The sequence below is a fragment of the Pristis pectinata genome, chromosome 20, assembly GCF_009764475.1.
Source record: "Pristis pectinata isolate sPriPec2 chromosome 20, sPriPec2.1.pri, whole genome shotgun sequence".
NCBI lineage: Eukaryota > Metazoa > Chordata > Chondrichthyes > Rhinopristiformes > Pristidae > Pristis > Pristis pectinata.
In genome coordinates this window covers 14400302-14522197 of record NC_067424.1, presented here as the reverse complement: position 1 = coordinate 14522197, position 121896 = coordinate 14400302, and the positions used below count along the sequence as shown (strand labels likewise).

Here is a 121896-nt window from a genome sequence, read left to right as displayed (position 1 = left end):
GCTTGTTTTAAACAATGAGGGTGATACCTGTCTTTGAATCTCTTGATTATAACTCAATTATGTTGGACAATAGGTGCGATGTCTGTCTTTGGTTCTCTGAGGCCTGACCAAAACTCGTGGAGCTGAATTCATTAAGCGTGTGTGAAAATATCTTTATAAATTACTGTCTGCTGCTTTGGACTGCGGAGACTTCCAATAAAGACTCTACATGAGAGTTTGAGGAGAATTCTCCCACAGTATACTGCTAATAAACACGCTTTATCGAATCAACCTTGTGTCACTGTGTTACTTTGCAGGGGACAGAAATGGGAACTCAAAGTCAGGACAACACTACCCCAACAACATTGTGGGAGTACCTTCACCGCAATGACTGTGGCAGTTCAAGAAGGAAGCTCACCACTACTTTCTCAAGGGTAATAGGGGATGGACAATAAATGATGGCTTTACCAGCAGTGCCAAGATCCTGGAGTCTGAGTTTTAAAAAGGCAGGACAAATACTTGACTTGGGTTTGATTTGTGAGTGGTTATGAGATCTGTTCTGGGGTGGCGATTCATCATGTGAAAGACAGCAGATTTGTCATCGAGGCTTGCCAATGGCCATCTATCTTCGGCTGTTTAAACCTGATCTATCCATCCATTTGCTGCCTCTGAGATTCTTGCCTTATCCCTTAAGCATATTTGAATGAACTCTTGACCCCATCCCACTCCTCCCATCAGCTGCCTGTCGCACTTTCTGCCCTGCATCTGCTCGGCGCTGTATCATTTTCTTCCGAATTCCACACACGTCCCTCCCCACCCCTTCCACCCACACCAACATTCCTAACAGCACCAGCTGCCTGGTGCCAGGATCTGACTCACACAGTTCCTCTGGAGACTGTGACTGAGGCTGCTGAATCTTCGCTCCACCAGCTCTGAAGCAGCCTGAGGAGTCTGCAGAAGGTACAGAAGTGAAGCAATTTAATCAGCAGTGAATTATACAGATGCTTCCAGAAGTGAATGCATTTATTATTAATGCACAGTTTTGAGCGTTCTTTGCTCTCAAGAGATGGTTGTCCCAAACCTTAGATTCTGCATCTAACTTTGCATTAAAATGGTGCCTCTTGTGGTTTCCCAAAGCACTTTAAATCCAGTGGAGATTCATGGCTCCTACATTATGGAAAGAGTGCCAGGAAATACAGATACCGTATTTTGCCCGTCTGCTGCATGTTCAGAGACACTGTCTGTGCCTCCCTGAGCTGATTGAGTTGGACTCAGGCTGACACTCCCAGTACAGCACTTGCAGATATGTTGCACCATTGAACGGGATATCTTTCAAGCATGATCCTGAACTGAAGCTCCGTCTTACTGCACAGAGTGAGAGATCCCATGGCACTGCTTTAAGAATACCAGGAGAGGCATGCCTGTTGTTCTGCTCAGAAGTTATCCCTTAACCAAGAAATTAAAAAAAAAACAGAAGTGCCGGAGCCTCCAATGTATGAATTGGCTGCAGAGTTATTAAAACAGAGAATTGTACGGATCTTCAAAAGTACTTAATTGGCTGTAGAGCACTTTGGAAAGAACTAACACATACAAAATGCTGGAGGAACTCAGCAGCATCTATAGACAGAAATAAACAGTCGACTGGTGTAGGGTCTCGACCCGAAACGTTGACTATTTATTTCCCTCCGTTGATGCTGATTGGCCTGCTGAGTTCCTCCAGCATTTTGTGTGTATTGTTCCAGATTCCAGCATCTGCAGAATCTCTATGTCTTGGAAAGAACTAAGACTATGAAAGTTAATGCATAAATCTAAGTCCCTACCTCCAACTCCTTGTCTCTCATTTCCTCTCTCTCTCTTTCTCTCTCTCTCTCTCCGTCCCCCTGCTTTCTTTCTCTCTCTCTCTCTCTCTCTCTCTCTCTCTCTTTCTCCCTCCTCCTCCCTGCCCGTCTCTCTCTCTCGCCATGCCTTTCAGTAATTCAGGGGATTGCAATACTCATCTGTGTTGCATACCACCAGCTGCCAAGACCTGGGAGACATCTGAGTGCCTGAGATATTGAATGAACAATGTGGCAGTGAAATTTGTAGAGGATTGAAGACAATCTTTGCTCTGCTTTTTACCCACAACACTGCCAGACATAATCCCTGCCGTTGCTGGATGTAATTCTCATCTCTGCTGCATGTTCTCCCCAGCTGCCTGGCATACATCCTCATCACTGTTACACACAACGATCATCTCAGTGACACACAATCTTCGCCACAGCAGCACATTGTCCTCATCAGTGTCCTCATCAATGGTCGGCACTTGAATGACACAAAATCCTCCCCACTATTGCCACACGGTCTTCACCACTGCAGTCCCACAATCCTCACCTATGCTGCCACACCATCCACATTGCCCCTGTACACTTCCCTCTCTACTGAGGGACAGGCACGGTAGTGTAGCGGTTAGCATAATGCTATTACAGCTCCAGCGACCCAAGTTCAGTTCTGGCTGCTGTATGTAAGGAGTTTGTACGTTCTCCCTGTGACTGCGTGGGTTTCCTCTGGGTGCTCCGGTTTCCTCCCGCGTTCCAAAGATATACGGGTTAGGAAGTTGTGGGCATGCTATGTCGGCGCCGGAAGTGTGACGACACCTGTGGGCTGCCCCCAGAACATTCTACGCAAAAGATGCATTGCACTGTGTGTCTCGATGTACTGCACATGTGACTAATAAAGATATCTTAATAAAGAAATCTTACTGTTGCACACTGACCTCACAATCTCCGGACACAGTCTTCAGCACTGCCACACACACATGGCTTCATTCAGTCCTCACCACTGCCCCACAGGACCCTTGGCACCATTGGGCCCAACCCTCACTATCGCCGTCCACAGCCTCTACTTGTTTATCGCAGCCAATGGTGGAGGGAGTTAATATTTAGGGTAGTGCTGGTCGTATCAATCAAGTCAACTGCTTTGTCTTGGATATTGTTGAGCTGCCTGAGAAACCTTGGAGCAGTACTCATCCAGGCAAGTGGAGCAACATACAAGATGTTGAAGGAACTCAGCGGGTCAGGCAGCATCTATGGAGGGAAATGGACAGTCAACGTTTCGGGTCGAGACCCTTCATGTGGACTCAAAGGTAGAGGGGGGATAGGCAGTATAAAAAAGTGAAGGGAAGGGGTGGAGCAAGAGCTAACAAGCTATAGGTGGATCTGTGTGAGGAAGGGTGTAGGCAGATGGAAGAGGGGAGGGTGGAAGTAGTGACAAAACTAGAAGGTGACAAAGAGGTGACAATGATGGAACCTGATGGTAAATTGGTTTATTATTGTCACATGTACCGAGGTAGAGTGAAAAACTTTGTTTTGTATGTCATCCATACATAGCATTTCATTACAACAGTGCATAGAGGCAGTACAAGGGAAAACAATAACATAACGTGAAATAAAGTGTTACAGTTACAGAGAAAGTACAGGCAGACAATAAGGTGCAAAGTCATAACGAGGTAGATTGTGAGGTCAAGAGTCCACCTTATCGTACTAGGGGACCGTTCAATAGTCTTATAACAGCGGGATAGAAGCTGTTCTTGAGCCTCGGTGGTACATGCTTTCAGGCTTTTACATCTTCTGCCCGATGGGAGAGGGGCGAAGAGAGAATGTCCTGGGTGTGTGGGATCCTTGATTATGTTGGCTGCTTTACTGAGGCAGCGAGAAGTGTAGACAGAAGAGGGAGAAGAAGGTGGAGCATGGAATCAAGTGAGGGAGGTGCGGAGGACAGACGGGAACGGTGGGGGGGAGGGGAACCAGTGGGAGGAGCGTGTGGGTGATGGGCAGATGGGGTGGGTGGAGGAGGGGAAAGAAACAGGGTGATGGGGGCTGGGGTGAGTGTAGGAAGAATTGTTTTTTTTTAGCAGTGGAGGGGTCAACAGCACTAACCTATCACACTCTGACCTTGTGCTTTGTAGATGGTGAAAACATTTTGGGGTTCCAGGAGGTACGTCATTTGCTGCACGATACCCATCCTCGGACCTGCTCTTGCAGGCACAGTAACAAACAAGCTGAAGCAGGATTCTGGAAGATGCAACATCAGGTGGCATCTGTACGTATCACTCCAATATCAAGGATTGTCCTGAAGTCACCAGATAATCATTAATAGGCACTTCTTGATAGGCACCCCATCCACATCCATTCATTCACTCCACTACCGATGCACAATAGCAGCAGTTTGTACCACCTACAGGATGCACTGCAGCAACCCATCAAGGCTCCTTAGACAGCACATCTAAAAGCAGGACAAGGGCAGCAGAAGCACGGGGAACATCACTGCCTGGAAGTTGCCCTCAAAGCCACTCACCATCCTGACGTGGAAGTATTTTGCTGTTCCTTCACCGTCACTGGGTCAAATTCCTAGAACTCTCCCTAACAACATTGTGAGTATACCCACATCTCAAGGACTGCAGAGCTTCAAGAAGGCAGCTTATCACCACCTTCCCAAGGGCAACCAGGAAAGGGCAATTAAATGCTGGCTTAGCCCGCGAAGGCCACATCCCTTGAATGAATACATCGAAGAAATCTTTTGTATGCAGCAGCAATCAAAACCAGGACAAAAACCATAGAAGCATTAAAAAAACTGAGGTGGAGTTTACAGGGATTGTGCAAAATGTCTTTATAGTTGTGCAGGTTGGATAACAATTCAAGCTTTCCATAAAATTCATTGATATAATCACAAAGATAAAAATTTCCATTAGGCAGCATAATATAACTTAATTGCTTCTATTTTTTTCATGAAAAAGTATTCCTTGGTGAATGGGAATGTGTGGAGTGATGAGGATGAAAAGACCCTTCACAGGATATGGACAAAATTAGGAGTGGGCAACAACATGGCAGATGGAATTCATTGTGGAAAGATGTGAAGTTATCCACATCGGTGGGAAAAACAGAAATACCAGTTACATTACGAAAGGTGAAAGATTGGGAAATGTTGATGTTCAAAGGGGCCTGCATGTCCATGTACACAAGCTACTGAAAGCTAAAATGAAAGTGCAGTAGGCAATTAGGAAAGCAAATGATATGTTGCCATTTTTGCTGGAGAATTTCATTATAAGAGTAAAGAAGTCTTATTAGAGTTAGGTAGGGTCTTGACGACACCACACCTGGAGTGTTGTGTACAGTTTTGGTCTCCACGCCTAAAGAAAGGCTATTTAGGGAATGCAGCAAAGATTCAGCAGAATGGTTCTTGAGATGGCAGGTCGGTCATATGAATAATTGAGTAGATCAGGCCTCTGTCCTCCAGAGTTAAGAATGAGAAATGAGTTCATTAAAAGGTACAAAATTCTCAGAGAGTTTGACAGGGTCCACGTGAGGAGGATGTTTCCCCTGGGTGAGGAATGTCAAAGTAAGGGGAAGATCATTTACATCTGAAATGAGGAGAGATTTCTTCATGCAGAAGGCTGAGGACCTTTGGAATTCTTTATCTCTGAGGATTGTGTAGGCTCAGTTATTGACTGTGTTCAAGACAGAGAACAATAGATTTCTGGTTACTAATGAACTCAAGGGATAGGGGAGTGGCACAGGAAATTGACTTGAGGTAGAAGATCAGAACTTGTTGAATAGCTGCTGCTCCAATATCCTATGTCATTATGTAGCTAAGCAGTATGTTTTTATTAATAATGCATAAATAATGAATATTAATAAATGTATCCACTTTTCTGCCTGTGAGCAACCTGACTTATAATCAATAAAAATGACTTTAAAAGCCATACGGTGCTACTTAATAGTCTCACTGATTTACAATAGCCAGTTTCTTACTAAATTATAGGCCTTTTGAAATGAAAACTTTATAAAGTGTGCCTGGTAATAACTGTTCGCCCAAGAAATGAGTAAAATCTGAAGATCTTTACCAAATTGGTGCAATTATTAGAATCTCACAATGTCGCTCCAGAGGAGTGGGCCTTTCTGATGCTGAACTAGTGTATAAGATGGAGAAAACTCAAACGTTAAGTGGTTTGGTGGGAGGTGGGAAGCAGATAGTGACACGTATATGTTTAATTTCCAGAAGTCTTTGGGACTGCGTTGTTCAATTTCATTCCAATTGTGCCGATGTAACCTGCAATAATGTGAGTCTGGGTGTCTTCTGTCATCTTCCTTGAATGGTTTTGTTCATGAATTCCTAAAACATCAAAGGCTGACTGACAGTCAAACTCAGTGCATTCCAGTAATGATGTCTGAGTGTGCGTCAATTGGCCTCAGGTGGCTGGGGAGTTGTGAGGATCAGGGAGACGGGAACATGGGGGTGGGGGTGTCAGAGATGGGAGGTGATACGATCACATCGTGAGGAATAGGTCCATCTGAAGTTGGCAATCCAGTAACTCAGAACACTGAGAAGTTTCCTGATGTGATATTCCATTGGTGGTGACTGACCTACTGTTGGGATTGGTTGAGGTAGGAGAGCGAGGTGGAGAGATTTCAGTGAGTTAAGAGGGTGTGCTTCTTGTGACCGTGGACAGAGACACGATGGGACTAATGACTTGCTGGGTGTTTACAGTGATGTGCCAGAGCTTTATAATTAGCTCAGCCCAGGGCTGGCATCAGGAATAAACAAGACAAATTAGAGGGTTGTTCAAGGTCAGCACACAATTGCCATAGGAACTACAAGTGGCCTGGTGAACTCAATACAATGAATTCTTTCTCCACATGGACTATGACGTGTGGCTAATAATTAATTGTTTAGAATTAATTGATTTCTAAATATATTTGAAATAAAATCTGGTCTTTTAACTCCGCAGTGTTTTTAGATTTGATTGTCAGAGGACTTCATTGGCCATTCTCCTGGCCCTAGCTGCTCCTTGTGAAATGGGACATCTTTGATTTCAGCAGTGTGACTGTTGAACTGCTGAGGCTGGGGCTGAGCAATGGCGAGGACCATGTGGGGCTGTGATGAGGATTGTGTGACTCCAGACTTCATGGCATCAGGGTGAACATGGGCAAGGAAACCTCTTCCTGGATACCACCTACCATCCTCCCTCAGCTGATGAAGCAGTTGGCTCCATGTTGATAAACACTTGGAAGTAGTACTGAGAGTAATAACCACACAGAATGACCTCTGGTTGGGGTCTTCAATATCCATCATCACCACTGACTGACCTGGCTGAATCATTAAGGACATGGTTGCCAGTCTGGGTCCTTGGTACTGAATGAATTAGCCACAAGAGATAAACCCTACTTGACCTCATCCTTTCAAATCTACTTTTGCAGATGCAACTGTCTATGATGGCACTGGTAGAAGAGACAACCACACAGCTCTTCTGGAGTTAAAAACCCACTGAGGATACACTCCATCATGTGGTGTTGCCCTCCAATCATGCTGTTTGGGATAGACTCAAAATGCAAGAGATCTGGCAGCTCAAAAATAGCATCCATGGGGTCCTGTGGAGCACCAGTAGAAGAATGGCCATGACCACCACTGCTAAACTCATGGCCTAACGTCCCTCGCTCTTCCGGGGACAATCAAGCCAGAGGGTCAAGCCAGACGAGTGCAGAAGGGCTTGTTGGGGGCAGCATCAGGTGTACCTAAAAATGAAAAGCCAATCTGGTGAAGCAGTAACACATGCATGCTAAACAGCAAAAGCAGCATGCAGTTGGCAGCTAAGCACCTTCACAAGCAACAGAGCAAAGTTCTGCAGTCTTGAAACTTGACAATTAATCAGCTAGTGGGAGGAGGACGCTCCCATTCTCGGTGAAGACAGGATCCAGCATGAAAGTGCTAAAGAAGCCAGAAGTTGATTCACTTCACATTCCCATCAACTCTCCACATTCCTCCCAGATCCTACCACTCATCCACGAATCAAGGGCAATTTGGAATGATGATTTAACCTACCAAATGCACCTCTTTGGGAAAAGGGAGGAAAGCGGAGCACCGCACGCAGTCACAGGGACGACATGCACACTCCATACGGACAGCACTGGAGGTCAAAATTGAACCTGGGTTGCTAGAGCTGTGAGGCAGCATCACTACTAGATGCACCACTGTGTTGTCCCAATACGTTGTTCATCTGTCTGCAACTCCCTTCCCAATGATTGCAATATCTTGCCAAAGATTTAGAAGTAGAAAACCAAGTGAACCGCTTTCACTTGTACGTGTGTTCTTGCACCAGTGCGAACGTGAATGAGCTGTGGATCAGGATGAGACAGAGCTGGATTATATTTATGCTACAGCATTGTTTCAATGGGGCACAACGTAAGTTTGAGGAACAACATCTCATCTACTGTGTTGGCATGTTGCAGCCTTTGGGACTCAATACTGAATTCAACTATTTCATTAACAAAGGTATTCCCTTTGTCCTATCCACCCTCTCTTTGAGGACATCAGTGTCTTAGAGCCTCCAGTGACCCAGGTTTAATTCTAACCTCCATAATGTTTAAATTTATCACAAAATGAAGGCAATACGCAGGATAAAGGAGACTTGGGCAAGTTCTGTTTGCAGCTGGTTACTCTATAGCCCCACCTGGTGTTTAATAACGTAATTGATAGAAAACCCATTAACCATAGGTGATTCACTGCCTGAGATCATGTTTATCTATGTGCAGGATCATATTGTTTCTTCCACTGTGGTCCCAGGTATAATCTTCTGGTGGGATTCTGACTCCTGGTATCTTACTGAGTCCCAGGGCAGTGCAGGGTCTATTCTAACATGAATAGCTAGTTTCTCCGAGAAGGCCTTCAACACCCTGTGAAGCTGTGCCCCCTGGCTATCAAACCTTCCATTTAATTTGGAGTTTGTGAATAAGTTACATTTGCTAACTTTAAATCAAGTGTGACTCTTCAGAATCCAGGGAACTTTGGAAGAGTGCCACTAATGGATCCACTATCTCTGCAAGCACCTCTTTTAAAACCTAGGGTATAGGTCTTCTGTCAAGGGACTTTGTTGCCTTTCGGTTCCCTTAACTTTCTCTTTATTAGTATCGATCAATTTAAGTTTCTCACCACCATTCCATTTTTAGTTCTCCAAATTTCCAATTTATGCACTTGTTTCTGCCTATGTTAAGACAGGTGTAAAATATTTGCTTAATGTCTTGGTCATTTCCCTATTTCTCTTTATTTTTTTTCCTGCCCTTTGCCTCTAAAGAACACATTTTTATTTTTGCTGTTCTCTTTTTACAAACTAGAAGCTCTCCAGTATATAAATATGCATTTTATAAATCTATTATTTGGTAATTTGCTCATATTTCTGTCTTCTCCCTCTTTGTCAGTGTTTTCTTTTGTCACCTTTTGCTGTTTTCTAAAACTCTCCTAATCCTCAAGTTTATTAATCTTGACAGCACGTACACTTCTTTTAATCCAAACAATCCCTAGCTCTTTATTTCCCGTGTCTTCCTTGGAGTTAGTTTATTTTAATGAAATGAATGTGTTAAGAATTCTGGAATATTTCCTTTAATGTTTGGTGTTATTTACTTACAGACAAACCTCACTTTACTCTTCCAACACAAAAAGTGCTGGAGGAACACAGCAGGTCAGGCAGCATCCGTGGAGGGAAATAAATAGTTGACATTTCGGGCCGAGACCCTTCAACAGGACTGGAAAGGAAGAGGGCAGAAACCAGGAGGAGGAAGTCGGGGGAGGGGGAGGAGCACACGCAGGCAGGTGACAGGTGAGTCCAGGTGAGAGGGGGCTGGTGGGAAGGTGGGGGACGGGGAGAAGATGTAATAAGCAGAGAGGTGATAGGTAGAAGAGGCCAAGGGCTGAAGGAGGAGGAATCCGGTAGGAGAGGGCAGTGGACCATGGAATAAAGGATGGGGGAGGGCAGGAGAGGAGATGGGCAGGTCATCAAGGCGGGGAAAGGGAGCCACAGGAATAAGGGAAGACAAAGGGGGGGGGGGAAGAAAAAGAAGGGGAGGGGTTACCAGAAGTTAGAGAAATCGATGTTGATGCCATCAGGTTGGAGAGTCCCAAGGCGGAATATGAGGTGTTGTTCCTCCAACCTGCATCTGACCTCAATGCGGCAGTAGAGGAGGCCGTGGATAGACACGTCCGTATGGGAGTGGGATGTGGAATTGAAGTGGGTGGCCACCGGGAGGTCCTGGCTGTTGCGGGAGATGGGGCGAAGGTGCTCGACGAAGCGGTCACCCAATCTGCGTCGCGTCTCACTGATGTACTTTTCCAATGTACGTTGTCAGCTCACTCCTCAACCTTACATACAGAGAAAGCAACTCTGCCCTATCAGTCTGTGGCCTCCTGTATTATTTCAACGAGGCCCAATGTAAGTTTGAGGAACAGCATCTCATGGTCAGTGTGGGCATGTTGCAGCCTTTGGGACTCAATACTGAATTCAACAGTTTCACTAACAAAGAGTTGTACTATCCACCCTCCCCTCAATCTCTTCAAACCTTAAAACTAGCATCTTTACTCACTTTTCCAGTTCTGATGAAGTGTCTTTGATCTGAAACGTTAAATCTGTTCCTCTTTCCACAGATGCTGCCTGATCTGCTGAGTGTTTCCAGAAATTTCTGTTTTATCTGCCGTTTTTGACTTTTCAAAAATTCTATCACATAGTGATAATTTTTTTCCTGGGGGAAATCATTATGAGATTGCGAACTAATACCTTCTCATTACACTAGACCCAAAACAGCCAGTTCCTTGTTGGTTCCATTATATATTGTTTCAGGAAATCAAGCTTAATGCATTCTATAAATTTCTCTCCAATTCAGTTTAGGTAGTCTGCAAGAAAATTCCTTTCATTATCGTATTAGGTTTGCTGTAGGCTTTCTTTATTTTAGAATTAATATTATCTCCACTTTGTAATTACTGTGAAGTGGCCTATAAACTCCTCCCACTGGTGTTTTATGTTGTCTCCCATCTGCATTCATACCATTTAAATTTAGAACTTAGAACAGTACAGGAGAAGGCCCTTTGGCCCATCATGTCTGTGCTGACCATGACATCAATTTAAACTGCACATCTGCCTGCACGTGGCTTCCATCCCTCAATTCTCTCAATTTTCTGAGCCAGGAGCATTCCTTACAACCATCATTAAATTATCCTTTATTACCGCTCTCTTCCTTCCGCCTTTCCAGTCCACTCTATTCATTGAACACCCTGGCCGTCTTAGCTTTGAACTTTGGTCACCAAACACGTCTCTGTATTGCCTGTTAGATCAAGCCCATTTATTTCTACTTATGCTGTTAATTTGTCCATCTTATTATGCATTCTTTATGTAATTAGATGAAGCACATTTTATTTTTTAACCTCTGATTTTTTTCTTGATTTCAATGTGCTTATTGAGGCAATTTTACTGCTAAACAACTTCCCCTTTTTGTACAATCTCTTATTATTATCCAAACTGATATTTTGTTCAAATAAAGCAGAAAATGATGGAATTATTCAACAAATCAGGTGGTATCTGCTGAGGGAGAAATAAAGTTGATATTTTAAGTTAAAATGCTTGCTGTTAAATTGGCGTCTGGTCTTGGCCATTCCGTTTAAATGTACAACTTGCTTCTCAAATGACTTCTGCCACCTCCCAACATGCTTTTCACTTGGAAACCAAAAACCTGCAGATGCTGGAAATCTGAAATGAAAACAATGTGCTGGAAATACTCAGGTCAGGCAACATTGATTAATGACAAGAAATTAGAGAATCTCTATCTTGTTTTCTCACCTTTCCAATACTGATGAAGGGTCTTCAACTTAAAACATTAATCTGCAGATGCTGCCTCACTGTTGAGTGTTTCTAGTATTTCCTATTTTTATATCTTCTTCACTGAGTTTTGAACCCTATCTAGACCCTAATTATTTGATTCACTGAGTCTTAACTGGCCTCTGAAGTGGCTTTGCTGCTGCTACAAACAACAGCAAATTCAACCCATATCAGTGGCATCTAATGCAGGGCCTGAAGAGTTGGGAGTGAACTAGTCCCTGCTCTGTTCCATGCTGCAAACCTCACGGGTCACATCTACTTTTAAGCAAGTTTGCCTTACTATATGCTTCTCAAAGTATAAGGAAAGAGCTTACACTTTTGCATCCTCAAGATGCCCCCAAATATTTCACAACTGATTAAGTAGTTTTTGAAGTATAGTTGCACTTGTCACTTCAGAAATGTGGTGCAAACTCCCATGAATGACAATGAAACAAATATTCAGATAATTGAAACTGACTGAGGAATTAATATTGGTCAACATGCTGGGAGATGTCTGCTGCTTTCACAATGTAAAGTAAGTGTTCCATTTTATGATCTCAGGACATCTCAACATATGTTTAACAGTCCAAATACAGTTGAAGTGTAGCCACACAAGCAAGACAGCAGCCACTTGCAAACAACATCCCACAAACAACAAGGTGATAATGAGCAGATAATTAGTTTGAAACTGGAATATCATTGTCACTTGTACCGAGATACAGTGAAAAAATTGCCTTGCACACCACACATAGAGTTTCAGTGGTGATGAGTGAGGCATAAATATTGGGAACGGATAGGGATAACTTCCCTTTTCTTCTTCAAAATGGTTCCATGGAATCTTTTACTCCAGTCACTGAAGAACCTTGACCCAGTGACTTGGGAAATCAGTTGAGAAACAACTTTGATTTGAACGTCAGGAAGATGTCATCTCTGATGTTGCAGCAAACCCTCAGAATCAGGCTGGAAAGTTAGCTTGGAACTTGTGCTCAAGCTCTGGATTTGGTGTTGACCCATCCAGACATTCAAATACATAGCAAGAATGCTCTGAGTGGAACCAGTATTTAATGCCTCAAAATCTGTCCCATCACTAAACACCATTGTCCCAATGATGTGGAAAACTGCTTCCTGAAACTTTTTTTTCTTTTATGTCCAGTTACTGAAGTCATATTATCTCTTTAGTGGCAAGCACATTTCACATGATCCTGGGCAAAGTCTTGCAATATGGGCATTGTTCTCAATGATTCAAAGAAAGAAAGGACTGGATAACCATCCCACCAAGACTGAGAGACAAAAGATTTTTGAGGAGTTTCTCACAGTAGATTTGAATCCTGAGCCTTCAGGTCCTGCCTGCCCATGTGAAAGTGTCAACACAAATAACTTTTTATTTAGAGCCCAAGACCATCAAAAAGATTGAGAGCAGTGAGAGATAAATTAGAAACCAATAATTAGGTGATGCCATGCGTGGAATATTTATACACAAGTCAAACGTATAATGCAAAAATGTCATGTGTGTGATGTATGTGCATACATTAGTTATTAGTCTGCAGTAAAATATATGTTCACACTCTGAAGCAGTTCTTACTGATTAATTATCATAGATAGTACTTACCAGAACCATAAGACTGGTTTACACACCTCCTCCAAAATTCAGTTAAAAGTAAATGGGTGTGTACTTTGTAAAAGGCACATCATCCACAATTTCAGTGATGTGCAGTTTTGCAAAAGGAGCAGCAGGTGGCACTCTTGCTCCATCTGTGCTACCAGCTCGACTACAACACTGTTCCAAACTCCGTCACAAGAAGACATGACCAAGCAGATAGAGGATTCAAAGATGTGCTCAAAGCCTGCTTGAAGAAATGCAACACCCTTACTGGCTCCTGGGAACCTTGAGTCCATGACTACTCAAAATGGAGAAGGAACATTTAGGATGGTATTGAGAAGCTAGAGGCCACGCATTGGCAACATGCGGAGGCCCTGCTTAAGCAAAAGAAGTGGACCACTGTGCAAACTACCCACCGTCAACACGACTTGCCCCATCATTCAGAGAAACTGTGGTTCCTGCATTGGCCTCATGAGCCACCTCAGAAATGGAGTGGAATTAAGCCTTCTAGGAAAGGAAAACTCCAGCAGCAATATTATATTGAAGTAGTATCTTTAACTGAAATGAATCAAAGCAAGACACAGGAATCCTTTCAAATAAAATTCGACTCCATTAGGGCAGATGTGTGAATGAGATAGATTTTAAAATGTATCTCAATGGCGGCAGCTGTTGGATGGTTTCAGAGAGGGATTCCAAAGCTTAGCAAAGCAAAAATCTAAAGATGCTGGAAATAGAATATAAAACCAGAAAGTTCTGGACACGCTCATCTGGTCAGGTTCAGTGGGAGAGAGATGCTGTGGAGAGAAAGAGTACAGGATTTCTTTGTTATTTCTCATCTTCCCCCAAATCAATTCTATATCTTCCAACACATCATTTCTGTCTTCACAGATGCTGCCTGACCTGCTGAGTATTACCAGCCTATTTGCTTTTATTTCAAAGTTTAGGGTCCTGGTAGCTGGAGACAGAATCACCATTTCTCTGCAGGAAATTAGTTACAGTCCCACATCTATTAGTATAGTTCTCATCTGTTTCTTCAATAATAGAAATAGTTAAATTTGGAAACACTCAGCAGGTCAGGAAGCATCTCTGGAAAGAGAAACAGTTAATGTTTCAGGTCTGGGATCTTTCATCTGAACTCTGTGTAAACCACCCATGGATTCGGAGGAAATTGCTCCCGGGATTAGATGGGGCATGTGTTCCTCCCCCAGTCCAGGACGAGAGGGGAGAAGACGACCCAGTCTCCAACCCACCAGTCCCCAGTACTTGCCTGTTCACTCTCAGTCCTCACTGAAGAACGATGGCTGATCTGGAAGGACAGCAGCTGATTCTCAGAAGACAAAAAGTGTACTCAAAAGGTATAAAAAAATGTTTGTGCAGCTTAAAATGTTTTCTCCCCCTCTAGAAACAAATATGCTTGCTGACCTTTTTATAAATTACCCCTATAATTAAAGACTCTATATTACCGTTCAACAATTTGTTAATCTTACCCACAATTGATCTATAATTCCTTGAAATTCATTCCATAAATTAAGTAGGGCAATAGTTTTAATCGATTTTCCAGCACACTTTAGTAAATTCTGCCTTCATATCTTTGACATAACCTTTAAGTTTAAGACATTACTAAAACATAGAACAGTACAGCACAGGAACAGGCCCTTCAGCCCACAACATCTGTGCCAACCATGATGCCAATTTAAATTAATCACATGGTCCATATCCATTCATTCCCTGCCTGTTCATGTGCTTGTCTAAATGACTCTTAAACATTGTTATCGTATCTGCTTCCACCACTTCCCCTGGTAGTGCGTTCCAGGCACCGGCCACTCTGCGTTAAAAAAAAACTTGCCTCTTTTAAACTTTTCCCCTCTCACCTTAAAGCTATGCTGTCTAATATTTGACATTTCCACCCTGGGGAAAAGATGCTGACTATCTACCCCTCTCATATCTTTATGTACTTTAATCAGGTCACCCCTCAGCCTCTGAGGCTCAAGTGAATACAATCCAAATTTGTCCAACTTCTCCTTATAGCTAATACTCTCTAATCCAGGCAACATCTTGGTGAACCTCTTCTGCACCCTCTCCAAAGCCTCCACGCTCTTCCTGTAATGCAGCGACCAGAACTACACATAATACTTCAAATGTGGCCAACCAAAGTTTTATACAGCTGCAACATGACTTCCCTGCTTTTACACTTCAACCAATGAAGGTAGGTATGCCTTCTTTACCATGCCACCTACTTGTGTTGCTACTTTCAGGGAGCTATGGACTTGCACCCCAAGATCTATCTGTACATCAATGACCCTAAGGGTCCTGCCATTTATTGTACACTTTCCTTTTACATTTGATCTCCCAAAGTGCAACACCTCACACTTGTCTGGATTGAACTTCATCTGTATTCTCTCCGCCCATAATTCCCACTGATCTATTGCTGCTGTATCCTTTGACAACGTTTCTCACAATCCACAACTCTGGCAATTTTTGTGTTGCCTTCATATTTTCTAACCATGCCATCTACATTTTTATCCAAGTTATTTATCTACATAAATATATTAAAAAATAGAGGCCCCGGCACGGATTCTTGAGGAACACCACTGGTCACAGACCTCCAGTGAGAATAAACCCCTCCACTACTATTACCTTCTATAGCTAAGCCAATTTTGAATTCAATCTACCAAGTCACTGTGGATCCCATGTGCTCCAATCTTCTGGGATAAGCCAACCATGAGGGGCCTTGTTGAATTCTTTATTAAAGTCCATGTGTACAACATCCAATGCCCTAACCTCATCAATCACCTTTATTATCTCCTCAAAAAAAAACTCAGGTTTGTAAAACATGACCTGCCCTGCACAAAGCCATGCTGACTATCCCTAACAAGTCCTTGCTTTTTCAGGTGTGAGCAGATCCTATCCCTAAGAATCTTCTCCAATAATTTCCTTAACACTGATGCAAGGATGACTGGTCTACAATTTGTTGGACTATCCCTATGATTCTTCTTAAACAGAGGAATAACTTTGGCTACTTTCTAGTCCTCTGGGACCTTGCCTGTGGCTAAAGGGGCAACAAAGGTCTTGACCCAAGTTTTCCATTGTGTGATTGTGAAATTCCATGTTGTGATCAATCTTCCCCAGAGGATCCTTTACTGTCTGATCATTAATTAATCCTACATCATTAAGGATGACCAGATCCAAAATATTATGTATCCTGGTTGATTCCACAATTATTAAGAAACTGTCTCGTACACATTCTATGAATGTCCTTGAAACCATATTTGCTAATTTGATTTACCCAATCTATATGAAAATTAAAATTGTCTATGATAATTACAATACCCAACTTGCAAACTGCCACGATTTCTTGAAAAGCAAAATATTAGCAGAAATAAATGCAGAAAATGCTATAAAAACCAACTGGTCAGGCAACATCTGTGGAGAGAGAAACAGAATTAACATTCAAGGTAGATGACCTAAAGAGTTAATATTTCAGGTTGATGAACTTTCATCAACTTGAAATGTTAACTTAGTTCTGATGAATGTCATCAACCTGATACATTAACCCTTTCTCCCTCCACAGATGCTGCCTGATTGATGAGCATTTCCCAATTTCAATGCATTTCTTGATTTGCACTCAGTCCTACACATTAGCTAGTGTTAGGGAGGTGATAAACTCCTCCAGGCAGCAAGTTCCTTCGGCTGTTTTTTAACTCCAAGCAAGCTGATTCTAGATCTAGATCTTCCAAGCCAGGATCACTCCTCTCATACTGATCTCAAACATTACTAAAGGAGATACCACTGCTTTCTGCCTTTTTTGTTCCCACCCAAAATCTCAAGGACCATTGTGGCGACTCACCTTACCGGTATCAAACCGGTTCCCAAGATCACGAGCGTCAGAGGCCCCGACTCAAGATGGCGCAGGGCCCTCCTCCTTCTCCATCGTTGGGCTAGGAAAGCCTGCGCGCAGGAAGGTCAGGTGACCCATACGTGACGTCAGCGCGGGAACTGAAGCGCAGGAAGAGTTTTGGTATTAAAAAGGCGCACCGCGCCCGTCGAGAAATTGACTTCTGACTCCAAGCAACAGACTCAGTGTCTTTATTCTATAGTAGAGTAGCTAGCCACTACACCATCAAATATTCAGTTCCCAGTCATAGAATTGATAGGAATGACTTCCTCTGGTTTAGAAGTCTGGAACAAGAGTTAAATTTTTTTTGAAGTAGGTCGTTCAGGATAGAAATCAAAAATCATTTATCCCTGAAGGTTAAATAAGTTATTCCTATTTATTCTAATAACATTTTTGAAAGCAGTACGTAGTGACATTGCACCTTTTACATACCAAAACATCCAAGGCTCTTCTGTTCTGCCAAACAATGATATCATGGCTGATCTGTCTCTTGACCCCATTCACCTGCCTTGGCTCCATAGGCCTTTATAGCCTTAAAGAGCCAAAGCACAAGATGCAGGTTTAAAACAAATTGAACTGGCATCTGTGACTTTGTGCACAAATTCAACATTTCTGCCACATAAACCACAAGAGTTTAATGTACCTCCTGAACGGCATGGTTTTTGTCTTTTGGTTACATCCCTTTGTCCTGGACTCTACCAGAGGTGGAAAACACCTTTTATTTGAAATTGCTGATTTCTTTCAGCATTTACTTTATTATCTGCACGCAAACTGATCTAGATCTTCTCAGCCAAGATAAGTTCTTGCTACGATACCAATCTCACCATTTACTAAAGGAGATACCACAGTTCACTGCCTTTTTCCCCCAGACTGGATCTGGCCTTGCCAACAAAGGACAGTACACAGTTAATGGCAAGACTCTTAACAGTGTTGATGAGCAGAGGGATCTTGGGGTCCAAGTTCATAGCTCCCTGAAAGTGGCTACACCGGTTGATAGGGTGGTAAAAGGGGCACATGGCATGCTTGCCTTCATTAGTCGAGGCATTGAGTTCAAGATTCAGGAAGTCATGCTGCAGTTTTATAAAACGCTGGTTAGGCCGCTACTAAATGCAACTGTATTGCATTCAGTTCTGGTCGCCCCATTTTCAGAAGGATGTGGTGATTATGGAGAAGGTGCAGGTTTACCAGGATGCTGCCTGTTTTAGAGGGCATGTGCTGTAAGGGAAGGTTGGACAAACTTGGGTTGTTTTCTCTGGAGTGATGGAGGCTGAAGGGAGGCCTGATTGAAGTTTATAAGATTATCAAAGGCATAGATAGACAGCCAGCATTCCCCCCCCCCCCCGGGTCAAAATGTCTAATACTAGAGGGCATGCATTTAAGGTGGGGGGGGGTAAGTTCAAAGATGTGCAGGGCAAGTGTTCATTTACAGCAGAGTGGTAGGTGCCTGGAATGCACTGCCAGATACATTATAGGCTTCTAAGCAACTCTTAGATAGGTACATGAATGTGCAAAGAATGGAGGGATATGGACATTGTGTAGGTAGATGGGATTAGTTTAAATTGGCATGACATCATGGGCTGAAGGGCCTCTTCCTGTGCTGTACTGTACTGTTCTACGCATGAAACCCAATGCAGGGGTGATGTCTGTCATTGAATACATTAAAAGCTGAGAAAGATACATTTTGGACTATGGAGACGACAAAGGGAATGGAGATTGGGCAGGGGAGTGGGGCAGAGGCTAAGATCAGAGCAAGTTTGAGGACCTGCATTACCTACTCCTGCTCTCGTTTCTGATGTACTTATCCTTTGTCATTTTAAAGAGTTGAACTAGACCATTCTGAACCCCCAAAAGAATATAAACTTGGTTTGTGTCATTCCACAAAACATTTGGTATGTAAATAACACTGTGGGAATAAATAAGCAGCCGCATTAGGTGTGGGTTGTGTCCTAACTATTCCCCAAACTCTTCACCTGGCCATCTGCTACACTGCAAGATCAATTAAATACTCCACACACAAATGTTTTTCCTGCTTTTTATTGTGTGCAGAAATACAAGATATTTTACATTAACAGGTTTATTTTACACATGCTTTACAGAATGTACACAAGTGAGAATCAAATATACAGAAGGATAGATTCTGGTCAACACAAGTTGCACACAGCATCTACAGAAGATTCACAGCACAGTATTTATACACTGCAGGCTTAAGCATAGTACCTGCATGGAGAAGGTTCACAGTACAGTACCTGAACAGTGGATTCATAGCATAGTAGCTAGGGCGGCAATTCAAAGAGTCAAGCACAGTACTTATACTGAGGGGATTCATAGAGTAACATCTGCAAAGGCTCATAGCAGAAAGGGTTTACAGAACAGTATTTTAAAATTAAAGCAAAAAGAAACAATTATCTTTAAATTCTGCTTGTGTCAGGCACTGCATGCATCACAAAATAACCCAGGTTTTCTGCTGCAGAGAGCTGGCACAGGCACGAGACACTGAAAGGCCTCCTTTTGTCATGCATGCAGAATTCTGATGCTTGATTTATTCATTGCCGTTCACCTGCTCCATGACAACCAGAGTATCACTTTCACAGATCTTACTTCAGGCCCTGTATTAGCTCCAAAGAGTACAAACCATAATTTCCAAGTACAGATCCCATTTTTGTTAATTTTCCTTTGATTTCCAGCATACCTCTTCAACGTTCTACAACCAGCATGCAAGGCCTTCTTCCCCCACCCCCCACCCAAACAGCTCCTATAATTTTGCAGTAAGAAACAGACTTGAAGATTGCCATTATTGTGAATCCTTGCCTCTAAGCATCATCTCTAAAAAGGTGATGTAACCAATATAGTGGGCATTGAAAACCAGAAGTCAAAGCAGCAATCCACCAACTTTTGGTTTAACTTTTCTTTTTTGGCAGTAAGGGGAAGAAAGACAGACATCAAATCTACGACAATCCCATGGAACTAGAACCGGATAGCCTGGTCATGGAGGACCAATGGCCCAAGTGTCTATACCCCACACAGCAGATACAAAGATGTAATGACAGATGTACAAAACCAGGAAGCATTTAGAAAGAGTTCACATTATAGGCAGGTGTAACTATGACTTGAGCATGGTGACTGTTGCAGCTACTCGTGAAAGCTCTGGCAGAGGTTCCTGATGTAGTTCAATTGCAAATGGCTATGACTCTATCATGGTTTCAGATGCGCACCATGAGGATTGAATCTTAACATGGCAGATTTTTGGACATTCATTTGGAACAAAGTCTCCAAGAATCCACTTCAAAGTCTTGTATCCTGCTGACCTTAACTGACTCTAGCTCAGTGGGACCAGCATGGATATACAGCTTATCATGACAGAGGTAATGTACATCGACTAAATAAATTGTCTACAGAACCATTGTCTACCTGACCCACAACCATTACCAGCAGGAGGGGCACCTCTTTTTTTAAAAAAAAGCTACATGGCTGTGACAAGGAGAGTGGTTATAAAGAACATTCATTGAGTCATTTCTTTGGGAATGGGAACCACACATATTGTGCACGTCATAGATTCTGGCTCAACTGTAAAGCCACCACGACCCCACATTTAAACCATATGATGTCTAGACCGGATCTCCACAAAGCAGACAAGATCCAATGGATGCTAAATGAGGACTAGTTTGAAATGGTTTGAAAGCTCTAGAGAACTAGGAATTGGAGAAATCAAATGTCAGAGGGATACAAGTCTTCGAAGTGGGTTCCTGAAGGTTTTGCTCTAATTTAATGCCTGAAAATCTGATTAAGACTGAAATCTTGTGGTAGGAGTTTAAAAGCCATGATTCAAACACCCAAGTCCCAGAAGTAAAATAAAAAACTGTAGATGCTAGAAATCTGAAATAACAGAAAATGCTGGAAACACTCAGCAGGTCTGGTTGCATCTTCAGAGACAGGAAAAGAGTTAATGTTGGAGGTCAGGTGGAGTATTTCAACATTTTGTTTTCATTACTTAAGACACAGGTGCTGGCTATGGTGGCTATGTGCAAAAGTCTGGGATCATTGTAGTTTTCAGAGTTCTGCCTATTCTTATTTGTTATTTACTATAACTGGTGGATTGATTAAACAACAAATCACAAGATGTAATCTGGGCAGGTTGCATGACAGCTAACTTTTGACAATGACAGTTTCACCTCTCTGAAGTTATCAATGTAAAGTAGCTGGTAAAATGCTCAGAGAGTCTGTATTGTTGGCTTCAAGAGCAGTTGATGCATCTCAGTGCCATCTTAAGAGTGTACGTGGCTATACAATGACTTTCCTTGGATCAGCCACATACAAACTTGGAAAAAGGCATTCATTTAATGGGGCACAAATCTTCTCAATGCAACCATAAGTCCACTAAGGAGAAATTTGTATCTAGAGATAACATGAAATTAACTGTTACATGGAGCAGTCAAGGTGAATAGCGTGGATGAATTCAAGGCAAAGCTACTTAAGAACTCAAGGTAAAGGGAATAGGGGCTATTAGAAGTGAAATGAAGTTGGGCAGGAGGAGATTTGCTTGAAACATACTGCACAGACCCTTGGGGCTCAGTGACCTGTTTTATGTGCAACAACATTCTATGCAAGATTTTGTACAAAGAAGTTAATTTTGCATACTAAAGAACAGTAAACCTGTTACCAACTGTTGAATTCATCCCAGCAGTTCATCAGTGCCTATAATGCACTTTAGAATCGAATGTTTAAGTAATAATTTACTACAGCTGATCAGTCATTGGGTACTGAAGTGATCCATCATATCAATGCAATAAATCAGAGTACACTACAATTGCTGAAAGGACCAGGACAAATAAATCTGTAGTTAATCATTACCATTAATTCTTGGTTAAAAACAAAAAGTGCAGAATTTTAAACAATTATTAACAAAGTACCATTTCTTTGTTTTATTGTCAGTCATAACTCAGTAGGGATGCTGAAGTAAGTGTGTGGTAGTACATTAGATACCAGTTTTAATTGTACAAAGGACTGGAAACACACTGGGACAGAGAACAGAGATGGTGGATGGGGCACCTAGAGCTCGAATCACTGGACTCTTGATAGCAGCCTTTATGAGTAATCCAGAAAACAAGTACAAATCCCAACATGGTAGTTCAGAACTGAATTGAAGCCCAGCATCAGTAAAAGTTACCATGAACACAGTTGATTTTGTCACAAAAGGATTCTTGCAAATTGTAGCTAAAATAGCCAAAGATAATTGTTTTTTCTCTTTTGACTGATGCTCCAGAATCAACCAACAGGAACCTGGATAATAACTAAGTATGAAATGTCCGAGGGATGTCTCAATCTACAATAAGTGGCTTTGATACTTCATCCTAACTTGTGATATCTCCAGCCAACAGCTCAGAGGGACTTCCAAAAAGCAATTTTAAAACCCTCTGTAAATTAACTTAACAGTAAAGTGATAGATTATTCCACAGCCATCTACAAATGGGGAAAAAAAAGTTTTACCGAATGAATAGACTTGTGAAATGCGAAACACAAAATGGGCAAAACCGACAAATGTAGTAGTTGCACTGGAATATTGTACTACATAGGTTAAAATGCCAGCACTTTTTTCTGTGGATGAGTGCGACTTTGGTAAGGCTTTAACCAACCAACCACTGCCGTGAACTGGAGTCACATGTGGGCCACTTTGGGGAAGGGGTAGGCTTTCATAGAAAAACGTTAGATAATCCACTGGGTTTCAACAATAACTTAGCACGTTGCCTACTTCCCTGGTATTGAATTAACAGGTTTATTGAATTCAATGCCAAAATTTGTCACTGTGGGTTTGAAGTTAGATTACTGACCAGTACTAGAAAAAGGTTAATGCATCTTTAAAAAAACTTTGATGCTGGGCTTGCGCCGTAATGAGTGTGGCATGGTCTGGGCAGAATACATGTAGTGCATGAAATGGTATCTGTGACAGATTATTTATATGTCATTTGAATAGCTTGGAAGAATAGTTTGTACTGAACAACTGCACTCTGATTAAGTTTTCAACAGTGGGTACAATGCAGGTACAGACAGTTAAAAAACAAGCACTTATCCGATGGCAGAATTCACAAGTTTCTCAATTCACCCATCAGATATCTGTATTAGTATTTAATTACCTCGAGAGTGACATACTGCACCAATATTTCCACCTTGTGTGTGACTGAGCATAAGATTCTGAAATTCTGGGAAATTATGAAGCCTACAGGTCAGAGAATTGCTGAAATTTGCTGAGTCCAGGCAATATAAACAGTTTCCCAATGACACAGTATTCTATTGATCTGTAATGAGCTGGTCACAGAGGATCATGAATACCACTCAGTTTCAGATACCAGGACTTATTCTGTAAACGGCAGATGGTGGAATTGAAGATGTTGACCTAACTATATGGTCATCACCTGTACCAATTCTCAGAGAAAGCATTCAAACCCATAATTAAAAAATAGTATACAAGGCTTTATACTAGTGTTTACTTGAATACTTACATAATATATATTTATAAAAGTTATAAATGCAAGAGTCAATCTATACCAAAGATCCCAAAATAAAAAAAACATTGTGACTAGGGTGCTGTTTCAGGAGTTGCACTGACTTTGTTTCTGATTCCCCCCCACTTCCCTCTGGGAAGTTTGTTCCCACTGGCTACTTAATAAGGGAAAACCAAAAATAAAATGCCTTATGTACCTTTATTATTATTATTGAACCAATGATTATGCAGCAACAGGTGCAGTGGCACTAGAACATTCCATGCTTGCCACTCACTTCCAGAAAGTCAACACTTTTATTCCAAATTTGATCTTGAAATGATGAGAATAACCTGGAGTCTTGAACCCATAAGCTGTTTTGATCAATGTTTGCACTTTCAAAATCACAACCATGCAGCAAGTCAAAGATGAGCCCGTCATTCTATGCTCCATAGCTGTTCCAAGTCAAACCAAAATTTGTCCTCCTCACATCTTCCAAGCGAGATGCAACACACCAATAAATGGCACGTGACAGAGTTTATCACAAATGGAGCATTGTGATTTTGAGAGACTCAAGTGATTTGAGATCAGCAAAGTCAGCCGCAGCATTAATCTGACACTATACCAAGGCAAAATGCACGTTTCGAGCAGCATGTTCTACACCATTAATGCAGTACAGATGTTGTAATGGCTCTGTATTTGCCGCACTTAAACTGGTTAAAATCAATATATCAGTGTATCAATGTCTACACCTTGAGAGAGAGAAAAGAAAAAGTTCTTTTAGCTTCCTTTCTAACTTATTACTACTGTACTGGCAAAAATTTTCAAAAATCTAATTTGAAAGTCAGCTACAGAGCCACAAACCAAACAACTGTGTTATTGCAAAAATAAATTCAGACAGGAAAATATCCACTCACTCCTTTTGTCAGTTAGAGCCTCTACTCACTGCAGTGTAGTCACTATGATGTTATCAACACTTTAGCACACAGTATTCACATGAACTGCAAGACATGCAATACCCACACAATAACAGATCCTGCACGGAGACCACTGAGCTGAACAGCCTCAATATCTTGAAAGTATGGGCTATTAATATCAGCAAAAAATTTGACATGGATGAATTAAATGTCACAAGAAAGACTACTGCCCGTGAAAACAAAATATGATTATATTGTTTATATTGTACAATGAAGTTAATTTTGCATACTGAAAAGCAGTAAACCTGTTATCAACTGTTGAATTCATCCCAGCAGTTCATCAGTGGCTATAATGCACTTCGGAATTGAATGTTTAAGTAATAAACATGGAGGGTCACATTTCCTGCAGCTGATGTTTCTTCCCCCAAGCCAAATTCCATTTTCCTTATGCAATTCAAGGAAGTTTACCAATATTTCAAGGATCACATTCTGTACTTCCAGTTGCTTTCTTTGCCTATAAATGGTACTAGAGTGGATGCACTAACATTCCTAATGCTACTTGTAACCAGCACTGGCAAAAAAAATGCACCTGAAAAAAATTATTCCTCTGCCACATCTTTCAAAGATGCTTTTCTTAAAAAAATTAAAAAGTCTGAAAAGTGAAGAGTAATGAAGATATGTTGAGCCTCATCATAGACACACACATCTGCTGTATTTGGCCTCAGTGTCAGCGCTTTGAGGTAGTGGGTGAAAGTTGCGACACTCAGAGTACTGATAATGTGTTTGTACTAATGGCCTACGTAGTAGCACCATAAGCCTGCACAGCTAGAGTCCTCTCACTGTCAATGCTCTGCTCAGAGCTTCTTTGGGTTGGTCTGTTATTAGCTGTACGGGGTTCAGATCCATCCTCTGCTTCATCTTCACCTTCCATGAGAGCCCGTGGATTCTCATGAATATTCACAGGTTGATGCAAATAATGTGGATGTGTGTGCAGTCCCGAATCTGCATTCAAACCTCGTGAAGGCCGTGGGCATGATTCTAATGAAACAAAAATTAATAAAATAAAATAATAATTAGTAAAGACAATAAATAAAAGCAGCATCAGCTTAATATTCCCAGCAAAGAAACAGAAAGAAGCCAATCAGCCCCTTTTAATCGCCCTGTTTTTCAATGAACAGCTGATCTGGATTTCATCAGCACATCTTAGTTTTGTAACCCTAAATACCTCCATATTCAACACGGGGGGGATTAAAAAAAAGCAGTTTTAGTTAGCAGTTGTAGGTTTATCCTCAGCTTCTTCAGTCTTTTGGGAAAGTGGACATTAGATCGCACTATGTTTTGTTGATACCATCCCTAAGAATATAGCTCTCATTTTACAGATCTGCTTCCTATTCGGAACTCTAACACTTGAAGAAATAATTTATCTTCCCTTCCAATTGTTTTAATCATCTTAAACAACCATATAGTCAAAAGGGCACAAGCTGAGCCAATGTAGGCAGCATTAGAACTGAAATTGTGCAAAATTATGCAGTTAGGAATTACTGTACTGAATCCTCAAAGTGACATCCACAAAGTTGGCATTTATGTTTTTAAATAGATTAACTTAAATACCAGTGTGTACACAAAAGAGAAAATGAACAGGGATCATAAACAGAACTGAATAATTGATGAAAAATTAAGTTACTTCACATTGTTAAAAATAAACTTTGAGCTAAACCTGGCTGCAAGTGACCCTGGCCTTAAGAGGGGACAAACAACTATGCCAAAGGAAAATATCCTTCTAGAATCAACACAATTACAAAATTAGGAATCTATTGCAGCATCACAAAAATGGTAAATTTAACTGGGTTGAGAAATTGGTTTCTGTTTTACATATTGGGATATACAGATCTTAAACCATCACAAACATTTTGCACAGAATGAAGCTCTATGAAGCACAGATGGTCACATTGGAGTCTCATAACTTTTGCCAAAAATGCTAATCCAGCTCTTCTTTTTCAGATGATGACAAACTTGCTGGAAATTTCCAACACTGTGCTTTTATTTTTAGCAATTTTTTTTTAAAAACCTTTTCAACCATGTTTATTGCAAGATGAGGGCTCTGTAAGAATCAAATGTCTATAGTTCTGATTTATCGACATTCCTCTATCTCTGTGCATTTACACAGGACATACAAAGTATGCGACTTACCCTTGCGATGTTGTTGAGTCATAGTGGGATTGCATATCCTATCATGGTTTGTCAGGTAAACAGACATGTCACCTTCTGTGATCAGGCTGTCTATGGCTGTGCCTTCATGCTGACTGTGTACTGTAAAGCTGTCCTTTGGAAATTGTCCCATAACATTGGTTAGAGTATGATCAAGAGGATCTTCCTCTCCGAGGAATGTATATGGACAGTACTCTCTGTTCTTTGCATTCATGTTGGTGCTGTCATAACAGTCTGAGCAAATCACCAATGGTCCAGAAGTACCACCTGAAAGCAGATTTTGCAGTTTAAAACACAATGCAACACTTCAGACATATTAGATATTTTTGCTCTATTATTTACAGACCAGAAAGATCCATATTTATCCCATAAGCTTATGATTTTGAGGCAATTGATATAGAGTGAATTATTATGAAGCATATTTAAAACTACAACATTGATCACTGTAGCAGCTGTCTATATAAAATTTCTGGCCTTCAAGTCAGAAAGGTCCGCTGATGTCAGGCTAGATTATACATTTGCTCCAGAAGAATGCCATCCTTCTCAGCATGATGTACAAGATCCCATGGGGTTCTTCCTTGTGTCCTGGGCAATATTAAAACAAAAGCACAAAACTGCACGACTGCCAGTCCACCATCGCTATTTATGGGAGCGAACAGTCTGCAAGTTTGTTGCCATTTTCCTATAACAGGAACTACATTACCAAAAAAAGTACATTGTTGGCTGTAAAGCATTCTAGTTTGTACCAAAAATGCAAAACACGCAACACAAATAGAAAGCTTAATTTTCAAAAGCTAATTTCTTTCAATGTTGGATTATTCTGCTTTGCCGTAGCTGTTAAAGAAAGGCAGGCAAGTTTCCTGCAGTTTCAACTGTACCATAGAGATCTTACCCATCCATCAAAACTTGATTTCATGTCTCATCCAATAGAGACTGCTTCCAAGTGCAGCCCTTCCCCTGTACTGGCTGCAGAGCCTAAATTGTATACTTGTCCTCGAGCAAGACTGAACCTACCGACTGCCAACAAGGGTAAGATTGCTGGCAAAAGAATGAAGCTGACACAGAGGGGAAACATCACCCTACACCAGAATAACCTTCTGTGGACCTGGAATTGATCACATTCTCTGAGACCAATGGTCTTTTCCTATATTGCATTTTATTTTGAAGTTTGTACAAAGATTTCATCCTAATGCCTGTGACACGTACCTGTGTTGGCCTGCTGTGCAAGCCCTTCATGCGGCTCACTTGGATGGAAACTGCTCCTGCCTGCATACAAGGAACCCATCCTCCCATGCAGATTGGTTGCAAGTGGTGTGGTCAGAATGTCTGCATCAGTTTCACTCCCATTATCTACATAGCAAATACCTATTGGAACAAAACATCAACATTTCAGAATTAAATCAGCACATCATAGAAAATACAGACATCGTAGATGAACACGTATTTTCACGTGACAACAAATAAAGACAAAAAGGTGTGCCCAATTTCACAGAAAATTAGCAACTGTGCAATCAAGCAAAACTCCAGGAGACCAAAGTGACCCAGAACGTATCACTGGACATATCTGACTAGTCTTCACCCACATTCAACCCCAACATCCTGTCCCAGTTTCTTTGGTCAATATATGTTAGTACCTAATTTCATTGAAAATAGGTACTAACATACAATTAAAACAATGGCTCACATGGAGTATAAAGATGGCACATACTGGTGTTGACTGAATGATACATCTGTGCTGCAACTGCAATGTAAAAATCAGTCATGCCAACTTAGTTGCAAAGAGAAAGATCTGTATTGTGCCACCAAACCAGAAGCAATAGCGCAAATATGTCCAAATTTCCTTTTAGAAGATAGAGCAACCCACTTGGACCTAGAACTCAACTGTTTCTCCTTCACAAACACCTAATGACCATCAGCTTTATCTCTAAGGAGGTCTAATCATTTTGAAATCTCACCTGTTATATGTTTGTTTCATTGTTCTTTTCTAGTATCTGAATCAATTATACTCCATATACTAAAATTACATTTCTCTACCTGATATTTGAAGCTATTATCTCAAGCCAGAGGTCACTCTCCTCTCACCACCTTCCACCACCTTCCCACCCAAACTCTGCTTCACCTCAAGCCAAGCTCAATACCCTTTAAAAAAAATCTAATGGAAAAGGAGGAACATCTTTGCTGACCATCTGTTCCTTTGTGTACGTAGCCATGGGCAGTAGATGCCATGAGCTGCTGGTAACTTCCAGCCTCGGAGTTGCTATAGCCTTCCTGAGGCTCCGACAGAGTTCCCTGGGAAGACAGGTAACTTGGAATGTCAGCAGGCAAATTCATTTCATCTGGGGAAACAGAAGAAAGTAGAGTCATTACAGGAGCCACAGACAAGTGTGCACCAACTACATTATCTAGTTACACCTCAAGGCAACAGATATCAATCCAATTACAAATGCTGCCTTTAAACCACCATCTGAGTTTATTACCTTGCAACCCACACTGGGTCTCACCCCCTCCCCCCCCCCCCCCTTTCCCATCAATCCCTTGAAAGTCCCTTACACTAGAGGCATCCTATAGAGACGGGCAATAGTTTATGTGGAATAATTTGCATACCTGCCAATATCAGCATCATGCATTTTAATAGGGGCTTTATTTCTGTCACCAGGGAAATTAAGCAAAGCATGGTTCCAGAAACAATTATTTTCTCCTTTAAATTTGAATCTATTTTACACTTTGTATCTCAAGGCACCGGTAACCAATTTTTACAGTGAATTACCTCAATGCACCATGACTCTTTAGGTTGCACGGAGACATTTAAAAAACGCTGAATACCCTTTCAGACAAACAATTGCACTTGATTAACAGACTTGGATCAAGCCTGCAATCTTACTTTGTAAAAGACACTCTCATTCCAATGCATCTGGAGAATTATGCCCTAATTCTGGACTTCTGGTGAAACAGGGTTAGGCAGGGATAATTATACCAAGGTTTGAAAATAAATGCAGAAAATGTGGTGCAATCTTCAACAGCTAAAGAGACAAATGGCAGATAGCTATCACAGATGCAGACCCTTTTTCTTAGTGAGCCAGTCTGAAGCTTGAACTATCTGCATTAATGAGTTATAACTCCAAAGGTTTTGATGTTCTTTAAATAAAAAAAAATCTGCATACATTGCCCACTGTTTTCATCATAACTTCCAAAGTTTACATTTGTAATAATATGCATACTTATAATTACACTGGTATATCTGTGGAGGTGCTATAGTACACCCATGACAGGAAGGAGTCACAGATTGGGACAATTAACCTTACAATTCTGGGCAACATATTTACATTGGAAGTACAAGTTCCATAAGGTGTTTAACTTTATAAAAACACAATTTGAAGTCTGTCCTACCTGTGTGTGTAATACTGTAATCTTCACTCTTCCGCCTCATGTGGTATATAACGATTACCCACACCAGTGACGTGCCAACCACACAAACCACTACAACAATAATAACGATTCCAATCGTTGTCCAGCCATCCTCCTCAAAGACAGAGCTTTTTTGCATGGAGTCGCAGTTCGAAGTTGGAATCACGTTTAGGTAAATGTGACCACGCTCTGTCCCAAGTGTGTTAGACATGACACACGTGTACTTCCCAATATCCTGTGGGCCAGCATCCACAATGATCAGAAGCTGGTTGGCAGCAGCAAAGAAATGTCTCTCTGTTACCACTAAAGGGCCATCGTCTTTTGTCCAGTTCAGGCGCGGTGTGGGGCTGCCTCCAGCTATACATTGCAAAACAGCAGTTTCCCCTCTGGCAACAGTCCGATCTTCCAGTGGTCGCATAAATGAAGGAGTTTCTGTGAATGGTGGTGGGGGTTGAGAAAAGGAATGGCAGTGGAAAGGGAGGAGTGAAAATTAAATGAGTTTAGAAACTTAGACCAGGCAGGTGGCTAAAATTTTCAATCAAGTGAAAGAAATACTACAGCTTTTGAAGTTCTGGGAGAGCATTTTGTAGCCACAATAAACACTATAGTCACAAAGAACCAGTTCTGTTCAGAAGTTAGATTGTCATTGCAGTGAACTGACATGTTATAGACACCATAAACCAGAGCCAAAAACTTGAACAGGCCCTCCCCAGGTTACAAACACCTAATTTATCTGCACCCATACATATAAATGAGCTCTCATAAATATTAGTTAATTCAAATGAGAACCAATGCCAAAAAGAACCTCTGTTTACGTGTAATATCCCTGCAGTAATCAGACACCATTGTCTCTTAGGAACACAGGCTGCCTGTTACACTGTGGGAGGCCACTTGAGATTTGCTTTGGAAACTGACCAGGCAGTTGATACTTGTGCAATGATACTCTATTAAACAATGCAACATTGACTGACACTTCAAGGCCAATGAAACCAGCCATTGAGCATGGGTTATTCTGATTCCGTACCATTGTAATGAGACAATGGAAGACAATAAATAAATGTTCATATTAATTGACCCTCACTGAAACCCCCATGATAAGATCAGGGAAGACATACACATCTGTCTGTTTTGTCAATTAATATTCTGGCTCAGAATCTCCTTGGACCAGCCACCAGTATTTGAATACTCAAAAGAGATTCTGTCAATTGGGATGTGCTCTCATTGTAAATATGTAATTCTGCAAAATTACCTGTCCACACTCAAAATGTTAAAGTAGGCAATTTAAACCACAAACTGTACTTAATCACTTATTGTTATGCGTTTGAAAAGTATAAACCTTATTGTACTGCAGATTGTCATGAAAGGGAAAGGAGAGGCGAGAACATGAGAAATAGATTCTCCAGAAGACCTGCCCGTGCTGAATAAAGACCTTTTACATCTACCAGCTTCAGTATCCAGTGGCTTATTCACAGTCACACCACCAGTCATTACAATACTGTGGAGGTATGGTTATCATATCAAGTGATTTTGTGTATGTTCCAACTTATGGATAGAACCAGTTTGTAACCCGGGGATCATCTGTATTACAATTTGGAGTGTAGTGCTGAGAGGTGGAAAAACTCCACACTGTTTTGGAAAAATAATGATGTTCAAGGGAACTTGGTTGGATGAGTTGCATTCAGTAAAATCTAAATCACACATTTGCCCACAGCTTAATACACCCAACATTCAAAGAGGGGTTAAAAACAAACAGGTGTTCACTGAATAGCCACCATTGTCCACCCAAACAGATTCTATTCTACTCTAGGATGGCCCAATTTAACAAATGACATTCTAAAGCTTTACACAAAACCCATGCCATATCATGCTAATAACAGTTTCCACAAAACCCAACTTCTTACCTAGGACAGTGAGGGTGGCATTTGCGGAAATGCCTCCTGCTGCATTTTGTGCCATACAGCTATACATGCCCATGTCTTCAATTTTCACATTTGCAATGAAGAAGACATCATCCTCTGGCATGACATGCATGCGCCTTTCCCGTGCTGCAGGAAAGTCTGTGCCACCATCTTTCTGCCAAGCAATCTGTGGTATCGGGTGACCCCCTGCGGCACACTCCAGCCGAGCCATTGCACCGGTCCGGATTGTTAAATCCATTGGGGTTTTCATAAACGAAGGAAGTTCTATTAGAAGCAAAACAATTAATGTCATAACTTGCATTTTTATAAATATCTTTCAAATAATAACCAAAAAACACTTCTCAGGAGTTTAATGAAACAAAATTCCCCAATGAATTAGCAAATGAAATATTGGGACAGGGCTAGAATCACGATTACAAAGGCAAGTCTTAAGTGAAGGATTACTAGTACATCAGGCACTTAGGGAGAGATTTCTCCAGTTTGGGTCCCAAGCAGCCAAAGGACAGTACTTAAACAAGGAAAATGAATCACAGAGGGCTAGAATAGGAGGCACACAATGAAAACAAAATTGTGAAGCTGTTATACAGAAAGGGAGACTTAATGTGTTGAATCATGTGTTGGATCTCCGGTTGCAATAAATGGGGAATAAGTAACCTAAAAGGAAAGACAATAATTGAAATCCCAGGGATATAAATTTGTTCTCCATAGTTTTTAAATGGAACTGGTTTTTTTGAGATGTAGCACTCCATCCCATTATACCCATTAGAGTCTTTTCACCCAAATTCCAAAGACACGGAGGGTAGCTCAAAACTAAAAGATTTATATTGAAGCAGAATGTTGAACTCTGGCATGAACTTCTGGTCCTGGTGAGTTGGAGAGCAAGAGCCAGGTGAGAAGTTATGTAACCCTCTGCTTTAGAAGTCATACATCCTGCCTTAAGTTTTACATTTCCATTAAAAATCATACCACCATTTTACTGAATGACAGTTTCTCAAGTAAACTTGCCAAATTACAAATGTATCCTCTGGTCAGCGATTGTGGGACAGTGTGGTCACCAAGCAGCAAGGGAGTAAGACTGTAATTACAAACCCTGAATTTTATGGACAACTACTGTTACAATGTGGGATAGAAATTTATAATGGAAAAATGAATTTATAATGGAAAGACTACCAGGAATTGCCTGTAAATGACCCAATAAGCTCTGTGATAGTGTGATTATAGCCATAATTTACAACTTTTATTGCATCAGAGAAGCAGTTGAAATGCAATTATATTACGCTCCAAAATTTCAATTAAGTTATAAAAAGACCGTGAACAACCACAAACCCCTCCACTCTACTGCAAGAAAATTCACATACCGTTCACAGTAAGTTTTGCTTTGTTGGAATAATTTGAGCCAAAGTAATTTGTGACAACACACTGGTACCGGCCCTCATCTGTAAAGTTGATGTTCCGCAGCTGCAGTACAGTGGTGTATTCAACGAAGTCGCCATCTTTCTCTCGCAAACTGGAGAAGTTCTGGATCTCGGCATCATACAGCAACTCGCTGTCCTTCCTCCATGCAGCAGCCATGGGAGAATCGCTGCTGCTACCAGCTGTACAGGTGAAGCTGACATTCATCCCCCTTAGTGCCACAGTGGTTTCAGGATGGGTGGTGATCACAGGCTTTGGGAAATCATCTGTAGAATGAAAAATATCAAGGGATAGGCCACCATACAAAAACTAAATCACAAGAGTTTTGTTTTATGCAACTGGACTGCTGTACTCAGAACAACTCTATTATGCTCTGCTTAACTCTCTGCTCCTGACAACCTGAAGGCATTCTGCACTAAAAGCAAAATTAAATCTTCCAATAATAAATGTAAACATTTTACTTAAGAATTTGTTGCTAAAAGTCATACGCCAATCATCTGAATTAAATAACATCGAATAACTAGCAGCCAAGTAATTCACCTTGAAAATCAAACCTTTATCCCCATGTGTTATATAAATTGTTTACATCTCCTTATCCATTCATTACTTTTTATCTTAATGATCTTGGATTTGCTGCATCATTACGGTCTAAGCTTGTTACTAACCTAAAATGTTATGAATTCTAATGGATGTTTCTTCAAGTCAAGATGCAAGTTTACAAAGGCAACTTCCGTTGTGAGTGAGCTCATGGAAACACTAAGTTAACAGAATGCATGTGGTCATGCAAGATATAATTCAGTTATACAACCACTGAATTACTAATTAGCAGCAGACATTGGCCCACGATATTTTCCGTTACTCCTACTCTTTGCCTTCTCTACATTCAGGCATGTAAAATCCACCCTAACAAATATGATAGTGCATAAGGAGTCATAAGTAACTTAGCCAAAGCAAGTCCTGCATTAGGGAGCCAGAGGATACACTTAAACCATTTAAGGGTTGAAACTCCAAGAACCACAGTCAGGACATTTTTCCACATGCCACTTGGCTCTTGAATGGATCCTTGAATTTGACCATCTCCAAATGAAAAACATTAGGTGTACATGGAACAAGGAAAGTGCTAGTGGGGTCCCTGTCAAATTTACCAGATACGATTCCATCAACACAATTTGCTTGCTACATGCAAGCTACCTTCTTTAGATTGAGTGCTTAGTACTTTGAAGCAGCATGGAGCCTTAAGTAATAGTAGGAATTGTACAGCAACTTTAATTTCTAAACTCAGAAATGTAAGCCATTTTAATTTAGTGCACAACTGTTGCACTAAAGTGAAAATTGTTGAAAATCTCAAAACAAAATTATATCTGTAACTTGATTCTGGTTCTTACAGATTATGGAACAAAGTTATTCTGTATATGCCTGAAAAGATTTAAATAAGTGTATAGATTTAACAAGTTCTCCATTTGATTTTTAATTCTCTTACTTCAGGCTTACAATATTTGTTACAAGGCATACATTAAGAAACATTATTAATGTTCACAATTAATATGAAGTTCATTCAAAAGCTGTACTTCCATGCTGAATCAGCAGCAAGAAAAAACAATTTGCTGTAAAATGAGACAGGGTACTTATCTAAACAAGCTTGATTCCCACATATTAAGTCAGTATAAATACCAATTATACAAACCACAAATGTAGTCCTCCACATCAATATTAAAGATGCTTTTTCCTGCTAGCCACACAGGATGAGCACACTTGGCAGTGACCATGTGCTGAAACTGTTTTTCAATTAGAAACTGAGGCAACCACTTCAACTGGCAATCGCACAAAAGATTGGAGGTGTTCAGAACTCTGTGGACAGTAAATAAAAACACCCTTTTGGATATCTTTCCGAAAGAGAACTTTAAATTATTACTTGCAGTTAATCTCAGTTAGAATTTCCAGGAAAAGAGCTCCAAGGAGTCAAGTACAGGCAACATTGTGACAGCAAGCCACAATTTCTTTCAGGACTTGTATCCCATTTATCATAGAAGGCAGCTGCTGCACAAGGGAAATATTAAATACAGTACAAGTAGCATTACACAGCTGAGACAGAGCTCCAAAAGGAGTGTTATAGGAAAGGCTGAATGGCAGCATATAAACAGTGAATATATTACATAGCAAATCCAAATTATCAGCAGTGAAAATATTGAACATCCACCATTAGAAGTAATAACATTCACCCAGAAAACTCAATGGAAGTACATGACCATTTTTAGTTAATAGCTTGCTCAGATGGGAGGTGGGAAGGTAACAGCCAGGCTAGCATTTGTTTGCTATTCAGTTGCTATGACATTGTGCACATGAACCACGTATCATCTGCATTCAACCCAACCGTCATTTCTCAAACAAGTGGCATAAATAAAAAGATAGATTCTATGTCATCCTTTTCAAAAGGTTTCAACTTATGCCTTTTAACTAACAGAAATCCCATAAGACAAGATGGGGCCTGTATCCCATCCATTTCAAAAGATTGTAACTAATGATTTTTTTTTGTTTGGTACAAACATTAAGGGATACAGCAGCAAGGTAGGTAAACAAAGATACAGATCAGCCATGATTCAAGAACAGGCATTATAGGCTTAGAGAGCTGAATGAATTCCTTTTATTCCTGGGTACGGAGCCGATTAAAACTCATGAACTAGTTATCCAGTTATGTTTATCCAGCAAATCCTGTTGACAAAGTAATCAAAGCCTTGAAATAGTGCATTTGCACAGCTGCCACTTCAGTTTAAGTTTGCTAATTGTAGGCTTCATTTTATACAAAATTCCACCTCAGAAACACTGTCCTCCTCCAATCTCTCAGGCACCTTTATTGCTAAACATTAGCAATTCAATTACACCACCTGAATCTCAGGATATGATGAACTAATCAAGCAAAAGATAAATTTTCTCATTTATCTGATCACCACTTCACATTACAGCACTCATGCACTCCTGGGTTGCTGAAATCACTCTCAATTTCTAATTTATATGTAGAATTCCCATCATCCTTCCCCCCCACACACTCTCCAACCCAAAGCCACCTTCCTGCATTCACTGACAGCTATCAAAGAAAGAGGCCTGGATGGAGGCTTTGCACATGACTGAAGACCATATTTAATCAAGAAGAGGCTTTATAATTAAATGAACTCATACAGTATTAATTGGCTAGAATATTTTTAATATAAATACTCACAGCTCCTTAAGTTTCATTTGGGCAAAAGAATTTCCTTGAATCGACATAATGGCATTATTGCTCAGATCTCTAAAATGAAGAAATAAAATTTTTTTTAAGTAGAAGGTAAAAGGAATAGAAACAATTGCACAGCATGTTAACGTATCAAAGCATCTCTCACACTTATGAAAGTCAATAACATTCAGACTGCCACACCCACTGACCCAAAAACAAAGAATGAGGGAAGGTGATTTGGCTGGGATGGCGAGTATGCCTTCCTCTTCTTCAAATGGTTCATACCTGCCCACATGAACAAACACAAGTTTTACCTGAATGACCGCTGAACAGTTTATAAAATTAAAAAAGTCAACAGATTTTAACAAAATAGAGTCAATGAATTCTACAGCATGGAAACAGGGCTTTCGCCCATTAAGTCTGTTGTGACTATCAAGCACCCATTCACAGTAATCCCATTTTATCCTCCCTATATTCCCACAAACTCCCTCCCAAATTTTACTACTCACCTATATGCTAGGGGCAATTTAGTGGGCAAATGGCCTACCAACCAGCGCATCTTTGCGATGTGGGAGGAAACCAGAACATCCAGAGGAAACCCATGCAATTGCAAGAATAAGAGACAGCACTTTCACAGAGATCAGCATGAACCTTTATCACTGGAGTCAAGCCAACAGCTCTGCTAGCTGTGCCACTTGTCTAATTTCTGGTGCTTAAAAACCATACACACAAACAGTATATGGCTCAAAGGAAAGCTTCCTGTGATTAATTCTCTCTCTCCAAGTATGCATAGTTATTGCCAATAAAGACAGTTATATTAGGGCTGCCATATTAGCTGAACTGGTATATCGGAGAGCATAGATCGCAACAAAGAGGAATTAAAATCCAACACATAACTTTTTCACCCGCAGAATTATTTGGTAAATGGAAGTAAATGTGATCATTTATAAAATTTTCATTTTAATTGGCATTGTATTTTGAGATTATTAAAGAATTGAAGTGTATTTAGACATCTATACTCACAGGTACTCAAGGGTTACTAGTCCAGAAAATGCTTTATTGGTGATGGAAGTTATTTTGCTTCCCTGCAGAATCCTACAAAGGAGTGAAAAGACAATTGACAGTCAACAGTATACACTACAAAAGTCATCAATGTGTTGGCTGCTTCTTGTCCCCCTTTGTTCAGATGTTTGGAGTCACAACATGCATAGAACCATAGCACAGAACCATGCAATTTAAGTTCGGTTATAAACTCTTCCTTATTACAGCTACAGACGAATGCATCCATATTAAAAAGCTCTATAATAAAAGGTTCCAACAAAAGCTGGACCTTGGTATGGAGAAAACCATCTAACGTCACCAAATCTAATAGGCAGAAAAATATCAACGATGAACAAATTATTTCTTGCCAAAAGCTATGCCTCAGACAGAGTAGCAAGTTTGGCTGTCATAATTGATTTGTACTTGAGAATCCTAGCTGATGATCTCTAACTCTATCCAGTGAATTTTGCTGTAATATGCATGTGTACAGACCTTGAGCATAGGCAGACTCAAACCTTCTGCAGGGCTCCTTAAATCAAAATAAAATATCCACCATACAAGGGATCAGACCACAACTTGGGGTCTTAAACTGTAGTAGAAAATGTGTATTCAAATTATCTTCTCAGCATAGCACTGAAGCCATTGTTAAACCTCAGGTATGTCTACTTACAAGGACTTTAGCCTGGAGGAACAAGGAAATTAGATAGTTTATAGCCTAGCCCAGAAATTGCATGTTGTGACGCCTAAAATCTGAACAAGCAGTTCAGTAAAAGTGTTAAATAGCACATTACTCTGCTTAATTTGAGCAATATCATGAATGGGGTGGCAGGAGGTGAGGTGAAGAGAGAAAGAGGTTGGGGGAAAATAGGATAAATATGGATCAACTAAAATTATTAGTCTTAGGTTTGTTTGAGAATCCATATTGGGGTGGGAGAAAGTAGAGGGACAAGCACAAAAATATACAATATAAAAGCAAGACACATAAGCTTGAGAGTCACAATATACATACAATCTTTGCAGCTTGTCTAATCCAGTGAAAGCACCATTTGAATCTTCAATTGCCCATGAGATTTCGTTATTCCTCAGATCACTGCAGGAAGAAACCTGCTGTTACTCGATTTTACAAGCAGTATAGGAAGAAACAATCTGTTTACCACCCACACAAGAACATAGTTTTCATTCTTTAAAGCACCATTACAGCCCCATACACAAAGTTAAAATATGCATCAGATAGCCAAATGAAAAGAGCATGCCCTATTTTAGTTGACCAACTGTAACATGGGAGGAAGCACCATAAGTGCCGAGAGTGTGAAGAGTCAGAATGATAGAAACACATATTGTTTAGGCGTTGATTAGGCAGCTTAACATTTTAGGTCTTGCACTTTCAACACAAGAGTGCTGACTCTTTTTCCCAGATGCGCCAACAGTACATTTGCGCTGTTTTAAACTACACTCATTATCAACTTAAGTGTGAAACACAAAGCTTTGAAGAATCAGAATCAGGTTTATTGTCACTGACATACGTCATGAAATTTGTTGTTTTGCAGCAGCAGTACAGTGCAAGACAAAAATTACAAAATAAATAAATAGTGCAAAAGAGGAATAATGAGGTAGTGCTCATGGACCGTTCAGAAATCTCTTGGTGGAGGGGAAGAAGCTGTTCCTAAAACATTTTGCCAAAGCGTTTTACTAAATGAAGTAAGATTATGCTATTGAGGAAGGCTTTTCTTGCCAGATGTAATTAACAAAAATCCCAGAACTTGAAGACTCTCTAAAACTCATAGTTGGGCAGATAATTATTATTTTTTTTAAAGACATCCTTATAGTCTGAACTTGTAGAAAATAGTGACTTCCAGTGTGGAAACATTGGACATCTACCCTCCAGTTTTAAATCTGTTCAAGTTCTGTAAACATTATGCATTATTCAGTTGGCAAATGAGTAATGCAGTCTTCAATGTTTGTCAATGGCACTCTGCCACAGCATTCTGGTGTGAATGCTAGTTTCCACTGGTCCACATGCTCAAGAATAGAACCGCCATGTTCAGAGCCCCAAGTGCTGATATATGCTTCAACACATTACCTTGCTAGTCACAGACACAGATTGTGCCTGAGGAAATTTGAAACAAGTTTCAAATTGCTGATATATGCTTCAACACATTACCTTGCTAGTCACAGACACAGATTGTGCCTGAGGAAATTTGAAACAAGTTTCAAATTGCTGATATATGCTTCAACACATTACCTTGCTAGTCACAGACACAGATTGTGCCTGAGGAAATTTGAAACAAGTTTCAAATTTTATTATAGGAAACATTAAATAAGATGCAAACTGCAAAATTCATCCAGAAGTTTAAACAAAAACAATTCCACCAAGCATTATTTCCAACTTCATTTTGACAAATTGAAATTTTCACCCTTTTGCCCTTGCCTTGCCCTGATCAATTAGTTTTCCTTTTTCCCACACAGCTGGTCAGGCATCAATAGCTGGAGCCTTGTTAATCAGTAATGCCCTGGAATGTGAATATGCTCAGCGACCCTGAACTGAAGAAACTCACCAGCCATTTCTTTTTACACCCCTCCCCCATAGGGCAAAACAACACAATTTAATTTGTTCCCTTTCTGCTTTAGGCTACTTTGAACCAATCTAGATGAACTGTGATCACTTATCTACTAAAGGTTAAACCAATGGCCAAAATATCCACATTACTTAATCCCATTCGGTTTAATTTGGGACTGTTTTGCTATTTCATATCAACTCAGTACAGCAATTCAACTAAGTGGAATCTAAATTACAAACTCCTTAGGCGTGGAAAGGGAAAGAAGAGGAGGATTAATTTGGAATATGGCAATAGACATTGCAGAGTAAACTCTGGCTTTATTTTTATTGCAGTTTTAATCTGATGCTTGCCAACTTCATTCTTAGTGCAACTTGGAATCAATTTCTTTTCCTGTATATTTTAAAGAACTACTTGCAAATCTCAGCTAAATGAATACTGACAGTCACATTTCTACTAAGGACTTTCCAACTTCTCTAGCTTTCACCATAACGCAAGCACAAAAAAAATGCCTATCAGATAGAAAATTTGAAGCCATAACACTTTGGATTTCAGTACAATGGAATACTTAAAAACAAATAAATTCACAGAAATGTTCATCAATGACCTTTGTGTATAACAAAAACTGCAGTTAAACAAAGCTTTACTGTCCATCGTAGTCATGGATAATGACTTTGAGATAGAAGACATGACTCATTCAGCAATTATTTCCACATCTACTGCAGGTTCAGATCTGCATCACGCTCACTGACAAGACTTACAGATAAGGTTCAATTAGTACAGTCTACAGTATATGGAGTAAATGATACATTTTTGATCCTTTAAACTGCTTGTGAACAACCCTATTTACTCTGCATACTTACAGTGTGAGCAGGTTAGACAAGCCACTAAAAACTCCATCAGCGATGTAACTCACTCTGTTGTCTCCCATGTACAAATTCTCAAGCAATTTCAAGCCCATAAATGTAGACTCATCTAGACGAGTCAACTGATTGTAGGTCATGTCCCTGAAATAAAAAGGAACAAATTCATTTAGGAGGTATGAAATAAACTACGTCTTTACTTTAATACAATTCTCCCACCCCATTTACAATAACTCGACCATTTATAATTCAGATACAGCAACACTACACAGTACCCCAAAGTATACATTCCATGTTATACAGCAAGTAGTAATTAATATTTTATAATAATAAAAATTAAATAAATTCTAGGTTTTCCCATTTTCACATCTGTGGAGCACTGAAATAACAAAATCTTGTTCTATGTTCCTTTACTGGAGTAATGCTCAGACTTATTACAGTCGACTCTGGTCTGCACTAATGCACTAGTCACAGCAGGCGACTGACTATGCAAAATCGACCAATATAAATTTAGGATTTAAACATAAAGGAAACAATTAACATGGAGCCATAACTCCTGGTATTTTATTTGTTAAGCCTGGAGGTTCTAAAAACAATATTATACAGTGTTGTAAACCCTGAGCAACGTTCTTGACACTGTTACAGTAAATAGCAGGACCCTTAGGAACACTGATGTGCAGAGAGATCTTGGGGTGCATGTCCACAGTTTCCTGAAAGTGGCAACACAAGTAGATAGCGTGGTAAAGAGAGCATGTGGCACGCTTGCCTTCATTGGTGACAGTGCCGAGTATAAAAGTCCGGAAGTCATGTTGCAGCTGAATAAAACTTTGGTTAGACCACATTCGGAGTACTGTGTGCAGGTCTAGTCACCACATTACAAGAAGAAGAGGGTGCAGAAGAGGTTCACCAGGATATTGCCTAGATTAGGGAGTATTAGCTACGAGAGTTTGGACAAACTTGGACTGTTTCCTCTGGAGCATCAGAAGCTGAGGGGCGACCTGATGGAAGTATATAAAATTACAAGAGGCATGGACAGGGTAGATAGCCTTTTTCCCCCAGGGTGGAAATGTCAATACTAAAGGGCATAGCTTTAAGGTGAAAGGAGGAATGCATAAAACAGATTTACATGGTGCTTTTCTGTTACACACACACACACACACACACACAGTGGAAGCTGTCTTGAAAATGCTTTCAGGGGCGGTGGTGGAAGCAGATACGATAGTGATGTTTAAGAGACATTAAGAAACACACATGAACAGGCAGCGAAATGAGGGATATAGACAATGTGCATGCAGATGTGCAGTTTAAATTGGTATCATGTTCAGCACAGACATCAAGGGCCAAAGGACCTGTTCCTGTGTGGTACTGTTCTAGGTTAAGTGATTATGTCAGAAGAATGGTAGAAGCAGCACTGGAACCAGAGACAATCTATATAAAAAAATAGGAAAATACACTTCTGGTTCAAAGACAGTGTGGACACACAACCCAGTTTTACATCACGAAAAGCACAGCAAAACTATTGTTGTATCTATATACACAAATTATTTTGAGAATTAAGGAAACACTGCTTATTAAAAAAAACATACCAGTGGGGAAAGAAAGTGCACCATCACTAGTAATCCCTTTCTAAGAAAAAGTATTAAGTTTTTAGTCGGGAGTATATGCATCATTACCCTTTCATATTAACTATAAAGCAACAATTTGAAGTTGAGCCTGTATTAGCACAAGGTGCTTCATACCAGCTTTAAAAATTTCATAACACATTAGGATAGGTGACCAGAAGCATTGTCAGAAGGCTAGGTTTTAAAATGTTCTTAAAAACAGATAGAGGCAGAACAGGAGGGAATTTTAGAGCTTAGAGCAAAAGGTGGATGAAATTGTGGCCTATAGTGATTAAAATCACGATTTACACAAAGCTGGTAGTATTAGAAGAGTGAAGGAAAGAATGAATGAAACAAACTCACAGTTCTGTCAGTTTCTGGCAGAACTCCCAAGCATCAGCACTTATCCTGGCAATGGCATTCTGACTCAGGTGTAGCTGTTGCAGGAGTTTAAGGCCATACAGCCAGCCCTTGGTAACTTCAGTCAAGTTATTGTGTTCTAAGTCCCTAAAACAGAGAAAAGAAACATCCATTTTTTCTCCCCTCCTGAAGTTAGCATATTTCTCAACTCTAGCTATGTAATAATTAGGTCAAAATAAAAAGACAAAAAGCAAGAGACCAGATTTCCCCCAAGTAAAATAATTTTGGCTCTGAGGCCAAATCTCAAGTTCTAGATTTTTCAAAACAAAACTAAATTCTTCAAAATATCCCTAAAGCACCCAAACCTTTGCTTACCAACAATTACATACGCATGCAACATCAAGTAATATATTGAATTAAGGTCTCATTCTTCAGCCAGGCAGGCCATCACATGGACATCCTGCATTCAAAAACTGTGCTAATTCTAGCAAGGAAGAGTTATATCACCAATGACTGCAAGGTTCAGATGAGGAGACATTAAGTATGTTACTTAGAGCACTTACATTACACATACAAAAGACAACCTTTGACTTATTCAAGGAAAAAAAAGTTATTCCATGCCTACTTTGCTTTAACAATTATATTCACATTACTTTAATTACATTAATCACTTCAAAACTTTAGTAATCCAATATTTTCTTAAATGGCTTGACAAGATCCAGAATATATGTTGAATGAAAAGACTTACAACTCCTCAATTTCATTGAGCCCCCAGAAGGCTCCATCCTTGAGTTCACAGATTCCATTACGCTGTAGTTTCAATGATTTCAATGAGTCAAGGCCATGAAATGCAAGACTTTCAATAATTCGGATTTTATTGCGCTTTAGTTCCCTGTTTAAACATCAAGACACAAATTCAACCTGTGTGGTGGTTTAAGATATTTTTTTCCCTTAAAAAAAAAGTGACAGATTTTGAAAAATCTTTCAGCTTGGAAAGTGATGTAGTTGAATGTGCACCATAATGATCACATTTAGAATAAAATTTCTAAATATTCCTAGTTGCAACAGATCTTTCTACATATTTAGATAAGATATCTTTATTAGTCACTTGTACATTGAAACAGTGAACCACCACTGAAGAGAACAGATAATTGTCACAATTACGACCATCTCCTCCAGGCTGGGTGTTGACAATCCTATTCAGCAAATTAAATCCTAACTACATTCAGCTGTTTTACGACCACTTGGGAGTTCTAACAGGACAGACCTGGAACAAAACTGTCACCTGCGGCAAGGTTTTCAAGTCAGTATGCTTGTGGGTGTGCCTTATGCTGTCCAAAAGAAGGTTTCATAGGATCATTAAAAAAAAGAGGACTAGGCCATTAGCCCCTCATCATTCAATCAGATCATGGCTGATCTGATATTGACCTTAAGAGCAGGCCAAGTCACTCCAAGCCCATTCCCTTAACAACTTCCCTGTAGACCAAAACAAAATCCATCTCAGCTTTGAATATATTCAAGAATTCGGCCTCCACTGATGTCTTGGGTAGTAAATTCCAAAAGATTAATGACTCAGAAGAAATTGCTCGATCTCCATTTTAAATGGGCGACTTCTTTATTCTGAAACTAATCTCCCAGTTCTAGATTTCCCCACTAGGGGATGCATGGCCTTAACAATAAAGCTTTTAAAGTAAACAGATGTTAAGACTTCAGCAGATTCAGAGATTTCAAAAACAAGATCTATTTGTACCAATAAGCTTTCTCAATAGTTATATAATTTAGCACAGAGACAGTATTGTACATATAACTATTATATATTTTGAAACTTCTGGACAAGTCTGACTACTTTCTACATGAAATAAGTAAATCAGTCAACCCAGTATTAGACCCTTCAATAATTCCCCTTCAATTGGATCCAAATGCAACATTCTCTTCTGCTTAAAAATACAAGGAGGAAATCTTTGTTTAACACAGTCATTTTCCTCAGACCAACAGTATAAGAGAGTACTTGGTGTAAAATAGCACTTGCTGATTTTGCTGTATGTGAGAGCATGCTGCATTGCAATCTCCGTTGAGTACTGCAGGTTTCACCACAGTTAAACTAAACATTTGGATTTCCTACTGTGCCCCAGGAATGCATGCTGATGCAAGAGCACAAAAGAAACCCAGAGGTCATGATCCCAAAAGACCACCTCACAAATGAGAGACATTACAAGCAAGAGTATTTCAAGGTTGTAGCACTTTCTTGTTCAGATCAAAGCAAAAATGTATAGCTGTTGGAGATAAATCAGAAACAAAAATTGCTGAAGATATCAGCATCTAGAGAGAAACAAAGTTAACATAAATTGTTTCATCAGAACCCACAGTCATCAATGCAAAATATTACCTCGGTTTCTTTCTCCATAAACACTGGTTGATCAGAGTGGTTCTAGCATATTCCATCTTTACCAGATTGACTTGGTTCTACTATCAACCCAATGAATTTGTATTCAAATAAGTCAGTAGTAATCTCAAGGCACCGCATATCTGAAAACTGCAGTAGCACTTCTACCTTTTTTGAAAAAGTATAGAGACACGCTTCTGTATTTTGAATGGTAAATTGAACAAAATCACTCACAGGTACTGAAGATGAGGCATTCGGAAACTCTTTGGCTGAATGACAGAAATTTTATTTCTGTTCAGTTTGAGGACAAGCAAAGTGCTGGAGAGATTATCAAAACAGCCCGGCTCAAGGACCGTTATTCGGTTGTTGTTCAAATGTCTGAAAATTAAATAGGATTTTAAGTTACAAAACAATTAACTAATTTTTGCTCAAACTTTATTTAAATAAAGGTCCCTTTAAAAAAAAGTTGAAGACCTTCGTGCTTCACATCTTTCCAATTTAACAAAGGGGGAAACATTTAAGGAATCTCCTGCTGGGCCAGGACTACATTTGTAGTCATAACATAAACTTCATTTTAGATTTGGTTCTGAAATTCAAGTCTTCATTAAATATAAGATGACTTCAAGGCAGTTAATGTATCAGTTTCAGGGGCATTGATTAAATTTTTCTTCAACATAGTTTCCTTATAGATTTTATTTCTTAACCCTATAGATGTTTTATCGGCTTGAGAATCTTGTTACTCAAAGCAGTTCATGTTTCCTCATTCAAAACAAATTAATGCTACCACTAGAAATAACTGACAATCAAGCACAAATCTAGAACCTTCAATATAGTACAGTATTTCACTGGGTCTAGGCTGGGCTGAACAACTCCACCAAATGACTTTCCTAATGCAAGTTTAAAAGCAGCATCTTCAGCATGAATTCCAATTGTCATGTCATGAAAGTAAAAGATGGACAGGTTTAATACACATCACAACATTCTTAACCTTTCAACTGGCAAGAATAAAATTCCTTCAAACTCAGGGAGTGCCATGCCAAGCCAATCAAATTCACTAAGTGAACTATGTATCCTGAAGAACACATCCCATTACATGTCCACAAGCACAGTGCAGATTGACACAGGTGAATGTGGGGAGCCCCAAGTCCATGCAAATCTGTAGTTTTAAAATCAGATGAAATTACCCAGCACGCCACAAAGCGCTAAAAGTTTCCTACCACTTATCTGAGAATTTGTACAAGGTATAGAGAAAGGTTAGTATATTATAGATTGTGAGCCCTAAGACGTGAATTATAGGTCACTTAAAATGGCTGTGCTTTGCTTCGAATGTCTTTCCCATTCTTTAGCTAGTTCTCTACAACCTTGAGATACAATAGTACCAGCACAATAGGTTCCTTGCTCAGCAAGTTTACACAATTGGTCCTTAGTTCAGCAGGTTGACCCTGAAACCACAATGAAGAACTTTGTCTATGTAAAGATAAACAGTAGACCTAGATGGCCTGGAGAGATTAAGGAACTATTGTCTCAACCGAAGTATTAACTATTTTAAGTGATTTCCTTGTTTGTAACCAATCATCATGTAAGAAATAAGTGCTATGTTGCCTGACTAATGCGTGATCATTCCATATATGGTAATTTCTTCTTTCTCTGGATAACTATAAGAATGTACGTAAACTGATGTACCACAGAGACCACCCGGTCCGGGATGTAGGTGCCTGGCTTGGTGCTCTCTCCTCGGATCAAATAGTAAAGAGATTGAACAAGAACAGTGGTCTTTTGAGTCTTTTCTCCGATTGAGTTCGACATATCCAGCAAGCAACAAAGGGTAGGATTATCTGGTGCAGAGCAGGAAGACTCTCATAGCCACTACTTTTGAGTCTATTCATCTAAAAACAAAGTTGTTTGCTCAATTAACCACATTTTTGAGTCATAGAGCATAACAGCACGGATACAGGCCCTTCAACCCAAATGAGTCCACGCCGACCATGGTGCCCACCCAGCTAGTCCCAATTTCCTGCATTTGGCCCATATCCCTCCAAGCCTTGCCCCTCCATGTACCTATTCAAATGCTTCTTAAATGATACTATTGTACCTGCCTCAACCACTTTGGCAGCTCATTCCATAAACTCACCACCCTTTGTGTGGAAAAAGTTGCCCCTCAGGTTCCTTTTAAATCTTTCTCCTCTCATCCTAAAGCTATGCCCCCTAGTTTTGGACTCCCCTACCCTGGGGAAAAGACTTACCATACACCTTATCAATGCCTCTCATAATTTTAAACATTTCTGTAAGGTCGCCCCTCATTCTCCTATGTTCCAAAGACCTAGTCTGGCCAACCTCTCCCTACAACTCAGGCCTTTAGTCCTTGTAAATCTTCTCTGCACTCTTTCCAGTTTAACCACATTTTTTCTAATAACAGAACAACCAAAACTGTACACAGTTACCCAAGTGTGGCCTCATCAACTACTTAGTGAGACTGCACTTGGAGTATTGTGTACAGTTATGGTCCTAGGGATTTATGTACACTTTTAGTCCTAGAGATTTATGGATGTTAAAATAGAAAAGGGAAAACCTCACTGGGAAAAGTTTATCAAATGGTCCAGTAATCCAGAGGGCTAGAGTAGCAATATACAGACCAGATTCCAGCTTAAATCCCACCATAGTAGCCATGGGATTTAAATTCAGTTAATAATTTGGAATTTTAAAAGGTCATTAGGGATGATAACCTCAAAAATTACCAGATTGTTGTAAAAGTGAAGTTGGTTCATTGATGTCATTCAAGGGAGGAAATCTGCCACTCTTATTTGCTCTGGCCTGTGTGGGACTCTAGACCTGCCAAATGTGGTTGACTATAAAATGGAATAGCAAGCCATTCAGTTCAAGGGTAATTAAGCAAGGACAATAAATGCTGGCTTGCCAACACCACCCAGATTCTGAAAATGAATAAATAAAGGAAGTGCTTTCTGGAAATGTGTAGAGCTAAATGTATATTGTGTAAATAGTAAAACATTTGTGAATATATCCAGCCACAAACCACCAAAAGCTTTGTAGAGCAGAGGTGATATCAAATATTTAAACCATTCTATGCATCTGAAGACAGGCTTGAATAATAAATACCCTAGCCCAAAAACACTCCCCCAGAACTCTTGACACAATCCATGCCCACTGACTGGAAAAACACAATAGTGTAGCAGACTCCACGGAGCCAAATCACAATGGGCTCGAATCATATGGAAATCCATAGGACACAGTTCAAACAGCTTTGAGCCTTTTCAATTAGAAATTGAAGTACTTGCATGGAATTCAACAATTAATCTACTCTATTCAGAATCAGGACCTCACCTTCCCTATAAAGGATTTTAAAAAAATGACCATCTACAACGAGTTGAGATGGACTCAAACATCCTTTCATGATGTTCTGTTCAAGTTGTTCCAAATACTTTAGTTAAAGATGGCAGTTAGCCACTTTAATAAATCATTAGTCTTAACGCTGAACTTGCCTTCTTGCTGAATGCAACCTACATAAATGGTTAATTCTGAAACATATTTAGATTAATGATTATGTGGTTAGCAAAGATTAAATAGATTACAGTAGAAAGTGAAAAGGTAGGCAAAATACATTTTCAACATTTAAAATGTCTGATGTCACAATAAGTTATTTTCATTTCAACTGGCAAAGGACTTGTGTACAACCTAAACACTGGCAGATCTGTTGGATTACATGGATTGCTCTTTTAAATTCTGTGTATTAAACATTGTGTACAAAGTTCAACTGCTGCTTACAAGCTGAAAATCTGAAATGAAAATTATTAGAAAGTCTGGAACTACCAAGATGGGGGAAAGAAAGGATAGTATACAAAAAAAACAGGTTAGGAAGAATGAAACAAAGATGTTCATTGTTACCCAGATGAAAAATATGAAGATTTTGTTGGTAGATCTTCTCTTTAAAATGTAATGCTAAGTACTGCCCACTGCATGCTCTTCCTGCATCACAGGATTATCTAACTACACCATAACACTCAGAATTAAATTATAACTCATGCTTACAAAGGGCAAAAGAGCCTTAAAAAAAACACACACACACACCCATACTTTTAAGTTATAAATAGAAAATTAAATAATGCTAGGTTGAGATATAGGCACAGATCACAAGGATGATATCTTTGTATATAATCAAGTCATCTGTGCACAACAAGAAATTACAAGCCTTTACCATAGATAACAAGGCAATTCTATATATGTTACTATACTATATACTTTACAATCCGACTCATTAATACCTGCTTGGTTCATCAGTTTACAATTTTATTGTTCTATTTTGTACTTCCATCTAGTACCAAACAACACTGTTTAAGTACATTGCTACAACACACCTATGTTATAAAACAATAAAAGATAATGAAATTCTTAATTACGCACAGATTTTTCAGCTGCATTATTGGAAACGAAGTAGTTTTGATTTCTGAAATCATGTTTGAACTGAGATCTAAAGTCTCCAAAGAGCTGTATGGCTGAAGATCCAATGCAATTATCTCTGCCACCCGATTATGTGTTCTGAAAAATAAAGTAGCAAAGTTGCAGTTAACCTTTCTTAATGAATATTCTCCCTGACCCCAATGATTCTGCAGTCCTCCAAAAAGGACATTTAAGTATTCAAGTAGAATTTGAAACTTTTTTTTATATATAAAATACCAGAGAGCATGAACCAGTCAGTGAAAGAATGTTTAAAGGAAGGAATTGGGGTTGGAGGGAAATTTCCACAACAATTTTATAATTAGACTGCTTTCAATAATAGCTACGAACACACAGATCCAACTTAGAATAATTAGAAACATTACAGCAGACAAAGTACAGAAACCAATTTGAGAAAAAAAAGTGTTACCCTTACATTGAGGCATAAAAGCAACAATTTTTCTGCATGTTAATTGGCTTTACATATTCTAATAATTTAAGCTTATTTTTAAAATCACTAAAAAAGCTTAGTCCTTTCTGTGGGAGATAAAGAACTGGCATTAGGAAAGTGGATCAGCTTGCACCAACGGAAATATGTGGCATTGCAGAGAAGAAATAAAAGAAAGGAATAGACATCCATCCAAAAAGATGATACGAGAAAGGTTTCCAAAAGCTTGCTCAAAAAGGATCTAAGAAGGATATATGGATGAGGAGAGAGATAGAAATGCAGGAGGTTTAAGAGGGAGCTCGAGGGAATGGGACAGAATAAAAATATACCAAAGCCTTATTTATTGGGAAAATCATATTAACCTTTGGAGCAGCATGCCAACAGACAATAGAAATGGAGGGTTATGGGCTGTGTAGGAGGGAAGGGTTAGATTGATCATGGGGTAGGTTTATATAGGTCAGCACAACATTGTGGGCCAAAGGGCGTGTATTGTGCTGTACTGTTCTAGAAATATGCTGGGAGGATGTTGACACTAGCTAGTGACAAACTAGTCAAAACATACCCATTATGGGTGACTTGGACTTGTAGTCTTGAACAGTTATTAACTTGAGTAGAAATAGACTAAAACATTCAACAGATCAAAAAAACCTCAAAACTGTTCTCTCACACCTCAGCAGTGGTGATGCCTTATTATAACCAATGCCACATGTGCAAGGATTGGATTTTTTTTAAAGCAGTAAGTGTTAAAACTCTCCACATAAAATGCAAAATTATAAGGAAATAGAAAGCTTCAGGATGTTTTAAACAGCCATCATCTCCACAGCTCACTTTATTATCAAGATGGGGCCAACTGGGAGATACACAATTTGGTTTATAGTGAATGTGAATTCATTCCTAACTTAGCTTTACTTTTGCTGAATGTATCACAGAATGATGGGCGAGGAAAGGGAAAGAATGGCGAGGAACGAAATCATACACAGTAGCAGCTGAAGCACAATTTTGGAACAGTACAGAATGAACTTTGATTTAATTGTACTATACCAGAAAACTATGAGTGAGAGAAAGATTTTCCTCTTCCAAGAACTATTCTTTTATTATCCACAATAAAGGATAGAGGGTCAAAGTAAAAAAAAATTCTCTAATTGCAATTTGTCAGTGGATCAGTGAACAGGAATTTTTTTGCAAAGTGAGTGATTGGAAATTATCATGCTCTTCCTTTGGAGAAAAAGTGCCAGAAATTAAATTAAACACAATCAATGTACAGATAGCAGCCCAACATTGTACTTACAACGACAGGATGGTAATGTTAGCTGTTGCAGCTCCTAATGACGGGATTGAAGTGAGTAGATTATAGTTGATTTTCCTTGAGGAGGGAAGTGATCAATTAGCAAAAATTCTGATATTTAAGTAATTCTTTGAAGTATTCAACAAAATCAAATATTGGCAGGATACTCACACTTCCAGTAGTCCATGAAGACCATCAAATACAGCATCTTTAATGGAAACTAATCTGTTATGACTCAAGTCTCTGTAATAGAACAATTCAAAAATCAATGCATCCTCCAATACAATTCTTCTTAATATTTAAAGATGGTCATAATAGTCATGTGCTTTGCAACTCATTTCCCAGTCACACAAAATCCTACTCACCCATAACCCCTGTCCTTGCTAACCTACAACGACTATTCTTTCAGATTTAGAATCATCATCCTCACTTTGTTTTCAAAGGCTATCCCTACCAAGCTCCTAATCTCCTCTAACCCTACTAAACCACTCGCCGCCATTAAAAACAGTGCACCTCCCTTCCCTGGGTACGCTTATGGTCACTCTTCCAAAGCTCCTTTATATTTATTTTTGCCTGATTATTTCTGTCATTAAGTTAAAATGACATAGAAAAGCAAGTTGTTGTTAGATGGTGAAAGAGTCTGGATTTATATTTGTCGCTTGCAGGTTCCATGAAACAAAAGAAAATAGGCTCTAAACTAAGATCTGCTTGACTAAGAAAAACTCATGAGGAAGATTACTATTTATTGTATTAGTCTATTACAGTGGCCAATTTTGCTACTTGAAATCTGCAATGAATAAAATGTGTATACTGGACCTTCTTAAGAAAATTATGCAGAACGTAATGCAAATTTAAATTTAAAAAACACACCACAGACTAAATATAACAGGCAACAACATTACAGTTCACTGTTTTTTTTTCTGCCCAAGTTATCAATCATTATGAGTATACTTAAAACTATGTACAGATGCACTTGCTCTGTATGGTCAATATATTTGAGTTACACATCTTCAGTTTCACATTCTGAAAAAGCAAAGAACCCCTTGTTAAATTGTTAAAATGAGTGATCCATCAACAACTGCTAAATGCTCTACTCATTCAGTTAAAGATTGAATGTTTTAAAAGCTCCAGGAGTACGCATTCTTTTGCCTGCACCTCTTACTGGAGAGAGGATAGCCGGCTCCTGGTGCTGACAGCCCAAATGTGATATCTGACTTAAACTCTACCATAATCTGAACAGGAGTGCACAACAAGAAAGATAACTGAACCACTGTGGTACAAGTTTAATCACAGTCTGCATCTCAGTCACAATCTGCACATACCTGCTGACAGACTGAACATGTGTGAACAATGTCTCTATTAATGTACATTCTGGAATTCATCCACAGTTTCTGTTCATGTTTTGCTCAAGAGAAAAGTTCATCTGTAAACTATTAAGTGATAGCAATGTTGTAATGAATATACAAGACATTAACTCTAGATATTTCTTACTGTTGTTGCATTCAATGCTCTATGCTGTGAAAATTGAGCCTGCCTTGAAAATAAATGGGACTAACATAGGATTAGTGAAAATGGGTGGTCAGTGTGGACTCGCAGGACTGAAGGGTCTGTTTCATGCTGCCTCTCTCTCTCCCCATGATTTGTAGATGACATTTTGTGGAATATAACTGGTTTTGTCCGTTTCTGGAGCTTTTACACAAATCCATCCCTTTGGGGAATGTGGGAGAGACACAAAGGAACAGATTCTTTGGTGAGAAAATTATAAAGCTCGTCTACATTCTGTGAGACATTGCCCAGAAGGTGGATCTTTTGTTTGAGACATAGCCCCACTCACTGCACAAAAACTAGATGGACATTCAGCGCACCATTAGGAGTGTGATGCACTCTGGCTGGTAACAAGTCTTCCAGGTCTGTCCTTAAGCAATCACTTACCAGGTGCCTCCATGCCAGGACTTCCAGGACCAATGAGTTGCAGCCACTTACCTCGGAAGTGTGGTAAGAGGGCTGGGCTGCAGGGGAGGCTGAAACAGCGTGGGTACAAGACTGACCCCACACTCCCCAGCATGCTACTAGCTAACGCCCAGGCCATTGAGAACAAAGTTGATGAAATAAGGGCAAGACTGACCTACCAAAGAGAACTAAGGGACTGCTGTGTGCTATATCTTACCAAATCATGGCTTACATCTGCTTCACTTGACTGTGCCATATAACCCGAGGGCTTCTCAATCCACCAAATGGACTGTACAGCACCATTGGGCAAAGTTAGAGGTGGAGGGGTCTGCTTCTTAGTCAGTAACTTGTGGTGACGGTCCTGGTGATCTCCTGCTCACCCAGCTTGGAATATCCAATGATGAAGTGTCAACCATTCTATCTACCGCAGGAGTTCACTTCAGCTATCCTGATGGCAGTTGACATTCTACCCCAGACAGACATGAAGCCTGCACTCAATGAACTACACTCTGTGGTCAACAGCCTTGAAACAGGATACCCTGAGGTCCTCTTCATTTTTGCTGGCAACTTTAACCATGCCAACCTGAAGAATGTGTTACCAAATTACTACCAGCACATCTCCTGTCCCACCAGGGGCCGTAACACCCTTGACCATTGCTATACAACCATCAAAGATGCCGTGTGAGCCACCCCTCGCCCTCACTTTGGTAAATCAGACCACCAGGCTGTGCTCCTTCTCCATACACACAAACAGAAACTGAAACGGGAGGGTCCAGTACAGAAAGTCATGCAGTGCTGGTCTGAGGAAATTGATAAGCTTCTACGTGATCACTTTGAGTCAGTGGACTGGTCCATGTTCAAAGACTCACTGCCAGCCTTGATGAGTATGTCACCACCATCATAAACTTTATCAGCAAGTGCGTTGAGGACTGTGTACCAAAGAGGAAAATCAGGATGTTCCCAAACCAGAAACCATGGATGAACCGGGAGATCCACTCCCTAATGAAGTTCAGGGCTGCTGTATTCCAATCAGGTGACCCTGACCTTTACAAGAAATCGAGATACGACCTCCGTAAAGCTATCCGAGATGCCAAGAGACAATATCAGTTCAAAATAGAGTCCCAAACCAGCCGTCAGTTGTGGCAGGGCTTACATGCTATAAATAGGCTACAAAACGAAGTCGGGCAGCATGGTCAACAACAGCGCATCCCTTCCTGATGAGCTTAATGCAGTCTATGCACGTTTTGAACAGAAGGGGATTAGTTTGTCACCACCCACCCTGACAGCCTCCAATGCAACTGAACCAGTAGTCACAAGATCAGTCTTCTGGAGAGTGAACCCGAGGAAAACATCTGGCCTGGATAGTGTCCCTGGCCATGTGCTCAGATATTGTGCTGATCAGCTGGAGGGGGTACTTGCAGACATATTTAACCTTTCCTGTTTCAATCGGAGGTTCCCACCCATTTTAAGACCACTGTCATCCTGGTACTTAAGAAAAACAAGGTAACATGCCTTAATGACTATCGACCGGTAGCTCTGACATCCAACATCATGAAGTGCTTCGAGAGGCTGGTCATGGCACACATTAACTGCAGACTCCCAGAAAACCATGACCCACTGCCAATTTGCCTACTGCCGAAACAGCTCTACAGTGGACGCCATCTCCCTGGCCCTACACTCATCTCTGGAGCATCTGGACAGTGAAGACACCTACGTTATACTAATGTTCACTGACTACAACTCAGCCTTCAATACTATAATTACAAGCAAACTCATCACCCAACTCCTAGACCTGGGACTCAACACCTCCCTCTGCAACTGGATCCTTGACTTTCTGACCAACAGACTGCAATCAGTGAGGATAGGCAGCAACACCTCCAGCATGATTATTCTCAACACTGGTGCCACACAAGGCTACATCCTCAGCACTCTACTCCCTATACACTCACGACTGCAAGGCCAGATTCTGCTCTAACTCCATCTACAAGTTTGCAGATGATACCACTGTAGTTGGCCGTATCTCAAATAACGATGAGTCAGAGTACAGGAAGGAGATAGAGAGCTTAGTGACATGGTGTCATGACAATAATCTTTCCCTCAATGTCAGCAAAACTAAAGAGCTGGTCATTGACTTCAGGAAGGGGGGGGGGGGGGGGGGGGGGAGGGTCAGTGCACATGCTCTGGTCTACGTCAACGGTGCTGAGGTTGAAAGGGTTGAAAGCTTCAAGTTCCTAGGAGTGAACATCACCAATAGCCTGTCCTGGTCCAACCACGTAGACACCACAGCCAAGAAAGCTCACCAGCGCCTCTACTTCCTCAGGAGGCTAAAGAAATTTGGCATGTCCAGTTTGACACTCACCAGCTTTTATCGATGCACCACAGAAAGCATCTTATCTGGATGCATCACGGATTGGTATGGCAACTGCTCTTCCCAGGACCGCAAGAAACTGCAGAGAATTGTGGACACAGCCCAGCACATCACAGAAACCAGCCTCCCCTCCATGAACTCTGTTTATACCCCTCTCTGCCTTGGTGAAGCAGCCAGTATAATCAAAGACCCCACCCACACGAGTCATTCTCTCTTCTCCCCTCTCCCATCAGGCAGAAGATAAAAGAGCCTGAGGGCATGTACCACCAGGCTCAAGGACAGCTTCTATCCCACTGTTATAAGACTATTGAACAGTTCCCTTATACAATGAGATGGACTCTTAACCTCATAATCTACCTCGTTATGACCTTGCTCCTTATTGTCTACCTGCACTGCATTTCCTCTGCAGCTGTGACACTTCACTCTGTATTCTGTTATTGTTTTTACTCTGTACTATTTCAGTGCACTGTGTAATGAGTTGATCTGTATGAACGGTATGCAAGACAAGTTTTTCACTGTACCTTGGTACAAGTGACAATAATAAACCAATACATCTTTCAGCTTTTAAACAATCAAAAAGTATATTCTGATATATTTATTGCTATTTCATACAAGTAAAAACAATTATAAAGCTTTCACTGGATTTCCCTTCACATGCAATAATCTCAGGGCTGAGTATCTTCCTAATTTTAACCAAAATTAATTTTTCCAAAGATTAACACCATAGTGATCAACTCCAATGAACAGAAAATTAACATTAATAGCAGCTCCGTCTCTATGATGGTTAGCAGCTCTCCTTTTTATAAAAAATATGCTCGTGGTTCTAAAATGAGTCTTGAAGCCAGAACCTATAAAGTCAGATGCTGCTTACTATCTGGTTAATGAAAGTCAATTGATTCTGCTAGATGTTTGTTCCAGTCTCCAGCTGAAAGTGCTTTATTGCTACCTCATCCAAATTTAAAGCTGTACATGGAGCACACTCACATCCATCTTCAGTACTCAAGATACGACCCAAACAACTGAGATTTTAAAATTTGCCCATGATAGAGTGTTATGGATTCAAAAACTTCTTTACTGCTCAAAGTACTAACATCAATATAAACAAAATGACTGTAAACTTTATGTAGCAATTTACAGAATTATTCAAACCAGACCATCACCAAATCAAACTTGTTTGCACTCAATTGCCCAAGGAAGCAGTGGAGGCTGCCTCATTAAATATATTTCAGACACAGATTTTTTTTGCATAGTAGGGGAATTAAGGCTTATGGGGAAAAGGCAGGTAGGTGGAGCCTAGTCCACGGCCAGATCAACCATGATTTTAATGAATGGCGGAGCAGGCTCGACGGGCCAGTTGGCCTACTCCTGCTTCTATTTCTTATGTTCTTAATGTTCCATGCTAAGATGCAAGATCTCCAACAACTCACAGCACCCTTGATGAGTAATGGTAAACAGAAAATCCATTGATTCCACAGATGGCATCAGACACTTAAAAGTGCAGAAGCAAATACTTGCACCATTTTAGTGAAATTAGTGCACCAGGTCACCACTGTAGAAACTGCAGAATTTGAAGCACCATCTTATTAGAAGCTCTGATGAAAGGATATTGATTTGAAATATTAACTGTTTCTCTTTCCATGTATTCTGCTTAAACTATTGAGTATTTTTAGTATTGTGTTTTTATTATTGCAGTATTGTTTTCCTTTTGGAACATATTAAACATCAATTTACTTTCCACATTGGTACCTCACTTGGCACTAAGAATGCATTCCCAGGAACAAGAGTGTTAGTGGAAATCGGCACAAGAGCATTCCTTAAAACATTACATATAGAAAGATGCTTAATTAAGAACACTACTGCACTGGGAACATGGTTGAGATCTCAGTCCTCCACTGGCACTCTTGCACAAATGAATTAGTTAAAATGATCATCACATGACTGAGCATTGAGTGAGCAGCAGAGGCCTGGGGTGTTGGGTGCGGCCACTCAGCACTGAGATGCGGGGCACAAGAGTGCATCCTGGCCAGCATGGCATTTGCTGCCGTTGACTTTGTTACCAATCTCCCAGCTGAGGAGAGTTGTGCAGGGAGGACAAGAGATTTCATCTCATCTAACAGGAGTTGATAAAAGAAATCACAGGAGATGGATGGTCTGTCAACACACGGAGCAGCCATTGCTCGAGGTCAGTGATGGTCCATACTCACCATGGGAGCCAAGGTGCAGCCACCAGTTCTGACCGCATTGCCTGCCTCTCATAGGAAAGCGCAATATATTGCCTCCTCAGTGAGCAATAGATAGTCCACAGTGAGCAATGCAGTGACGAGATCACTCTTCCATTGCTGCTGGAGCTCCAGCAGAGGGCAGCAGCACACAGCACAAGCAGATGTTCAGACTCCAGAACCAAGAACATGTTAACAAATCTGCACTTTTGGGGATAGTGCTAAGTGGTTATCAGTGTAATTTCAATATGAACAGCTAACACACTGTCTAAAATCATTCGGGACACTTCTGGAAAAAAAGAATCTTTGGCAAATTCAAACTGTCTTTCATGTTAACCTCGAACAGTACTCTTGTACAACCTTACCAGCTGTGAAAGCAATAAAATAAATTGATCTTCCCATTTAAGTTCTAGTGCATCACTCAGACCTGTAATAAGGTGCCTGGACTTGCCCTCAAATATCCTGAAAGGCACTGATTTAACATATTGTTTGGACATGACCCAAGGAGTTCGGATGGAGAGACTGTTCTCTTTTGGGAGATAGATGAAGCATTTTTGTTTTCCTCCGAGGATAGTGAGCCCTTGGAATTCTCTTTCTCAAAGGGGGATGGAAACAAAGTGTTTGTATATTTTTCAGGTCGAGGTAGAATGATTCTTGATAAAGTTGGTAAGATGAATTAGGTACACTGGGCAGAAATAACTGGTCACTACAGCATATTGCCAATCAATTAAAAAAAAGTATATACACCAAACTGCAGATTCATCAGCTGTGAAAATGCAGTGTTTGTGAAAAGTACATGAATTAAAATTACAATTTACTATGCATGGATTCCAGCAACTGCTGTCCTTAAAAGCAACTCATAACTGAAAATGTTGGAGCTATGCTCTCCAGTTGATTAGTTTCCAATCTGATTGCACATCATTAAACTTGAAAGCTCCTTTAAATGTTGTTACAAGCATTAAAATGTGCAGAAATTTATACTCAGTAATTCACCTCAGCTAAATGTTGATAAATCTACTGGATTGCTTCAAACTAAAAATAATTCCCCAGGGGAAAAAAAACTTTTCTAACTACCATCTCCTCAAAAAGATAAAAGTTCCTCCTTGAGCAAAGTTGTGTTTATATGCAGATCTTTTATCCAAAAAATTTAAACACAAAATTAAATTAACAGTTTCAAAATGAATTTGCAATCTCTCAACAGGCATAAAAAAATTATGTGCCTACAAGAAAAGCTGGTGCAAAATAATGCTCTTTGAACAGATAATAAATAAATGAGGATGCATTACAAATTGATCTCATAACACCTATGTATTAACCAGAGATGGAATTGCACCTCATGCATACACAAATACAGGTGACCCTTGTGTCACACAGGGGTTGTGTTTTGCAATTTCCCAAAACATGAACCCCCAGTTATGGGTGGAGATGTGTTCCTATGGGACGTTTTTCCTCTCATATTAAGCCATTTTATCAGTCATGACAAAGTGACCCACTGCCATTATGCAACATTCAAGGCCAACATTAAATTCAAGAGGGACAAGGCTTGTGGATTAGGATAGGAAGTGGGGATATCAGGGAAAGAGATAAGATTCAATAATTGGGGTTCATGGAAGAAAGGTAGTGTCAGAGTTCATGGAGGTAATGGGTTAAAACACGGTGACTAAGTGGAAGTGAAGTCCGAGATCAATTTAAGGAGTCTGTGCAAGGGCTGGCCATGCCTACAGCAGCTCTCTACAATGCATCTCAGAAAACGCTTCGCAGATGAAGTGTGTGGCAGAGCTACACTGAGACATCAGTCTGAGGACAGCTGAACAGGAAAGGGCACGGCAAAAGAGAGACTCTGGTCCAGCAATACTCAAACAACTCAACACCATCTTAGATAATGCATTTGCTAAATTGTAACTACATGCACTAAGCTTAAACATCCATTCTCCAGGACAAAGCAGCTGCAGTGGGGACCACTATATATAAATCATTTTGTATAAAACACAGATGCTAACCAAAACTTACTTGGAAGCATTTCACAAACCCAAAATCTATACTGCCATTGAGAACAAGGAAATAGATGTACGTCACTGCCTGCAGGTTCTCCTTCATGTCACACACCACCCTGTCTTGGGAAAATACCACTATACATACATCATTGGGACTCAATCCTGGAACTTCCTATTGAACTGCACAGTGGGTATACCTTCATGAAGGACTACATTGGTTCAAGGTGATGGCACACCAGCATTTTCACAAGGGTAATAAATGATTGGCAATAAATATTCACCCTGCCAGTGAAATCCACCATCTACACCCATGAATTAATAGAAGTTGCTTACTAATATACATGACAGGTTTGCCTTGTCAATCTTAAATTTCAGGATTTTGGTTAGTATATAGCTCTATTGGAGGAGGTGCTGCATGAAGCAAAGATCTGTTCAACATGATTAATACTTCCATACCATGTCTGGCAATAGACTGCCTACTCTGGATATCTAAGCAATGATGTGCTGAAGGAAGAAATTTAAAGGTAAATGGGGTGTGGCGAGGTCTGTCATTTAGGAAAACCCAGGAAATAATTCTGAGAAATAAGTGGAGTGGAGGCCCAAGGGAAATCATTATTTTAACCCCAAAGAATAAAATAAGTCAAAAAATTCCTGCAAAAATCAGATAGCCAAAATTTGCAAATTTATCAGAAAGATGACTTCTTAAAATCTCTAAGAGGTCAAAAAACAGCTTGAGTGTTAGCAAATGCTGTGTTTTATAATAGCTGTCTGTTAATGCACCAGTGGAATATTACCTCCAGAGTGTCCACGAGACCATAAGACATAACAGCAGAATTAGGCCATTCAGCCCATCAAGTCTGCTCCGCCATTCGATCATGGCTGATTTATTTTTCCCTTTCAACTCCATTTTCCTGCCTTTTCCCTGTAACAGAAACTTTTAGCAGGTAATGTACTGGTAAGTAGAAGTAAACCTTTAAAATATTTTTACTGGAAGTATAGACAAATTGGGTGGCACAATGGTGCAGATAGCAAACTTGTTGCCTCAACTTTAGTGACCCAGGTTCAATTGTGATTTCTGGTGCTGTCTGTATGCAGTTTGCACATTTTCTCTGTGACTGCATGGGTTTCTTCCAGGTGCTCTGGTTTCTTCCCATACCCCAAAGACAGGTGGATTGGTAGGTTAATTATAGCACAGTAAAGCCATGAACGGCTTCAGTTTCTCTATTTCAAAAAAAGCCCTGGGTAACTTTTTTTGGGAGATTGATTAGAAAAATATATAGCACCTTTCCTGTACTCAGGAAATCCCCCAAGGACATGACATGACAGCTAATTAATTACTTATTTGAAAAATATATGTAGGCAAAGAGGACAGCCAAGTTGCACAAAGCAAAGCAACAAAATAAATAATCAAGGCATCAGTTTGTAAGATCCATTATGATCTTACAAATACATACAATCTGTTGTGAGACTTGCTTTCATTTTAACTTTAAATAGTTTCTATTCCCACCTTTCCTCATCCCCACACCATCCTCCCCCCCAGCCCTAATATGACTGGTCCACGTGCTGTGAACATACCTATGCACTCCTAAGACTGAAATGCAGAAACTGCTGTTGGGAGCCAACAAATTCAATGACATTTTCCACCTCTATAACCATTCAAGATATTTGGTGTGTTTATGGAAGTATTTGCAATTTTCACCACTGGTGCCCATGCCTTCAGGTCACTAGGACTTAAATTTTGAAATTCTTTTGCTGAACACCAAGTGAGCAACCATACAGCCGATGGATTTCAACATGTAACCACCACATCGCCACCTTTACAACCAAATAAGTAAGAATACAAGAACAAGAAAATAGGAGCTAGAATACGCCACGTGGCCCTGCAAGCCTGCCCCTCCATTCAACATGATCCTGGCTGTTCTGCACCAGGCAAAGCTGGTGATTTAGCAACAATATGTTTCAACAATCCAAGTCCCTTTTTTGCTTTTGCCTCATTTTTTCTTATATATTCTACATTATCCATGAAGCATACACTTGGGGAATACAATAATAATGTAACAAAAATCTGTTTAATGTAGCCTTGCTTACTTATGTAAACTTTTGTTTACTTCAAGGAGAAATACAAACTGGAACTACATTTCAATAACAATGTTCTAAACAAAACAGCCTTGAATTTGTTATGTGTTTGTTCAACAATAAATTTTTAAACTTTGTTATATGCAATACAAGATAATTTGTTTTTATGGCTTGAATTCTGAATCAATAAGTGACAACCGAACCAATAGCTCAATGCCATAACTGCAGAGGAAGATAAATTATTCACATCACTGACATTACGCAGGGAACAGGTGCTGAGAATATAGCCTTTGAGTGCTATCACTGTCTGAATTATTCAGATAGTGGGAATAGTTTATAACATGTCTAGGAAATGCAAGCCCACAGATTTCAAGCTTTAAAAGGGCCTTCATTTCTTCAGAGCTCCAACATTAAGTTACAGATGTACTGTTCTATGTTCTACGATGATCACATTTTCTCTACCTACCACTTGCCAATCTTGTGTTATTTTAAAAAGCAATTTAAGCAGCAGACAATTTACACATCCTACAGCATCTTGATGAGCTGCACTTTTCAATATTTTCAATTCAACTGCTTTTACTGTATTTCCCTTAAATGGTACAGTAGCTATTGATGTAATCATATTGATCTGGAAGGAAGTTATTGAGTGTTAACAAGGAAGTCATTGGAAACAATTGTTTACACTCTTTCCTCTCAACCTGCAGTAAATGATCTAGAAATCTTGAGATCATTTTTAAAGGAGAACTTGAAGTAAATACTACAAAATCAAAAGCAGGAGCTGCACAACAATTTTTTCTTATTCTTCTCTCACTGGCTCAGGGAACTCTTCTGAACAAGAGCTCCAATTCAGATGAGGTTCAAACCTGGAACTTTCCTTTCCATTTAACTCACTTGTTTCAGAGATTTAACAGCTAATCTGTGAAGCTCTCTGAAGACCTAACCCAATTGCTTTTGGTGATGTACTACTTGATACATGTGAAGTATCATAAAAATCATTACAAATGATAACAAAATGTGCGCTAAATATTTCTGTTGAGAGGAGTCTAGCTATCTGCAACAGTAGAATCAGACCAAGTTTGGTATCTGTTAATCCTTGTTAGAGGAAGGAGCTCATCCTACACATACATTAAATTGCTTGCAATTTTAAGGGTCTCTCCCCCCCACCCCATTCAATAACCATCAACTATGCACAGGAGTCAGTAATAGATACACAACTATATAAATTTGTAATACAAAACTGGAAAATGAAACAAATTAGAATCCCAAATCTCTCACTGGTTGGAAGCAATGCTTACAAAATGTATATGCACTTATAAAATAACCCCCTTCTATTGTGAGTAGACAGCACTAAAAAGCTTGTGCCATTTAGCAAGATGTAACAGCTAATATGAAATAAAGATTTAGATTTCTGTGGCCTAACATTCATAATACTGCAAAAGCTTTTATAACCCAATTTATTCACTAAAAAAACTTAATAAATTGATGCGACTTTGATTCAGTGCTCTCTAAATTACATCTGAATACAAGATTGGGATTGAACTTTCAGAAAGCCATTATCAGTTTTATAACTTTGAAGCCTTGAGCAAGCAGAAGTACCATTTTTTCATTCTTATGCACTGTGGTAAAACTAAGCTATTTACTTATGTGACAGTTAAGTCATTTGGAGTTATCTAGTTACTATGGTCTCTTAGGAGCCTGCTACATCATATTTGAGGGTTAGTCATAATATTGGGGAGTGCACCATTACAACTGTGATCAGGCTAGAATTGTGATGTGGGTCTAGAGTCATAGAAAGGCTCTTGCAAATATAAAAATAGGATAACTTCAATCCAACAGATTGGAGGATTATAATTGTGAAGAGCTTTGAAAATTAAAAATCTTCATCCAAGACGATTAGACTGTCAAAGGGAACTCTAAAGTAGTTTTGCAAATTATTCAAAGCAATAATCGGGTTACAAAATCTGTGGCAAAGGATAAAGCTTACTAGAAGAACGAAGGGGAAGTTGGAACATTCTTTTTAAAATGTTAGAATGTGGAATGTTTTACCACAAATGGCTAATGGAAAAAAAATACAAAATAGTTCAAATATTGAATAAACAAGTCTAATTAGAATCACATTGAACATATAGGAAGAAGTTATTGGCAAATAGGAAAAAACTGTCCCAACTGAAAATCTAGCACCAACAATGGATAGCTACTATGGTATAACATCACTGGTTCGATTGCACTTAAGTCATCGGCAATATAGCATGCAGTACTTTGCAGGACAAGTAGAAATTCCTATGATACCAACTGCATTAGTCAATATAAAAACAGCTCATCCTAATCAATCCTCAACCAAATTTCATTCCAAATGTTGTTCATGACCACTTTCTATTTAGTATGAGTGGATTGTGAAGTACCACAATCTTAAATATTGCTGCATACAAACGACACTTACATGACATGTACAACTGTACATATAGGTGTGTTTGTGCATCTTTGTGCACAAGTGAGTGCACAAGCACATGACCATTTGAGGCTCTTCAAAATAAAGCTGGTGTCTCCCAATTCTAATCCTTTTCCACTGCTATACACATTTTTAAAAAAAAACTTTGAAAATATTACAATTTATAGATGCTTATTCAAGAGTATTTTATGGAAGGGAATTCTACAGTCCCTCTGCAGCTTCCCCCAGAGTGCTGATGAATGCTGCAGTGATTATATATTATTTTGAAGTAGGTTCAGTTAATTCCAATCAAGTGTTCTAATTACTAGCAACCACTGTCAACTGCAATTATCTTCTGCAATAAACAGAGTGCAGAGTGCAATAGTATTATAATCATTGTATACTTAATTTTGAAGGAGTCATGCTTTCTTATGGATTAAAAAAAGCTGTGTAACCAATGTTTTAACTTGCTAAGAATTTAAGACCTTCCTAAAAAAAAGGGCCTTACCTTTACTGTATTGAGATTTTACTCAGAAAATTGTTCACTAAAGAGATCTCACTAAGCACCAACTATTAAATCCAACACTCAAATCTAGTATAGTGCAAACTAAAAAGATCAATGAAACAATATTCCTCTCCTACAGGGATGTCACAGTACCTTTTACCAGAGTATATGACACCCAAAAGTATTGTTTTGCAACAACCTTTTATGACATAATGAATAAGATCAATTCCACCAATCAAATAAAAGGCTGAATTATTGATCCAACACTACACTAACTCTGGGAAGAACCACACACTTAACAACCAATCTGATTATTGACACTGGACCAGTGGTGGCACTCTCACCAACATTCTGGCTGCCCTGTTCTGTGAATGTAAAGATTTATAAAGCCAGTCAGAGAAGAAGAGTTCCTTCAATTTTATACTCAAGTCACTTAAACAGGTCATTTGTCTCATTCTTGTTTCTGGAACCTTGCTGTCAAGATATTGGCTGCCACATTTCCTACATAAATGACATGGACTACAATTCAAAAGATATTTTGGTTTGCTGTGTAAGAAAAGTTGTAATGTCTTGATGTCTAAATGGCAGTAAATAAATGCATAAGAATTAAGCTGATGGATGGCACTGTAACAAAGGAGCAATCCATGTCATCCAAACAAGTGTTACAACTGTTCCAGCTTTATCTCTGAACACATGCAATCTTTATATTTTGTAGCCGGTAAACATCAATAGATTGAATAAATGAATTCCTTGTTAAAGAGCATTTACATGCATCTGCATTATCTAACCGGTTTTGAAAACAAGTTTAGAACATCACAAATTTAAGTGTATTTTCTTCAATTTACAGACCACAATTTCCTATTCTAGAAAAAAAAGCAGTTTTTTTCTTCAAGGGTCACTAGTTACTGTGTTTCCTGTAGATCACAGCAATGGCTCAATGTCAGTTTCATACTTCAACAACTGTATACAGTAGCACCTACAATATGCCAAATATCACAAAAAAAATGAAAACGGGAACAAAATGCAATTCACTCTCCATATGCTCAATATCATTGGATGTTAAGTGAACAGACATGGAGAGGAGAGATTACTAGTATGTTAGGAGAGAAAATTCTTCCTTCGACTGTTTCATCATCTTTTTCAATTGCATCTCAATGGCACTTAATGTGCAGCTTACTTGCAAACCCAAATAAATTCTCCATTCAATCAGCAGGATGATGGATATTGTTGTCCACAGCACTATCAATTAGTATTTAGAATCATAGAAATGGGCCCTTGTATCCCACCTCGTCCACGCCGACCATGACACCCATCTACACTAATCCCATTTGCCCACTAAGCCCCATATCCCTCTACTCCTTACCGAGCCAAATGCTCGGAACATTGTAATAGCATCTGCCTCCACTACCTCCTTCAGCAGTTTGTTCCAAACATTCACCACTGTGTGATAAACCTACTCCTTATATCTTATTTAAATGTCTCTCCTTTCACCTCAAACTTGTGGCCTCTAGTTTTAGGCTTCCTGCCCCAGGAAAAAAAATTTGACTCTCTTCCCCCCAAGGTCACCCCCTCACCCTCCAATGCATTCTCCAATAACCTGCTCACCAATAACCCAGTTTCTGTTTCACCATGATCACTCAATTCCAGACCACATCACATCCTTGGCCCAAACATAGATCAAAGAGTCAAATTTTAAGAGGAGAGGCAAGAATGACTACCCTTGACATCACAGCAGCATTTGACCAAAATGTGGCATTAATGAGCCTTAGTAAAAGTGAAGTCAGTGAATATCAAGAAAAACCCTCCAGTGGTTAGAATCATATCTCTCACAAAGATTGTGGTTACTGCTGAAAGGAGTACTGCAGGAGTCCCAGAGCAATGTCCTAGGCCAACATTGTCAGCTGCCTCAATGATCTTTCTTCCATCACATGATCAAAACAAAAGGATGTTTCCCGATGACTGCAATGCTGAATCCTAATTACGTGCAAGATCTAGATTAAATTCAGGAACAGGGCAAGTGGCAACCAATGATCACCTCCAACAAGAGAGTATCGCAATATTCAATTACATAAGCACCACCAGGTCCATCTCATGGGAGGGGAGGGTCATCATTGATCAGAAATTAAACTGGACTAGCCATTTGGACATTGTAGCTAAATCAAAAGTTAGAAGTCCTTTGAGATGGTGGAAAAGTCTGCATGTCAGGAGATTGACACCTCCTGACAACCAATTTTTTTCACCATCTGAAAGGCACAAGGAGATGGAATACTCTATTTGCTTGGATGAGTGCAACTCCAGTAGCACTTGACCAGCACTGAGGACACAGCAGCCTGCCTACCATTCTGTTTCTGGCACTCTGTGACAAGACCATCTCAAAAAAAACAAAACAATTACTTGCTGAGGTTCCTCCTCAAGCAGCTCCCAAAGTTGCAACCTCTTTCACTGAGGACAAGAGCAGAAGGCACATGAGAACATCACAACCTGTATGCTCCCCTCCAGGTTCCATAACATCCTGATTTGGAAATATATTGTTGTCCTTTCATCACTGGGTCCAAACCTCATAACTCCCTATCCAATAGTAGCTATCCCAGGAGTGGTGAAGTGGTTCAAGAAGGTGACTCACCACCACTTTCAAGGACAACTAAATGCTAGCCTCGATAGAGATGTCTACATCCCAAAAAAATTAAAACTAAACCTGCCAGGTTTACTTAGACCTGTATTTAATTGCATCATCTAAAACTTCATTTAGCAAAATTTCCTCTGGGATGCCAACATGACATACCCAAGAAAGTCATAAATGTTGACTTACACTGAGTGAGATATAAAAACTAATTCATATACAAGTTTCATAAATAGAAATGTAACAATACTTTGTTGTTGGTTGAGGGATGAATATTAAAAGTTCACTGGGAGAGTCCCCAACTTCCTTCAAAACAATGCCAATCATGATGCTGGGTGCTGTGGTTCAACATTTCATTGGACTAAATGATAAAAAATGAGTACGTTTATTGTCAAAAGCATATATTCCCAGAGTATAAATGCCATGAATATTACCTTTATGCAGCAGCAGCACAGTACATTACAGACACAAGTTAACCAACTTAAATTAACATGAATTATACACGACTTACATGACAACATAAATACAACTACTCTGGAATAAATTGGGGGGTGAGAAAGAAGGGGAAAGGGGAGAAAGAAATATAGTCTGAGGCAGAGTTAGGGTTTTTCAAGTCGGTTTAAGAACCTGATGTCAGAGGGGAAAAAAGCTGTTGTTAAACCTCAAGGAATGGCTCCCATACCTCCTGCCTGATGGCAGCATTGAGAAGAGGGTCTGACCCAGATGGTGGGGGTCCTCAATGATTGATGTTGTCTTCCTGAGATATTGCCTCTTGCTGACATCCTCAATGGTGGGGAGAGCTATACTTTTAATGGAACTGGCTGAGGCCATTCCCCTCTGTAGCCTCTTGCATTCCTGTGCATTGGAGCTTTCATACACCTGGCCATGATGCAGCCAGTCAGAATGCTTTCCACTGTACATCTGTAGAAGTTTGTCAGTCTTCAATGACATGCCAAATCTCCTTAAACTTTTAGGAAAGTAGAGATGCTGGCTATGATTAATTAACAACTCAATTAACCATGTATCATCCTACCATTGCGATGGCAGGATGGAAAAAGCAAAATACTGCATGCTGTGGAAATCTGAAATAACCTCAGAAAATCCTTAAAATAAAGCAAGCAAGGTAGTATCTGTAGTAGGGATACTTGTTTTAGGTCATGGATCCAGCATCATTTCTGAAGATCACTGGCATGAAAGAGCAACTTTCTACATCTGCTGCCTGACCTAGATAGATACTGGGCATTTCATCATTGACTAGTTTAAAATGTTTCAGTTTGTTGGCTGCACCATAGTTAAATTGAACCCACTACAATAATGGCAGAGTACACACACTTGGGGGGGGGGGGGGGGGTGGTAACATTAGAAGAAACCAGGTTAAAGTTCCAAATGTTTCCGTTGTATTATTTTCAAATCGAGGAAATTTTAACAAATATAACAACAGCAAGCAAAGCTATGTGATATATTCTGAACATTATTACCATGGTGTGCACATAACAGGAACATACAAAATTGTGATAAGATAGACCCAGTGCTTGGCTACAGCTACACTGTTTATTATACTCCCAACAGACTGTGCACAAGACTGCCAATATCACACACTTGACATCTTGCTTAAAACAAGCATCATCATTGCTTATAAATGACTGAGCAACTTTATGCAGTTTCTTAAATTTTCTGAAGGTGGGACAATGTAATAATTCCCACATTTAAGATATCTTTATTAGTCACATGTACATCGAAACACACAGTGAAATACGTCCATTTGCGTAGTGTTCTGGGGGCAGCCACAAGTGTCGCCACACTTCCGGTGCCAACATAGCATGCCCACAACTTCCTAACCTGTACGTCTTTGGAATATGGGAGGAAACCGGAGCACCCGAAGGAAGTCCACGCAGACACAGGGAGAACGTACAAACTCCTTATAGACAGCGCCTGGATTTGAACCTGGGTCGCTGGCGCTGTAAAGCATTACGCTAACCACTACACTACCGTGCCCAAAGTCAGCTTCATGAAAAGTTGGCCATAAGTGATCTGATCTACTGCTGGGAAGAGAACCATTGAAATCATATGAAACAATTAAAAATTAAAATAATTTGGTACTCAGAAGGCAGATTCAGGTTTCAATTTACAAATAACCACTTTCAGTAAATGTAGTATTTCTGTAAAATATTCATTCTGACACAAAGAAATTGTTATGCAATGCATGCAACACCAGTCGACAAGCAAAACTTTCCAGGCAGAGCCATCATGTCACTGATTCCAGAACACCAAGACAAACAGTAGCCTATTTTGCTCCTTCCTGTTCTGCTATAAAGTGTTAAGTTATTTGTGACCTAACCACATATACCTTTGCCTCATGTGCTGAAGCATGATTTCTTAACAAAAATCAAACCATAATTAAAATTAATAACCATCTTAGTAATAATTGTCAGTTGCGGGAAAGACAGATCCATTTATCCACTACTCTTATTTTTTGTTGATTTCATTCCTTAACATTCTAGCTCTAATTTTTTTTTGACTACTCTCCTCAGTCCAGGAGTTTCCAAACAACCAGCGGAAATTGTTTCTATCCATAGTTTCTATCACCTCTTAACCTTACAAATGCCAATAATTTTCTACATTTATACAATGGCAATAAAATCATTAAGTCCTGTGCTAGAACATATCCATGTATGGAGATACCAGGGTAAACATCTAAATGCTTAGTCAAAAAAGATTCAAGCAGAATTTTGGGGAAGTGAAGAGCTGTACATAGATAGAGTTTTTGGGATGGGTTCTGAAACCTAGGGCCTAGGCAAGTGGTAAAATGATTATATTTGTGGATGGCCAAGGGGACAGAATTAGAGGACAACAGAAAATTAAGAAAATGATAGGGCTACAGGAGACGAAAGAAATAGGGATGAGCTAGACCATCAAGGAATTTAATAAAGGCAAGAACCTTCAAATTGAAATATTCCCTCACCGTGAGTCAATATAGGTCAGAAAGCATAGAAGTGACATTAAAAAATGGTGCCTAGTACATGGGCAGAGTTTTTGATAACCTCAAGTTTACAAAGCTAGAACAGAAAGGTTGATCAGAGGTGCTTTGAAATAAAGATAACAAAACACAAGCATTGAGGTTTCTCAGCAGTTTGACAACTGAAGAGAACATGGCGAGGTCAGAGGTGGCATTGAAGGAGAGCTTGCTGCTGTCACTATACTTGGAATAGTGCTGTTTTTTTAAACAATGAGAAAGAGAAGGCCAAGGATGGAAAAAGCACAGATGTTTGGAAAAAAAATCTTTGTTTCTCTGGCTATGGAATCAGCGAATTGCACAATGATGGAATGGTGCTGAGAATGGAGAGAGTGGTTAACCAGTCAAAGACTGTAAACAGGTCAAGAAGCCATAATCAGTCTCCTCCATTACAATCCATGGATATGTATTGCCCCACCAAAAACACACACCCACTAGAAGCTTCTCCTTTTCCAAGACTCAGCTTGAAATGTAACACTTTGACAAGGCACTTGGATATCTGCCCTAATACAGGTACTCACCAGCTTATGAATGCCTGACATGTACAGCCCATACATACTAATGAGTGTATGGGAATGAATTTGCCAGCTGCTGTTGCAGGCATCTTCTACCAGCTGGGAACTTGGTTTGCAGCCACATTTCTGACTTGCGAACTGTTCGGGTTATGAACAGTTTACAGGAATGGAATCCTGCTGTAACTTGGTGATGACCTGTATCTCTAATTCTGGATAGTGTTCTCACAAAACACCTTGCGATTAACAGGCTAGAGGAAGCAGCCTTGGGAGTTTTCATCACAAACTCCAGACTCCATAAAGTTTTATGGCATCAGTTCAATTAAGTTCAAAAAACCCTCCTCCTGATTACAATCCTATCTGGATAACTGCCCCAAAGGACACAGTTGTCAGGACAATCACATTATTCTCAATCAGCAGCAAAGTGATGAAAGGTGTCATTAAAGTGCTATCAAACAGTACTTACCAATAACCTACTTACTGGTATTCTGTTTGGACAGTGCCAGAACCACTCTGTTCCAGACCCCTCAGTTTTGCTCAAACCTGAACAAAAGAACTGAATTCCAGAGATGAGGTAAGATGATTGCCGTTGACATCAAGGCAACAAGCCAAGTATGGCAATCAGGAACCTTGATGAAACTAAAGTCAACTGCATCAAAAGAAAATCAAGCCATGACCTTATTAAATCTTGGAACAGTTTAAGGTGCCATATTGCCCACTTCTGTTTGTGCTCTTATAACAATGTGCTACTTTGCACAAATTACCCTTCAAAGATGGAAAGGAAGGTGGACGTGGTGTGTACAAGTCTTTTTTTTTGTTCTGGATCCATTGTGACTCCAACTCAAAAGGGGTAGAAGAATCCTGACAGCTACGTACAAAATCAGTGCAGACTCAACTTGATTGTTTATGGGAAGACATTTACAAAAACTTGGCAGTTTCACTTATTCCATGAGGCTAACAGACTTGAGTAAGATTATTTTGCTGCAATTCAGGATGTTCTAATATTATCAATGCAGATGGCTTGACACAAGATAAACATTTACTCAACACCATACCATCATAATCATGAAAGTCATGAGACTGCTCCTGAATCTACAGCAAATAAAGCAAAACTGAAAAGGGCTCAATTTTTGCTTAGGTCAACTTTCATTGCCTATTTCCTGTTTCAATTCACTAACCCAGCCCAAAATTAAGTACCTGGCCCTTTCCTCAAAAAACATTCACTTCAATCAGGGATCAATTATTCCCATATATTCCCAACTCTGGTGAACGGAAATGCTACATTAAAGCAGTTTTTAGTTGATTACCCCAAAAAGTTGTTTTATTTTAAATGGACCCCTTTCATACAATACTAAACTTTCATTTTGAAAGTTAATTCTATATACATGTATATATACACACACACATATATACATACACACACTCCTCCTGGAACGCAAGCTAACCCATGGATTTTTATATACAAGATAACAAACAATACACAGCTAGCTTCCGTTGATATATCAGCTAGCTCTTGCAATTTCAATGAACTCAAACTGGAAAGTGGTGCCAGAAACTTTTGCATCAAATGCAGATCATCAGATGCAAAGTATCAAAATTTACATTACACTGATCTTGATACAGTCTGCTAATACTAAAGATTGCTCAGATATTTCTGGTACCCTCACATCAAGGGGTTTGTAATATTTTGATTCATTTTTCTCCCAGAAGCTTCACCATGTTTGATAAAATGCTCACTTACTGAATATTACTGGTTGCTTTCAGTTATTAGACAAGAGCTGTGCAAAAGGATCTTAGCCCTTAAAACTTAAGACCATACTTGTCATAAAGCACATCAATCCACACCATGAGCAGTTTATAGAATCTGGTGACCTCCAAAAATACAAGTAACCACTGCAGTTTTGTTTTAAAACTGCACAAGGTAAAACATAGAAGCCGTCTCAGAATCTGCACAATCACCCCAATAAATACAAGTTAGGAAAATGAAGATTGCAATATGTGATTATTTTGAAATGCATAAATGCAAGTAAAATTCAGTCCCAAGCCCTACATTTAATCACTCAAATTGCTGCAAAAGAGTCCCAACAGGGTGGCTTGCTAGGCTATTAGAGAAGGCAGTAAAGAACTGACAAAGTTGGTGTGGAACTTAACTGGGCATGTTAATGTGGTTTCCTACCCTAAAGGTTAATGGATACCCAACTGAGATTTTACAAAAATCCAGCACTGTTGTGGTCGTTTTTACTATCAGATTTATAGCTCTACATTTTTACAACTAAACTCAAATTCTCACACCAAATTCTCACACAGCCTTTGTGCAATCTGAACTTCCATACACTGTGTTGCCAACATTGACACGCAGCATTGACTTACATAGTAATGTAACCAATTACATAACTGCACCCAATACAGGTGATCTTTGGCTATCCGAAACCTTGTGAACAATACTCTATGTTAATAAGGGTAGATCATTTTGCTCTTTTGATCATTTTACACCATAAGAGAAATTGACTGATTAACAACCCAATTCCAAAAACTCCTGATACTTTTGCTCATCATAAACACAGTCCCAGATTTAAAACCTGCAACTGACCATATATTTTCATATTTCCTTAAACATGGAAGGAGGCCATCTGGCCTCGAGTCAATGCTGGCTCTCTGTGCAATCCCATTTCCCCACTTATTTCCCTGTAACCAAGCATCAATTTTTATTTGCACAAGAGTTCCAAACTTCCACTGCCCTTTTCATATGTAGAAATACTTCCTAATGATTACTACTCTGGGACTTCCAAAAACAGCTGAAATGGTATCGCTATAATCTAATCAGTTCCACTTAATACCTTGACTCAGATCACCACTTAACTGACCAAATTCCAGGTAACACAATAATGGTTTATATAACCTTTCCCCACAAAAATAAAGTTCGTGTGGATTAAATTAAGCTTGGGAAAAAGCACATGTTGGTAGTGTTTGTTAAAGGTTAACTACAAAGTTGAGTATCATGCATTTCCCAATGGTCAGCTGAAGCCAAATTGATTCCGAAGAAATTTGGTATTGAATTGCTGAAGGCGGCAACTTTAGGATAACTAGGAAGGCTGGTTATTTCATAATAGAGGCAGTTCACATTCAAACATGAATGTGAATTTGACTTGCCCGAAAATAACAGTGCTAATTGAAATATTCTGTACTTGCACAATGCCTTTTATTGTTAGAAAACAGACACTTCCCAAAAACATAAACAGAAGTTTTGACAGTCAAATGAGATATTAAAAGGGGTCATCAAAAGTTTGCTTAATGTGGTTGGCCTTACATATGTCAGCTCCACCTTTTGAGACCTCTTAAGGGTGGAATTCGCGAGACAAGGGAATGGGCATCTGAAAACATGGTCATTAGTGATGAAGTGCACGAAGTAAGAGATGCACGACAGAGTGAAACCGAAGGAAAGCAAATGTTCTAACTCATTGTATGGCTAAGATATCTTTTTTAGTCACATGTACATCGAAATACATAGTGAAATACATATTTTGCGTAGAGTGTTCTGGGGCAGCCTTCAAATGTTGCCACGCTTCCGGTGCCAATGAAGCATGCCCACAACTTCCTAACCCGTACATCTTTGGAATGTGGGAGGAAACCGAAGCATCCAGAGGAAACCCATGCAGACACGGGGAGAACGCACAAGCTCCTTACAGACAGCGGCTGGAATTGAACCCAGCTCACTGGTGCTAACTGCTGCACTACCATGCCTGCCCTCAAAGGGCAAAACTAGAGGGATTTAAAAAAAATGAAAATTTTAAATCTGCGACTTTGGCAAGACAAGTAGCCATACAATCCAACAGATATGGGGTTATTTGGTATGAATTAGGGGATATGCATTATGCCTTTGGATGGCACTGTATTGGATAGCAGTGCATTTGAATGGGCACAATGCACATCTAAGCTTTAGCTCTGATGAAATAATGTGACTAATAACTGCAAAAATTCAAATGCTGAAATATTACAATGCTTTGAGTTTATAGAAGGAAAATTACACAGATGCGAGGGACTTGTTTTCTATACAAAAGCACTATGCACTCCAACTGTTGCACACAACAGCAGCACATGATAGCAAATTACCTCAGTCTGATTTTACTGAAGTGATTAAAAACACCATATCCTACTTAGACAGGGACTGAGAGTCAAGTGTCATCTGTATCTCAGACCAATTTACCATTCTTCCCTTGAAATTATGCCAGATCCATTTTAAACAAGTCATACATTTGCTGAATCATCAAGACATCCTGTGCAAATGCGCAATTGAATTCTGCTTAATTAATAATCCTCCCTTCAATAAAAGGAGTGCCATTTTTGTATTGTCATCAAATAAGGGACTAAATGGTGCACAAGGCCAATAACAAATCTCTTATAGCTTTATGTAGTACAACCAACATCAGAACTATGACTTGCTAATTATAAGGTTTGATGAACACAATGGATGTCGCTCCTACACACAAGCAATGCTGCTTCTAAATCTAAATAATTCAACTAAATAGATTAAAGTAATCTAAAGTTTGTAACCTATAAATCACAAATTACACCAAGGAAACCTGATAGGAAAATGCAGCGTTTCTGTGAAATAAATTACAATAGAACAATTTAAGACAATGAAGGCATTTTAAACATAATTTTATAAATTGACGATTGTAAATTTTTTCAGTTTCACTTATAACTTACACATCGCAAAGTGAACAGCAGTAATAAAGCCAAGAATGAAATGGAGAGTTTTATGCTCAGTACTAAACACATTCATCACATACGAAACTGGAATCAACACAACAAGGCTTAAATTACACAGCCAAAAAAGTGCAACAGAAAATGTTATGATGAAACTAATGCTTTGGTCAGATTATATTTTCAGTTCAATAATTGAGTAATATTTCCCCTTCAAGAAACAAGGGGGTCATAAGGCTGATTAATGGCATCAGGAATATGATGACAGTCTGGACAAACTTGTGTATTTCAACTTAAAGTATGCAAATAATAACTATAAATCAGTTCAAACTTGGAGGGACAGAATTAAAACAGGGCATTATGCTAACTTTTATAACACCGTGGTTACACTGCACTTAAGGTTGCTGTGCATGCGCCTGGTTGTCATATTACTAAGTACTACAGTACAACTATTAAGACTGAATAGGCTAGGGCTCTTTTCTCTAAGGTAAAGGTCACTTGATGGCGGTAGATACAGGGAAGATATTTACACTCACATGGGTGTCTAAAGCTATGGTGTACAACATACAAGATATCAGCAAAATAACTCTGTAGAATAGCTCTTATGACATGCAGAAAGTAGAATTTGTAATTAAGCCAAATAGCTTTGATGCATTTAAATCAAGCTAGATAGACATTAGAGAGAAAAGAATTTAAAAAAAAATTTTGATAAGGTGAGTTGAATTGGACTGTGGAGACGCTGGTGAAGAGCACAGAACTACTGGGCAAAGTAATGTTTCTGTGTTTTAAATTCTATTTAAACAGTATGGAAAGACAAGCCCAGAAAATTATTTCATACTAAAATTTTTTATAAATAAGTTGTGTTGGCAAAGTCTGCTGGGTGTGACTCAAGATCACATCAGGGCTGATCCTCTAGCTTATTTACTCCCTCTGCAACCCTTGTCCGTAGCCCCCATAAAGTCAAAATAAAACTGGGAGTGGATCAAAGAGCCTAACTATAAAATGTGTATGAAGTTTTAGGAATGTTATCGGGTCCTTTTTCCCTCATGGAGTCCTGGATAATAATTACATGTCAACCCACATTACAAAAGAAATTACTTGGTCAATGTAATGCTGTTTGTGGGAGTACAGTGTGTGATGTTGAAAGGGACAAGGCATAATGTGAATCCAAGTCATTCTTTTATAGTGATAGAGGTGAAAATTAGTGAATGTGTTTAATCGAGAAACATTTAGGAAACAATTGGATGTCACAAAGAGGACTGGAGAAAGCTACTCCATGCATAAATATGGTCTTCCTCATCAGTAATTGTCTTCTTATGATTATCAATGAAATATGATACTATCTAGGTTTGTAAATCCAGTAGAGGTACCACTACATTCCTTACTAGGATCCATCACCATTAATGATAGAATCACTTTATAAATGCCATACAAGACTTCTATATACCAAGGAAATTCTTAACTCTTCACTTAAACAAAAATTCAGATTTTACAAGAACAATTGTTGGTTTCAAGACAATTTTGCAACAATCAAATATCAAACAATGCAGTTTAGCTAACATCACCAGATTTTTAGATCCTTGTATTTTTAAATTTTTTTCTTCATTTGCAGTTGATATTTTCTAACTCTCATGTGCTTTCATGCTGCAAGACTTAGCCACATACAAGATCTATTTCAACCCTCCTGCCATAGGAAATCAAGGACAGAGTTCAGAAACTGGACACATTCTTTAGGAGACAAAATTCTTGCTCATCTTCAAAGGCATCTGTAGCATCACCACAAGCCTCTCCCACCCCCACTACTCCTGTATTGTAATCTCCTCTAGCTCTACAATTCCTTGAATTGAATACAATTACTCATTCTTTTAAATCTAGCTGCTTGAACAGCATTGTCCATCACTCCCTTGATCTTACTCCACAGCCCTGCAGTTTCATTTTTAAGAATACATCTCTTGCCTATTGAAAGTTACTATTGAGACTGCTTCTACAATTATCACAAGCAATGCATTCCAAGTCTACATGATCAGAACCCATTTATCATTATCTCAGACACAACTTTAACAGTGAAAGCAAGAGTGAAAAAGTATGTGTTCAGAGAGCCAGCATTGCAAGATCAAATCACTAACATGAGTGCCAATTTGATCATAAACTTTTGAGAACTGAGATGCAACATATGAGCTGCCAGCAGGATGAATAATTTAATAGAAAACAGAAAATGCTGGAAATACCCAGTAGGTCAGGCTACATCTGTGGGAAAAGAAACAGAAGGGTCTGACAGTTGACCTGAAACATTACCTATTTCTCTTCCCATAGATGTAGCCTGACCTGCCAGTTATTTCCAGTATTTTCTGTTTTTATTATAGATTTCCAGCATCTGCATTTTCTTTTTGAATTTCAGGATGAATGACATTGTAGAATCTACAGCTAGAAAATAGAGCTTGAATTTTCAGACAATTGTGCCACACCAGTAGCTTAGTCAAGTTTCTAAATAATGTACATTCTTTTCTTACAGAATGAAGACTGCAGTGTTTAATCACTCTGTGGGTCCCACTTCTTGAATGCACATCTTTCTCCTCAAACTACAAAGTAGTTTTCCAAATTCAGTTGTAAACAGAGCCAGTAGATTGTGGTAAATGTGATACAAATATCTAAGTGTAGACATTCAATCATTTTGGGATGCCATTAGTTTTGAATAGCTTGCAAATTTCAAGTGTCACTAGATTCCTAGAGTATGGGTTTGTTCTTTGCTGTAATACAAACACCGATTTATGCTGTATGTACCGAATCCCCCCATTACATTACTGTTTACTTCTTTAAACAAAAAAAAAAACAAAATACTAATACCACCACCACTGAATCTCCTCTCCCCACCCCTGAGAAAACAAACGAGCCCTCCCACCCTTGCCCGTACTCACAGTTGCGTGACCCATGCTGGAAGGTGCTGAGGAATCTCAGTCGCCCGGCGCCTACTGCAGTCCACCAGGCCATCGGTACAAGAACATTGCAGGGGGCACGCTGAAGTCGCCGCCAGGAACAGAGAGGCCCAGAGCAGCCGGACGGCGAGCCCGAGGCCAGGGCCAGACCCAGGCCCAGGGCCAGCCGCCATCTTAAATCCCATGGACGAAGACAACAAAACAATCCCCCCCACCCCTCCCCCTCAAGCCGCACAATACAACAAACAGAAGATGGAAGCTGCCGGCACGCAGCGTAACGCTGACAAGCGGCCCTACCAGCCACCGCACCCCGATCTCAATCACCGAAGCTCAACCACTCGCAACCGCGCATTGCCCCACCAACACAAAGCACCCATTCTCAGCACCCACCACTGCTCTGACCCCCCCCCCCCACGTCCAACATCGGTCCCGCCTTCAGCCCGCCGCCATTCGACAGTCGCAACACGCAATCGGCATCACTATTGGTCTGCCTCAATGTCAATCAAATTATATCTCAAGCACTGCGCTGGAGGACCTTCCACCTACTGCCCCGCCCCTGACACCTTCTTACCTGCAATTGGTGAACTATTACGTCAATCACATATGGGTCTTATTCTCTTAAAGGAGATTGACACAGTTTCATGTGACGTACCCACAACACAGGACACAAGTTGCAAAGGAATTATTTCCCACTCACCCCAAATAATGAAGTTTGGTTTTTAAAATCGCCATTAAAATTCCTTTATAAACATTGGTATTGGTATATTATTGGCACATGTACCGAGATACGGTGAAAAGCTTTTGTGTGCCAACCAGACACATCATGCGCTACGTAAATACAATGAGGTAGTAACGTGCCTTAGGATATTACCTCACTGTTTCCAAACTCACTTTCTTTCCCAAGCTTCCATCTTCTCTACAAGCTTACATGCTGTAGAAGAGCAAGGTGGAGATGTATCTCTGTAGACATTTGAATTTAAGAAGGATGTTCTACAGCCTTCACAATTGATCGAGTCAATTGCTTCAGTGAGATTGAAGAAGACCATGTACTGTGGCTGGTGTTGTTCCCTGCATTTTGCTTGTCACCTGGTGAGCAGGACCAACATCAGTTAAAGGCTTTCCTCAAACTTTCATGCTGCAAAGTTGCACCTCACTGCCAACAAACTTCCTGTGGGAGTGCACCTAATCTCCAAAACTAATGGGAAACTGTTCAACCAACGGCAACTACACCCCAGAACCAAGGTTACCCAGACCCCAGTAGTCGGACAGAATGTAGACAACACTTGTATTTGTGCATATTTGGAGGCTAAGCTCCAAGAAATCATCAACTTCTTCACCAAAGGATACAAGAAGAAGACCTTGCACACAATATGTGCAAGATATAAACTATAAGACTAAGGTCTTCTAACAGCCTTGCCCCACTACACTAGTTAGCATGACACTGGAAAATGCAGACCACCTCCCATACCTTGGGAACCACTGTCAAATGAAGATATTGATGATGGAACTTACCACTGTCTTTAATGTGTCAGTGCAGCTTTTGAATGTTTAAAGAAAATGGTACTTGAAAATCAAGACCTCAGACCTGGCACAAAACTCATGGTTTACTGGGCCCTGGTTTTGACACCTGGATTATCATAGCAAGTATCCCAAATCACAGAAAAACTACCATCAGCACTACCTGCACAAAATTTACCAACTTGACTGGAAGTGTAAGTGAACCAATGTCTGTGTTATCTACTAGGCCAACAAACCCAGCATTGCGGCTCTAGCTACTCTCAGTCAGCTACTTCAGGGAGGCCATCTTGTCGGTATATTTGACACCAAACTCCTGAAACAGATACTCTCTTCTAGGCTCTATCGTGGGTAGTGAACATTTGGAATTCTCTACAGCAGAAGGCTACCGATTGTTTTGAATTGACACAATGACTGAGCTTCTGCAGCATTCTGGTGGAGAGAATTCCAAATATTCACTACAGTCTACATAATAGGACTTCCTGTATTAAATCTTGTGGTAATAAAGGCTAACATACCATTTGCCCCCTTAATCATTTGCTGCATCTGCATGCTGGCCACCACAAAATCAGAGCTGACCTTCTATTTCAAACACCATTTTACTGCCCTATCCCAATAGCCCTTGATTCCTCTAATATCCAAAAATCTACTAATCTAAGTTTTTAGTGAAATTACTGACTGAGCCTCCACAGCCTTCCAGGGTAGAGAATTCTAAAAGTTCACTAACCTTTGGTTAAAGACATTTCTCCTCATTTCAGTACTAACTGACCTATCTCTTATTTTGATTGTATAAAAAACTGTCAATTTTGGGAATATATTGGAATAAAAAAAAATGTTGGAAACACTCAGCATATCTCACATCATTTGTGAAAAGAGAAACAGAGTTAATATTTCAGATTGAAGACCATTTGTCAGAACAGACTACTTCTGAACTAGTTTTATTTCAAGGCATTTTAGGTATAAGTAAGGAATATTGGGGCAATTATGACCTTTGGTGAGATTACACCTGGAGAGCTTAATGCAGTTTTCGTCTCCTAACTACATGCCTTAGAAAAGGTGTAATAAAGGCTTACTAGGTTGATTCCTGGGGTGAGAAGGTTGTCTTCTGATGAGAAATTGAACATCCTGTATTCTCTCTAGAATTCAGTCAATCACATCAAAACGTTTATAATTCTTGAGGTAATTCACTAAGTTAAATTCTGATTCACCTGGCCAGCAACTAAAGATATCAATTTTGGATGGAGATGAGGAGAAATTTCTTCACTCAAAGTTGTGTGAATCTTTGGTGTTCTGTACCCCAAAGTGCTGTGAATGTTCAGTCATTGAGCAGAATTAAAAGTTGAGATTAATTGATTTTTTTCATGCCAAGGGAATAAAGGGCTATGAAAATATGGGGAAGGAGTGGATTTAAAAAAGATCAGTCATAATTTTGGTGAATGTATGAGTGGGGTCACTTAGGGATTTGTTAGAAAGTGTGCAGAATTCTATAAATAGAAATATGGCTCTAATTACAATGATGAAAAAACATATATACCTTATTTTTTACATCACTATTTTCTTAGCAAATGCACAAAACGTTAAAGTTTATAAGCACACCACTGTAATTATTGGGATCACCTGCCCAAGCATGGTGATTATTATTCATTACTAATCTTGGGACTAGTGGCCAAGCTATGGGACAACATCATTCGAAGAAAACAGATTCACTGCTCTGAGAAGAATTGCCAGCATTGAAAGGAAAATCAACAAGGCGTAAATTGACCAAATCATTAGATAACTGAAAGGCTATGTTGTGCATTATATAATTTGCAATAAACACACAGTTACTGGTGTTTGTAAAAAAAACCAAAATTATTTATGAGAAATCTAATATTTTTAATGGAAGGAGTGATAAAAATATAATTCAGTATAGTTTATTATGTGGGTCTAGTTCTTGGCTCAGTGGAAACATTCTTTTTTTTGGTGATCATTTTCAACCCTTATGATAATATTGTTGCTGACTGTCAAGCAACAGTGGCTACACTCTTCCATGTTGGAGATGCCATTGCTTGGCAAAATGTTACATGCCACTTATCAGCCCAAGACTAAATGTAGCCCCAAGTCTTGCTGCATCCATGAAATAGAAGCAGGACTAAGTCTTTCTACCCCTTGAGGCAGCTGTGCATTCCAATAAGATCAGAGGTGATCTGCCCTTGTCCTTAGCTCCACCTTCACTTGCATATCCCATAACCCTTGAAAGTCGAAAATTGAAAGTGGAGTTTATTGTCACATGCACAAGTACATGTACAGTATGCATGAGAGAAATTAAAAACTTATTTGCAGCAGTATCACAGGCACATACCATCAGATACATGACATTCACAAGAAAAACATAAATTATACATATATTATACACAGTTTTTCAAGAAAGAATACAATTAAAACAAAAACAAACATGAAGTCCATTGTAGTGCAATGTCGTTAAAGTGGTCATAGTGTTCAATAATCCAAAAATGAGTCTGGATTTTGAATATTTTCAATAATTCTGCCTACACTACTGTCTGAGGTAAAGAATTCCAAAGGTCAACAATCCTTCAAAGGAAGACATTCTGCCTGACCTCCATCGTAAGTGAATGACCCCTTATTCCAAATCTTTGCCGCTTTGTTCTCGATCCACCTCAATGGAAAACAGTCTCTCTGCACCTACTCTATCAATCCCATTCAGAAGGTACTTATAGGTACTTATGGACCCTTTCCTTCTTCCAAACTCTAATGAACATACTTGCTCAACATTTCCTCATCAGTCAACCCTTTCTTGCCAGAAATGAACCTAATAAACCTTTTTCATGATGCCTCTCATACAGTCAATGAAACCTTTGCCCCAGTTCCAAAACTTAATTATTATACTGTTAATTGCCCAGCCTAAATAGGGACAAGTGGTCACACTATGTACTGTACCACCTAAAGAAGAGCTGGGAGTTCTTTCTGGTTTTCTTGACTAATATTAATTCCACAAACAATATCATTAAAATACTTAAAAAAACACAATCTGCTGGAGGAACTCAGCAGGTTAGGCAGCATCTGTGAAGGGAAATAGACAGTCGATGTTTCGGGTCGAGACCCTTCACCAGATGATGCCTGACCCTCTGAGTTCTTCCAGCAATTTGTTTTTTTTTTCTCCAGATTCCAGCATCTGCTGTCTCTTGTGTTATCATTAAAATATTATCAGGTCTCATCACAGCGCTCTTTGGGAGACCTTGCTGCACACACATTGACAGCAGCAATTTTTACCTGTTTGCCTGTCATTACCAGTTTTTACCTGTTCTACCTCAATGCACTCTGTACTAACTCAAGGTAACTGCAATGTGTAATGAATTGACCTGTATGATCGGTTTGCAAGACAAGTTTTTCACTGTACCTCGGTACAAGTGACAATAACAAACCAATAGCAATACCAATTCCCACTTTACAAAAGTGTCGAAATTCCAAAGTGCTTCATTGACTGTAATTCACTTTGAGATGTCCTGAGGTCAGAAAAGATACTGTATTGATGCAAGCACTTTCTCTCTTTACTAACCCATCACTTTATACATTAAGAATAAGCATTATCTATACTTAATTATATAACTCTAAGAATAACTCAGCAAATTTTACACACTAATTATAATCAAACATCAGTCTGCAACTCTGCAATTCCAAGCTTTCAGTTCTTTTGATTTCTGAAGAGCTGAAGAAAGCTCATCACTTTAGGACTAATTTACATGATGCTCAATTGACTTCTGAGCCAAAACTTTGGAAGTCTGAGTTGCTTAATGTCCTTTTCTTAAAAAAAACGCAAAAATAAGAAAGAAGGAATAATCTGCATTTATATGTCTTCCATAACCTCAGGAGCTCCAAAGTCATGTTACACTTTATAAAGATATTATGAAACGTAATCACTGTAGGTGAAAACAGAAACCAATTTGTGCACAACAAGGCCACAGGAATTAAACTAATAGTCAGAAGATGATTTAATGATGTTGGTTTAGTAAACGTGCATTGGCCAGGATACCAGGAGAATTCATTAACATAATTCATTAACAGAATGTCGAAGGAACCTCAGCCTAAGTGATGACTGTCCCTAATTTAAAGTTGAGCAGTAGATTGGTAGATTGGTTTATTATTGTCACATGTACCGAGATACAGTGAAAAGCTTTTGTTTGCATGCCATCCAGACGGATCATTCCATACATAAATACATCGAGGTGGTAAAAAGAAAAACATTGCAGAATGCAGTTACAGAGAAAGTGCAGTGCAGGTAGACAAATAAAGTGCAAGGGCCATGATGAAGTAGATTGAGAGATCAGAAGATCAAGAGTTCATCTTTGAGTGTATAAGAGGTCTGTTCAAGAGTCTGATAACAGCAGGATAGAAGTTGTCCTTGAGTCTGGTGATATGGATTCCAAGCTTTCATATCTTCTGCCTAACAGGAGGGGGAGAAAAGACAGTGACCAGGGTGGGAGGGGTCCTTGATTATGTTGGCTGCTTTCCTGAGGCAGTGGGAAGTGTAGATGGAGTCAATGGAGAGGAGGCTGGTTTGCGTGTTGGCCTGGGCTGTGCACACAACTCTCTGCAAAGTCCACTTCTCTCTGCAGGTTCTTATGTTCCTGCACACTTGAATTGCCGTATGCGCATGTCCCATCTCTAATAGTGAACTGTGTCCCAGCTGCTATAATAAACTATCATAATAATTCAGTGAAGCTTGTCCCATCTCTAAAGTCAAGCCTCTTATTGTAAGCAGTATCCTACCTCGAATGTGAACAGTATCCCAGTTCTTACAGCAAACAATTTTCCAGCAATAATACTGAGCAATGCCCAAACTCTAAAGGGGAGCTGTGGCACAATTGTAATAATAAAGGGTACCTCAGGGATTAGACACAAGAGATTCTGCAGATGCTGGAATCTGGAGCAACACACACACACACAATGCTGGAGGAACTCAGAGCAGGTCAGACAGCATCTATGGAGAGAAATAAATAGTTGATGTTTCAGGTGGAGACCCTTCATTTGGACTCAACTGATGTTCTGATGTCCTGATGAAGGGTCTTGATCCGAAATGTCAACTCTTTATTCCTCCCCAGGGATTAAAGCTCTGTCCCAGTGCTAATTCAGCAACATTCAGTCGGAATCATTAACCCAGGAGATACAGCCCTGGCATGGATTCCAAAACCATGGCATTCTCCCATCATTGACCCTGCAGGCAGTCGCATTTTCAAAGGTTGAGCGGCAGTGGGGGTTGGGAGGGGGGCGGTATGTGGGGTGGTTGCAGTGGAACCACCTATCTATTGCTTGGCTGTGGACCGCCCAGGCATCTCTTCACATCATTTTAGCATCTTGTGTGCTTTATGTTGCTTAGGTTAGAGAAGTCAAGAGTTAAAGTTGAAGTTGAGTTTATTGTCATATGCACAAATACATGTATACACATGTGCAATGAAAAACTTACTTGCAGCAGCAGCATAGGTACATAGCATCAGATATGCAACATTCACAAGAAAAACATAAATTAAACATAAATTATAGACTGGGGCTTTTTTCCCTGGAGTGTAAGAGGCTGAGGGGTGACTTCAAAGTCAAAGTCGAGTTTATTGTCATATGCACATACATGTATACACGGGTGCAATTAAAAGTTTACTTGCAGGCACATAGCATCAGATAAGCAGCTTCCACAAGAAAAAAGACATAAATTAAACTAAATTATATACCATTTTTACACAAAAGAACACAATTAGAACAAAAAAAAATGAAGTCCAATGGAGTGCAAGGTGGTCATAGTGTTGCTATACTGAGGTAGTGAATGGGTTTTTGCAGATTGGTTCAAGAACCAAATGGTTGAAGGGAAGTCGCTGTTCTTTAACAGCGACTTCCCTTCAACCATTTGTGGGACTTCAGGATTCAGTATCGCCTACCCATGACCTTCTCAAGAACAATCAGAATCATAAGAGAACAGTTCTATTTAGTGTTTTTCATAAGCCCAGTATGACACACAACTTTAGAACATTGAGCAATGAAGAACTTTTAGAACACAAATGCCTGCATTTCCTTTAATCTTTCTTTCTCTTTTGCTTTCTTTCTCTCTTATACAGTGGTCCCACCTCAAGACATACTCGATTATCTGGAAAGCACCTGAAGTAATGATATAAATGGAAGTTATTCATATGTTTTTAGTTGTTAGGAGTAAATGAGAATGATAATGCATTTTGTGTTGCATTCTTGGAATTGTATTGGCTCTTATACCAAATAAAGGGTTAAAAGTTTTGCTTAACATGTAAGACTGATGTGCCACCAGCATTCCTTTGAAGAGCTGACCATTGACACCACAGATTATTTGTGTAAATCTCACCCCTCAGATGACTAATGGAACCTGTCAGTTCTTCTCAAGGAGTGTTAGAGCAAAATCCCTGTTTAATGCTCAGGGTCTAACAAAGAGTGTGAGAATTAGGGCAAAGCAGCTGTGATTAGAGTAACAGATGGGCTCTTCTTTCTGGTTCCATCCAGCCGCATGAGGAGGCCAAGGCACATCACCAGAGCTCTCTCACATGATGAGAAAATGGGTAATTGAAGTTGTGGGGTAGAGATAGAATATGCATAGTTAAGTTTGAAGGATAAGGTGAAAAGATGAGTAGGTGTGATTCAGAGATATAGGGAGAAGGTATATAAAATAGCAGAGCTGGGCAGCACAGCTGGTAGAGTGGCTGCCTCACAGCTCCAGCTACCCAGGTTTGAATCTGACCTCCGATGCTGTTTGTGTCGAGTTTGCACATTCACCATGTGACGATGTGGGTTTCTCTGGGTGCCTTGGTTTCATCCCACATGCCAAAGATGCCCAGGTTAGTACGTTAATTGACCACTGTAAATTGCTCCTGGTGTAAGTCGGATGGGAACGTGTAGCAGATAAGATACTGGGGAAATTAATAGGACAATGGTTCAGTGAACTGGCATGGTCTTAATGGGCAGAATGGCCTCCTATTTTCTGAGGAAATGTGGAAATATGGTAGTGGAGTTGAGGGACAGAGGGAATAATGGAGTAGGTGAAGTTGAGCTGTTAGGTAAAAGGTGGGTAGGCAAGGTTGAGGGGAATGAAGTAGTTGCTAGGGATAAATATTAAGACATGGATGGCCTTGGGCTAATGGTTGATTGCTTGTCCTAAAAATCTTGCTAAGCAATTTAAAGTGCTTATTATTAATTAATCTATTCCTACTCCATTCCCATTAATCTTTGCCAAGGAGAAGATGGGTTAGTCACTCAGCTGAGGCTTGTCTCCTTGTAATCATAGCTCACTCATCAGTCCGGTCCTGCTGGATGAAATATAAACATTTAAAGTCAACACCAGTACTCCATGTCAGTCCCCTCAGTAAATCTGACCTTATTATGTGAACATATGATCTAATGATCCGTTTTCAAAAGTGTTACTGGCAGGAACATATGATTAAATAGTTCAAGTTCAAGTTTAAGTTTATTGTCATAGGCATATCTATCCAGGATATAAATGCCATTAAAATTAGCTTTTTGCAGCAGCAGCACAGTATAATACAAACATGACAAACATAAGTTAATATGGACTTAACTTATCATTAATTATACATGTCTTACATGAACAAAATAAACTAAAGTAAACATAAGGACATTAGTACAAGTTGAGGGAAAACAAGAAATATAGTCCAAGGTTGTGTTAGAGTTTCTCAGGTTGGTTCTAGAACCTGATGGCAGCAGGGAAGAAGCTGTTGTTGAACTTTGAAGTGGGGTTATCAAGCTCCTGTACCTCCAGCCTGATGGCATCATCGAGAAGAGGGCATGGCCCGGATGGTGGGGGTGCTCTTACATGAACAAAATAAACTAAAGTAAACATAAGGACATTAGTACAAGTTGAGGGAAAACAAGAAATATAGTCCAAGGTTGTGTTAGAGTTTCTCAGGTTGGTTCTAGAACCTGATGGCAGCAGGGAAGAAGCTGTTGTTGAACTTTGAAGTGGGGTTATCAAGCTCCTGTACCTCCAGCCTGATGGCATCATCGAGAAGAGGGCATGGCCCGGATGGTGGGGGTGCTTAATGATTGGATGCTGCCTTCCTGAGACATTGTTACTTGTAGATGTCCTTGATGCTGGGGAGAGCTGTACCCATGATGGAACTAGCTAAGTCCACACTCCCTATGGCCTCTTGCATTCCTGTGCATTGGAGTTTCCATACTAGGCCATGATGCAACTAGTCAGAATGCTCTCCACTGTACATCTGTACTCTCACCAGTAGACCTTCAATTTCATTTTAAAGGGTTCAATCAGCATGAACCTATGTTTTCGTTCCTCACTTTAAGGACCTCACCTGGATGAGTCTATGATGTAGCAATGCATGATACAGATTGGTGGATTGCTATGTTTGCCAACATTGGAACAGCTTTCCCTCGTTGTTTAGTTCCAGCTAATCATTTGGTTTGCATGCCAAAAATTAATGCCATCAGCACACCTTCAATAAAAGTTGAATCATTTTAAGCTGACCAAAATGTGAGTGTTTTCTTTCCCTCCACACTTATTTCCTAATTGATTTTTAAAAATGATTCCCGTCAGTTAGTAAGCTGGAGAGCAGAAGATAAAGTTGTAACCATCAATGGAGAGCCTCAAAGGGGAGAAGTTCCAATTAATTAACTCCTGTGCAACATCTGCAACAAATCAGGTGGGTCATTTTATTGCAGAAAAGGAGCTGGTAATTCCATCCTGCATGATCTTACCAGGGGAATTAGGGCTTCAGAAAGTCACTGAAATAAAAGCATATCATGCTATTTTACCTTGTCTACATTTAAAATTGTGGAATTGTCCTGAACCCCTGGCTTGGAAGTTAATCAACTGTGTGCCTTTGGCTCTCAGTTGTGCTTCAGTGTGAGTCAGGAGGTTGTGGGTTCACAGACCCACTCCAGAAACTTGAACACATTGCTCTGGTCAATCCATCAGTTGTGAGAGAGTGCTGTGCTGCTAGAGGTGATGCCTTTCACTCAAGGTATTAAACAATGCTCTCCCAGGTGGCTACAAAAAACTGAGCAATCACATTTTGAAGAAGGGAGAATTCTCCCTGGTGTCCCGACCACTCAACGAACATTCACTAGATTATCTGCCCATTATCACATGGCAATTGTGAGATCCTCCACTGTGCAAATTTGAACACATTAGCAGCACTTAATTGACTGGAAAAGTGCTCTTTAGGAAATTGAAATTATGAAATAATAATGCAGGACAAGGGGCCGGTCATTTAAAACTGAGATGTGTAGAAATTTCTTCTCACAGAGGATGGTGACTTGTTGGAATTTTCTACTTCAGAGGGTTGTGGAGGCCAGATTATTAGGAACATTTAAAGTGGGGGTAGATAAATGTTTGAAAGATCAAGGAATTGAGGACACTGGGAAACTGGCACAGAAGAGAAGTTGAGGTCTGGGGTAGATCAGCCATGATCATGGTCAGTGGCAGGGCAGGCTCGAGGGGTCAGGTGGACTACTCCCGCTGCTACTCATGTTCTTGTGCATTCTTGTGAAAGGTGCTATATGAATGCAAGTTCTTTCTTTTCTAAGGTTGCCTGGCCTCGGGGCTGATCTAGAACTGAACGGCCTTATTTCCAAATGCTTTTTTAAAAATCCTTTGTAATCAACCACTCATCCATTCATCCCCAGCTCTTCTTTTATGATTGAGCATCTACTACATCATAACTGATTTTGTTTCTGTTCCTCAGCAAAGCGATCTATTGATTCAACATGAGTGGCGGCTGTTGGTGATTGAGTGGTGTCTGACCTTCATTTGAGGAGCTGGTGAGCGCAAGGAATTTGACTTATCTATTGTCCCTTTGCTTGGCAGGCCTGGTACTCAAGTGCTCATCATGATGACTTACATAGAACATAGAGCATTAAAGCACAGCACAGGCCCTTCGGTACATGTTTGATATGAACTATCAATTGGGAAGTAAAATGCAATGCAATTTTTTTTTGCCATTAAAATGTATTCCTTGATGTATTTTTGTATGGTAACCTGAAACAGTTTTATTAAAATAGTTAAAAGCAGGACCAGGGGAAGCCTCATGCCTAACTAGTCATAAAGCACTTTAAGAGTATGTGCATGAATATGTGTGTGTATTTAATGTACTCCTTGAAAAATGGTCAGAACTAAATTCCTGTGCATGCTTTTATTTATTTCTGAAAATCAGCAGAATGAGCACTTCTAATAAGTGTGTCCACACATCCAGATGAAATCACAGATTTAAAATCACTGAATATAGTTAAAATAAAACCTAGCCTATTCAATAATTTCATTGGCCTGTTGATTAGTAAACAAATTATTTTTTGATATAAGGAAAGTCACTGAATGTAGTCAGACTATTTTGAGTACGATATTCGGAGGACTAAGAATTCTTAGCTTTGACATCTTCATCGATTGATGATTAACCTAGACCTCCATACCACCAACAACTCAACACCCCCCCCCATCTCTGATTCCCTTCTATCGTAATGTACAACTTTCTACCTGCAAGCAAACAATTCCTGGCAGAGTTCTCAATAAATGGAATGCCTGGAAAGGCCTCATAATGAACATGGGGTAGAAGTCTGCCTGCCATTTATGCTAAAGGCGTGATATAGTAACATCTGCATTTTGAACTCCAGACCTAAATTTCAGTTCCCTTACTGTGTCATTTGTTAAATGCAACAGAGGACGAATTTCCACCTAATGGTTTGAGTTGCAGTCCTTTCTAGTGCTAGAGCGCCCCTTGGTGGTTGTATCAGTCAGTATCAATGAACCCTGAAGAGGCCCAGAGTCAAAGAAGAAAGATGCTTCCTACTTTTTACGATCCACACAATCGCTTGAAGCACTTTACGGTCAAGAAGATTCATTGTGGAAGTGTACTGTTTAATGAAGGAAAATGGGTTCCCACTTTGCCCACAGCAAGGACCCATTAACGGAAATATGACTGATAATCAGAAAACCTGCTTCTTGTGATGTTGGTATTGGTATTGGTTTATTATTGTCATTTGTACCAAGGTACAGTGAAAAACTTGTCTTGCATACTGATCGTACAGGTCAATTCATTACACAGTGCAGTTACATTGAGTTAATACAGAGTGCATTGAGGTAGTACAGGTAAAAACAATAACGGTACAGAGTAAAGTGTCACAGCTACAGAGAAAGTACAGTGCAATAAGGCGCAAGGTCACAACAAGGTAGATCGTGAGGTTAAGAGTCCATCTTATCGTATAAGGGAACCGTTTAATAGTTTTATCGCAGTGGGGTAGAAGCTGTCCTTAAGCTTGGTGGTACGTGCCCTCAGGCTCCTGTTGCTTAAGGTGGTCCGGGATAATAGGGAGAACTCTCCCTGCAGACCTTTTGGTTTGCTCTAAAGTTCATGGAGCCTGGAGTTTATAAATTAAAGAAACCCAGAGAGTTTCCAGGCATGGCAGTTCAATGCCTCATTTAAAAGGTGTCACTGTAGTGACATCAAAAGGCATGCTGGCATAGATTTAGCAACCACGGTTTGTATCTAAGTTGTGCCTCTAATGTAGTAAAATACCTACAGGTCCATTCACAGGAGCACACCAAATATATGTTGGTATTGAGTCACATAGGGAGCAAGGTTTTTATAAGCAACACAAGGACAAAAAGAAAGAAAGAGATTTAAGGACCAGTCAAATGCTTTCCCACTTAGATGCATGATCGTTGCGAGTCATTGGAGAATGGTGTGGTCACCACTTCAAAGGCTGCAGGAAAGTCAAGAAGCATGAGATGGTGTAACTGACCTTTGTCACAACTGCAGAGTCATTACTATTTTGATCAGAGTTATTTTGATGTTGTGCCAGGAGGACTAATTAATTTAATCTAATTTAATAATGAGTTGCATGAAAGTTGGGCATGATTTGGGAAGTGACAAGACATACTGTGAGTACATGGAAGAGAGGGATATTGGCAGTGGAGTGGTAGATTTCAGTGATGGAAGGGCCCTGGCGTGGGTTTTCGAGAAGATTGAAGGAAGGGGGACAGTATTTACATGGAACAGTGCAGCACAGTACAGGCCCTTCAGCCCACGATGTTGTGCCGACCTATGTAAACTGACTCTATGATCAATCTAACCCATTCCTCTGACACAGCCCATTTTTCTTACATCCATGTGCCTATATAAGAATATTTTAAATGCCCGTATTCTAACAGCCTCTACCGCCACCCCAGCAGTGCGTTCCAGGCACCCACCACTCTCTGTGTCCAAAACCTACCTCTGAAATCTCCCCTAAACTTCCTTTAAACTGGTGTCCTCTTGTATTGGCCATTGCCACCCTGGGGAAAAGGTGTTGGCAGTCCATTCTATCTATGCCTCTCATAATCTTTTACACCTCTGCCAAGTCGCCTCTCATCCTGCATTGCTCCAAAGAGAAAAGCCCTGGCTCGCTCAACCTTTCCTCATAAGACATGTTCTCTGGTCCAGGCAGCATCCTGGTAAATCTGCTCTGCACCCTCTCTAAATCTTCCATATCCTTTCTATAATGAGGAGACCAGAACTGAACACAATACTCGTGATCTAAACTGAGTTTTATAGAGCTGCAACATTACCTCACGGATCTTGAACTCAATCCCTCGACTAATGAAGGCCAGCACAACATATGCCTTCTTAACCACCTATCAACTTGCACGACAACTTTGAGGGATCTATGGATTTGGACCCCAAGATCCCTCTGTCCCTCCACACTGCTAAGAATCTTGCCATTTGGTGGGAGAGAACCCTTAACAATATCAACTAATGTGGAGGCTGGAAGGAAACTTGGTGAGTCGGAAGTTTCATGGGAATAGGTTTGAGGGAGCAGGAGATGGGTCCTACAGACTAAAGGAGGGCAGAATCTCAGAGAAAGTTTTGCCCAACAGGGTTGGAGGAGGGAGGCAATTTCAGAGTCAGCTGAATAGACGGACTCAACCTTTGTGATAAGGAAGTTCATGAACTCTTCATGTGGTGTTAGAGGTGAGAGTAGAGGAAACAAGGATTAAGAAGATCATTTTCAATAGAGAAAAGAAATTAGGAGTTATCTTTGTATTCTGGGATAATCCTGTTTCCATGCTGTATCTCTCTATTGTGGTCTGACAAAACTGGCTGTTTGCCAGAGCTGTTCACATCTGTAGCAAGAAACAATCTGCTGGAGGAAGTCAGCGGGTTGAGCAGCATCTGTGAGAGGAAAGGAATTGTCAGTGTTTCAGGTCAGAACCCTGCATTAAGTCCTGACGCAGGGTTTCAACCCGAAACATCGACAGTTCCTTTCACTGCACAGATGCTGCTTGAACCCCTGAGTTCCTCCAGCAGATTGTTTGTTGTTCCAGAATCCAGCATCTGAAGTCTCTTGTGTCTCCTGTCCTATTAATTTGAAGGAGCTGGGATGAAGGAACTAGGTGTGTGATCATGATAGGTTGAATGGGATTGGGAGTATCAAAGATGGAGGTGACATCATGGTTCAGTGGGTTTGAAGATGCAAAAGTAACAAGATGAGTGGATGATAAAGCAAGACAGTCAGGATTTTAAAAGTGCATTTGAAAATGATTAGGAGGAAATTTTTATTCTGGTTGTGGAAGGGAAGCTGATTGGGAAGGAAAAGAGGAGGGGGGATTGTCCATCTTTGTGATTGACATAACGGGAGTAGTAGGGCAGATACGTCTCTGGAATGTGGACTGACCCCACGAGTGAGCACTCCCCACAGAGTTCAGTGGCCAGAACTGGAGAGAGTACCCATCTGTTCAGAGCTAGTGAGTTAGCAGCCAAGGGACTGTGACTGCCTGTTTGTTTACATTCATTAACCTGCAACTCATCCACCTCAGCTCAACATAAGGAGAACTAAGTGAGATACAGGATCCTGGTGAGAGGTCTCAGCAGATTTGTGGAGTTGCCCCATCCTCTGCACTCAGTTGGAAACTCTGTGCACAAGAAATTGCCTTTACCCAGTGTGAAAGGGGCTCTAATGCACTGTGCATCTTGTCGCAGTCCTGCTGTTTTCCAGTTACCTTTCTCCTCTCCACTCCCCAGCTCTTGAAGTGCATGACCACTGAAAGAAAGCCTCACAACGCAACCCTCCAATATCTGTTGTGTCACAGCATCCTGCCTACCATTCATTCTGTCTCAAAGTCAAAGCTGAGTTTATTGTCATATACACATGTATATGCATGGACAGGTGGAACGAAAAACTTACTTGTGGCAGCATCACAAGCACATAGCATAAGATTCACAACATTCACAAGACAGACATAACTTAAATATAAAATATACACAGATTATTTTTAATTTATGTTTTTCCCAGTGCTTAATGCCAGTTGTCTGACCGTGATGAAGAACAGGATCCCTGTTTGATTTTTGAAAATATTTATTATTCCACCCCTGGAACAATGGCTGCCTCCACCATTTGCCTTAGCTCTTCTGTGGGTGAACCCCCTACCTATTCCTTTGTTATCCTGGATCTGGACAATTCCAACACTCCCCTGGCTCACCTTGCACTTTTCACCTCAGCAAACTTCAGCTCACCCAGATCTCTGCTGCCCATATCCTAACGCACCATCCCCTTCCCCCATCACCACTGTGCTCCTGACATGGCTATGCCTAGACTTCAAAATTATTATCCCACACAACACTTGTCATCTTCTTCCCGTCTCTGTGACCTCTGACAGCAGAGTCGCCTCCCAAGATACTGACACTGCTCTAATTCTGGCTTTTGACGCATTCACAATTTTTATCAATCCCCTATGGACAACTGTATCTTTAGATGTCCAGGTCTGATTCTCTCCCATCTCCAAACTTCTCTGCTTATAACCCAACAGCCACCTGTACTAATATCTGTCTGGTTTTGTTGGATTATATTCCTGTAAAGGGCTTTGGGATGTCTCAGTGTGTTTAAAGTTATACATAAGCAGAGGCTGCTGTTACTCTTGGGATGTGCACATTGTTGGAAGGGACACATATATTGTACATTCCCAGCTGCCCTGAAGATATTAAGGACAAATATTGTGAGGTAGGACAAGAGTCACAAATGGGTCAGAATGAATACAGATGGTGACCTTGAAATATATCTCATGCCCTCTTCTCTTCAGTCCCATTGTATCAGTTTATTTATTGTTTTTAAGATATTAAGTATGTGTCTTACATCCAAATCCTTCATGGCCTTTGATACACTGCAGGAAGAGTGGAAATTACACAAGAAGAGGTGGAAGAGGGTTGCATTTGTACAATTTATGTTCCTGGCATAGCTTCATAGAGTAATAGAACATGGAAACAGGTCCTTTGGCCCAATTCATCCATGTTGACCAAGATGTCTATCTGAGCTAGTCCCATTTGCCTGTGTTTGGTCCATATCCATCTTGGCCTTACTTATCCCTGCACCTGTCCAATGTCTTTTAAACATTGCAATTTAACCTGCCTCTACAGCTTCCTCTGGCAGTGTGTTTCACATACCCACCACCCTCCATGTGAAAAAGTTGCTCCTCAGATCTCTTTTAAATTCCTCCCCCCCCACCTTAAATCTATGCCCTCTGGTTTTAGACTCCACTACCCTGGGAAAAAGACTGTGACCATCCAGCTTATCTACTTCCCTCATGACTTTATATACCTCTATAAGGTCAAACCTAAATCTCCTACACTCGAGGGAAAGAAGTCCCAGTTTATCGAGCCTCTTCTTGAGCCCTCCAGTCTCAGTCCTGTCTTGTTTGATGAGGGAATGTTTCTGAATCACCAGCTGAGGGCGCAGCTGGACAGCGAATGGGAAAAAAGTAACATTGCTCCAGGTTTATTTTAATTGCCGAGATGAGTCAAGTCCTACCCACTCCCACCTCCGTAATCCTCCATTTCCCCCGACAACTATGACCTATGACCCTCGAGATACTTAAGTGGTCTACTTCAGACAATTCCTAAGTTAGAAATTTCCCTTTGAATCAAGTTGAGAGAAAGTTGAAAAAGCAAAAAGTTTCATCCACAACAAATTAAACTGGCCACCGGTTAGCAGAAGTGTTGTTGATAGTCAGGGCTGACTGCCTATAGCAGTATGTCCATTGCTGCCTCTTAAAGGTCCTGAGATAAGGGCTCATGAGAGGAGTGCAAGGTCACCTTGTAGAGCCATGCCTCGCTTCTTGACCCACAGCCCTACCTCAGGAGCAGAGCACCACTTTACCTTGGAGTGGGGTATAGAAGATTTTGCCTTGAAAGCTATGCCTTTCAGTGAACCTACAGAAATTTCTGATATCGCACATTCACTGGTGTAAGTTCATTCTATTGTTTTCTCCCACAGATCAATTCAGCTTCAAGAGTGTGTTGAACTTCTGAATGAGCGTCTGAAGAGATGCTTGTTGATTGCTATCAGAGTGAGTACAAATACAAGCAGTAACCCAGTGAGAGTTGGTATTTGTGGGACTCAACCATGGGAAACATCAACCCTGTCAATTCCCATAAGATTTTTTTATTATGTTTCAATGAGATAATCTCTTATTCTTCTAAGCTTGAGAGAGCACCATTCCAGTCTGCTTAATTTCTCTTCATATGACAAACCTCAAATAAAACCAACTGGTGGATGTTTACTGCACTCTGTCCATTGCAAGTATATCCTTCCTTTGATCGGGAGGACACATCTGCACACAATGTTCCAGATTGCAGTGTCACCAAGGCTCTATATAAATGGAGCAGGATGCCTCGACTCATGTACTCAATTCCTCTTGTAGTAAAGGCCAACAAATGATTTAATTTCTTCAGCAGGTCAGGCAGCATTTGTCAAAGGAAATGGACCGTCGATGTTTCGGGTTGCAACCCTTCATCTGGACAATCTGGTCATTATGTTGTTTGTGGGACATGGCTGTGGGTAATTTGGCTGTTTATTTCCTATACGGGTTACACTTCAGGAGTACCTCATTGACTGCAAAGCACATGGGGATCTTCTGATGCTGTGAAAGGTAATATATAAATGCATCTTCCTTCTTTCCTTCCTTTCCAGTGTCACATCTGCTGGTTACCCTGATCCACTGACAGATCTGACAACTCATCTGTATCAACAGGAACCATCAGCAGGGATTCTCCTGGCTGGCACCATGCCTCAATGAATAGGTTCACTAATTACAGTTCACTGGCTTCCTTATTCTAAACTGTGAGAGATTTTCTCATTCTCTCACCATTGTGGTGAGGATGTCCCAGGGAGATTGCTGTAGCGACACAGGAAGGGGTCTGAACTGCACCTTCAGTACAAGCAACTAGGATTGTTCACAGTGTGATAAGGACATGAATAATTTATTAAGAATGGAGGATAAGTTACTAATCAACCATAAGGCCTCGACGTCAAGGTGAAAAATACTTCATTGTATACATCTCTAAGTACTGGTATCAGAAAACAGTCCAATAAAGATAGCAAGCTCCTTTTTTTGAGATGATAAACATTTGGCACAGGACCAGGCAGTGGCTTGGAAGACAAAGAGGGTGAAAGGGTTTCATTCCAAGGTTCATTCTCAATCCAGCCACAACACTATAAAACTGGTTTTGATTTTCCTGTTTTTTGATATCTTTGCAAACCTCTGCTTTCAACAATTCTGGAGAAGGATGATGAACTTTCCTTTATGTATGCACTAGTGTGTGTGTGCGTGTGTGTGTGTGTGTGTGTGTGTGTGTTTGAGTGTGTTTAAGTGCCTAGTACAATTCAACAGACTTATGTCCATTTTTGAGGAGATTGGCTTGGAAGTGAAGTGAACTATGAGGAGGACAGACAGGCCAGTGAAATGGGCAGATATGTGCCAAATTAAATTTAATGCTGAGAAATGTGAAGTGTTACATTTTAGGTTCATATTATCTTAATATGAACTAGAGGGCAAAATTATAAAAGGACCTCAAAAACACACAGTGGTGAAGCAATTAGTGCTGCTTCCTCACAATTTAGGTTCATATTATCTTAATATGAACTAGAGGGCAAAATTATAAAAGGACCACAAAAACACACAGTGGTGCAGCAATTAGTGCTGCTTCCTCACAATTTTAGGGAGCTGAGTTTGACCCTGACCTCGAGTGCAGTCCGTGCAGAAGTTGCACATTCTCTCCGTGGCTGTATGGGTTTCCTCCAGCTGCTCTGGTTTCCTACCACATTCCAAAGATGTGTTGTTGGGCTAATTGGCTACTGAAAATTACCTCTTAGTATCAGTTAATGGCAAAGGAGGGTTGACTGGTATGTGCGAAATGGAATAAGAGGCAGGGATAAAGAGAAATAAGGAGAGGAGGAATGGGACTAATGGGATTGTTCCCATGGGAGCTAACGTTGACCTAATAGGTCAGATGGTCTCCTTTCAATGTTATTATATGATGAAGGTAAACTGCAAGATAGAGGGATCTACTTGCACAGTTTGTTGAAAGTAGTATGGCAGGTTGAGCAACTGATTAAAAAAAGCATACATGATACTCAGTACTCTGATTAGACAGAATTCAAAGAATTAATGATGAATAATTATGAAACACTCATTCTGCCAAACTGGAGTATAGTTTCCAGTTGTGAGCTCCACGTTTTAGGAATGATGTCAAAGCATAAGAAATTTATTAAAATTATTCCAGGGATTAGTTCCCTGTATAGACTGCAGAAGGGGAAAAGGGTTACGATGGACTTTTTTTAAAACCATGATGGATGTAAAGGGAGGAGGTAGAGAGAAACTGTTTTCATTGTCAGAAGGATCAAGGACTAGGGGATATAGAATGAAAGTGTTTGGTAAAAGAACTAAAAGTGACATTTAAAAAAACATTTTTAAGCAGTAATTGGCAAGGGTTTGGAAAGACTGTTAGGGATGGTAGTGAAGGTATTTGCTGCTTTCAAAAGGGAGCTGGATAAGTTTCTGGGCGAAGAATTTGTCGGGCTATGAGAAGAAGGCAGAAGAGTTAGATTGCCTTTACCTAGAGCAGCCACAGACTCGATGGGCTGAATGGCCTCCATCCAAGCTGTAACCATTCTGTGATTATATGATTCTGAGTCAGAAGATTGTGGGAGCCTCACTCTAGGGATTTCAGTATACAATCCAGGCTGATACTTCAGTACAACCCTGTCAGAGATGTTGACTTTCAGATGAGATGTTAAACAGAGTTGGTCCTCTCTGGTGGAATTAAAAGATCCAATGATATACTTATTGCTCAATCAACATCACTAAAAAGGAAATGATCCAGTCATTGTATCATTGTCGTCTGTAAGAGTTTACTGTCTGAAAAGTAGTTGCCACGTTTCCTTCATTACAACAATAACTGTTTTAGTCGATCTTGAGAATGTGTAAGATTTTCTTTGCTATCTTTGTAAATGTCTATACTTTAAGATTGTGCTATTGGGAGTGGACTCTAATGTTATAAAACATCCCAAAGCATTTTGTAGAATCATGATTAGACAATATTTCACCCTGAATCACATGAAGAGATGGTAGGTTAAAGAAGAATAGGTTGAAGTTCTGCTTTAAAGGATGAAAAAGGGAGCGAGGGAAAGTGAAAATAAGAGTGAGTGAGAGAGAGGGACTGAGAGAGAGAGACTGAGAGAGCGAGTATGTGTCTTGACAGCTGAAGGCAAGACTGCCAATGTTGAAGTGATTAAAATTGGCAATGAGCATGAAACTAGAATTGGCTGTGTGCAGAGATCCTGGAGATGGGGGTGGGGAACAGTTGGGGAAGGGTGTTATGGGGCTTGATTGAGTTACAGAGGTAGAAGCAATGTAAATTCATTTAGATTTTAATGCCCTCTTTATACCCAATGCACAAACGGCACCCAATAAATCCTCCTGGGGCTCAATTAGTGTTCCATATAACCAAGCTGCTTAAGGTATAAATACAAAATTCTAACACAGCACCCTGTCACTGAACTTTGCTTTGGAATCTTATTTCCTTATTTAGCTTTGTTATTTGGTGTCTAGGTTTCAACAAGCAGTTGAGAGGGCCAAAAGAGCAGAACTGTGTGGTTGAAACATAATACAGATATTTCTGTGTTGTCATGTTACACTAAAATGCATAGTTGTATATGCCAGGTAGGAGTTCAACAATCTACTTACCAGGTGTATTCTTTTAGTTCCCCTTCCTGAAGGTGATTTATTTCTAAGAATTCCCAGAACAGGGAGCTGCTAACAAGAACTCCATGAAAGTACGATCATTAAGAAAGATTTGCATTGATGTAATTCCTTTTACAACCACAGGACATCACAGACACTATAGTTCTTTTGAAGTGCAGTCTCTGTTGTCACAGGGGAAGCATCGAAGCCAATTTTCATGCAACAAAGCCCTCCCAAAGATTGAAAAAATATAAAAACTGCAGATGCTGGAAATCTGAAATAAATCAGTAAGTGCTGACTGAAGTGTTGAATATTCCAGACAATCCCTCCTCACTCCACCAAAGATTAATATGTTAACTGAATTATCTGCTTTAATGATGTTACCTGAGGGATAGAAGTTCATCGGGACACCAGAGAGAATGTCCCATTCTTCTTTGAAATAGTGCAGTGCAAGTTTTTACATGTCAGGGCAAATAATACTTCTGATAATGCAACACCCTTCACTACTGCCCAGGGAAATATCTGCCTAGACCATGTGTTCAAGGCTCTGGAGTGGAACACATGATGAACTGACTCAGAAAAAATAGCGCAGACATTAAGCCACTTCTGAGTGGCTTCACATCTTCTCCAGCTAAACAAGCCTCAACTTACCTATTTGCATTATGAAATGTACATTCCTTTCCTCTTAAATCATTCTGGGCCATTTCTTATTCACTAGGACTCTCCTCCAAAAATGAAAGAGTTAGATTACTTCAGTGCCATTCAGCACGGAGATGATTTAAAAATCATTATTCTAGCAACTTGTATTTGCAAGTATACAAATACAATATATTTGTATACTTGCAAATACATCCTGATGCAGGGTTTCAACCTGAAATGTCAGCAGTTCCTTTCCTCCCACAGATGCTGCTGAGTTCTTCCAGCAGATTTTTTTGTTGCTTCAGATTCCAGCATCTGCACTCCCTTCTGTCTCTCTAGTGTACTACTCTAGTGGTTGAACCGCTGCCTTAGTGGCTCATCTGGGATTGGGTTTAAAATTGAATGCAGCAAGATATAAAAGTGAACTCTATAACTTTGTTAGTTTCTAAACTAAGCATAAAATGCTCTGGAAACATATTGGATTGTTGTAACAACTAAACTGATGCTTGTTTGTTATTCAGAGTGAAACCTGTATCATCTTTTTGATCAGTTCTCCTGCAACACCAATAAAACCATGTCGCTGCCTCTTAATATCATCAGGTCAATTAGAAATGGACAATAAATCTTGTCTCGTTTCCAAGATTAGAGCAACCAAGTTGTTCACAGTGAGAACCCACGGTTATCAGGTAAATGAAAATCCAAAAAAGGTGCAATTGCTGGAAATCTAAACTAAAAACAGAAAATGCTGGAAATACTCGGCAGGTCAGAACACACCTGTGGGAAAAGAAACAGAGGACATTCTGATGAAGGGTCTTCAGCTTGAAACGTTGTTAGCTCTGTTTCCCTTCCCACAGAAGTTGCCTGACTTGCTGAGTATCTCCAGCAATTTCCGTTTTTATGTATCAGACAAATGATGGCTTTCTCTTACTTTTTCCTTAGGTGATCTCTCGGGATGGAAGATATCTTGCTCTCACTTTGGTTTTTTGAGTTCTGAGTTAACTGATGTGGCTTATGTGGATCTTGCAGGTTGCCACAGCTGGGACAGGAGATGCTTGGTGGATTGTCCAGCTGTGAAGTTTGAGAAGTGTTGTGCTTCTTCTGTCCTTTATGTTGAGCTACTTTGTGCACTGGATACATGGATAAGGTATTCTGTGTCATCCCGAATGCTTCTCCCGCACTTTGAGCAACAATGGGCCAAATGGTTCCATGAGTCACTGGGGATGTTGCACTTTTCTTTCATGGAGGTTTTAAGAAGACCTTTGAATCTTTTCCTCTGGGCTGCTGGTGATCTATCAACATAACAGAGTTTGGAACACAGTATCTATTTTGGGAGCCTGGTGTTTGGCATGTAAATGATTTAATCTGCCCAATGATGCTGACTGACAGTAACTATGGCCTAAATGCTGTAGATTGTCATGGAAGATGATGGAGAAGTTAGTTTGCTCATCTTGCCACTGAATTTAGTGGGTTTGCAGAGACAGCTTTAGTGTATCTCTTCAGCACTTTGAGATGCCTGTAGATAATCCAATTCTCAGAAGTATATAGGAGGGCTGAGATCACTGCTGCCCAGTAGACTATTAGTTTTGTGCTGGATTTGACGCTTTGATCTTCAGTTACCCTTTTCTTCAGACTGTGAAAGGCTGTACTGGTACACTGAGGGTGATGGTGAATCTTATCAGCATACAGGATGTGGGGAAGGGGCATGATATGGGAGAACTCCCCAGTTATTCTTAAGACCCCACCCACCTGGGACATTTTCTCTTCTCTCCTCTTCCATCGGGTAGAAGATACAGGTGCCTGAGGGCATGTACCACCAGACTTAAGGACAGCTTCTACCCCACTGTGATAAGACTATTGAACGGTTCCTTTATACAATGAGATGGACTATGACCTCATGATCTACCTTGTTGCGACCTTGCACCTTATTGCATTGCAGTTTCTCTGTAGCTGTGACACTTTACTCTGTACTGTTATTGTTTTTACCTGTGCTAACTCAATGTAACTGCACTGTGTAATGAGTTGAGCTGTACGATCGGTTTGTAAGACAAGCTTTTCACTGTACCTCAGTACAAGTGACAATAATAAACCAATACCAATACTAATGTTCATCCAATATCACATAAAGGGGTTGAACTTTGCCCTCAATAACTAGTGCTAAATGTACAACTTAGTACTACCTGCATATTGTATTCTGATTTTCAAAGTAATCAGTTCCATTGTCTTTGTCATTACCAATAGCTGGATCTACAAACTTCATTTAGTGCTAACACTGCTAAGAGAGATAGAGAGAAAGAAAGAAAGAAATGCATTGTACTTTGCTCATTCCTTTCATTATCTCAGGACAATTCAACAGAATTTTGCTACATCTGTATTTTTAAAAAAATCCTGAATATTAATTGGTAAGTGACTGTAGTATGCCATAGCATAATCCATTTGAGTGTTGATCACCTTATGTAGGACAGATGGATTCAGGTTTGGACTAGTGTCTCACCGTGCAGTCAGTTACTAGTCTTTGTTGAAGCTGTTGAAGGAGACACCATAAGGGGTTCAAGCACTCCTTCTGAAGGCACTGATAATTGTTTGAAAATCCATTTTTCATGTACAACCTGCTCCAGCCTCTGCAATTAGTTACAGAGTGATAGGCTGGAAGCTCAGTGAATCACAGAACTTGTCATCCATCAAGGCTGGGTGCATTGTACAAAATTTCTTACAACTGAAGAATTAAAAGTGATCACTATGCAGTAATATTATCAATGTGCATTCCTGAGTTTGATTATTTCCCCCCTCAGAACAGATAACAAGGGGATGCATTCCACCTTAAAAAGTTACTGCATGCAATCTGTGCTTATCCCTAAATGCTTCTTGACTCAGAGTTTATCTTTGTTTGAAAGTTTTCTTGTTAAATCCCAGTGTCCTATCTGTTTGATTTTCAGTATGGCTTCCAAGGTTAAATCCTTTTACATTTATTTGCATTCCATAAGAATTCCAAATTGCTATCTAATGAATTCAACATGCTTAATATATCCCAAATGATTATAACACCAAAACTTTTATCTTTGTGTGTCATAAGTCATTCTGGTTTGTTTCTTTAGAAAGTTAACAATGTAAAAGTAGGGGTTATTGCATCAGTTTCTATGGTTCTATAAGGGTTTGCTTCCAAATTTGTTCACAAGTTATGAGCACATATTTTTCACTCAACCTCTATCACTTGGAAAGTTGGATAGCATGTGCTTCGTACACACCTGCTAGAAGCGTACAGAGTAGGAAATGATGCAAATCCATGTGCATTGCTGATTTGATAACAACTTTGAAACATATGAATATATGAATTAGGAGCAGGAATAGGCCACTTGGCCTCTCCAGCCTGCTCCTTCTGATCAGTTGATGGCCGATCTGATGATAACCTCAACTCTGCTATCCCACCAGCCCTGGTAACCATAACATTACAGAATTGTAAACTCTTTACAGGATAGAAGGAGACCATTCAGTCCATTAAGATTGTGTTAGCTTTTCATAGAGAAATCCAGTTCATACTTTTTCCCTACCCCAGCAAATTATTTTCCCTTGTGCCAACGCACTGATCCTCTTGTGTACAGCCATCAGTTGTAGCTGCTCCTTTGCACTCATCACCTGAGTTCTCTGGAGCAGAATTTATATATGAATTCATCCTTGAGGAGCTGACACCCATGTTACCCTTTGCTCTGCCTTGCCTGCCGCCCATGAGTTTTCTGATGACTCTCCATGTTCAGATCCTGACATTGAAGTTAGCCCACAAGTACACAAGCCTGATCTGTGTGTGTAGTGAGATTGAGTGACAGAGTTCTGCCCTTTCAGCTCTGCTTTCTCTAAGTCTGTCCAGGTGGAAATGCTCAGCTATCTAAAAGAAGCACAAGTGTAGGTTTATGGTGCAGGAGAGGTGGGAGATGGGAAGCAGTTAAAAGGTGCATGCTTACACTATCAACGGCTTGTAAATCAACGGTGATTATGAGATGAGGGGGATATTTCAATTTGTCAAAACAGTGTTACACATGGATTTACAATGCATTTTCTTACTCTGTACACTTCCAGAAGGTGTGTATGTGAAAGACAGTTATATACAAGCATATCATCCCCTTCAGTGTGCTGCCGCTGCCCAAGATTGAGTGGCAAGCTCTTTCTTTTCTTAAGTACAGAGAGCCAATGGACACTGGCTTGTCCCTTGCTAGCATGCTGTGACTAGTACAGGTTGTACGCCATCTTATCCAGAGTGTTTTAAGTGAGTGTGTGGCAATGTTTCTGGGGCTTGTGCCTGCCACATCTAAGTATCCAGCAGCATGGGGGCCCTGTGGGTGATGTTAAGTGTGTGAGGGTGTGATAAGGCATATGAATGTTAGACAGGAGTCATGGTTGGTAGAGATTAGGTGAGTGACGGAGGTGTACAGCCTGGAGTAGAATATAAGGCTGATGATACTGTTATTGGAAGATTGCTGTTTTTAAATCTCCTGATCTAGGTCTTTGTGGCTTCACTCTTGGCAATGAGCTTGATTGGAGATTTCCCATCGCTTTTTAATTATGGATCTGGAAGATTTCAAGTCACTGCTAGGAGAGCATCTCTTACTTTCTCTGAACTTTGTCCACTGAGACATTCAAAGGAACACCTGATAATTAGGGTGCCTGCTCTCTCCCACACTTCTGTGCCATGGCTTTAATCTTCTCATGTCTTCCTCCACTATTTATAGGCAATATTCATCTTTCCTTTTAAAAGGAACAGTCACGTCTTCAAACAACACTGGTTTGCTTCAACTGATGCTAGCCGTTCGTGAAACAATACTCTGAGTTAGTGCTTACTGTTGCTGAACTCATAATAATGAGGTGGGAGCATGCATTCTGTATTAGATCAAATGGACATGGATTAGTTATGCATTGTGATCATTCTGCACGTTTTTCAACACTACCCAATTTAATCCATTCAATTACCAACAGAGGATTAAAGTCTCCTGTAGTGACCCAGACTTCATGGTCAGGTTACCGGACCCTACATTCCAGGGGAAACAAACGTTCCCAGATGTACTGTTAGGTGTAAATATTGGCCAAGAAACTGGGCAGAACTGTGTAGCCCTCAGACTCTGGAGTAGGTCTGCAGCACATAACCTCTGATCAGAAGCAAGAGTGTTACCAACTGAGCCAGGAAGCAATTTTTCCCTCCTTGATGTCTCACCACAGGCTTGGGTATGTCCTTTGGATATTGCTTCCTTCAGAAGCTTGTTTTCTTTCCAGCATTCTTGTGTCCTTTGTTTCTTTGCCATGTTCTGGCAACAGACAGTCTTATCTGCTTATTACTTTTGAAGAGACATCTCGGGCTTGGCTCCTCTCAAACATTCCCATTTTTCATGTTAATCTTTCTCATTTCCATTGTAATGAATGAAGCGTTCATTTCTTCCTTTTAAGGTTGTCTGAAAAAGCTTTCTATTTTGTTGTGGTTACTTGATTATTGATTCTTGTGGTTCCCAATTAGTTATAATTAAAATTATATCCAATTAATACAGAGTACAAACCACATTAAGTAATTAAAGAAAAATGATACAGAACATTGAAATGCCAAAATGTGGCCATAATGATTTCTTACACCGATGCTACTACACTTAGGAGCAAGAAACACATCTATTCTGTAAAAGTACATGTGCTATAAGGAGAGGTTGGACAAACTAGGGTTGTTTTCTCTGGAGTGGCAGAGGCTGAGAGGAGAACAAATAGAAGTTTATAAGATTATGAGAAGCAGAAATAGATTAGACAGCCAGAATCTTTTTATCAGGGTTGAAATGTCTAATACCAGGGGACATGCATTTAAGGTGAGAGGGGGAAGGTTCGAAGGAGATGTGTGGGGCAAGCCTTTTACACAGAGAGTGATGGGTGCCTGGAATGCACTGCCAGGGGTGGTGGTGGAGGCAGATATGACAGAGACGTTTAAGAGGCTCTTAGATAGGCACATGAATATGCAGAGGATGGAGGAATACAGACCATGTGCAGGCAGAAGGGATTAGTGTAATTAAGCATCATTAACTTAATTCAGCACAACATCATGGGCCAAAGGGTCTGTTCCTGTGCTGTACTGTTCTATGTTCTATTTCTACGTTCTAATACAGCTGTATATGAGATTCCACCATTCTGACTGAACCCAGGTATCTTGGAAGCTGCCAGCGAAACTTGTGTGTTCAAAGCTGGTATTCTTAGATTAACATCTCTTATGAAAGACAACCCCTCCCCCCCCCCCCCCCACTCCCGTTGGAACAACCCCTTGGCAGGCCTAGGTTTTGTGCTCAAGGATCCTGGAGCAACATCTGATGACTCAGAAGGTAAACCATTGCTGATAGCCTGCAGGTGAAACAACATCTCATATTCCGCCTTGGTAGTCTCCAACCTGACTGCCTCAATATCGACTTCTCTAACTTCTGGTAACCCCTCCCTTTTTGCCCCCCCCCCCACTTTCTGCCCCCCTTTGTCTTGCCTCATTCCCCTCACCCTTTCTCTTTCCCCTTACCCCACCCCCATCTCCTTCCCTTTATTCCATGGTCCATTGCCCTCTCCTATCAAATTCCTTCTTCTTCAGCCCTTTGCCTCTTCTACCTATCACCTCTCAGCTTCTTACATCTCCCCCATCCACCACCCACCTACCTCCCAACTCACCTGGACTCACCTATCACCTGCCTGCGTGTGCTCCTCCCCCTCCCCCCACCTTCTTATTCTGGCTTCTGCCCTCTTCCTTTCCAGTCCGATGAAGGGTCTCGGCCGGAAACGTCGACTGTTTATTTCCCTCCATAGATGCTGCCCGACCTGCTGAGTTCCTCCAGCACTTTCTGTGTGTTGCTGCAGCCAGATAATCATTTCTGGCACAGATCTAGTCAGCAGCTACTGAATTCTGGGAAAGTTGCCATCACAAGATCTGCCTGTGGTAGAAAGCCGTTCCTGAACACCATTAATAGAACCCTCAAAGACTCCTGCGCAGTATGACAGCAAGTTTGGTGGTGTCTGTACAGTCTTTGATTGAACTGCTGATCTCTTGTGCTCCCAGGGGAAGGTAACATGTGTGGTAATAGTTAAAGAGGCTCCCCGTTCATCAGTAATTTAATCTCCTGGTTGGTAATCAATTCCAGTAGACCAGGAGCTTAATCACTGCACGTTGGGGACTGGCCTGTTCAGGGACATGATTTGTGGTGGGTTTAAACTAGATTTTCAGGGGGAGGGGAACCAGAGTGTTAGAGAAGAAAGTGAGGAGGAAAATGATCATGCGAGGTCTGCAGGTATGGACAGAAATCAAAGGTTTGTACATGATAGTAATGTTCTCAGGTGCATCTATTTCAATGCAAGGAGTATTGTAGGTAAAGCGGATGAGTTTAGGGCGTGGATTGGCATGTGGGATTACGATGTTATTGCTATTAGTGAGACATGGTTGCAAGAGGGGCAGGACTGGCAGTTTAATGTTCCGGGCTTCCGTTGTTTCGGACGTGATAGAGGGGGAGGGATGAAAGGGGGAGGAGTGGCATTACTGGTCAGGGAACAGATCACAGCTGTGCGGAGACAGGACAACCCGGAGGGCTCGTCTACAGAGGCCATATGGGTGAAGCTGAGGAACAGGAAAGGTGTGGCCACACTAATAGGGTTGTATTATAGACCGCCCAATAGTCAGAGAGAATTGGAGGAACAAATCTGTAGGGAGATAGCAGACTGATGTAAAAAACAGAAAGTTGTAATAGTAGGGGATTTTAACTTTCCACATATTGACTGGGACTCCCACACTGCAAAAGGGTTGGATGGCTTGGAATTTGTCAAATGTGTTCAGGAAAGTTTTCTAAATCAATATATAGAGGTACCAATGAGAGAGAATACAATACTTGATCTCCTATTAGGGAACCAGGCAGGTCAGGTGACAGAAGTATGTGTAGGTGAGCATTTTGGGTCCAGTGACCATAATGCAATTAGTTTCAAGATAATTATGGATAAGGATAGGTCTGGTCCTCGAGTGGAGGTTCTAAATTGGAGAAAGGCCAATTTTGTGGAAATGAGAAAGGATCTAGGTAGGGTGGATTGGGATGTTATTTTCTGGAAAGGATGTGCTCAGTAAATGGAAAGCCTTCAAAGACGAAATTTTGAGAGTGCAGGGTTTGTATGTTCCTGTCAGGTTTAAGGCAAAGTTAACAAGCATAGGGAACCTTGGTTTTCAAGGGATATTGGTGAGCTGGTTAAGAAAAAGAGAGAGGTGTATAGCAGGTATAGGCAACTAGGAACGGATGAGGTACTTGAAGAGTATAGGAAATGCAAGAAAATACTAAAAAAAGAAATCAGGAAGGCAAAAAGAAGACGTGAGGCTGCTTTGGCAGATAATGTGAAGGTAAACCCAAAGGGTTTCTACAGGTATGTTAAGAGCAAAAAGATAGTAAGGGACAGAATTGGTCCCCTAGAAGATCAGTGGTCGTATATGTGTGGAGCCTCAGGAGATGGGGGAGGACTTAAACAGTTTTTTTGCATCAGTATTTACTCAGGAAACTGGCATCGTGGATATGGAAGGAAGGGAAACAAGCACTAGTGTCATGGAACATATAGAGATTAAAAAGGAGGAGGTACTTGATGCTTTACTTCAAATAAAGATAGATAAATCCCCAGGGCCTGACAAGATATTTCCTCGGACCTTGAGAGAGACTAGTGTAGAAATTGCAGGGGCCCTGGCAGATATATTTAAAATCTCCTTAGCCACGGGTGTGGTGCCAGAGGACTGGAGGATAGCTCATGTTGTTCCATTGTTTAAGAAAGGCTCAAAGACTAAACCAGGTAATTACAGGCCAGTGAGCCTGACATCAGTAGTGGGTAAATTATTGGAAGGTGTTGTGAGAGATAGGACATATAAGTATTTGGACAGCCAAGAGTTGATTAAGGATAGTCAGCATGGCTTTGTGCGTGGTAGATCGTGTTTAACGAATCTTGTGGAGTTTTTTGAGGAGGTCACTAAGAAAGTAGATGAAGATAAGGCTGTGGATGTTGTCTACATGGACTTTAGTAAGGTCTTTGACAAGGTCCCACATGGGAGATTAGTTCAGAAGGTTCAGTCAATGGGTATCCATGGAAAGGTTGTAAACTGGATTTGAAATTGGCTGAGTAGGAGAAGACAGAGACTGGTTGTGGATGGTTGTTTCTCAGATTGGAGGCCTGTGACTAGTGGTGTGCCTCAGGGATCTGTGTTGGGGCCATTGTTGTTTGTTGTGTATATCAATGATCTAGACAATAATGTGGTAAATTGGATTAGTAAACTTGCGGATGACACTAAGATTGGAGGTGTAGTGGACAGCGAGGAAGGCTTTCAAAGCTTGCAGAGGGATCTGAACCAACTGGAAGAATGATCCAGAAAATGGCAGATGGAATTTAATGCAGACAAGTGTGAGGTGTTGCATTTTGGAAGGACAAATCAAGGAAGGACGTACACAGTAAATGGTAGGGCACTGAGGAGTGCGGAGGAACAAAGGGATCTGGGAGTTCAGATACATAATTCCCTGAAAGTAGAGTCACAGGTAGACAGGGTTGTAAAAAAGGCTTTTGGTGTCCTGGCACTTATAAATCAAAGTATTGAGTATAGGAGTTGGAATGTTTTGGTGAGGTTGTATAAGTCATTGGTGAGACCAAATCTGGAATATTGTGTGCAGTTCTGGTCGCCGAACTACAGGAAGGATGTCAGTAACATTGAAAGAGTGCAGAGGAGATTTACTAGAATGTTGCCGGGTCTTCAGGAGTCGAGTTACAGGGAAAGATTGAGCATGTTAGAACTTTATTCCTTGGAGCAGAGAAGAATGAGGTGAGATATGATAGAGGTTTACAAAATGGTGAGGGGCATAGACAGAGTTAATGCAAGTAGGCTCTTTCCACCTAGATTAGGAGAGATAAGTACGAGAGGACATGGCTTTAGGGTGAAAGGGGAAAGGTTTAGGGGGAACATTAGAGGGAACTTCTTCACTTAAAGAGTGGTGGGAGTGTGGAATGGGCTGCCATCTGATGTGGTAAATGCGGGCTCGCTATTAACTTTTAAGAGTAAATTGGATAGATACGTGGACGAGAGAGATCTGGCGGGGTATGAGCTGGGGGCAGGTAAATGGGACTAGCAGAATAATGTTTTGGCACAGACTAGAAGGGCAAAATGGCCTGTTTTCTGTGCTGTAGTTTTCTATGGTTCTATGGTTCTATGGTTCTATGGTACTTAGGGACTCAGCTCATCAGGGTTTCAGTCTGTGCTGATCTTGGACTCAGTCTGCGCTGGTTACTGGCCATTCACCAGGGCAGATATTCACTCACTGCTGGTCAGTAACTGATTTCCTGCTGGTCAGTTGCAGTGTCTATTAGTCAATCCATAACTCCCGGCTAGTCAATTGTATATACTGTTGGCTAATTATTTACTCGTTGCTTGTCATTTAACCATTCCTGTTGGTCAGTTATTCTCTCCCTGCTGGTCAGTTACAATCTCTACTGGTCAGTTATTCTCTCCCTGCCGGTCAGTTACAATCTACTGGGCGGTTATTCTCTCCCTGCTGGTCAGTTACAGTCTACTGGTCAGTTATTCACTCCCTGCTGGTCAGTTACAGTCTCTACTGGTCAGTTATTCACTCCCTGCTGGTCAGTTATAGCCTCTACTGGTTATTTATTCAGTCCCTGCTCTTCAATTACTCATTCCCTACTGGTCATCTATGGTTTTTACTCATCATTTATTTATTTACCACTGGTCAGTTAGTCATTTCCTACTTAAAATACACTCAGACAGGTCCACAGATAGGAAAGGTTTAGAGGGAGATGGGCCAAAGGCAGGCAAATAGGACAAGTTTAGATGGGCATCTTGGTCAGCATGGACAAGTTGGGCTGAAGGGCCTGTTTCCATTCTGTATTACTCTGTGGCTCTGGTCAGCTAAGTTCCCTGCTGGTCAGCTGATCATTACCAACTGATCAGCCACAGTTGCTTCTAGTCAGTTGTTCATTCCCTGCTGAGCATTTGCTGACTCTCTGCCAGTCATTCCCTGTGAGTCAGTTACTTGCCCCCTATCAGCGCATTACTCACTATCTGCAGCTGCACTCAGGCACAGTGTTCAGTAATTGGCAGTTCCTCTTTCCAGCTCTTGCCAATCTCCTACTTAGAAAGTTGGCTCAGATTCCGATCATTTATATGGTTTGGGCACAATTCAGTTATGTATAATCATGACATCAAAGATCAACACTGTCCCCAAGTGAGTTGTTAATCAGCTAGGGTTGTGGAATCTCATGGACAGAAGGCATAAGGCAGACAAGGATGGAGATAACGGCCATTGGTGCAATATATATTATAAGTATCTGTGTGTAACAGCCATTTTTTTATGGTTAGTGATTCATTAATCTACTGTTCTGGTCGATAAATTATCTTAGTTATTTATAAAGTGGAATTGTTTCCAGAGAAACTGCTGTGGATACTCTACCTGAACACTGACTCTGACATTCTGAATAACCTCGGACTAGAGTAATAGTAGATAAAGTACTGAGCACAGTTATAGAGTGGACAGTCTCAGGAAAGATCAAGCTTAGTGATTTAGTGACACAGGAGAAAATGTGGAGCTGAACACTCCAAAGGGATCTTAAGACAAACAAAAACTGCAGAAACAGAATTAATGTTTCAGGTTAATGATTTTCTGATGAAAGGTCATCGATCATTAACTTGTTTTTCTCTCCCTACTGATGCTGCCTGGCCTGCCGAGCTTCGCCAGAATTTTCTGTTTTCATTCACTCTAAAGGGATCGATGAGTCACCTGCACTAATTTGTTAGCAATTTTGTTGAGAATATTTTTACTTTAGATGATTGTGACCTGGGGAAAAAACCTGTAATGTGAGTGAGTGCCAATTGCAGAACAGCATCAACTGCTGATTAGTTTTTAGGGGCCCTGTGTACAAGTCCCCAGACAAAGGTGAGAAGAAACTCCCCACTGCTGCTCTGAACAAGGGGTACTATGTAGCTGATCTTCACCACGTGACAAACTCAAGAAAAAAATGGGGCACCATCAAGCACTGTATATGGCCTTTTTTAACCTCACAAATACCTTCAGTTCCACTAACTGAGGTAGAACATAGAGGATGCTTCTTTTACTTGACTGTCCTCTTAAATTTGTCACCAATGTCTGTGTTATGAGAAAGGTTCTTTTGGATCTTAAAGATAGATGTATCTGCACACATGGTCTTTGTACTTCAAAAAGGAGGATTTTATTTACAAAGAAGACCGACGTTGAACAGAATGTGAAGGAACAAGTGCACACTCGCACACGAGTGATCGCGAAAAATGGGGGAAGTCGCAACAGGAGTGAAGTGCATGCACGCACACACACACACAACGAACTAGTACAAATGATCAGGGAACGAACAAACACGTTGTCTGAACCCCCTGAATCTGGACAAACAACAGCTCTACGCTACTGGGAATCTACTTAGGACAGCCCTAGACCCCTGTGGAAGTGCACCCTCTCACCTGTGGTCTCGACCCCAGCAGCAATCGGAAAGGAAGGAGAGAGCTGCCCACGTAGACCATCTTTTATAGGGCTGGAACTGGGTGGAGCCCGTTCAGGTAATTCAAGCAAGCCAATGATTCAGGGTCAAGAACAAAGGTGTGTTACCAAGCCAAACCTTAGGTGTGCTCTTAATGGGTGGGGCCGAGTTGAACCATTGATTGACAGTGGTGTAGCTTCCGACCCAATGAGCAATGCTATTATCCGACCATGGGGGTCAGTAGTGTTGTCACTGTCATCTGACCCCTGGCCTTTCATACTACACTCTGTCTGTTCCATGATGACCTGCAAACCATGATCTTCACTGTGGTGCACCAGAGACCCAATTTCGTGCCCACTGGGATCAAGCAAATCAGTGTCACTGCACCACCACTCTTCTCAATCTTAAATGTTGCAAATCTCACCTCACTTCCCATAAGCACCCCATTAACCTACAGAGAAAGCGGGAAATGGTTCAACCCTTATCAGCCCCATGCCAGAAACAAAGTCAAATCAGCCTTATTCATGGAGTTAATGTATACAGGTGATGCTTGCACATGTGTATGCTCAGAGACCAAACTTCAAGACATCATTGGCTCATTCATTGAAGCATATGAGCAGACAGAGTTTACACTGAACATCTGGAAGACAAAGGTCCTTCACCAATGTGTCCCAAGCACTCAAAGCCCATGGTGTGTCAATGAGGACCACTTCCCATGTCTCGTAATCCCCCTCTCAAAAATGCAAGTGTCAATAACAACACTACTACCCCTTCCAGTGCACTAGCACAGGTTTCTACAGCCTGAAGGCAAATGTTTGAAGTCCAAGACCTCAGTTTCACTACCATGGTCATGTTCTACTGAATAGCAGTGATCCCACTCTCCTGTATTCAGCAGAGATTTGAACAACCTACTGTAGTCATCTCAAAACACTGGAGAACTACCACGACTGCTGTCTTAAAAAAATATTCTATTTCAATTAACTGGATTAGCAAACCAGTGATGGTATCCGCTGCCAACCAATGTCCCCATGAATGAAGCTGTGATCATACTCAACTGGGTCCAATGGATGAGCCATATTGTCTTCATTCTCAACACTGAAGGACTACCTAAGGAAGGATGATCCTAATGGCCACCCTTCTATGTAGCTGTATAGAACTCCAGTGTGCTAGCAACAAATGCTGCCAGATGCTGTTCCATCCATTCCTCAGTCTGAGAAGGCTGGTTCTATCCATACTGACACTAGACTCCTGATACAAACACTCCAAGCTCTATCACAGCATATGATTCCTAGGAGGACAAAGGATACATTTCAAGGACATCCTTAAAGCCTCCTTGAGAAAAATGTAACATTGAGTCATGGGAGTCCATGGTCCAAGGCCTCACAAACTGTCAGAGTAGCATATGAAAGTAACTGGGAGTCAGGCACTGAAGGTACTGGGAGTCATGCTGAAGGAGTCAATAGGTTCATACAGATCAATTACTACATGCATCTGATACCTTGGAAGATGCTGATTGAAGGGGTACAGAAAATGCTGAAGATACTAATTGAGATGTGAGGTATGGAACCAGCATAAATTTGAGTTGCAGGATGGTTTTTATGATACTGCCTTCACTGGCCAGAACATGGCTAAAGAGGAATGGATAACAGAAAATCATCCATTAGAATTGAGGGCAGCTGGAGTGGATACTTCAACGCATCTTTGAAATTAGGGATATTTTAAAAGTTTAATAGATATAAAGAATTTATAACTAGTTTCATTTGTGAATACCTAACATTTTATATAGTTTCTTTTGTATAAATAATTGATGGTTTCAATGAGTTTGTTCGCTTTTCTAAAGGGGGAGCCGTGTGGCGAATGTAGGAGATGGCCTACTCCTGCTCTTATGTTCTTGTTTGCTGAGTCAGACAGGCAATGCAGATAGCATGTTCTCACCCAGCCTGCAGCAGGTCTTCACAAGGCCACAGTTGCCTCTGGGTCTGAGCTCCAGTGCTGTTCACTATTGTGTGGATCTGGAAAATGTGAATGCAAGAGAGCACTATGAAAACGTTGAACTGAACCTGGGAACAGCTTGTGGTAATGTTGTGGGTCGTTTATTGGTTAAGATAAGATATCTTTATTAGTCACATGTACATCGAAACACACCATGATATGCATCATATTATTACTAGTCTCATATTAATGTGGTTAAATGTCAGCTTTTCTAAGTGTGCTAGCAAAACAGTCAGGTTCAAAAGACACTTGGACAGGTACATGGATAGGAACGGTTTACAAGAGTATGCTCAAATGTGGGAAAATGGGACTAGCTTAGATGGGCATCTTGGTCGACATGGACAAGTTGGGCCGAAGGGCTTGCTTCCGTGCTGGATTTCTCAATGACTCTATCAAATTGTTAGCAACTTCTTGGAAAAACTGAAGCGAAATCACAGATGAATGACAGGTAGAAATGGGCAGTTCTGATACAGACAGAAAGAAAAAGAGAGATAACTACAGTTGGGGGATTCAATGTTGAGTGCAACATGCCCAGACTAAAGATGAGGTGTTGTTCATTTGGTGTTGGACTTTAGTAAGGTGATTGACAAGGTCCCTCAGGGTAGATTGATCAGGAAGATTGACATGCATGGGATACACAGTAATTTGATAGTTTGGATTCAGAATTGGCTTGCCCATAGAAGGCAGAAGGTAGTGATGGAAGAGTGTTATTCTGGCTAGAGGTTTGTAACCAGAGGTCTTCAGGGATCAGTGCTGGGACCTCTGTTGTTTGCGATATATATATAAATGACTGGGACAAAAATGTAGATGGGTTGGTTAGTAAGTTTGCAGACAACACAAAAATAGGTGGAGTTGCAGACAGTGAAGAAGGTTGTCAAAGGATATAGGATATAGATCATACAGCAGGATATATATCAGTCACAGTTATGGGTGGAGAAATGGCAGACAGAGTTTAATCTGGGCAAGTGTGAGGTGTTGTACTTTGGGAAGTCAAAGGTAAGGGGAAAGTATAGAGTTAATGGCAGGACCCTTAGCAGCATTGATGTATAGAAGGATCTTGGGGTCAAAGTCCATACCTCCCTGGAGTGGCAATGCAAGTAGATAGAATGATAAAAAAAGGTGCATTGCATATTTGCCTTAATCACTAGGGGCATAGAGTATAAGAGTCAGGAAGTCATGATGCAGCTGTATAAAACTTTGGTTAGGCTGCACTTGGAGTTTTGCATGCAGATCTGGTCGCACCATTACAGGAAGGATGTGGAGGCTTTGGAGAGGGTGCAGAAGAGGTTTACTAGGATGCTGCCTGGATTAGAGAGCATGTACTAGAAAGAGAGGTTGGACAAACTATGGTTGCTTTCTCTGCAGCGTTGAAGGCTGAGGGGAAATCTGATAGAAGTTTATAAAATGATGAGAGGCATAGAGAGGGTAGACAGCCATAATCTATTTTCCAGGGTAGACATATCAAGTACTAGAGGGCATAGCTTTAAGTTGAGAAGGGGAAAGTTTAAAGAGGATTTGTGGGGCAAATTTTTCACACAGAGAGTGGTAGGTGCCTGGAACGTGCTGCCAGCGGTGGTAGTGGAAGCAGATACGATAGTCGTATTCAAGAGGCTTTTAGAAAGGTATGTGAATATGCAGGGAATGGAGGGGTATGGATCATGTGCAGGCAGGAGCAGTTTAATTTGGCATCATGCTCATCACAGACATAGTGAGCCAAAGGACGTGTTCCTGTTCTGCGTTCTATGTTCATCAAGCTTGCCTTGGGCCTCATTGTAACAGTCAGGAGGCCACCGACAGAGAGGTTAGAATGGGGATGGGAGGGGGAATTGAAGTGGCAACATTACTTCTGCGAACTGAACACAGGTGTTCCTCAAAGCGACCACCCAACTTGTGTTCACCTGGTGAATACTGGATGCACTACACTAGATTGGAAGAAACCAAAGTACAAGATTGTTTGGTTCCCTGGATTATGGGGAAGGAAAGAGGTGAAAGGACAGGTTTTTGTATCTCCCACATTTGCATGGGAATCTGAAAGAAGGTGGATGTTTTGAAAGCCTTGGCAATGGCCCAGATTGGGAGGAATCTTTCAGTTGGTGCAGGTTGAGTGGAACCCTATAATTTTTGCAGAAGCAAGTCTCACCCTGTGTTTTTAACCTGCTCTGGTTCTTTGTATGATTTGATACAATCTTGAACAAGTGATGTGCTCCATGGTGTTTGTGCTACTGTGTCATGTGCATGGGAGTGCCAGCAACAGTTCTGCTTCATGATTTTCTGCTCCAATGTGTAAGTGGCTCTCTAAGCCCAGTTGAGCACAACTAGCTTACATCATCAATCCATTTGAAACAAGACTGACGGAGCAGACTCAACGGGCTGAATGGCCAATTCTGCTTCTATATCTTATGGCCTTATGGTCCAGGTTCCAAATTATCTCAGAACAGCACAGTATCAACTTAGCTCAAAATTAGTAGGTTCAGACCTCCACTCAAGAGACTTGGGCACAAAGTCCAACACAGCCCTTCCAGAGTAGTACTGAAGGAGTGCTGCACTGTCAGGCGTGGTAATGCTGGTGCAATTTTAACCACTATCTGTCTTTCCCAAGAACATGTAAAAGATTACCTGCCATAATTTTCCTTACTAACCCTGCAAAAATTTACTCTTGAACCAGTATTGCCATAACAAATTATTTATTCATTAATACAAAACTGTTTACGGAATATTGATGTGGAGAAAATGACTGCTGTGTTTTCAACTCCACTCCACTTCAAGCACTTAGCTAGGCAACAGCTTCAAGATGTAACAAACCATTAGATTATACTGCACTGGTATGCACACTCAACATAATACTGCCACGCTACCAAGAGTGCATTGAATGCCCTGTTATGAGTCCGCTGATCAAAGCAGGAAGCTGGAGTTCCTGGCAGACAAACAATATGCTGGAGGAACTCAGCGGGTCGAACAGCATCTGTGGAGGAAAGGAATTGTTGATGTTTCGAGTCACAACCTTGCATCCTGTTTCAATCCAAAGCATCACCAATTCCTTTCCTCCCGCTGAGTTCCTCCAGCATATTGTTTGTTGCTCCAGATTCCAGCATCTGCAGTCTCTTGTATCTCCGGAGTCCCTGGCAGTTCCCTCAGATTCCTCTCTCAGTTCTGGGACTGGCCAGTGGATAGATCTTTAATTGCTGGCAAAACCAGGACTATGAGGATTCCCAAAGTTGAAGAAAAAAAGAAGAGGAAAGTTGCCAAACGGCCAAGATGTGTGAGCCCTTGGTGAAAATATGAGAGGGTTCATTGGAAAAGTTCTGACTTAGGGGCTTGAACTGAGGCGTTGCAGAAGAAGAGCGGCCTACTTGAAAACGCATCTGTTTTTAATTATGGATTGACATGCAGTTGTTATGATAACGGATACTGGTTTGGCCCAGCCTACTTCAGATTTCCTGACCTGTAGTAACCTTTCATATTGTATGTTAGCTCTCTGGCTTCTGCAGGCTATGATTTTGCTCAGCTTTTGTACAGATGAAAAATCTATGTTTTAAGTGATCAATGTTGCGTCTGTTCTTAGAGTAGGTGTTCTAACAGTGTGGGTACTGTCTCTAAGACTGCTTGAACACACAAAAGACTCATTGTCATTGCATAGCTTTCCACTGCATCCAAAAGCTACAAAACACATTCTTCAGCACAATGACTTTCCCCTTGAAGGAGGGAGACACATAATCTAATGAAGGGTCTCAGACCTGAAATATTAATCCTATTTCTTTAACCACAGATGCTGCCTGGCCTGTTGAGTCTAATGTTTTTGTTTCAGATTTTCAGCATCTGCAGACACAAGAGAGACTGCAGATGCTGGAATCTGGAGCAACACACAAAATGCTGGAGGAACTCAGCAGGTCAGGCAGCATCTGTGGAGGGAAACGGTCAGCTGTCATTTCAGGCCGAGACCGTTCCTCAGGACTGGAAGGAAAGGGGAGATAGCGGTATAAAAGGGTGGGGGGAGGGGGTGGAGCGAGAGCTGGCGGGTGATAGATGGATCCAGGTGAGGGGGGTGATATGCAGGTGGGGGAGTAAAAATGATGAAAGAAAATGCAAGGTGATAGGAGAAGGTATCAAAGGGCTGAAGAAGATGGAATCTGATAGGAGAGGACAGTAGACCATGGAATAAAGGGAAGGAGGTGAGGAGGGAAACCAGAGGGAGGAAGGTGTCGGTGATGGGCAGATAGAGAGGGCAGGGTAGGGGAAAGAGAAGGGTTGATGGGGCCGGTGGGATAAGGGAAAGTAAAGGGAGGAACAGAGGGGAGTGGATACTGGATGTTCATGCCATCAGGTTGGAGGCTACCAAGGCGGAATATGAGGTGCTGTTCCTCTAATCTGTGTCTGGCCCCAACTTGACAGTAGCGGAGGCCATGGACAGACACGGGAATGGGAAGTGGAATTAAAATGGCTGGCCACCAGGAGATCCTGGCTGTTGCGGCAGGCAGAGCGAAGGTGCTAGACTGTCCACTGTTCACTGGTCCACTGTGCATGGTCCATGGTCCACTATCCTCTCCTATCAGATTCCATCTTCTTCAGCCCTTTCTCACTTCCACCTATCATATCATTCCCACTCTCCCACTCCTCCACCTGCCTATTTTCCCCCCTCACCTGGATCCACCTATCACCTCCCAGCTCTCACTCCACCCCCTCCCTCCACCCTTTTATACTGGCTATCTCCCCTCTTTCTTTTCCTCCTGAGGAGTCTCGGCCTGAAACGTTGACTGTCCATTTCCCTCTGTACATGCCGCCTGACCTGCCGAGTTCCTCCAGCATTTTGTGTTTTGTTTCAGCATCTTCAGTTTCTTTTCTAATTTATATTCACTCCCCTTCCAAGTCTGGGTTTTGTCTGAGAGAGCATTTCAAGGAGTTAGGTATGGACCTGTCACTGGAATACAGTACTGGTGTGCCAGATCTGTCATTGTATAGCACTCGGATGTGAGGTATAACTATGCCATTTGTAACTGGGATTTAGTACCATGGGTACAAGTCTACCTGATGTACAATACAAGGGTACAAATTAGGAGCAGGAGTAGGCTGTTTGGTTCCTTGAACCTGCTCCACCATTCAATACAATCATGGCTACTTTAATTGTAATTTCAACTCCACTTTTCTGCCTACCCGGGTAATCTTTCACCCCCTTGCTCATCAAGAATCTGTCTACCTCAACCTTTAACTGACTCATATATCCTTCTTCCACCATGCTTTGAGGAAGAGAGTGACAAAGGTTCACGACTCTGAGAGAAAGAATGTCATCTCACCTTTGTCCTAAATGGACAAACCCTTATTTCTGGTCAGTGAGCTCTAGTTCTAGGTTCTCCCACAAGAGGAAATAACCTCTCTACATCCACTCTGTCAAGACTACTCAGGATCTTATAAAATCTATCACTTACAATGCTGGTGAGTATAGGTCTGTCGTTGTGAATACTGGAGTACCATGATCTCTGCAAATAAAAGCCAGGCTTGGAAAGAGAAGATCATCATCTGATAAATGTATTTTGTGGCTCATAAGTTAATTATGCCTTTCAACCAGAAAACATTACTGATTGCATGAGTTGGCATACCATTGGGATACATCACTGGTGAGTATAGCTCTCCCATTGCATAACACTGGGTTATAAAATTGGCACAAATCTATCATTGTGTAACAATGGAGTACATTACCGGTTGGTTCAAGTTTATCTCTTTCCAACACTGAGTTCAGTTTTGCCTCTTTCTTTCTTGCTTTAGGACAAGCTGCCCTTTTACACCTCGTGTGGCTTTCCCAATTTTTGTTTCATAGCACTGCTGTGAGGCACTTTGGACATTTTTAGTATATTAATTTCATGACGTAAATGTCTATTGTTGTATGAGAAAAGATAAAAAGAGTTTGCCTTTTGCAACCTCTTTACAGCCATGAGTACTTTAATGATGTAAGGTCACCATTTGTAATTTCAGAAACACGGCAGATAGATTGTGAACGGCAACTAACAAGAGCAATGAGACAATAACTAATAACCTGTTTTAGTAATATTGCTACTATTCTATTCAAACAATGCTGGTGATATTTTATCTTATACTTCAAATAACACAGAAGGAAACCATTCAGCGCAGTGGGTTCATACCAGCTCCCAGGGGATCATTCCATTTGTTTCTTTCCCCGCTACTTATCTCCCTGTAGCCCTGTAACTTGTTGTCTCTTACACAAGTCTATCACCTCTTCTTTGATTCTTT

At 40.5% G+C, this 121896-nt stretch overlaps 1 protein-coding gene across 2 annotated transcripts; it reads right to left on the bottom strand.

The window, feature by feature from the left end:
* Nucleotides 1-19142: 19142 nt before the first annotated feature.
* Nucleotides 19143-79373, bottom strand: lrig2 (leucine-rich repeats and immunoglobulin-like domains 2). Of its 2 annotated transcripts, XM_052034705.1 has the most exons (19): nucleotides 78957-79373; nucleotides 51824-51895; nucleotides 51656-51730; nucleotides 49887-50021; nucleotides 45705-45848; nucleotides 43836-43979; nucleotides 43091-43234; nucleotides 41127-41270; nucleotides 38718-38798; nucleotides 37691-37762; nucleotides 36674-36742; nucleotides 35144-35307; nucleotides 33405-33725; nucleotides 32029-32310; nucleotides 30110-30559; nucleotides 28906-29058; nucleotides 27929-28087; nucleotides 26705-26989; nucleotides 19143-25552 (listed from the first exon to the last, which is right to left on the bottom strand). In XM_052034705.1, exons 1-19 carry the CDS (start codon nucleotides 79157-79159, stop codon nucleotides 25311-25313), a joined length of 3339 nt encoding a protein of 1112 aa, XP_051890665.1. In that variant the 5' UTR covers nucleotides 79160-79373; the 3' UTR covers nucleotides 19143-25310. The 2 variants fall into 2 exon arrangements, with proteins under 2 accessions (XP_051890665.1, XP_051890666.1); XM_052034706.1 differs by lacking the exon at nucleotides 45705-45848 and having other exon boundaries at nucleotides 78957-79340.
* Nucleotides 79374-121896: the final 42523 nt, after the last annotated feature.

Coding starts and splice junctions, on each gene's coding strand:
- lrig2 (XM_052034705.1), bottom strand. CDS start 79,159: ATGGGATTTAAGATGGCGGCTGGCCCTGGGCCTGGGTCTGGCCCTGGC. Junction 37,763..38,717: donor TTAGACAAGCTGCAAAGATT/GTATGTATATTG, acceptor ACTCCTTTGTAG/GATTCTGCAGGGAAGCAAAA. Junction 30,560..32,028: donor TGCCACCCTCACTGTCCTAG/GTAAGAAGTTGG, acceptor CACCATTCACAG/AAACTCCTTCATTTATGCGA.